Here is a 139771-nt window from a genome sequence, read left to right as displayed (position 1 = left end):
TGGTGGAAGAGCTTAGTGTTGCACTTGGAAAGCAAAACTCACTAGAGATTGTGGATCCCCTGCCTGAGGAAAGCTCAGTGTGAAGCTTTTTTATGCCTGCAGAGCTCTGGAGAGGCAGGTGACAGAGCCCTGACAGCAGCTCTGCTGCAGCCCTGTCCTGGCTGTGGCACGTGGCAGAGCTGACAGGTATTTTAGTAACAGAGGTGCTCAAAGACCAACCTCCTTGAACTGATCCAAACTGATCTGTTCTGGAGCTTGTTTAGGACTCAGAAGGTGGAGGCTAGGCTGTTACTGAGGCTGCCACAGTGACACAGGTCACTGCTCTGGTGTCACACAGCTCCCAGCAGTGTCTGCACAGGCTGTGGCTCTGGGCTGCTCCCAGGAGCTCTGCCCAGATTCCTGACACCAGGAGTCAGGATTCCCAGCACAGGGAGTGCAGCTGGAGCACAGTGAGGTTCACCTGCTGACACTCATGGCATTTCTTCCTTTTCACCAGGCTGTAAGGGCTGAAGATGGTCCCTTTCTCTCCCTCTCTCTCTCTCTGATGGCAATTTTGCTGTCAACTGTAAAGAATCTGCTCCATTCAACACTCCACATCTGTCCAGGTGTCTGGCTTTCTAGGCCTTTTTGGGTTGCAGTCCCTTTTCAGGTCTGAAGATCTATATTTTTGTTTTTCACTTGAGCTGGCTCAAAAGTGGCACTTTGGGTTTTTCCTGCTGTTGATCTTCACACATATTTTAGAGCTCAAAGCACATAACAGCACTAACAGCCAGGGAGATAAAATTCCAGAAAAACAATAGTTAATCTTCCTGTAAGCCAAGTGCTGTGGCAATATGACTTGATCACTGCAGTCTAATTAATTAATTTCCCATACTCTGGTCTTTCTTTGTGTGATACTGCTCTTCCTTTTCTCAGCCAGTGACTCTCCTCTTGGCACCCTTCCTATTATCAGTGTCCTTCACTTCCCTGTCCCTCCTCATGAACTGCATATCAAATTCTGTAAATGTTTTGTATACATAATACCTCATTCTTGGTAATAAAATACAGATAGTCTTTAAAAGATTTTTTTATTGTTATCAATAAATGTGAACTGTTTGGAAAAAAAAATAAATGGGGGCAGTGTCTTTATTTCATTCATCTGCTGCAAAGCTTCCAGGTTATTTTATGTGCTTGATTCAGGTCTGCCAGTGCTGGGGGAGGGAGGGGCTCCTTGGCTGCCCCCAGCACTGACACCTCAGGCAGGAGGCCCAGACAGTCACACTCAGGAAATGATGGTTTTTAATTAGTAGAAGTGGACTAAGCTTCAGCTATTTTTAAAACAGGAGCCAATGAACATCAAACTGTGGGTTCTCTAACTCCTGGAGCAGAGGCTACAACGTGTTTATGGTTGGTCTTTCAAATTTGCTCCAAGCTGTGAAGTTTCTCTCAATGACAATCTTCCACCAGGGTGGTGGAGGTTTGTCAGCAAGACCAGATGGCTGCCTGACCTACTTCAAGCTTTAGCATGTGGTCAGTATTTCTGTGCCAGCACACTCTGGCTGAGTGCAGCAGTCCTTGAGAAGGTGTGCAAGGAGGTGGCTTTGCTGGGCTGTGCCTGGAGACGTGGGGGACCTGCCTTTGTGGCCAGTGCCCCTCTGAAATGGCAAATAAATGAGCCTGGGCCTCAGCCCCTGCTTGAGCTGGGCATGCTGGAGGTGCCAGGGCAGCATCAAACAGCTCCCTGGGGGAGGTGTCAGTCTGAAGGGTGAGCTTTGGGCTTGATTGGGGTTTTTGTTTGTTTTTAATGTGGTTTTTTATGAGACAAAGCAAAATTCCTGGAATTAATTTCAACTGAGGTTTTTTTTCCCCACCAGCATCCCCTGCCTCCCCACAAAGCTGAGGGCTCCCTGTTCTTCAGGTGTCTCCATTTGCAGCCTGGCCATCGAGCCTGTAAATCCCCAGGGAGGGATCCTGAGCTGCCATTCCCCAGTCTGGCCCCTGGAGCAGGAGCAGCCAGGGCTGTTTGCTCTCCATCCCTTCTCAGGGTGAGCTGCTTTGTGCTTAGGGTAGGCAGGCAAGTTAAAAGGACAGGGAGAGACAAACCCTCAGGGGAAGCCTTAGGTTTGGATGGCTTTCCAAACCCAGTAGTGGCTAGCTCTGTTATTCAGGCTCTAAAAAAAAATAAAAATAAATTTGCCATCTCCTGGGTTTTCTTGGAAGAAGAGGAAGGCACTTATTTCATTTTGCTAACTCATGCTGGTGTAAGAGTTTGGAAGCAGAGAAATAAAAGGTCAGGATTTTGCAATTTGTTTTATTCCCTTCCCTGGGACCACTGCTGAACTCCTCCCACTCTGTGCCATCAGCCTGGGTCCCCTGTGGTCCCCTGGCAGCCACAGACCCCAGGGGAGCAGGGATAAATAAATAAATAAATTAATAAATTAATTAATTAATTAATCCCAAGCTTTTCTTGGTGCTGCTGGAGCCTTGCCTTGTGCCGTGGGGTGACTTTAGCAGGGCAATTCTCCCAGGATGGGCAGTCCTGGATCCCAATATCCCTCAGGTGGGGCTGGGGGTTTGCTGTGACCCCAGCACTGCCCCACACCTGGGGACTGTGCTTTGGACTGTTTGCAGGAGAAAGGAGGGCAAGGAGGGGAAAGAGGAGAAAGAAAAGGAAGGAAAGGGGGGAGGAAAAGAGGGGAGAAAAAGGAATAGTAGTTGATGTCACAAACCCTGCACCAAGAAAGGTGCAGGGCAGCCCCAGCCCCTGCTTTACACACTCCCACTCCTCCTAATGGCATTTCGTGCAGGAAGCATCCACTGGGTGCTGGAGAGCCAGTGCAGGGGGACCCGGAGTGACCCCCGGTCTGGCTGTGCTGGGGAAGATGCACAGCCCAGCCAGGATCGGGGCTGGATCCCCTGAGTGGGGTCAGGGCCTCACCCGGGCATCACCCCAGAGCCCCGTGTGCCCCCTGAGACCCCCGAGGGGGTTCCCAGCCTGGGCTGAGCAGGGTGAGACCAGGGGGGTCTCAGAGCCCCGTGTGCCCCCTGAGACCCCCGAGGGGGTTCCCAGCCTGGGCTGAGCAGGGTGAGACCAGGGGGGTCCCAGAGCCCCGTGTGCCCCCTCAGACCCCCGAGGGGGTTCCCAGCTTGGGCTGAGCAGGGTGAGACCAGGGGGGTCCCAGCTCCACAGATCCACGGGGAACCCGCGGGGGACATCGGGCACAAACCCACCCATCCCCCCCAGCCCGGCGTGTAGGGTGGGGGACACCCCCGGGGGGCACTGCGGGGCCGTGCTGGTGCCCCAGGGACAGGCAGGGACACTGGTGGCCGCGGCACAAACTCCACTAGATGGTGCCAGCAGCGCGCACATGGCCCCGGGCCGTCCCCACTGTCCCTCTGCCACCGGGGACACTGCCCCTGCTACAGGGGAGGGACACTGTCCCCAGTGTCCCTGCTCCACCGGGATTGTGATCCCCACCTGCTCCAAGGGATTGTCACTGTCCCCCTGTCCCTGCTAAGGGGAGGGACACTGTCCCCGCTGCACTGTCCCTGTGCCAGTGTGGGGCTGGAGCACTGGTCCATACTGGGAGCCCCAGCCAGGGCAGGGGACCCCCGTGTGACACCCCCAGCAAGGACAGCACACTGTTCATGTTCAGCCCTTACTCCAGGCACACGGGGACACGCCCAGCCCCCCCAGCCCCTCTCCCTGTGCATCCCAGAGGATGCTCACTGACCTCCAGGCACCATCCTGGCTCTGGGTTTGCCCTCCCACTGCTGAGAATCTTCCTGAACAGGCACCATCTCCCAAGAGTCCTGAGAAACTTAATCACCACTGGAGAAAACCCTTGAGGATCTGCTGGGAGAAGCTCTGTAGAAATGAAAAAATACTCTGCTTATTTCTTGGCTCCAGTATGGATTGGCCCACGAGCTACAGTGGGCTGTATCCAAACATTGAATTTTAATTATGAGAAGGATTGCACCAGGGACAGAGAGATCAGAAGAGGAACAGCACAGTGAAAAAGATGGAAACTGAAAATATGAATTCTCCCAAAAAAAGAGCCTTGAATTCTTTCTTGAAGTCTTTGTTTGGCAAAACAAAATTTATCTCCAGCATTTTTGCCTTTGCATAGTTATCTATTATAAAATATTTATTGTTGTAACTGGCTCTTCTTGGAGGTGCTGACACAGCAGCAATGGGGTGGGAGGATGCTCAGAATGTGTGTGGCAGAGCAGGGAGGGCAGGACCTGCTCCTGTCCCCATGGCTGGCACTGGCACTGTCACTGCCGGTGCCAGGGGCTTTTCCAGCCCTGGGGAGCTCAGTCCATCCCTCCTTGGGGACTTTGCTGTTCCTCCAGCCTGGAGAGGCCACACAGCTCCAGCCACATCCCACCAGCCCTGCAGAGCCCTGCTGCCCTGTGCAGGACAGGCTGCTGTGACTGCAGCTCCTGAATGGGCTGAAATCCTGAAATCCCTCTCCAGGCACTGACAGATGTTCCAGAACAGCTCCAGAGACCTTCTCCCACCACAGCTGGTGCCAGCGGAGCTGTGCCAGGCTCAGCTCAGCCCAGCTGTGTCTGCAGCCCCTGCCTGGCCCCACAGATCCCTGTCCCCAGGGCTGAGCCTGCCAGGACAGGGCTCCCAGCCCAGGGGATGTCCCTTGGCCAGGGACACTGCCAGCAGTCCAAGGCCATGTGTCCACCTTGGGATCAGCCCCCCACAGAGCTGGCATTAATGGGGCTCCCTGCAGGACCCCAGCACCCATCAACACCCAGAGCACACCCAAGCAAAGCAGCCTGAAGGCTTTTCCTGCTGGACAAGAGTCACTCTCGGGTGAAGGCTCCCAGGAGAGCTCTGACCCCACAGAGGAGCCAGCAGCAGATGGAGGCTGCCTCCACACCTTTTTCCCTACAAATCCCTATTTCTTATTTCCTCCATCACCCATTCCAGCAGCCTTGCCTGCATCCCTCCCCCAGAGCAGCCAGGACACACTGGCACAATGACACTGCTGGCCTGAGCCAGCCTTGGGCAGCCAGGGCTGTTTACTCATCCTTCACAAGAGCTGAAAAAGAAAGGAGGCAGGGAAGGATGATGTGAGCTCCCCTCGGGGAGGGCTGGCTCTGCCCAGCACTGCCAGGGATGTCACCCAGGGCAAGGTCACTGGACCCCTCCAGTCCACCCAGTAACTCTGTCCTGCTCACCCCAACAGAGCTGCAGCTCCTGGGGCCCCTCAGAACCATCAGCATCCGAGGGGTGCAGCTGCCTGAGCGATTCCCTTTGACCATATTTGATGCTGTGCTGTGCCTCAGAGAGGAGGGGGCTGCTCTCCACTTGTCTCTCCAGCTCTGCTGGGCCCTGGATGCTGCTGAGGGGAGCTGCAAAGAGCTGAGGAGGAATGGCAAATCCCTCCAGTGGGGCCAGGAGACCTCTCCAGATGCCAGCAGCAGCTTTGCCCACCCGGAACGAGGCAGGGTTTTGGTGAGCAGTGGCTGGAGGTGCTGGCAGCACTCAGCCCGGCACCGGGACAGCCATTCTGGGCCATCTGGAGCGTGACACGGCGGCGACAGCCCCGTCCCTGAGCCGGAGCATTGCCACACGCATCCGCCTGTGCGGGTCACCCCGCCCCGCCTGTCACAAACCCGGGACAAGCCTCGCCTGCTCTGGGGCATCGCAGCGTCCTGGGCACCGGGCTGGCAGCTCGGAGCCTGAGCTCAGCCTAGGCTCGGCTTGTCTTCGTGCTGAGCCCTTCCTGGAGATGTCAGCTGCCAGATCGTGTCATTTCTGCTTCACGGCGCTGCCGCACGGATGTGACACGGTGACGAGCAGCAGCATCCTTGAAGGAGCGGCTCCGTCTGGATGGTCCTCGGGCTGCGCTCAGCCTGTCACGGCGGCTCGGCAGCGGCCGGGGCTGCCCTGGGGGTGGCCGTGGTGCTGGGGACGGGCTGTGAGCGCTCCTGACACGGCTGCGGTCACCGGGACGTGCTGCCGAGTCCAGAGCAAGGCTGGGCTGGCACAGCGGCGGGGTCCTGCCCCTCCCGGGGTGCCCCCTGCTCCCCCCACATCCCGGGGTGCCCCCTGCTCCCCTCCACACCCCAGGGTGCTCCCTGCTCCCCTCCACACCCAGGGGTGCTCCCTGCTCCCCTCCACATCCCTGGATGGTCCCTGCTCCCCTCCACACCCCGGGGTGCTCCCTGCTCCCCCCCACACCCCGGGTGCTCCCTGCTCCCCCCACATCCTGGGGTGCTCCCTGCTCCCCCCCACATCCCGGGGTGCTCCCTGCTCCCCTCCACATCCCGGGTGCTCCCTGCCCACCTCCTGCACTCCGGTAACCCACAGCACATCCCTGGGAAACAGCACGGTGCTGGAAGGAGCTGGGCTGTTCCTCTCCGTGGAATGGCAGAGTCAGCTCTGGGAAATGAAATCCTGGGGGTTCCTGCCTGCTGGATCTGTATTTTTTGTGCTCATGGGTTCTTTCTCCCTGTCCATACCATTCACCAGTATGAGCCTTTCCCCAGAGCCCCAGCACAGCCCCTGCTTCTGGAATCACAGACTGTTGGGGTGGGAAGGAATCTCGAGGTTCATCTAGATCCAGCCCTCTGACAAGGGCAGGGACACCTTGCACAGACAGGTTACACAGAGGTTTCTCCTGGAATTTGCCTCTCTGATCCTCCCCAAGCTGGAGCAGATTTCCCAGAGGTGCCAGCATTGAGTGTGGACCAGGGGAGCAGTTCAGAGCTGGTCCAGCTGGTCACCCCCTCTCCCCCCAGCAGGTCAAGGCACTGAGGGATGTTGGGGGGCACTGAGGGGCTCCTGGGGACATCACTGCAGCCCAGAGAACAGCTGGCATTTCACAGCTTTGCACTTTTATTTTTACCTTCAGAGAAGCTGCTCCAGGTTATGGGGACACAGCAGTGCTCCACCCTCCTTGCCTCAGTTTACCTTGTGAAAACAAATCTCAGCTCTCTGCCCGTGCAGGGGTTTGTCCTTGTTCCTGCAGAGGTTTTCAGCAGCTCCCTGCCCAGCCTGCAGCACCCAGCCAGAAGGATGGAGCTGAGGGGCTGGAGCTGTGGATGCAAGGCTGGGACTTTTTCTTTCCCACATCCCTGCTGTGAGAGCAGGAACTTGGCCAGTGCCAGCACAAGGAGCCACATCCATCAGCACTGGGTAAATAGAGCTGATTGTTCCCAGCAGTGTAGGAAGGCACAGAGGGGAGCACAGGAGCACCCACGGCTCACTGCACGAGGAGAATGCCTGGCCCCTCTTGGGGGATGGGAAGAGATATCCAGGTCCTGGTGCTGGAGCAGCATCCCCTCCCCTCGTGGTATCACTGGCCTTGACAGAAATGAGATCTGAATCTGAGCACAAAGCAGCTGCACAGGGTAACTCACCCCAGCCAGATTCTCTGTGTCACACCATTGCTGGAGAAGGCTGAGGGAAGTGCACATCCATCACTGTGCTCTTCACTTGGGAAGAAGTGCTCAGGCTCCTGTGCTCAGGCACCTGGGAGCAGCTCTGATGCCAGGAGCCAGCACAGCTCCTGCCATTCCCTCCAGCCCTGCAGGGAGGGGACACTGTGCCCCATTCTCTGCAATGTCCCCAGGCTGGCAGGGTCCCCTGCCCTCCAATCCCCTCCTGCAAATGTGACTCTGGATTCTTCATCTTTTAGTCCCAGAATATCCTCTCCTGATCTGGTGGCCATGGCAGGAGCTGGGAGCCAGCTTGGAGCTGGGTGTGGAGGGCTCAGCAGGGCTGGCTGCTGCTGCTGCTGCTGCTCCTGACAGGAAATCTGATGATTTCCTGATAATTTGATGACAAACATGAGATGTGCTGGCAGGAGCAGTGTGGCCCCAGCAGGGCTGTCAGGAGCTCTGAGGGTGACAGTGGCTCCAGAGAGGGGCTGGCAGGGGCTGGGCAGAAATTTCCTCCTCTGAACCCAAAAGATGAGAGGTTTTGGGGCAGCCACACCCAAATGTTGAGACTCCCCAGCTGAAGGCTCAGATGGAGCTGCCACCCCCTCCCCTGGCTCACAGTTCACACTGTGGGGCCTGGCAAACTCACGGGCAACATCAAACCCCCCCTGTGAAATGAATGCAAACCTCATTTTGTTTTAACCTTGCTTTTGGCTAGATCCATCCTTTGCTCATGCCCTGAAAAGGAAGGAGCAGTCTGGCCATAAATGTGTCTAAGGCAATAAACAGCTCAGACTCAGGGCAACACTGAGGTCACTTCTGCCCCATCATGTGAAGTTTATTTGGTTATTTAAGGATAAGAAGTCACTGGGGAAAGAGTTGGGAACTGTGGCATGAAAACCCAGGGAGTCAGGGCCATGCAGTGAGTGGGGAGGGCCCTGGGCAGTGACAGGCAGCCCCAGGCAGGCAGAGCACTGGGGGATGTTTACAAAATGACATTTTCATACACTCTGGAAAGATTAAAAAGAAAAAAAAAACCCCAGCAGTTTGTTTTCAGGGTGAAAGCATCGTGTCAGCCTGGTTTGCATGGCATGGGGCAGTGCTCCCAGCAGGACACAGGCAGGGCAGGTTTGGCTGCTGGGAGCTGAGCTGAGCTGTGGTGGTGGGTGCAGTGCCCTGACAGCCTCAGTGACAGCCTGGCAGAGAGGGATCCTGACTCAGTCTGGGCTGCAGGAGCACCTTGCATGGGTGAAGAACTTCTTCAGAGCTCCTGTCTCCCAAATCTGGGGTGTTGGGCATCTCCTGCCAGCACCCGACCCCCTGTACCTTGTGTTAATGCTGTGGGTCTGCTGAGGATCCCATCTTCTTCTGACAGTGCCATGAGAAGCCAAACACCCACTCCTGGCCCCCCAAATCCCTCCAGCCATCCCTCAAGGCTGCCAGGTCTCCTCTGAGCTTTGGAGTAGCTCTTCTCCCTCTCCCTCTCCCTCTCCCTCTCCCTCTCCCTCTCCCTCTCCCTCTCCACATTTTAGTTTCTTGCATCCCATGGTGTATGTCAGAGATGTTCTTACTCAATCTGCCATTTTTTTCTCTTGGAAATCCCTTGCCTTTAGTACTTGTGTCAGTCACCCAGAGATGCACAGCCAGGTGCACCCTGCACTTGGTGAGTGCTATTACATTTTGTACCATTTATTTTCATTCCTCTTTCACATTCAGCCCCCCTCCATCAGCACCCCTGATCCCCTGTCTGCTCCTGGCTCCCCTCCCTCCCCTCTCCCCACTCATACCCTGGAGCCAGGACAGCAAGGTCTGGATTTGGGGTTTTCTTGCCTACAGCAGCATCAGCCCAGAGCCTCCTGTCCCTGCTGCACTCATTTAATCTCAGTGGCCAAGAGTGAAGGGAGAGGTGCAGCACTGCCTTGGGACTGCAGCCCCACGAGGAAGAGGAGGAGGAGGAGGAGGAGGAGGCACAGGGCTCAGTTCCACAAGGAGGAGGCTCAGGGTCCAATCCCATATGGAGGAGGCTCTGTCTGGCTCAGAGCAAGGTGCAGAAAACCAGCTAAACCTGGCTGCCCATGTACCTGGTAACAGCCCATCAGTCCTTACTGCCTTTACTGCCCCTCCAAGCAGACCAGCACTAATATTTAGCCTTATCTTGTGTCTAGAGAGGTTAAGACACCTGCCAGGTCTGGGTTTCTCTCCTTGGTGCCACTGCAGTGAGCAAAGCCAGGCAGAGCCAGGCACTGGGACCAGTGCAGACTGCTCCAGAATGGGATGGGGCTCTGCTCACCCTTGGCACCTCGGGGCTGCAGGAGAGCTCAGCACCTCACATTTCATCTCCTGATGACCCCAGAGCTCTGCTGTGTCACCCCATGTCACCTGTGCAGCAGCTGTGCTGGTGGCCCGAGGAGAGGCCAGGTCTTTGCTCCAGCCCATAATCCAGCCAGAGCAAGATAAGAGATGTTATAGAAACTCCTGTGAGCCTGAGAACAGCTACACTAAATCCCCTTAGTCCCTGGTGAGATATTTGTTTACAGGTGACTGGCTTTTGTTACCTGAGCTGGCTCAGTACAGGCTGTCCAGGGTGGGGGACAGGGGCTGTGACAGGAAACGGGGCTGGGGTCAGGGCAGGGCTCCAAACCCAGCTGATCTCTGCCATGGGAGGGATGTGGGGGAGAGCACCCATGCCAGGGTCAGCTCCCAGTGCCCATGCCTCGAACTGTGTGCCACAGCTGTGACCTGGGGCTGAGGTTCCGTGCTGGTGGCAGCACAGGTGACAGCACAGGTGACAGCACAGGTGACACGGGTTTCCAAGAGCCTGGCTGTGAGCTGCAGCAGCAGGATGTGCCATGAGGATTCAGCTCCCCTTGAGTGATGAGTGATGCCAGCAGGGATCTCCTCCCACACCTCCTTCCGTGACACAGGAGCACCCCAAACCCAGCCCAAACCCAGCCCAAACCCACCCAAACCCAACCAAACCCACCCAAACCCACCCAAACCGAGCCCAAACCCAGCCCAAACCCAGCCCAAACCCACCTCAAACCCAGCCCAAACCCAACCAAACCCACCCAAACCAGCCCAAACCCAGCCCAAATCCAGCCCAAACCCAGCCCAAACCAGCCCAAACCCAACCAAACCCAACCAAACCCACCCAAACCCAGCCCAAACCCAACCAAACCCACCCAAACCCAGCCCAAACCCAGCCCAAACCCAGCCCAAACCAGCCCAAACCAGCCCAAACCCTGCCCAGACCCAGCCCAGTGACACCCCTCCCGGGCTGTGGGCAGCCCCCTCCTCTCCCAGTCTCCTGTCTCAGCCCCCCACCCTGGGGGTCACCAGGCAGGTTGGGAGCCCCTCCAGGGCCAGCAGCTCCCTGGCCAGGCTGTTCCAGACAGCAGCAGGTACTGCTGATCCATCTCTGCATCCCAGGGGTGGGAGACACAGGGTCGGGTTTCTCCTCTCACCTGTCGCTGAATCAAAGGCCATTGGGATTTAATCCCTGAGAGAGGCAGGTTTAACCCTTTGGGGTTTAACCCTGCCTGGCTGGCCTGTCCCTGTCACACAGCCTGGGCTGGCTCCTTGCTCTGCCCCTCCTCCCTGTGCCACCCGGGCTCCTGTTCAGGGCTCATTCCAGGGGCAGAGTGATGACCCAGCCCGGGGGCTGCTGCTGGGGGCACACCTGGCACTGCACACGGGGATCCTCATCACTGCCCACCTCCATCTCAGCTGGAAACAGCCCCCTCACCCCACCGTGGATCTGTGCATGGGTACAAGCACAGGCAGGGGCAGGGGGTGGGCTGGGAGCACCCACCCAGGCTGTGCCCACTGCCTGTGCCCTGCTGAGGGTGCTGGGGCACTGGGGTCCTGGCAGGACTCAGCCTGCAGCAGCTCCAGCTGAAAGCAGCTCCAGAAGAAAGCCCCTGTCCACTGCTGGGAGAAGCCAGCACGACTGGAGATTGGGATTTCTCATTGCCTATCTTATATTGAGGTCAGCAACTTTGGGGTAATCTAGGAGCATGGGAAATATTATGCCAAAAGAGCAGAAATGAGAAAAAAAATCTAGAACTTATAATGATGTATTTAAGATAAACTGAGAGCTGGGGGTGCTCCACAATGCTGCAGAGTGCTCAGCACCACATCCACAGTGACCAGCAGGGCTGAGCTGGGGTACCGTGTCCAGGGCTGGAGCAGTTCCCACCAGTGCTGGGAACATCAGGCTGCTGTCCCTCTGAGCTGTGACAGCTCAGCAGTGGGGCAGCAGCTCACAAAGCTTACCCAGCACAGCACAGGCTGCTCCTGAAGGTGTAAATTGTCTGTCTCCCATCTGGGAGCAGCAGCAGAGCTGGGAGCACTTGGCAGTGGGAAGGGGTGCTGTGCTCTTCTGGCTTTCCCCTCACTCAGTCATTTCAGGCACCAGACATAACCTTAAAAGCAAAACTAAATTGAATGTTTGTAAAAGATGTCACAAACATTGTCAGAACATCAGGGTGTTTTTGGGAGAGTTTCACTCAGGCCCCTCCAGCAGTGGAGCTCTGTGGGCTGGTGCAGGGACAGAAGAGGCACCACACTGTTCCACACACACACAGCCCTTGAGGGGAGCAGATCCAGGGTTTCTCCTGTCCTGAGTGCTGATGGCTGTTCCCAGGAGCAGAGGCTCTGCCCCTTGTCCCTGTGCTCCCCCCAGCAGCACACAGTGGGAAGCAGCAGCTCACAGAGCATTTTCCAATGTTCTGATCCAAACTGCCTCTCCTGACAGCCACAGGCTGCCCAGCCCACGGGGCTGCACTCAGCCAGGGGCCACGCAACACCCAGGCTGGGCTGATGGCTCTGCCTGAGCCCTGGGACCATCCCTCACCTCCCAGGGGTACCCCACTGCTGGCCCTGCAGCTTTGGGGTGAGTATGATCACAAACATCTGCACTCCCCTTGCTCCAGCCCTGCCTGTGAGCGCTGGGGCTGTGACTCCACCTGCCCCAAACCCACCCCACATCTCACTCCTGCTCCATGCCAGCTCCTGCCAACACTGCTGCCATCCCTTCCCCTTCCCCTGCTGCTGCCCTGCTCAGGGCTCCTTTCCCTCCCTCCCTCCCTCATTCCCTGTCCCTGGGGCGTCACGGTCCCCTCTCCCGTGGGGACAGCCCAGGGCACGCTCTGGCTCACACTGGCACAGTTTTGCCCCTGCCACGCTCCAGTTCCCGTGGGTGCAGCTTGTGCCCTAGCTGCAGGATCCAAATTCCACCTGGATTACAAAATCCCTCAGGGGATGGATGCTGGCCACTCCCACGAGCCATCCCAGCCCCATCCCAATGGGCAGGATTCAGGATTCAGGATTCTGTGGGGCTCATCCAGCACTGTCCCCATCTCCAAGTGCCCATAAATGTCCTGTGAGTCTCTCCCTGGGGGAAACAGACTGAAATAATCACTGTGTTTTTTTGGATAATACCTGACCCAAGCTGGCCAACCTTGAAAAATTCAGAGTTTAGGGACATCACCCTGAGCACAAAGGGCTGCAGTGGAAAACAAGTCACTGTGTTCATCCTTCCCTGTCCCCTGCTCAGTCCCCCCTGCTTTGCTTTCCCTGCTGTCAGGGGCCATAAGCTCATAGGGAACGAGCTATCCATGCAAAAGGCCTTTGGAAATATTCATTGCTCATCTCCTAACAAGATTACCCTGCAATCCTCCATTGCTCTGAGGGAGATTTAAACCCTCTCAGGCTCTCGGTAACCATAGCAGCACAGATGTGAGAACTGAGGGGAGACAAGTGATGTGAAAATCACTGGGGATACAGAGCCTGGCTCTGAGTGACTGTGGGTGTGACTGTGCCCACAGTGCCACAAATCTTTGTCTCAGAGCCCAGGCTGGCCCTTCACCTGCAGGACACCTCCACCTCTGCAGAAACAACCCAGACCAGGGACAGGGGCTGTGATGTGACCCAGCACCAGGGTCCCCTCACCCTGGATGGCATTTGCCAGGCTCCTTCCCCGGGTGCCAGCAATGAAGGGGAGGGTTTAGAGCCAGGATGAGGTGGTTGGAGCTTGGGGTTTCCATTCCCTCCTGCCACAGGTTCCTCCTTCACCCTGGGCATCATTTCTGCACCTGTGAGAGAGAACAGATGGGTTCTCTCACTCATCTCTTGCTGGGTTTTGAGAGATTGAACAGATCCATGTTTTCAGGCCCTTTGGAATGAAATGCTGGGGAAATGGGCAGCAGCAAGGACACCACAGCCCCCAGAACATCCTAAAAGCCTGCAGGGTTTTACTGTAGCAGCTGGGAGGGACTGTGGAAAACCCTTTTCATCACTCTTGAAAACCAAACACGAAGAGGTATTAACCAAATTATTTCCTGTTTGAAAAATAGGGCTTTGGCTTTAAACAGCTTCCAAAGGCTGGTTTGGGATTGCTTGTCCTGCCCTGCTGTCTTCAGTTCCTCATTTCCACTGGTGCCAGTGCCACACCAGGCACCAAACCCCCATTGCTGCTTCCTTCATACACCCCCTGCTCATCCACCCCTTCTCCTGGTTTTCAACCTGTCACCAAACCTTCTGCATCCCCAGCTCCTTCCAGCTCCCACAGCCCAGTCCTTGACATTTGGGATCTCCTCTTGGCTCAGGAAGTGTCCCCAGAAGGAGTTTCATGTTGGTGAGGGAAGGTGCATCACCAGGAGATGCTGTGGGGCACTGGACACCAATCCCATTGTCAGCCCTGCTGGGGCCCAACTTTCCCTTCTCTCAGGGCAGGCTGACCCCAGCACAGGACTCTGCTCATCCTGATACAATCTACTGGTAATATGAGATAAGACTGGCTGGGAAAGCTCCCAACACAGATAAAGTGTAAGAATAACTGGATAATGAAAAGACAGGAAAAATTCCAGTGAAAGGTTTTGGAATCAATAGAACAAATTCACCCAGAACTAAATGCTGGAACTGGTATTTAGTTATGGAAAGAAAACCAGCATTAAAACTCCTGAAAGCCACACATCCACAAATTTGGGGCAGAAACTTATTTGAACTTCTGTGCAAGCTCCTTTGTGTTTGCACTGTGCATAAATCAGCTGGTGGGACAGCTCTGGCATGGGATGGAAGGCGAGTGCTGAGCAAACACACCTGGATGGGGCAGGCTGCAGCTCTAGAGCAGCCCCACCGTGGCTCGGGGCTGTTCCTCCCATGGCTGCTGGCATCTGCTCCCGGAGAGCGCCGTGCTTCGTCTTCACGGAGATTTTATTTCCCCCTCTGGTTAAATATTTCACAAAAATCACTGACTGACAGCTGAATGAGGAGGTTATGACAGACAGGAGAGCTTATTTTGCCCCTCCAGCCAAGTATTTCATCGCTTCACTGGAGACTTGGGCACGTTCACAGCAGCCTCGTCTGCAAACGAGTTCCCAACCCTGGGTAGGTGCAGGAAAGGCGGCGGGTGACACTGGCCAGCCCCAGGCCACCAGCCAGGCCACGGCTGGGGATGGCCACTGAGTGTCCCCACAGCGAGCCCAGCAGCTGCTGCTGCCCTGCGGCTCCGGCAGCGCCGCTCCCCGCGGCATGCAGCAATGCAGCGCCGCTCTCCGCGGCCGGCAGCAATGCAGCGCCGCTCCCCACGGCCGGCAGCAATACAGCGCCGCTCCCCGCGGCATGCAGCAATGCAGCGCCGCCCCCCACGGCATGCAGCAATGCAGCGCCGCTCCCCACGGCCGGCAGCAATGCAGCGCAGCCCCCCGCCGCCGGCAGCAATGCAGCGCCGCTCCCCACGGCATGCAGCAATGCAGCGCTGCTCCCCACGGCCGCAGCAATGCAGCGCTGCTCCCCACGGCATGCAGCAATGCAGCGCTGCGCTCCGCGCTCTCCAGCGCTCAACTCGCCGATTGGCCCGCAGCAGCCGCTCTCCTCCCGCCCTGCCTCCCTCCTCCAGCGCCCACAGCCCGCAGAGATTGGACAGCTCGGTGCCACATGGCAGAGAGCAACCGGGATAAAAAAATGAGCTGGACTCGGGGGCTGTAGAGTCCGCGGCAAAGCGGGCGGGAGAAGTTTGCGGAGCGGTGCCACCGACATTCCCAGGGCGGGGAGGACAGACAGACGGACACAGCGGGGCTGCAGCCACCCAGGGACACCTGCGGGGCGAGCAGCAGCAGCGGAGCATCCTGTCCCCTCCGTGCCAGCCATGTCCCTGGAGGTGAAGGAGAAGAACCACGTGCGGCTGGTTTTCCTGGGAGCCGCCGGCGTGGGCAAGACATCGCTGATCCGCCGCTTCCTGCTGGACACCTTCGAGCCCAAGCACCGGCGCACGGTGGAGGAGCTGCACAGCAAGGAGTACGAGCTGTGCGGGGCCACGGTCAGGGTGGAGATCCTGGACACCAGCGGCAGCTACTCCTTCCCGGCCATGAGGAAGCTCTCCATCCAGAACAGCGACGCCTTCGCCCTGGTCTACGCCGTGGACGACGCCGAGTCCTTCGAGAGCGTCAAGAGCCTGCGGGAGGAGATCCTGGAGGTGAAGGAGGACAAGGTGCCCCCCATTGTGGTGGTGGGCAACAAGGCGGAGAGCGGCGGCGAGCGGCAGGTGCCGGCCGAGGAGGCGCTGTCGCTGGTGGAGCTGGACTGGAACAGCCGCTTCGTGGAGACGTCGGCCCGGGACAACGAGAACGTGCTGGAGGTGTTCAGGGAGCTGCTGCAGCAGGCAAACCTGCCCAGCAGGCTCAGCCCCGCGCTCTGCAAGAGGAGGGAGACGCTGCCCAAGGAGCAGGCGCTGCGGCCGCCCATGAACAAGACCAACAGCTGCTCCGTGTGCTGAGCACGGCGAGGCTGGAAACTCAGGTGGGCTGGGTGGGGAGAGGCACTGCCCGGGCCAAAACCTCCCCTGCTGCCTCCCACCCCTTCCCTCCTCTCCCCACCCAGCCAAGGAGCAGAGAGGGCGATAAGGCAGGAGCTGGAAGGGATCCTGGTTGCTGGATGGGTGTGGGGAGAGGAGGAATTCCCATAAAGCAGGAGGCTCACCTGGGGTCAGCCAGGGCGCTGTGGAGAGCTGGCAGGCAGGGCAGGGGGACAATGCCAGGGCTCTGGCAGATGTGGCACCTGCAGCTGCACCAGCCCTGCAGTGCCACTGTCCCAGGGCACTCGGGTCTGGTGTCACCTGTCCCAACCTCCTGGCACGGCTCTGGCACCCCCAGCACACCCAGTGTCTGAGCAGTCCTGAGTCTGTCCCTGCTGTAGAGCATGTGATAGGGGGGTCTGTGCATCAGTTTGGTTTTCTCTATTCTCTTTCTGTTTGGTTCTTTTTTTAAGCATTCCCAATAAATAAATTGTTGCAAAATGGAGCTGAAAAGTGTCTCGGTTTCTTTCTCCTGTATTTCAGGTGCTGCAGTACCCACTATCAGTGTTTTAGGCTCTTATCACTGCATTTTGCCTTCCCTCCCCTGTGCTCCAGCCTCATTTGCAGTGTCCTGGCACTGGAGGAGCCTCCCCTGAGTGTCAGGACATTCAGAGTTATGATATTTCTAATAATTTACCCACACTGAAGTTTTTACCAAGCAGCAGAGACCAACAATAAAACACCTCCTTACCTCTGAGCACGAAAAATAACAAGCAGCCATTAAAAGACAGCTGATCCACTGAAATAAAAGCACAAACATGTTAAAAGGAGGTAATAAACGGCATGGGGGGAGGCACAGAAGAGCCGTGTTTGCTGTGCTGAGAGTGCCCTGAACTGATTTACTCTCCCCTCACACAGCCCAGCCTGGCTGTAATGAGCCTTTAACCTGCTCAGCAGCCACACACACACCAGAAACAGAGATATCAAAGCCTGATGGGTTAAAGAGTCACCCCCCAGATACAGAGCCAAGGGAGATGGGCAGTTTGGGGTCTGCAGCTTTCAGAAACTCAGCTCTGATCAGCTGGGGAGGTACCTGGGGATTCCAGCACCTTCCCAGAGGAGCAGGTGCCAGCAAGGAGAGCCCAACCTCCCCATGGGCATCATTGCTGGGCACCCTGCTGCCACCTCTCCCCTGGGCACTGGAGCCACAGTGACTCCCAGACAGGCAAAATCCTCCTGCCAGAGCCTGGTGTGGGACCAGGCTGGGGACAGGCAGGGGCACCAGGACCTGCTGGGGTGGCTCAGGCTGCCCCCACCTCTGTCTCACAGCCACGTCCCTCGTGCTGCCACCACGACGCTGTGCCCGGGTGTGTGGCTGTCCCTGCAGTGCCTTGGGGACACACAGAGCTGCTCAGGATGGAACCTGCCTGGGGAAAGGGGGCTCCTGCCTGCAGGGGATGAGCAGGAGCAGCTCACTTTGGGCAGCTGACCCCATGTGCCCAATGCCTGCAGTGAGGCCGGGTGTGATGGGTGCAGCCCCGGGGATGTGCCCACAGGAGCCACCTGCCAGGGCTGTCCCTGCCACACCCAGCCCTGCCCAAATCACACAGTGCCTCCCTGGCCAGCCAGCCCTGCAGGAGCCCCACACCTCCCAGGGCAGCTTTGGTTTGGGTGATGCAGGAGCAGGAGCACCAGGCCCTTTGTTCACAGCATTGTGCTAAAAGCAGAAAGAAAATCTCTCTGCAGTGTGAAAAGAGGAAGCTGGGATGGGCAAGGCTGGTTGCCAGCCCCTCCTGTGAGATCCATGGTATGGCCTGGAAACAGCTCCCCTTGGAGGTCCCATGGCCTAGGGGAGCCCCCCGAGCTCCTCCCTGTGCCCATTTCTGCCTTCCCTGGGCAGAGCAGGAGCCCCCGGGGGCTCCGGGACCCCAAATCCCACCAGCCCCAGCCCGAGACCTGCGGGGTGAGATGCTGCGGCTGCAACAGATGCAGAAACCGAGACGCTGGAGGTGCAGGAGCCGCACAGGGAGCTGCGGGAGCTGCGGGACTTTGGCACGCAGGTCCCGCACCCTCTCCACGGGCGCACCTCCTGCCCTGCGGCGCCGGGCTCCAGCAAAGAGCATTGGAGGAGCTCTCCAGCGCCCATTGCCCCTCGCCCAATGCCTGCCAGCCTTGTAGAGCCCCCCCGGGCCGCCCCCAGCCCCGCTGGCCCCGGCCGGGCACGGGCGGTGTAGGGATGGAGGGCAGGGATGCAGTGGAATGGGATGCAGGGGAACGGGGTGCAGGGATGCAGGGGAATGGGGTGCAGGGATGCAGGGGAATGGGATGCAGGGGAATGGGGTGCAGGGATGCAGGGGAATGGGGTGCAGGGAGGCAGGGGAATGGGGTGCAGGGATGCAGAGGATCCCCAGCCCTTCAGCCCCCACCTGCACAGCCCCTCTCTGGCACTGTGGGTTTGGGGGGTCCATCACTCCCCTGATGCTGTGGCACGGGTGGCTCTGCTGGGTTGTGGTCACCCTGCTCTGGCCGTGCAGGGCTGTGAGTGGGGCTGGGCTTGGCCAGGGGCTGTGGCAGGACAATGCCCCGGGATGTCCCCAAGGCTCTGTGTGAGATGCAGGGGCTGTGCAGGGGGTGCAGAGCAGCTGCAGTGTCACAGTGCACCCACAGCAGTGCCTGGCCTGCCCCAGGGGATCTGTGCCAGCCCTGTCCCAGTCTCTGCCTGGGCCCATTGCAGAACTCTCCAGGGATGCTTCTCTTGGTCAGAGCAGGGCAACACGTGTCCCTGCTGAGTGGGGTTAAAACCAGGCAGGGGTGATGGCTCCTGGCCTGAGGGGTCTGTGTGTGACCTGTGCTCAGCCTGGCTTTAGCAGGAAAATGCAGATCAGGGGTGACAGACACAGGGAGGGTGCAGCCCTGTGGGGTGTGGAGCCAGCCGTGCCCCAGCTCTGTCCTGCTGAGGGGCTGAACACCTGCAGCTCCTTTTCTTTCAGCAAATAGACACAGGTGAAATGGATTTTCCTTCCCAGACCCAGCACCCAGCACAGCTGCAGCCCAGGTCAGGGCATGGAGGGTGGTAGCTGTGCCTCAAACATCACACAGGCCCCAGGGAGCAGCAATATTTGCCCTTCTGCTTGTCCTGCCAGGAGGAGAGGGCAGCTGGGGTTTGAGGGAGAGCCTGGGGAGAGCAGGATCTATTCAGACACCCATCCAGGCTCCCCCTGGCTCAGCTCTGCCCTCAAGCACTGGGTTATCCAGGAATTCTCTGTAGCCCTGGGTACTCAGAGCTCCTGTGGGTCAGGGGAGCAGCAGCTGGAGGAGCTGTGCCCCACAGGAGATCCAGCATGAGGAGGGGAAGAGTCCAAGGTTGTGGCCCAGGGCAGCTGGGGCTGCTGCAGTGTCCAGGGCACAGAATCCAGGGAAGGTCTGTCTGCAGTGAGCCCAGTGCAGGGGCACAGCAGCAGTGCTGCTCTCTGGTCTCATTCCCAGGGCTGGAGGGGCTTCACTGCCTGGGCTCTCAGGGATCAGCTGGGCTTTACTGGAGCTGCTTTTCTGCAGAGGAGCTGTTGTTACACCCATGTGTAGAGGGAGCTGGTGCCTGGGACAGGAGATGTTCTGCAGGGGACAGGGCACAGTGGGATGGAGGCACAGCCTCTGCAGGGTGCCCGTGGCTGCTGCTCTCCCTGCTCTGCATCCCAGGGCAGTGAGGGATGTGCAGGACACACCTGTGCACACTGCTGAAGGCCTGGGCAAATTTCAGCCAGGCCTTTTCTCAGGTTCTGAGCCTTTTTCTCAGGCTGTGACACTTTCTCAGCTCTGGCTAGCATTTTCCCCAGTGTGACAACTTTCTTACAAATAGGAATTAATAAACATGGATTAGCACCTGGTGCTGGCTGTGGGACAGTGCATGATGTACATGACATGGGATGTTTTCTCCCATTGTCCAATGAACTGCTGTCCCATTTGAGATTCATGGACATTTCTATAAATATGGCTGAGGTTTTACTAAAGTGCTTTTTTTCCTTCCACCCCCAAAGTGTGCTGCTATTATTTGCTGCTCGTAGCAAACAGCAACACACACCCAGCTCCCCAGTGCCGCCCTGGCCGTGCTGAAGAGCCTGCTGCTGTTTTCTCTACAAAAAAACATCACAGCGAGCTCACAGCACCGAGGGCTGCTCTTCCCATTCAGAAAAGAGCAGAAAGATCTGGAAGATGTTGGGGTTGCAGCTGTGCTTCCCTCCCCCGGCTGCAGGCAGCGATCCTCCCGCTCCGCTGCGCATCGGGAGCGCAGCCCCGCCGGGCCGAGCGCTGCCGCTAATTTGTGTGCACAGCACCGGGGCTGCGGCTCAGCCTGCGCCGTGCTCCGAGCTGATTGATGGCATCGACGCCCACGCCAAGGACACCCGGGCACAGCAAAACATTTCGAGCCCCAAAGCGGCACTTGCTGGTTGAGGGGGTAGTTAAGGGTGTTTGTAATTAAGGGTGTTTGTCTTTAGGAGCTTTGGAAACGCTGAGTGCTCTGGAGAGAGCAAAGCTCATCACATGAGCCCCATTAGGGCTCTCCGGGCAGGCTGGGATTCAGAGAATCCTGGAGCGTTGGGCTGGGGCAGGACCTGGAAGGTCACTGAGCTGCCAGCGGGAGCATCCTCAGGGCTGCACCCGGGCAGGGAGCACCCGCCTGCTCCGGGCTGAGAAGCGCCCAGAGAGCTCGTGGAAGAGCCTACAAAGAGCGGTGGGAACTCCAGGCTCTTTAAAATGCTGTTTATTGTATCCAAATGATGCAGCGATTCACGGGTCGGGGGTGACAGAGTCCAGCCCACAGCCTGTCAGCCTCAGCTGTGGGTTCGTCTGAAAGTTCCTTCTAGTTCTGGTTCCAATGCATTAAATGCTTTTCATTGCAGAGCATCTTAAAACATGACCACCGATCAATACCTCCACTATTACCTAGAGCCTATCCTAACCACTAACATTACCATATTCATGTTACAATTTTCCAATCACAAAAGTTAATATGCTACAGTTTAAGCTGGAAGTTGTTTCTCAGTTTTCTTGCACTGGAAAATTCTGAGGTCTTTTCTCTACTTGCAACATGGCATTTTTTTTTCTGTGAAAATCTTTTTGCTTGGTAAAAACATATTTTATTTGAGGTGGATTTATCCTTTGTTCTAATTCATAAAAGCTACTTCCAACTCACTTGCTCTTTGCCTTCTTAGTTACCCAGTAAATCTGGCTCAGCAATTATTTTCTTCTACATCAAACCCTGCTAATAATTTCTATACCTTCTTCAGATTCTACATTCAAAGATCTTTCTGTTATACATACTTATCTGTGAGACCTTCCTGTCAAATCCTCATCCTTCCCAACAAGCTTGGAGCCGGGAGAATTGATCTCTTCTCCCAGGTCACAAGTGACAGGATGAGAGGGAACAGCCTCAAATCTTCAGGTGATTTCATGACTCATTCCATGCACAGTCCCGGCTTGTCCCGCTCTCCCCAGCTCGCCAAGGAACTGCCCTGCCCTGCAGAGAGCGTCCAGCACAGGGAACTCCTCCCACAGCAGCCCGGACACAAAACCTGCCTGGAACTGTGCCCAAGGACAGGATCCCTAAAGGAACTGAGGGATCCCTAAAGGAACTGAAGGATCCCTAAAGGAACTGAAGGATCCCTAAAGGAACTGAAGGATCTCTAAAAGAACTGAAGGATCCCTAAAGGAACTGAAGGATCTCTAAAGGAACTGAAGGAACTCTAAAGGAGCTAAAGGATCTGTAAAGGACCTGAAGGAACTCTAAAGGAACTGAAGGATCCCTAAAGGAACTGAAGGAACTCTAAAGGAACTAAAGGATCACTGAAGGAGCTCTAAAGGAAATAAAGGAATTCTAAAGGAACTGAAGGATCTCTAAAGGAACCGAAGGATCTCTAAAGGAACCTCCCAAAAACCGGGCCGGGGCTGGGAGCGGCTCCCTGGCACCACCCTGTGGGGGCACCGGGAATTGCAGCGGGGACAGGGATGGGAGGGGGCGGCGGCGCGGGGCTCGGTGACCCTGGGACCACCAACCCCCGGGGACCACCAGCTTCTGCAGCCACCAATCCCTGGGACCATCAACCCCTGGGACCACCGACCCCTCTGATCAACGATTCCTGCCACCATCAATCCCCTATGGCCAACCTATGATCTGTGTGACCACTGACCCCTGTGACCACCAGTCCCAGTGACCACCGACCCCTGTGACCACCAGCCCACCGTGCCTCAGGCATGGAGCCACCACAGATTCTTCCCTGGACAGAACAGATTGCAGGAGCTCAGGGAACAGCCAGTGCAGGGCTCAAAGTGTTTGCAAAGAGGATTTACAGTCCTTTGCCTTTTAATGGACAGCTCAAAGCTCAGCACGCTGAGCTGTGCTTGACACAAAGGATTTCCAAAATCAAGAGGTGCCAGTGAGGAGCCCCAGCTGCTCTGCAAACCTTTGCTCATGCCCTGCATCCCCCAGAGAGCTCTGACCCTGAGCTCATGGCTGTGCTTTCACAGCCAGGGCTGCTGCAGAAAAATGAAAAGTGGGGTTTGTTCTCCTGGCACAAAGTTGTGCCTCGAGCCCTGGAAGGGCAGTGCCCCCCTGAGCCTTGGAGGGCAGAAGAACCAGGCAACACCTTCAAAAAGTCAGGAATCATCACAGTGACTTCCCAGCTTTTCATTGCAGAGCTGATCATCCCCATTCTGCCTCTGGCCTCAATCCCAGGGCAGCAGAATCCAGTGTTTTCTGTGCTGCAGTAACCCACAGGGAGATGCCAAGTGCCAGTAACCATTTCTTGTTTTGCAGACCATGAACTATCAGAGATTTCCATGATAAATATGAAAAAGAAAAATAAAGGAAGTAAAAGACTTGTTAAACCCTCTGATTTGCTATTTCTGCTCTCAGGTCCCAGCTGACACACAGTTTATCCCTCTGTGGTCCCACTGACACTGAAACCAGCAAACCACTCCTAAGATTGCATCAATTCTTGCTATGCCAGGGGAATGCTGCACTTTAGTTGTCTTGTATTGACAAGAACCATTTGAAAAATGTGATATTTGTCCTCCTAACTTGGTTGAAGGTCCAAGTAGAAAAGGAGACTTCAACCAATTCCCTTCAGACTCACTTCAGAAAGTTTTCCTTTGTCATCTGAAGATGGTGCCCACAGTGGGCTCCAGTGTCCTAGAATACCTGAATCCTCTAAAACAGATCAAAAATCAGTGTTTGAGCTGTGAGGGCATAAGGATCACTATCTCTGTGAGATGCCTGTACTAGATGACACAACCTCTCACTATTCTACTGGGTCCTGTTATATTTTAACACTTCACTTTTCCTTCTGTCCAATCCCAGTTAAGGACAGAAGCAAAAATTACCTAAACTCTGTTTTAAATTTCACATTATGAGAGTTTAGTGATCTGTGCTTAACTCCCACTAAATAACAAAATATAGTTTTGTGCTGCAGACAGAGTTCTAAAGCTTTGTTCTCCATTAAACCCACTTTGGGTCTCGGATTTTTCCAAGAAAGTTGCTAGAGCAGCTTAGGGAAATAATTTTGAAACTACTCCCAGCTGTGGTGCCAGCCAGGTTATTGTGGAACTATAATTCACAATCAGGAGGCAGAGAAAGCTGAGGAGTAAGAAATAAAAGATGTGAGTGCAACACAGTGAGCTGGACACAGCTCCAGAATCACCCCACTGCTCATGTGTGCAGAGAAATGCATCACTGAGCCAACAGGGAAAACAACTTTTTTCTTTCTCTTTTTTTTTAAATTTGTGAGTAATTTTTAGCTCTGTCAGAAATGAGACTCCCCTGTAAGTCAGGCAATCTGTGCAATTCCTTCCAGCCCTGCCCCCTCCCCACAGCAGCTGCATCCCACCTTGGATGCTGCAGGCAGCTGGGAAACACAATCCTGGATTTTGGGAAAATCCTCATCAATAAAGGACCACAGGGAGATCAGAGCTATTTGCAATCTTTTCCTTCAGGATTTGTGGTTATCCCAGCAAAGAGGTGAGGGCTGCTCAGCTGTGGGGGCTGATGTCTGTCCCCTCCTCTGTCTTTCAGGTATTTTCTGCTCCTGCTCAATCTCCCACTGGGGTTACAGCTCTAATTAGGCAATTTCCAGACTCCACACAGGCAGAAGCTGCCATTCTTTACCTGTGGGATAATCACCTCCTCTGCCTTTATCAGGAGTTCCCTGTCATCTGTAGGGAGGGAAGAGATGGGAGGGACAGACACAAGTGACAGGAAAAGGCAGAAAAAGTGAGTCCTGCTTGAAATCAGACAAAATAATGAAAAAAAGTGAGTTTTTCCTGCTCTTGTGAGGTACTCCTGTGAGCAAAACATAATTCTAAAGCCTGAATATTGCAATCAAAACTAGGAGGCCTACTGGAAAAATGGAAAGAGAATCTGCTCTTTTCCAACACCACCAGTCACATAAATCAACATATTGCCTGAATATGTTTTCAGTATAAATGAAGAATAAATTCAGATAAATTAAGAAAGTAGGCAAAGAATCCAGGAGGTGGAACAACAGAAAAATTACAGAGGAATCTGCCACAGTTGTGAATATAATCAAGACCATCCCTTGAACAAAATGAACATTTAGAATCATCAAGTGTTGACTCAGGACAGGGGCAGCAGCCCCACAGGCAGGTGGAGGCAAAGCCCCTTTACTGACAACCACATTCATGAAAGCAATCTCCCATTTTACCATGTTTGATACCATTTGAATAACCCTGCATGACTGCACCAGGACCACGTTCTCATCAGAGTAAAATTTACAAGTGACTCGTTTGCAAGGTGGGACAGGAAGAACAAACACGGGGGCACACAGAGGACAGAATGTCACCTCCTCTCCTGGGACAGTGCTGGGGATGGAGCCTGGCAGAGCCACAGCCCAGATCCTCAAATGTTCTCCAATTCCATCCCCAGGCTCGTCCAACTTCAGTATTCTTAACATATACAGATAGCCACATACATTTTTTTGTTGTTTTTAATTAAAAAGCTCCTTCACATACACAATCATATACTGAATTAGCAAGAACAATAATATATTTCTTGGAGAATAGCAAAACATCTGCTCTGCCAGTGCCACCCACAAACTAGACAAAGGACTAAGATATCTGACAGTTTCAGACCACTTAGCAAAGAGAAATTCTCTTGGCCTAAAGACAGGGAGCCATGCAGTGAAGGTGCCATGGAGGGTACAGCAAATGCAATATACAGAAAAACAGTGTTAAAATGTTTTCTTGTAAAGATTCTGCAGGCAGAGGGTTGAATCCTGATCATCAGGAGCTTTCTTTACAATTCAAGAAATACTGGATAGCACTGAAGCAGAAGAATGACACTGAAAAATAATGAAGAGCTACACAAACACTTAAATATTGATTTTGGCCAAAAGAAATTTCTGTATTTATGAAATTTCTTTTAATGTGTCAGGGGGATTCTGAATTTTAAGAGTGCATCTGATTTACAAGAAGCTGTTGCTGCCAACCTCGTGGAAGAATAAAACATCTGATTCCATAAGGGACCTCAATGTCTTGGCAACAAAGCCCAGAGACACCAAAACTTCCTTCTTGCCAAGGAAAAACTGCCCAACAAAACACAAAGAATCAGAGAAGGAAAAGGCAACTCTCATTTCAGTTTCATTACAAACACCTGAAAGGAAAAAAATAAAAATAAAAAAAAAGAAGGTGGGAGGGGAAAGGGGAAGCAGCTTCTAGTAAAAAATAGCTGTGGGATTTTGGGCATTTTGGGGCCAGATCAATCAAACTGGCAGAACAGGCTCCAGACTGGGAATTTTTGCTGTTTCCATAATAGAAGTTACCCCAAAGCTGGAGTTGAGTATTTCAAGCTGTGCCATATCTGCAGCACAGCTCAGAGCCCCACTGGGCCTTTCCTATGGGAACGTGGCTCAATCCCAGCAACTGTGGGGTGGTGGCTCAGGGCTGGGAACACTCTCAACAATCCAGCTGCTCATGCCAGATTTCCCTTCCCAAATGGACTGGGGGAAATGAGCTCCTCTGGACAGTCACAGGCTCAGGAACTGGTTTGGGGGAGGCAGGAGAGCACCCAGGGAGTGGAGCAAGGCTGGGATCTGCCCCAGCCCTGCACCTCCTGTGCCTCAGGGTGGCACCTTTGGGGTAAAAGAACCTTCAAGCAGTCAACATCTTCCTCAACTCAAACCCTGCAAGGCCAAACATGAAAATATTTTGCTGGTTCTCCCCTTTTTAGGGGCTGTTGCTCACCCCAAAAAGATCAGTGGAACTGGCACTTTGCAGACATCCAGGGTCAGAAATTGGGGTGCAGCTGGGGGAACCTGGCTGGAGGGGCAACAACTCACCCACTGTTACTGAAGAACATGGATAAATGAGAAAAGCAGAATCTGAACAGAAAAATGGGTTCTGCTGCTCCTGGATGAGAAGTGCTGATGGAAAAGCCCGTGAGTGTCACCAGCAGAGAGCAGAGGGGTGACCACAACAGGAGGGGTTTGCCTGGCTGTACACAGCATTCTCATTCAAAATTAAACTCCTTCCATGAAATACCTTCACAGATTTAACAATATATATATATATATATATTTAGTATCCCCTGCATAAAAGAAAAATACACATTATTTCAACAGCCAAGAAAAAACTGCAATTTATTAAGTTTCAAAGAATCTTCGTACTCTTGAAAGCAACTTTCGGTGCATGTTCTTTTAACAATCACATTCTATGAGGAGAATAAACATTAAAAGCCACAATTGTTGGTTTTCTTTTTAATCTCAGAGTTACAGACATCTTTAATTCAAAAGGAAAGGCAAAAAAAAAAAAAAAAAAAAGCCCCTAAAAAGAAAACCCACCTGTCCCCACCCCCTCCCCAACCCCTCCAACAGAAATTTTCATTCCCAATTTGAAAATATCAGGAGTTTTTCTACAACTCAATGCTAAACTTCAGCATGGAAAATTGAATGTAAACACGCACATACACACATACATATTTTATATAAGTGTGTGTGTGTATATATATATAAAATATATATGTAGGAGGCGTGTAATGGCAATGAGATGCAATTACTCTGAGGAAAGGTTATTCAGCTAAATACACTACTAAAACTTGAGGAAAAAAAAAAAACAAAACAAGTCTTGAACCCAGTTTGTGCATAGTTCATGATCCTCTATAAAACCAGCTTTTGTTAATTTGCAATCTTGCAGGACCCTTTAAATCTGATAAAACCATTAAAAAGCTAATCTTCCAAAAAAAAAAAAAAATGTAATGCACAAGTTTCCTGATCCAAGCAGGCAGGGAGCACAATGTTCATATAATTTTTAAAACATACTTGAAGTGTATGTTATTCCATTGTCTTTCTTCCTTTCAAAACAATCAAAAACATTGATCTTTTTTTTTAAACATAAAGCGATTTTTTAATATATAAAGCACTCTTCAAACATCTATTTCTTTTGAGTCCATTATTTGGTAAATATGTAACTGCTACACATTAGATTAGGTATTTTCTTCTTTCTTACTGTCTTTTTTTTTTTTTTTTTTTTTAATTTTCTTTTCGTTTTTTAATAATATCTTCAGTGCTAGGAGTTGGGTTTTAAAAATACATGAAATGGTGTGGAGTTGCTCCTCGGGAAACCCGGCTTTCCTGAGACATCTTCCACCATGTGCAAGATAGTGATCACAAAGTTTTCGCCACTTTGACGAAGAGGAGGAAAACAACAACAAAAATAGTACACAGCAATGGCCAAAGAAAAGGATAATACAACAACACTGTTCAATCCCAGAGCTCTGAAGTAGCATATCTTCATTCTGAAAATAGTTTTCTTTACGATGGAAGTCTTTTTTTTTGTTTGTTTGTTTTGTTTTTTTCTCTTTTTTTTTTTTTTTTTTTTTTTAAATTCCTTTTTTTTTTTTATTTTAAAGTTTGAAGGAGAAAAAAAGGTCTGTAAACAGGTGGGAGCCAAAACTCCTGGCTCCTCCAAAAGCAGTCAAAACTTATGTCCAAGTGCTTGTTTCTGTTCCTGCTTGCAAGGGAACTATCAACTCTTTACAATTATCTATGGCCACAGTTCAACAAGAGTATTTTTTTTTTTTTTTTTAAACTTTATATTCCGAATGGAAAAATGGTGCAATACTCCGGTAATAATTCTTGCATTAGTCCACAATAAAAAGCTGCTAAAGGTAGATATACATATTATTCTCCAGAGATACACACTGTAATTTTTAAAATGCAATAAGAGTCCTTGAGTAAACATTTACACGTGAATTGTCGCCGGCCCCTTCTATCAGTTTCTTTCCTTTTTTTTTTTTTTTATCCTTTTTTTTTTGGTTTTTTTTTTTTTTTTTTTTTTTTTTTTTTCTGTGTTTTTACCATTACAGGATTAGCTACAAGAAGGGCTGCGGACACTCAGTGCAAAGTTAGAAGCTAATAACAATTAAACATTTGACCAATGAGCAAATAAAAAGCATATACTGAACCAAAGGAAAAAACTTCACACGTTGAGTTAAACCACACGTGGGCACACACACACACAGGCACACACACACACACACACACTCACATCTGTCCCAACAAAAACATAGTCTGAACTTTAAAAAAAAAATTCTTAGAGCCTGTTTTTTGTGTACTGATGCTGACCTGGAAGTGTAATAATTCAACTTAGAAAGTGTTCACATTTTGTTATTGGCCTGCTGGATTCAAGTATTTGCATGTTGATATGGTTTGTTGCTTTTTTTAAAAGTTTTTTTTTTTTGTTTCTTTGTTGATTTTTTTTTTTTTTTTTAACTTTTTATATTTTTTGGGATTAAAAAAATGACATGAAAAAGTAATGAAACAAGGGTAATGTGCATAGGCAGATCCATGGGAGTAGTGGACACAGAGATACCCCAACCCTGCCCTCCCTCCCCCCCTCTCAACCTGTACAGTCCAGAGTTGCCACTCGGATTCGTCACTTTTCTGTACCAATGGTAAAATATCACACTTCACCCTTTCTGATTATTGGGTCCGCCTCTGTAATGTGCATAATAGTCACAGGCTCATTTAAATAGGCTTTCATTTCCCCTTCCCACCCTCCCCAGTTGATAAAATAACCCTTTCCAGCCCAAATTCTGAAAAGTGCCCTTCATGATAGACCTATTCTAAGCAGCTTTTATACTTGGTTTTGAAAAATCACCATACAAACATAAAAAGACGACATAAAACAACAACAAAAAAAAAAGCCATGAAAAAAGTAAAACCTGTCATTAGCATGTGACACTGACCAAAGGAGCCCATACTGTTTCAGGAACAGTTCACAAGGACTTCTGCAGTTTCAGATTCAATATTGGACAGAGGTACTAAGGAGGGCTGCCAGTCTCATGGGTTAAAGCTGGATTCTTCATCAAGCCCGGGACTGGAAAGGGTTACCATTTTTTTTTTTATTTTTTTAATTTTTTTTAAATTTTTTGTTTTCCTTTAGTGCTGATGATTGTTATTTCCATCCTGCTTGCTCGTCTCCTAGATGGACTCCCCGCTGAGCAGATCCCCCGGCAGGAGGGTGTTGAGGGGCGTGGGGCTCCCGATGACTCTGCCATCGTCGGCGCTGGGGGGTCCCCAGAGGCTGCTGGAGTACTGGGGCACCCCCCCCCAGAGCAGGTCGCTGCTGCCCTTGCCCCCCAGGCACGGGGGGTTCCAGTGGCCGGCGTCGGGGCGGCCCAGCCCGTGGGAGCTGCCCGAGGAGCCCAGGCGGCTGGGCGTGGATCCAGTGTTGGACTGCCAGCTGGAGGTGGGCGGCAGCGCCTGCCCCTGCGCCAGGAACCGGTTCACCTCCTCCTCGCCTGCAAACTCCGCCAGGATCGTCGTGTTGCCCAGGACACACCTGAGGGTGCAAGCAACAGGTGAGCTATGGGTGCTGTCCTAGGTTACAAGGCAAAGATGGGACCAGAGGGATGGATTCTATCAGCATCTGCTGAAACCAGGAGGGGCAGTGACCCTGATCTCCTGGCACATATTATCTGCTAATGAGCCATCTTTAAACCAGCTGGGCAATCATCTTTATCTTTCCCATGACCCAGCCTTCATCCAGGAGGTATCACCTGTTAATGGGCCATTGTTAAAAACTGGGTGTGGCAGCAATTCTTATCTCTGTGGGAACTCCCTCCTGTTATTGGGACATTGTTTTAAACTGGGTGTGGCAGTGACCCTGATCTCCTGGCACATATTATCTGCTAATGGGCCATCTTTAAACCAGCTGGGGCAATCATCTTTATCTTTCCACAGCCCATCCTCTCTCCAGGAGATATCTCCTGTTCATGGCCAGTGAGTCCCAGTGCATGACTGATAAAATTACATCATCCACCCAGGGGGAGGAGCCAAACATTTCCTACCTAGATAAAAACTGGTATTTGGAACACCAAGGCAGCCCTTACCCACTGGTTTCCAGAGGGCAAGAGCTACCAGACCTTTCTACAGGATCACTGCTTCAACAAGATCACTGCTACCACCATCCTAACTATGGGGTGTCAGGCTGTATTCTGACTCTGTCAGTGGTTTTGGTTTTTTTTCTTTTGTACTATTGCATGTATTTTATTTTTTCCCTTTTTTCCTATTAAATTGTACTTCTGATTTGGGAGTCTCTCACTGGTTTTGATTTCAAAACCATTACAGGTGCAAAGCTGTTAGACTCCAGAAACCTCAAAGTTTTTTGAGCTTGCTGTGCTGTCTGGCACTTACCCCTGGAGAACATTGCTTTTGACCTGAGACCTTGGAGAAATGCTAATGATGGAGTTAAAATGATGGGTGTGTAGTTAATAGAAGTGTGTGATTTCAAATCGTGAAGGGTTTTAAATTTGAATTTTTGTACTGTAGCAATGGGTATGGGACAAGATGGAGGATTTTGGGTGGTGTCTCTTTTTGGTGCTCATCTTCACACATGTGGAGATAACCTTCTCTAACTGACATATCCTGGAGCCTCAATTCCTTTCAGGAATAAGGACAGAAACTCTCCAACAAAATGATGCTCCCACTGCCTCAGTACTTTCATGTGCTCATGCTATAACCTGTTGATAAAGGGAATTGCTTTCCAAATCTAAATACCCATGTAATTCTCCTGAAACATCACTCTCTGTATTCTCCATCCTGAGTTTACCACTCCAATTCTCCAGCCTTTATGCCAATTAGTCCCTTGGATTTCAAAACTCCTAAAAAGCAAATTTTGTTTTCATACACTTCTCTCATAACTCCTTTAAAGAAAAGGTGACCACCACGAACACATTCCTTATTTAGCACTGTTTTACCCTCTGTTTCTCTCTAAAGTTACAACCTTGTCCTGTGCTCTCCCTGAGCTTCCTTTGGAATCCTTATCATATCTTACAAATTCTTTGTGGTCTTACAGGTGACAAGTCCTAATTGAGGATGATGTTTATGCTGAATAAAGTTTTGTAATGCACTCTTATTCAGTATTGACACCCAGTAAACTTTTTTCTCTCTCATTAGATAATCTTGAAAATCAACACTGAAGTAACTAGTGACCAGTTACGGCTAAGAAAACATTTTCTGGGCTTTGTAACAAAAGCAAGAGGGTGCAGAAACATACATGTGCAGAGACTTCTGGGCCTTGGCTGCTTCCTCCTTGGAACTGTATCGGACCACAGCATTCCCTTGGGTCAGGTTCAGGTGGAATGTGATGAGGGGGCCGTGCTGCAAACACAGAGTCCGCAGCGTGGAACCATCGATCTGGGGGGGCAAGGGCAGCCAAGGTTACCTCTGGTACTCTGATTTACCTTAAATGCTTCATTAACAAGTGTTTAAAAGTTAAAGAGTGAGTACAAGTGAAAGAAAAAAAGAAGTGCTTAATTACACACTCATTGCTCTCTGCATTGAGGGAGACATCTTGTCTTTTTAAGAATTCCCTTCTGTCCAGTACACAAATTTTCCCAATTTAGGTTATGCAAATTATATTTATCATTAGATGTCCACAGAAATCCAGAAGTAAGTCAAAGGTAAAACACACTACATAAATGTAATTAATTTTTTCCCAAGATTAATTTGGATGTCTGCATCCAAGGCTTTGTGGCTTATGTTCTTCCTTTGCAATGACACCATGAAGGACAAGTGGAGGATGTGAGACATGAGAAGAAACCAAAACCCATAGGAAAATCAGATTTTACATATTCATGTTTTACTACATCATTCACCTCCAAACTTACACACACAGAAATGGTTCCCAGTGAATGACTAATTATAGGCTTGAAAGTTCATACTTGATTTGACAGCACTTTGAAACCTAACAAATTCCTGTAGAAGACAGGTACTTATAATAAATGCAGAATAATTATTCTTCTTTCAAATGACTCAAATGGCCAAGGCCTGTAAATGTTGTTCTCATCATCTCTTAAATGCAAGTGTCTTTTCCTGCCCAGTTTTGCACAATTCCAGTTACCTGGGGGGTGAGGTTCCGAAGAACCAGCCAGCTGCTTGTTCTCCCTGAGCTGTCAGTACTCCATGCAGAACCTGCAACACAAATTCCACAACAAAACATTTGATCATGGTCTCTGGAGAGCACCTTACAGGCAAATTTATCTGGAATCACAACACTTTAACAAGCTCAGTGCTGCTGAAAACAAATCCTACAGCAGTTTCCTCACATCTTGATTTACTGCCTCTCTTGGAAGGAAAGGTTGCTGAATAAAAAGCTGCTCTTGCTACATTTCAAAGATCTGTGGCATTTTTCATACTCCCAGAGTAACTATTAGAGAAATAACAGATGCAGGTATGGCACTGCAACAAACTGGATCCTCAGAATGCACTAGAATTAATCTGGAAGACACATTTTAAAAGCAGATCTGAGCAGTCCAAGCTCAGATTGCTGCTTCCTAATAAAGATTTTATAGCACTGCAGCACTCTGCTCTCTTGCCAATGACAGATTAATGTGTATGACTTATTCAAAACAGGTATTTCTGCACTGACAATGATTGAAGATACAAGGGCATAACCAACAAAACCTGCTCTAACAACCTCAGCCTGGTGCTTTACAGCTTGGTGGTTTACAGTAAGAAGCTGTACAAGCTTGTTTATGAGTGGCATTTGAGAATCACAGTGGACCCTGTGGGTGCTCCAGAGACAATCCTGGGAGCAGCTTTAGCTGCCCTTCCAGGTGGGGGTTTGGTGAACAAACATCTAAAATAAATGGCAGGAAGAGGGAAGAACATTTAATTCTCAACTTAGTGTAAGCAGATTATTAAAACAGCTTTATAAATATAATTAATACCTGCATATATATTTATATTTATAGAGATATCTAAATATTGACATGTCTATATAGCCAGATCCATGGCTTCTTGTATTCATATTAAAACAAACAAAGGCATATAAAAAATGCAGGTATTCCCTGAGGGACCTGCAATGCCATCAGGTCCTAAATGCTTCATATCTATTAATATTAAATTCCATGGGCTCCTCTTGAAGTCTTAGATCATGCCACAGAACAGGACACAGGTTTGAAAGACATTTTTAGAAATTAAGAAGCTGGGGGAAAAAAATTCTAGTTGGGAGTTAAACTGGGCAACTCCTGTATAAAATCATTACTGTGACCAGCTGAAAGATGCTGCATTTATAACTTATTCCAAATGAAATAAAGAGACAGGAGATGCACCCCTAAAACAGAACCACTGCAGCTGTTAGAACTCTGGTTTCTGGGGAAATGCAGAGCAGAAGCAAACAGAGCTGTGAGTACCAGAGGAGTAAGAAGAGCTGGTCCAGCCCAGGGGACTGGCACCCCACGTGGAGGATGGCTTGGTGTTGGTTAAGCCTGGAGGAGGTCTTGTTGGAGCTGTAGTGTTTCTGGGAACCTTCCAGAGTTCATGGGACAGAGAGGCTTGGGTGTGAGAGATTGGGCCAGAGGACCACGTGGACTTGATGTCTGACAGTTTACCTGCAACAGAAAAAGAGTATATTTGTATATTTGGGTACTCTACACTAATGGGTATCATGGGTTACATCCTCCCAGCTTCTCAGCAGGAAAAGAACAACTTTCTGTACCATGCAGTGCTATAAATTTTATATTCTTTGAACATGTTTAAACCACTGTTTACAATTTCCAGTACTTTTGTGTTTAGTGAAATTCACACTACCTGCTACATACAAATTCCATTTTGAAAATCTATTGCTTTGTTTCCTTGTAAAAGGTGATATATGAAAAGAAGTCCAGAAAATGGATGCAGCTATTTGGTGAAATCTGATTTCACCAAAATAATAATGAAACACTTCAGGATTGGCTCTCTCAAAGATTTAGCAGGACTTTTAACACTTTTTCTTGCACCACTCATTTTACCTAATATAAAGAATTCAGTATACCCATATGTTCTTCTGATGCATTATTAAAATTCTAAAGATCAAAGACCAACATAAACATTATTTCTGAATATTTGAAGTAACCTATACTCTTTTTTTCCAAGTATCTTTGAGAAAAATCAAGTCTTCAGAAGATAACACCACACCACAACCTGTCAGTCTTTGCTTGTTCTTTCCCTGATCAGTTTTCAAACTCCTACAGCTGTTCCTGCCATTTCAAAGCTTTATAAAATGACACAAACCCAAGAAGAGCACAGTATAGCATTCAGAGGGGCAGACTGAATTATTTAAATAATGGATAATGAAACAAATCTTTATTCACCTTTAGACTTACACATCCCTGCCTTTCCTCCTGATAGCAACACCTGCTGTGCAATTAGAGCCCAACTTCCCTGCCACAGCACAGTCCTGCTGCTACCAACACTGGCAGCACTTGGAGGGCTGGGATGGACTGAAAGGGGACACAATCCTGCATCTTCTGCCCCAGCAAATGATGCTGTGACTGTGCTGCCCTAATGCTTTAATGCTGATTGCAGAGAACAAGAAAATATTTGGTCTGATAAAGCCCAAGATGCAAAGATCTTGTGAGTTTTTATAAAACTAGAATTGGCAGATTTAAGTTTATACTGGATCAGTGCTTTAAGACATCAGGCAGGCACTGAGTAATTGTATGAGTCCCAAAGCCAAATTTACCACTTGCAAAATCACAGACTCAGTTGCATACACACACATTCCCCAAATTGCCTCAATTTATCTAAATCATTTAACTCAATTATTTCATATTGAATCATAACAATTTAAGCAAAAGGGCAACCACTCTCCCATCTTCTGGCAAATTGTAGCAACAAAAATAATTTACAATGACAATGAGGACATTAATGAGTGTAAAATGGTGAGAGGAGAGGAGCAAGTCTGAATTTGAGAGCTCAGAGCAGCCCAGCCTGTGATGGGACACCCAATACAAGCACAGCACCACAGGCCAGGTGCTGCTATGTCACTACTCCTCAAGAAAACATCAGATGAAACTACAAAACCAAAAACAAACAAAAAGGGCAGCAAATAAAGCAGAAATGCATGGCAGATAAAGAAAAGCAAGCCATTCCTTTCTTTTCCTTTCACTGGAGGAAAACATCCCAAACAAGTCCTTTTTTGTTTAGCATTCTGCAGCCTGACCCAGAGGCTGCACCTTCAGAGAAGTGGGGAGGTTTCAGTGGATCAGCATTTTCTTATCTAATCCATTTTAGAATGGGACAAACTGCATATTTAGGTAGCTAGTTTGCAAGCAAAGTTTCTGTGTTATGCAAATAGAAGTTCCAGAATTTAGAGCTCAATTAAGAAAATGGGATAATTATTTAGCTCACCTACAAGCTCACCCACACAGGGGAGCATCAGGCTTTGGCTTGATTATTGAAAGACACTGAAGAGCCCCAAACTCAACCCTCCAGAGCCATGCAAAAAGTACCCCCTGGAGGTACTACTGAAGCTTCTTCTGGGTTGAAGATGTTTCACTTTTAACAGTGAGTTAACAGAAATTTCACATCAGCTCTTCCTGGAAGGATCTGTTCCTGCTGAGGCCCTGGACAGTGCTCCTCCCCACAAAGATCTCCATGCCAAGAGAGACACCAAGTGGAACAAATCCATTTTTCCTCAGCACAATCCCAGGCACACCATCCACCAACTCCCCACCGCAGAGCTGCCAGGAGAGCTGCCACCCAGCTCAGGGCTGCAAACACCCTTCTGCCTGGGGCAGCACTCCTGTCAGCACTGGGACAGCACTCCCTAGGGCCTTTTCCTGGGAATGCACAAGCTGTGGAAGCAGAAAGGCCATACCTGCAATGCTAGGTGCAGATGCAATGCTGCTGAAAGAGCTACTGTAGCCGGAGGCACTAAGCGGCCAGGCACTCGATGAAGGCAGCGTGGCATTCTGAGATGATGTTGGGGATGACCCTGCAGAACCAGCAGAGAAGCAACTAAGAAAGATGGCCATAATGATGTTTGGTGTGACACAAGCAAATCTGTTATGTGCAAGTACAAACCATGCAAGGCATTCTCCTTAATTAGCCAGGTCTCAGAAGTCTAGGAATGAAATGTTACTGGAAGCGTGATAAAGTGAGGCTGAAGTCTTTAGAAGGGAAGAGAAGAAAGCTGGCACAGGAACAATTGTAGTGCATTTCTGCATTTCCTTTAAGATACATGACCCAAAAAATCAGTGTTAAAGTGATTAGTCTCAGAGGAACAAGCTTCATTTATAAAGGTCCTCTGCCAGCTGACTTAGGCAATGGCAACTGTAGATGAGCAGAGATGTGTATGATAAACTAACCTCTCACCATGGGTGATCTGTCCTAAATTACTCAAGGTAAACACTTCCCCTGCATCCTAATGCCCACAAGTATCTTTAAATTCTTGCAAACTTTCAGTAAAAGCAAAGATACATTTCAGCAATCTCTTCTCAAACTGATAACATAAATGAAATAGCACAAAACCACCTCAGTAAATCATTTACAATCTGAGGAGTTATCTAAGCATACCTACAATTTCCTTACTGGCAGCAAATGAAAGAAACTGAACATAAAATCAAAAATCTTCATTGCAAAGACCAGGAGACCTGGAATTATTCTCCCTAGCCACCAACAGAATCAAGTGTGTATCCTGGGTGACTTATCATTCCTGACACACAGAGATGGGCTGTGATACTGAAACATCTTTAAAAGACTAATAAATATAGGTGAGCTCTGTAGCAAAGAGCACTGGGTTGAGATAGAAGAAAGGAAGCAAAGGACAATCTCATCCCTCACAGCTCAGTAAAAAAACACAGCTTTGTTTTCCAGTTGAAAACAAACAAACAAGCTTTACCTTAAACACAGTCCCTGTGCTCCAAGGGACACCAATACAGACTTCAGTTTCAAGTGACAGAACTCTGTATTGGCCCTGTCTGGAAATAATCTATTCCCCAGGCAGGAACTATGGAGTTATAGCAGATTCAAAGCCTCACAGTGCTGAAAATGATCCTGATTCCTTGTGGCTACAACTCTCAGCTCATAGAAGCTGACACTCCAAAGCTTCATTAGCAACCAGGGCAAAGCAAAAATCGATCCAAAAGTTTTACTTGTTTTTAAGTGCACAGGGCAAGGACAGCACACCCCACAGCCTGACCCTCTAACTGGGGAGCAGCTCTGTCAGCACAAGCTCTGTGTTTCAGGCTGCAGTTATACAAACAAAAAAACAGATCCTGCAACTACTGTTTTTATTAAAATTCTATTATTACCAAGCTAAATAGCTAATGAGGGAAAGAACACACACTGACCCCCACAAGCACTGCTTTTCAGAAGGTCTGACCTCTTGAGGGCCTGTTTAATTCTGCAGAGACCATCTCTGCTGACACTCTCTCAGGAGGGGAGTTATTTCTTCATTCCACAGGCAGATTATGCACCAACAGAGCTAATATTCCTTCTCTAAAGCAGCAAGACCTGTAGTGGATATTATCTGATTTTACAGGTACAGCTCTGTAGGTTTAGGTTTCTGACCTGGGGAGTATTTCTGGGGTACATTGTACCTAAAGTGTCACTGAATTATATCTTACAGCTTTTCTTTTTATAACTTCAAACCTGCTCATCCCCTTTGGAGTCATCAGAAGTTAACCCAACCTTACTCATTACCCAAATACTTCACATTTCAGCTGAAAGAAAAGCTGCTTCCTGCTAAGAGCCAACCAAAATCACTGCAGACAGTCAACACTGGATTCCTGTCCCTCATGGTTCACATCCCTTGCCTGAGGTAACAAGCCCAGAGCTGGATCCCCACTTCATTGATTTACAATCTGTGCTGGTATCACAGATGTAACAGTTCAAACAAACCCCACATTTTTACTCCTGACAGGTCCTTCTGGACAGCCTGATTGTGCTATTCTTGTGACAATTGCAGAGCTCTGATAGAGTGCAGATAAATTGGCTATTTTGGCACTCAGATCACAATTAACCATGCCACCTTTCCTTTGATCAACTTCCAGCACATGTAGCTAACAAGTAGCACAGTCACACACTGCTTTCTTGTTTTAGAGAATTCCCTTTTTTATTCTGAAGTAAGCACTGCCAAGACAAAAGGAATGGAAATAGCACTGGGAAATACTAGTTTACTAGTCAATTCCCAATTTTTTTTCTTTTATGGTTTTGAAGATAAAACAGTTCTAATTTTTTTGCTTATTGATCTTCTAACAAAGCCACAATTAATTAGTATACTAGAAGCCTGCTGCCTCAGCAACAACTGTGGAATTTTATACTGAGTCTTCTGAGAGTTTCACAAAGTGTATGGAGGAAGGTGGGCAGTGTGGAGAGCAAAATCTTGTTAAAAATCATGTGATACAGGTCAAAAAAACCTCCAGTGACCACAGAAGTTTAAATTACATCTCACAGCCTTTTCCAATATAAAAATATTTACATTCCCATGGAAAATAAGAAATGTCTTAATCCCTTCTTTCAAAACAATTATTTCTGGATATTCAGTGACAATTCCGAGCAGAAGCATTATTAGATTAGGATCACATGCAAAAAATAAATTATATCTGTAACAAATGAGGTCAACCCTTTCTTGGAAGGGAAAAGAAAGTATGCACAGATGTGGGAGCCACTTGTGTGTTTACCTCCACTCTTGAGCAGATAGCGATTCACATCCTGGATCGTGGTGTTTATGGTAGGCCCAGTAGGAACACTGCCAGGAGTGACATCAGGGTCATTTTCAGGATCAATATTCTGCAGTCCTTTCCATGGCACTCCTGGGTGAAACTCTGTTTCAAACACAAGCAAAAGGGAAGTGTGTGTGTGAAGTCATAATCCTCCAAAGCTCCTGAGCATCAGCAGGACTCAACAAACCCACCCAACAAGATTTTAGGGACATCAGTCCAACAGCAAGGCTTTGGATTGTGTTACCTGGTGGCCAGTTGATGCTGGAGCCATTGGAAATCTTATCACTATCAGATTTGGCACGTGACCAGCTGTGAGGAACAGCTACAGGTGGGCTGGCAGGAGACTCACTGTTCTGGATCAGATCATAGCGGCCGTAGGAGTCATCGAGGGAGGACTTGCCCGGAGGACCAATGCTCAAACCTCCAGGGATAGCACCTGCAAGCAGTGAAATGGGGGTTGTGGGTATGGAACTTCATCAGGATATTTTTAATTTTTTTTCTTTCTGTATGACATAGATAAAAAGAAAACTAAAATGCAAACATAGTAAGCCAAGCTTAATGGCATCGGGATTAGAGCTGAGAGACACTGCTGGTATAATCTAGACACTCAAGTTAAAGAATGCTGCATTAAATTCCTGCCAAAAAGAGACTAAGTAATTCAAATCATCACACTGATGGTAAATAGGAGCTTGCTGAGACAGCATACCAAGGAAAATTCCTCATCTCATCCTTCCCTAGGCATTCAGTGCTGACAGGATGGATGATTTGAAATGGATGTTCTCATGTTCCTACAAACTATCAAACAACAATTTGGCATCAGCAGTGCAGCTACTTGCAGCATAAAAAACTGCTGTCGAAGAAATAATTCATGCTGCTCATAACAAAATCCAGGATATAATAAAGTTAACAGAGCCCCATGTTCTAAGAGAATAAATTTGGTACAGGAAATAAAGAAATAACTAGCTCAGGATACTGGAGGCGTTAGGGATAAAGTTCAAACAGATAAAGCAATCACTTCTGGAAAATAAGAAGTTTTTGCTCCTAACTCTAGGCTGAGTAACTATGTAATCTATCATACTTTTGTTCTGGGAAAGGTTGATGATACTGGAAAAACTGTGGGAGAAAGCCAGTGTAAAGTTTTTTTGATTGAAGGTATGCAGGTCTGGAATAAGGGCAAGATTGTGGGACTTGTTTTGCCAACACTAAAGGCTTGTTTTACTTGAACTCCATCATCCCAGCAACAAAATTCAACAAATAAAAAAACCCCCTCCATTCCTACACTGCATGAAGGGAGTGACAGCTGCACATCCTTCATTGCAGAAATCATCTATAAAACCTCAATGGGCTCAGAGGTGCTCAGTACCAACCATTTGTGAGCACTTACACCAAAAAGGAACATGAGAGAAATAATTCCAATTGCACTGTGGCTGGAATCAGCAAAAGCCAGGCTGGCAGGGGGTGTCAGGGGATATGAATTACCGTGCTTGCTGGAGTTCTGGTCAAGAGAAGAAGCAGCACTAGACAGATTATCCATTGAGTTGGGGTGTGTCCACTGAGGAAGGCGAGACTGGGACTGAGAAGTGTCCTTCACTGACAAACCACCAGTAATGTCCATGTTATTTACATTCATGTTCGGGTTCAGTCCAGCTGGGGAGGAAAGAGATCCTTAGCTATCCATCATATACTGAGGGGTAGAAAAGCAGGGTTTGAAATCTGGCCACAGGAATTACTCAACACTGATTTTCAGGTATCCGTATGCATGTGTGGCATTTTCAATGCACGTGATCAAGAATTTTTGCTTTTATGGAACACCAATAGAACTCCCATGAATTCAGAAAAAGTTAAAAAAGAGGGGGAAACAAGATGTAGGGATAATATTTTACAGTGTTCTACCTGCACTCTTTTCACTTGTCTCAGGAGAATGCACTGGAATGCTGTGTTTAAACCAGTTTGCACCATTCCATGGCTAAGCCAAAATACTCCCAATGTCTCCCCAGCATCCCCCCACAATGTCTGCCACTTCATTTTGCTAAAAATTCCCCAAAAATGGACCAATTAAAGGTCAGACAAACAGCTGCTGTTCGTCAGATCAGGTTCTGCACTAACTGGGCTTCTATTTTGTATACATAGAACAAAATCACTCCAGACTGTTATTCAGGGAATAATTTTGACATGCTTCTGTGGCATGAATCTGAGTCTTTTTTTGAAATATAATCCTGAATGTTAGCAGATCACAAAAAGCTGAGATATTGTAAGAACCTCTCAGACTTAGGCCTTTAATTCACAAATTTTTTTGCCTTCTGATGCTCCCAGTCACAACAGCAGTCAGAATTACCTTCTTAACTGCTGCTGGCAGATAAAGCTTGGCAATACTATTGTACCCAGCAAAAAGAGAGTCACAAGGAGATAAAATTAATTCCTTTATGTCATAAAGGAAGTCTGCAGCATACATCAAACAATCACACAGCAAACAAATCTGAAAGGTTGCTCTGTTCACTCTGTATCCAGGCCCAGTCAATTATTTTTACTTCAATCATATTTGACAGATCTATGTCTAAATCTACCAAAAATGCTGGTGAAGAAGATTTCAGGAACTTCCAGATAACCTATTCCAGCACTCTGCTTAAACCAAGTGATCCTTAATGTCTAACCAGATCTCCTTTTATGCAACTCAAGTTTATTACCTCTTGCATTAGGAAATGCAAAATGTATTCCTAGCTCTCCTTTATGTTTTTGAAGATTCTTTTAAGTATCTTAAATCTTTTCTTTAGACTACTGAGCAGAGGATTTAAAATTTTCCTTAACAGTTGTGTTTTTGAAACATTTAATCACTTGCACTACAATCTTTCTGCATTCCTTCAAACTGATCCATGTATTTCTTGAAATACACTGACCAAAACTGATGCCTCCCCAGTGCTGAACAGAACAGAAAGATGACTTTGCACAACTTTTTCCCAGGTGATATTCCTGTTTATCAATATGACATTTTTCTATTTTACAACATGATGCTGTTAATTTCTAAAATAGCAACATATATAAATAGTTAATTAGGCAAATCTGATATTTGTAGGCAGAACACAGGTGAGCAGATAGGCATGATTTTGTTTTGTCATTTCAGTGCGATTTGATATTTATATTTATATTTATATTTATATTTATATTTATATTTATATTTATATTTATATTTATATTTATATTTATATTTATTACACTGTGGAGCAAATACTGAGATGTGCATCAAGGAGAGGGAGTGCCTGTGTGGAGCTGCTGTGGCAGGACACTCACCAAGAGGGTAAGGAGCAAAGGTGTTCGGTGAAGACTGTTGCTCTTTGGTCTGCAGGTCAGGAAGGCCGGGAGCCTGGGGATGGGGTGAAAAGCTATCCATGGCTGATTTGCCTGCAGAGGGGTGCAAAGATAGATGTGGAGGGGGAGGCTGCTGCTTCATAAGCAGGGCCTGGGCCAGCTGGCGCTGGTGCTGCTGGATCTGCTGCTGCATGTTATTGATTGTACGTGCAACCTGCAGGGAGAACAACAAACAGCTGTCAGTGCTCACACAAAACACACTGCCTTTCTCTACAGTGAAACAACACTGTGTTATTATCCTTACAAATACAAACTGGCTGCATCAAGGCTGGAGAGCTTTCCCCCAGCCAAGCTGTGGATCAGCTTTAGCACTCAGCACCTTCCCTGTCCAGCACCCAAGCCATGTACTGCATTCCTGATTTAAGGATGCTTTGGCTGCTTTGGTGTAATGCCACTGAGCCTCTCCAAGCTACTGAAACCAAACCTTAAAGCAGAGATGGAGCTGGCAGGGACCTACTTGCTGCTCCTGTTGTCTCATGGGTCCGGAAACGTTACGCTGAGCCTGTAACATCTGCTGCTGGATTTGTAAACGTTGGTACGCCTGTGGGGACACACACAGACACTGCAAGCTCAAATCAAAAATTAAAATGAAGTTTATAGTGTTATACCAATAGTATATATACCAAGAGTTATTTTTGGTTTGGCCGTTTTGGGTTCTGCCAACACGTTGTAGTTAAATCACTTGTGCTGCTTTATTTCCTGAAAAATATCTGAAATTTTCAAGTAGCTGGCTCAACAGCAAATTATTTTACAAGGTAGGTTTCTCTGAAACACATTAGTTCAAAATCCAAAGGAATTCTGTACTGATGTTTTCCAAGTAGCTGGGTACTGTTCAATTATTATGAGAATAATGCTGTGTTCCTCAGAACTAGGGGAAAATAATCAGAAATGAGTAATAGCATCAAACACTGTTACTAATAAAAGAGTTTGACTAGCACACTGAGACCAGCAACTGAACTAGTCTGTCATCTGTAATTTTATGTTTAAACCTGGCCACTACTGAGTTCACAGTATCTCTTTTTAAAATATTCTTAAAATCCAATTAAGTATTTTCATATACATTAAAATATAGATGTAAAAATTTGCAAACACAGCAAAAGTACACAGAAGTAAGTAGTTCTCATCACATAATGTACTAATTGCATCAATTAAAGCAAATTCACCCTGCAGTTTATTTTTCAATGAGGCAAGTGAAGAAGTTCTGTAGGTAACTCAGGTGAGCAGCACTGCCAAGATGTCTCTTGTTATGTTGTGACACCTGTGTCCAGTTTAATCTTTCTACTGACATGTAACACACAGGCCAGAGCTGTTTGAGAACACATGGTGTTATTCATACCAGTAGGAAGACAACTGACTTTTAGTTCCACTTATCAGCTGTAAAGGATAATTATTCCACAAATTACTATTTATAAAGTCCAAGGCAAAAAAAAAAAAAAAAAAAGCGTTTCTTTAAAAAGAAACTTTATCAAATAAATCAGCAGCTGATTGTTTTGAAGATCTGTCATGTCATTTAAAAATTTAGTCATTCTCCTATTTTATCTTCATGCCTTCAATTCTGATTTAGAGTTTATCTGCCACATCTTTGAACTCACCAGCTGCAGCTGATAGAGCTGGTTCAACATCGTCATATGCTGAGGATTATTAATTGGCGAGGTTAACTGTGCAGGGCTGAGACCAATGTTTTTTGCTGCAAACTGCAAAAGCTGTGCTTGAACCTAAAGAAGAGAAGAGTGTTAAACACTGTACATTTACTTTTAACAGTGGCAACTGTGTGAGCCGTTAATAAGAGTCTGGAAAATGTTACTGTCACCAGGAGTAACACCATGAACTATCAAAAAATTAATAAGAGGCTCTAATACAGTCATAATGACCATACTCAAGTGTTCATTTATAAAAAAAGAGATGAGAATAAACTCCTCAGAAACCATTGTGCAAAAAGAGGTAATTATATGATATGCATGAGAGAACAACTCAGCCAAGCCACATCCTCTGCCTAGGAAACAAATAAATAACACGGGCACAGCCAGGCAGCAGTGGCTATGAAGCCTCAGGAGCACGACAGAGCACATGGCAAGAGTTGCAGGGAAAGGGAAAATGTTTGAGTGAGGAGTTGTCTGACCTGAGGGGATAGAAACTGAGGCACTTGAGCACGAAGACTAGGCTGGGATGAATTAAGAGGTTGCACTGGCGGTTGCTGCGGCTGTTGCATGGTCCTGGCTTGTGCTGCTCCGCTATTGCCAAACATACCCAGATTGCCACTCGGTATCTGCAGCAGGACAACAGTGACACGGGCACTTAGTGGCACCACTCAGCACATAATCTGGGTGTTATTTGTCTGTGCAGGCTTTATTCTTAGTGATTATGACAGGCAGGAATCAAGAGACCAGCACACACAGAGTGTGTTGAAAATCAGGTTTAGAATCGGGCAGGGCAAAGGTTGCCAGGTACCCAACATCCCAAACTCCCCAAACTTTGTACAGATGCCTGAAAAAAAGGCAGCTGAAGTTGAAGATGGCTTTTATGAGGATGTTGAACCCTGGAGGATCACAAGATGAACAATCAAAAGTACTTGCCAAAAATGTTCATATTTGTATAGCAAGGGACAGGAGAATGGAGGCATTAAACTCACAGTAACCCCATCCTCCAGCTGGCTAAGCAGTTTTTTTTACTTAGTCATTTTATAAAGCTACTGATAATGGACATGCTATTAGTGGAGACTGCTTTGGAAAGATGTGCTTAATGGACTGTAAGTGCTGGACAAGTACTGCCTTAAGAAAACTGACTTTAAAAGAATATACATAATAAAGAGCCACAGCAGAATGACAAAGTTCTGTGTTGTTATTTAGTATCTTTGCTGGGATTTCAGTTTGATGACACAAATAACCTTGTCATAATCAACAGTACTTAATGGCTTCTTACTCTCATGGTGGTTATCATTTCTCCCCTCTCTTTATCTGCTTTTCTTTCTCACCCTGTTCTACCCATGGGCCAAAACACCCCCTTAACTCTGTGCTCTACCTGACCCAGGTGCTGGAAGCTCAATTTCTTTCTAAGCGCTTGTTAAAACTATGAGATGCCTCGACACTTGGAGCAGCAATAAAAAAGCTCCCATCACTTCTCCCCCATCTCATCACAGAATAATTATACCAGTCAGGAAAGATGACTTAGAGCAATCTCCCTGCCTTAAAGTCTGTGACAATTAGCAATGTCTCAAAAAAAGGGATTTCCCATGAATGAAGACAGAGCCACACCAGGGTTCAGAGGTATAAATCCCACCACCACAGTCTCTTCTGGATGGATATGTGTCATCAGCAGGCTAATTACAACTACACAGCTCTTTCATGTCCTGTAAGGTGAAATGTTCATGCAGCAGGTAGCTCCTCCTCTGATACTTCACACGAACAAAGCTGTTGCATTTCCAGTTTAAACCCATTTTTCTTGGGAAAGAGGCTACTCCAGGCACTAGCAGCTACTCCAAATCTCCCCTAACAGCCTTACCTGTCTAGAAGAATTCAAGTTTTGCATGCCCAGCCCTGAGGCAATCCCGCCCAGGGTCTGATTAGGGAGTGCACTGTTTGAAAGGGGGAGCTTCAGGCTTGGTGAAGGCAAAAATGGTGAAGTAGTGGGCTCTTCCACTAGGCCGCCATCCTGATTGGAGAAAGAAAGGGTGAGCTGTGTGTGTGCCAGCAGCACACAGCACAAAACAGTCCCATGGAGACAGAAGAGGGTGTGGATGGATAAAAAAGATACATAAATAAAAAAAAGAATGAATAACAGAGAATGGAAAGCATGGAGTGAAGGGAGAAGAAAGAGAGAAACAGGATTAAGGTATTGTTTTTTGTAATTTGGTTGCATTTAATCCCCAAATGCACAATGCCCCCCACCCACCTTTCCAGGGAAAGCAGTGATTTTAGCAGCTGACTGCAGAGCTATCATGTGGCCATTGCCTCCTCCCCACTTAGGTTTTCCCCTTTCTTCTCCACCAGACTGAAAGGTGGAAGGGGGAGAGGCCCATCACATTTCAGGGAAGCCCTCTGTCTGTCTGGAAAACTACACAGCAGGGCACAGACAAACCAGCACTTTAACAAACCCAAAACTTGGGAAAGGCCACATCGGCTTATTTGACACCAGTCTGAATTTGGTTCCACATCATAGCTCTGCTCTAAAAAAAATCATTTTTGCATTAATCCCCTTTCCTAACTGAGACATATGAGCCTCTTTTAATATTCACATAGTGCTGAGTTATTAATACCCCACTCTGAAACATTACACTGCAAGGCAGCCCATGAACACAAACCATCAAACCCAGCAATGACAATATGGGCTGGGCAGCCTTCCTGACCATCCCCAGGAGGAGGCAGATTTTAGCAAGGCAGGAGGAGCCCCCTGGGCTGTGAGGAACCACAGAGTGTGGATGTGATGCACAGCAGGCAGCCCCCAGGGGGGCAAACAGCAAGGCAGAATCTCAAATCAATCAGAGGAGCCCCAATCAAACAGGTAGATCTCTGCTCATGTTTCAGTGGGGCACTGAGCCCTCTCTCACACTGTGCTTTGATGTCTGGGAAACCTGCAGTAAGCATGATCAAATGACACTGTGTACAAAGCAGGGCTCCAAAAAAACAGGCAGAGAGAAAAAGATTTAATTTGCAATGTGCTGGGCTGGTGTATTTCAGGCAGTATGCCCATTGCAAGGAAAGGCTTTTTAAAGAGGTGAGGAGCTAGATTATTTCAACTAATAAATTCAATGCCCCAGAAGACTGCCAGATACTGGTGAACCTCCTTTGTTCAAAAAGGAGCCCAGTCTGCTTAGCACATACCCAAACAGATGACCTCATGCAGCAAGCATGCTCAGTGAATTGGATGTTTTAAGTTAATCCTGAAAAATGCATTTTCTACAGCTCTCCTTTGATGCAAAGGAAAAGTTTCTTTACTATCAGGCAAAGTGACACTTGACATCCTATCTGACTATCCTGAGGGGGACACTGACATTTTCTAATGATATCCCCAAGGCCTTTCAGCTCAGATATTTTACATTCTACTGGACATCAGTCACACTCCACAAACAACTGCAGCTTGCATGACAGTAACAGGTTCAAGGATTTCTCTTTAGATCACAGACATATGTTTACAATTCTACCCTTCCCCCTTCAAAGGGAAAATAATTTTAAGCTTGGTGCTCACTCTCCTCTTCAGATGTGATTGTTCCCTGTGTGAACAGACCTACTGACCATGAAAGACCCTCCCTGCCCCCCAAATTTATTCAAGTCTTGCCTTACTGCCATTATTTTTTTCTCAATTTGGAAACAGGCATTGCCAAGGATGGTGGAGGACAAGCCACACTGGAGACCAGGGCTTTAATTTCCAGACTCCTTCACAAGTGTGTTCCTTGGCTGAATTACAGCAAATGGCTTTGTGTAACTTTATAACACTTTGTTCATATGCACCTGGTTCTATTTTATTAATTTGAACTTGTTGCATTGTGCTGCACAAATCTGTGCTCTATAACTGAACTAAAATCAATTCATTTAACATGAAGTATTTTTGTTGGTTAAATTAAAGCACCCTTTAGCCATTTTTAAGCCAGACTAGAGGACAATTTTACTGCTCACAGTGGTTTCTGACCCATTATTTCTCAGAATCCTTTATGTAATAATTGTTTCCTGAAGAACAATCTTTTCTACATAACCTTTCCTCTTCAGTGATTTTCTTACAAATTTATGTTACACTTCTTCCTCAGGCTACTCAATTAAAAATTGAATCATCACATTAATGCTCAATCCAGCACTGCTTTTAACTTTCTTAAAGGGACTTGACACACCTATAAAATCCTACTGGTAGCAGGGTTTCCTACTACAGTTATCTAACACAAAGCAGCACACTGGTGTTTTTTAGGATTTTGGGAAGTCTCTCACAATAGTCTCAAATATCAAATGTGACAGAATGCAAGTGGGATTTCCTCAGAGGTTTTTAGCCTATGAGATATGGCCAATTTAGCAGAGGATGCCTGGACACTTTGGCAGTCACCTGCCAACAACTGCCACTTCATGAATCAAAATGTCTCAACAGACAGATGAGAGGCTGATGAATCTGCCAGAGGTATTTACACAGTCAGTAGCTGGCAGAAAATACACATTGACTTCTTAAAAAAAAGATTTAAAAAAAATCTTTCCTAAAGAGGAAGGTAAAGTAATGAAATCTCATCTAAAAAAAGTTATCTTTAAATCAAACAGGAATTAGGCAAAAGAAATCTGGAGGAAATGCAATAGTCAAAGAAATGCTCATCATACAAGGGGTGAAGAAAATGGTTTCAGTCATTGGATCACAGGTGGCAAAGATGGGGGAAAGAAGAACTTAAAAGACAACTTTAAAATCCTAATAAACACTATCTAATTGTGACATCTAAAAAAAAAAGTTTATCCATATTAATACAATATCCTTCTTGTTGTCCTAAAGACAAAAATCAATCACACTCCCCAGAGATTGCTGGGCTCAGAATGTGAAGGATGAGGCTGAAAAAACCCAACAAACACTATGCTCAAATCAGAAATAAGGAAAAGGTCTAGTCAGAAGATTTTTTTTTCAAGAACAGGATTGCAGCTAAGAGGCATCAAGGCTTGCAGAGCTGGATTTTGCAGTAGCAGAGAAGAGGAGCTGATCACTGACTAGGAGGGTAGGGAAAAGGAGATTTCATTTGCAAGGTGAGAATTTCAAGAGTCCCAAGCCAAACTCTATACTTGAAAAAAGACCCCTTTTCTAGGCTTATTTCTGGTATTTTAAGGATGCTTCCAGGAAAATCTGACATGTGCTTCTTACAAATCTGATGGCTCCAGAAGACAGCAGGTAACATCTTCAGGCAAAGCTGACAGCAGAGCACAGCATGCCTGCCACCAAGTGTGAGATAATGTGGCTGAGATCACTTATCAGGGCTGCATCTTTATTCCCTCAAGGCCACTCAAGGGATTTTCTCCCCTGTCCTTTTATGGTGCTGCAGGTCAAGATAACACCCTGAGAAATAATAAATTAACAAAGCACTGAGTGCTGAAGATTGACTTGGTGTGACATGGAATAAAGAGCACCTGCAGCAAGCAGAGAAAGCAAACATTCAAAGGTGATGTTGAATTGCACAGACCACTCCTGTTCCAGAGAGAACAGGGAGTTCAGTGGGTCCAGAAGCAAATGTCAGAGTTGGAAATTTTCCCTCCTCAAATGTATAAAGTTAAAAATATAGTAAGTGCTGATTTTAACTGTTTAGAGAAAAATGATGGAGTCCCAATGCAGGTGAGCTGAGAGAGTGGTAACAATGAGCACACCAACCCAAGCTACAACTTCATGAAGAGGAATCTTGCAGAACTTATTGAAGATTAAGCAAATCCAGCAATAGGATGATGACTTGATAAAGCAATAAGTAAAACAAGGAATGTTGGTTGAAGTGCTCTGTCCAGCTGTGTGGAGAGCTTGTTCCTCATCAAGGATGAGCAAAGCACAAACAAGACAGCTCCAGACTCATGCTCTAAAACAGTATCTCAAAGGGCAAAAAGGTTTTGGAGGAGTTGCTCTACTAGCATGAGCTGTAAATCTGGAAAGAATTCTTTGGGGAAAAAAAAAAAACCCTGTATTCTTAGAGTAGAAACTATATTTATTTAATTCACTTAGCAAGTTGCTCAACACTGTGATAGCTAACAAATACAGTGTGGGATTATTTCCTTTGTTAGAGCCAAGTCACTGTGACAGATTATGCCTAGACTGATAGATTTTACTTGCTGTATGAATATTAATGATTTTAGTACTCCCTTCTCAATAGTTGTGTTTAACATATGTTTCCAGAATTATGCATCATGCTGCACATAATGCACCTCTCTCTCTGGCAAGAATTTTACTGCTGAAGATATTATTATCCAAGAAAAGGAAAGGTTAACTGGCATGCATGCATCTTTGTGGCCTTCAACTAACACATTCATTAAAGTCTGCCATGGCTAAGAATGAACTTTGTATGAGTGGATATCATTACTGCCTCACACCCTGTACACAGCTCATGTGAGTGAAATGAATTGATTTCAGCACAGTTTGTCAAAAGCACTGATTTCTGTGTTCAGAATCCTCCACCACCCATCTATATGAACCTTTATTAACCTGTGAAAAACATAATGACATCTGAGATTCTTCTTTACTTATCAATAATTTTCAGGAGGATTCTTAGGTGATTTAGTAAGTTTCTGCAGGACTTTCTGTCAAGGCTGAAAATCTCATTTGTACTGAAGATTTGGCTGCACTTTTCCATATATTTTTTTCTTTAGTCACTTTGAATCCTGGACACCACAAACTTCTGGAGCCTTTTCCTCAGTCATTAAATAGTGCTGGAAAATTTGTCATATGCAATCACAGAAAGGGAAGCTAATTGCAGAAGCTATTTATGACTGTCCATGTCTGCTATGAGACTTGACAAAAATGCCTGAACTCCTCCTTCATATTTAGGTACTGAACTTCCACTGAAATTTCTAAGAAGCTCAGAACTAAAAGAAGAGCAATTAAGAGCCTAATTCTTGGAAGATTTTGGCCTTGGTCCTGACTGATTGTGAATTTGGGCAAGGGTCACTGACTGGACTCTCACAGAGTGACAAGATTCCTCTGCTTAATTCTTTGCTCTTTATTCCATTTCTAGTTCCACTGTGCTACTGATTCCTAAGCAACTTGGGATGATCATTCTTTTTTTCCTATGTAAGAATCAAATCATTGATCCTTTCCACAAGAACTCCCCACAAGAATGAAAAAAATCAAGAAAGGGAGTAAAGCCGGTACCTATCACATTTCTTTCTACGGTTTCTAAGCAAACAGTGAAAATCATTTCTACACTTATGCACTGACTTGTGCACCACGTTGCTGCTGCTGAGCTCACCTTGTCAAGGAAGGTGGGGCGGTCCATGGAAGACTCTTTGGAGATTGGTGGTGGGCGGCAGCCAAGGGGTTTGGTGACCATTCCATTATAGTCGGTCACTCCCATTCCACGCTTGTCCATTTCCACCTTCTTTTCCAGCAGAGCACCTGCACACAAAGGGGAAATACATTGGAAAAGGTGAGGCAGGGAAAGTAAACTCTGTTGGCTGAAGTGCCAACAGCAGTTCAGAGAAATACATCTTGCTTACAAAAGCAAGGGATGAAAATAAATATTATCGAATTGGTCTGAATGTAATTAAATGCTCAGAATCATGCAGGGTTCCTGTGTTGCTTTAAAGACAAAAAAGTTACTTACACAGATACTTACTCATGGCCTGATCAAGATTCATACTGTTGCTTTTCAAGGCCTCTTCTGCTGGCTCTCTCTGTAAAAATAGGAATGATGTTAAGAGGAAAAGTGATCATGTTTATATGATTTAAAAGTAACCTGAGAAAACAGACACATCTCTTAAATATTGGGTTTAATGTTTACTCAGCAGCCTAAATAATGTCTGTGTGTGTTTTTCTGCTTTCAGCAATTCTCACAATTCAGGTATTTCAGTTTGTCAAGGAAGTATTGGCTCTACAAGGTGAAACACACTGTTCTGTTTAAATGTCTTCCTGTTTTCCATGAACAACTCAAACATCACAATGACAGGACTTTCTCTAAGAAACAACCCAGCTATGCTCTCATTTCACCTGTTTAATAATAAAGAAGGAATGGGAGGGGATTATTACTGCAGTTCAAAGTAATACTTACTATAAAACCACAACCTTCAAAACATTATAAATGTGCTCATGGAAAGGATATCCCCAACTGATCTCAGAGCAGATTTCTGAAATCACAGTATGTGTTTAAATGCAGGTCAGAGCTACTTCCCAGCCTGAAGATCTTGGTGTAGCTACAGTCTGCAACAGGCACAGTGAGAAGTACAAGCTGAAAGCTAAGGCACAGTGTGCTGCTGAGCACTACTCACAGGGAAGCCCATGTCTGTGAGCTGTTTTATCAGACGGTTCATGATCCAGGCCTCATCCTGCTTGCTAGATGTCTTCATGCCCTTAGTAAATAAATGGGAGATTCCATTAATGGGCTGCTTGCCACGTTCATTGTAGTGAGATGTACATAAAAGAAATGGTAAGTGGTTTTTATTAATAGCACATGCTACTGAAAGATGTATTAGTACATTAATTCAGAAAGTATTGAAGAACCCTCCGAGCAACGCGACTACGATTCTCTTCCCCCAAAAGTGTAAAATTTTATCTCAGCTGAATAGGTGTTCAGTGTACTATTTAGTATTTGATTTGCTGGCCACTGAATTAAAGCCACCTTTGAATTTACATATTTCATTTTAATCCTTGGCAGGAAAATATAACGAAATAAAGCTGAAATAGTACAACACTTCCTGAAAAACATTCCCAAAACCAAGTTTGCAACCTTGAAGTTAAGAATGTTACTCAGTGTATTTTCTTAAAAACAAACAAGAGCGTCTAGATAAACACCTTTAAAAGATCTCTGTGCAGCTTTTCTATCACAAAATCCTTAAGAAGTCTCTTCCTTTCAGTTCTCCAGAAAGTACCAAGGGACAAGCGCGGATTTGTTTTGGGCTGCGGACAGTACAAGAAACAACCATACTTGATCAAATCACCAGCCTAACTGTTGGCTAATGGAATAACAAACAAAGTGGCTAAATGCATTCCCAATTCCTTTAAGTTACAGCCTGGCCTTGTGCTGAAATGAAGACTGTGCAATGGAAAATTTCCTCACACAATTGTCTATGTTCTTAGTTGAGTGCAGCATTAACACAAGTTTGCTTTGTTCTCACACACGTCCTCACAAATAGAAAATAGCTTTTTTTGTTAAACAGCTCCATCACAAACTACTGTTTGCTTTTCCACCACCATGGGAAGTGTTTGAAAGCCCCCTTAACACCTTCTCCTCTTCTGTTAATACATTATCATTTCTTTAGAAAACAAAGAAGCTTATAAAACTTAGAGAAAACAAAGGCAACAAAACCAAAACTCCCGAAGCATGTGACATGCCTAAATTCAAAGATCACCCATTTTCCCCTGGAAACAAGGTAGGCTGTACTTGAACCACTGTAGTGGCAAGCTGTGCTTGTGTTCAGGTGTCAGAGGTTTAATTTCAGGTGTAATGCACCAGCAAATTTATGACAATTTATTCTACAAACGTTACACTAATTCCATTCTTGCTGGAGAGTGTCTTTATTTTTGTATTACCTTTTGAAGTCCTTTCTTTGGGGCATTCCCCCAGGAATTACAGGAGGAGCTGCTCTCTTGTGAAGCAGTATTATTCCACATATCTCCTTCTTCATCTTCCCACTGACTAGTACTGAGATTCACTTCATCCCCACCACTGCCCCAGCCTTCTTGCATAGATTTTGAAGCTGGAGGGAAAGAGGGAGAAGAAAAAATTTTATTCAGTTTCCTGCAAATTGTACAGAAATAGCCTTCTGTGCCACATTCAGTGTGCTAACATGAGTATTTTAAAGAGATGAAGAGGTTCATCACATAACTTAATTGACATTAAAATGATAATAATGTCTTCTGTGAAACTAGCAAAAAAATTGGAAGTACTTAGAGAAGAAAACACCCAGCAACTGCAAGTCCTGCTTTTCCCAGAACCAGTAAGATCTGTGGTCATGGCCACTCCACTCTCCTAGGAACAAGGAACCCAAGTATAAGCACACACTTGTTAAGTGCCATTTTGCTTTCAATGAATCTCATCATTTTACCTACCACATTCTTCCATGAACAAACCCAATTTCAAAGCCATTTATACTCAGAAATTCATTTCCATCTTGAAGAATGGAATCTGAAAGGAGCTCGTGGGCTGCAGGGAGCTTCATATTCAGTGACAAGGTTGTGTCACCTCAGTCCCTTCTATTCTGTTTACTCTGTTTAAAGCTGGGATTACTCATCTTAAGAGCTCTCACTCCCCCCCTTTATGTTTCCTGGGACTTCTAACTACATCTATTTTGAAGGAGTGAAACTCTAGGCAATCTCCACAGCCAAGAGGAGAGTCTAAAGCAATCACTGTGGCCCTCAGGAAATTCAGAGATGGAGGATATTTATCAAGTGCCATGAGTCAGGAATCACGAAGCAGGAAGTAGTTCAGGATGTTCCTGAACCTGGCAATAGTTTTAATGGCTGAAGAAAACACCCACTCACTCAGTTTAACCCAACATGAGGTTGTTATGATTAGTGGTTCTCAAGTGTTGCTTTTCCTACTAAAGTCAATCCTATCTTGACTGTTCTCCACTGCTTCTCATCCCAATACAGGTTTCTTTTAGACACCAAGGCTTTAAGTCCCAGTCACGTTCTTCTGCAGTTTCACAGTTTCCTGCACCTCTGCTATGCTGCTTTCCAAACACTTTCCAAACTACTCCTTTAAATTTACAGATGGAAGCACTATATACATATTATTTAATTAATTGGGTATTTGGATTAATGTGGCCTTGTGACAGCTAACACAGTTTTGAGAATGAAACCACGAAGGCAGCCCTGTGACTGCAATACAGAGAAAAGCAGAAGTGGCAGGAGCAAACCCCCTCCCCTGCCAGCAGTGGCAGGCTGTGTGTACCTGGTTTGCACAGTGCTGGGGCAGCAGCTGGAGCATTTGTTCTTCCATAGGTCCCTGCTGGCTCGGCAGGATTCTCTCCCCACCCGGTCCCACTGCTGGGGGGCTTCCCCCAGGCTGAAGTGCCATTATCAACTGCAGCAGAAGGGGAGGAGGGCTCTCCCCAGGAAGCTTCACTCTTGGTGTGGACAGCAGGCATCTCTCCCCAGCCTGCTGGAGCAAGGCAAGGAGAAAGTGATGAGAGGAAAGGTTTCTTCATCAAATAATTCCAAAATCTTTATATTTTAATCAAGAGTTTCTCTGGAAAGAACGTGAATCAGTAAGCACCAGTAACAGTGACTGTAGTTTAGTGTGTTTAAAAAAAAAATCCCTTCAATTTGATCTCAAGAGTCTTAATTCAATACTAATGCCAAGTCAACACAGAAAGAGGGTTTTTCTCCACAGCCAGAAGAAACCAGGCTGCCAAGTGAGCACCACATTGGTCCCAAGGAGCAGCTGCTCCCACCTGCCCAGGGCCACCACTCTGGAGACCAGAAACCCAGTGTGAGTTGGGCCTTACTTCACTGCAAGATTTTAACTTATTTTAATTACTTTTCACTGTTTACAGACTATAAAATCTCTTTTCTCATGCCCTGGCAATAAGATGCTGTTTGATTGTTCCCACTCTTGAGTGAAGATTATCTGTGCTGAACATATTCCTTAAAGCTCTTATTACAGCTCATGGTTACATACCCATCCCTCATCACTGACCCTTTATATTATAATAAATATTACTTAAAGGTGAACTAATCAAGACTGCAATTAGGATCCATAATCAAAACACAGGGAATGGCAGGTAGAAGCCATTGTTTTTCTACAGAGTTGCATTAAGTCCCTGGAAGACGTAAGCTACTCCAAAGAAACAGCCTTAGTCTGGCTTGGCTTGAATGTAATGCTCTTAAATCCATCTGACACGATTTCAGCCCTGCAGCTGAACGTGGCAGGAACAGCCACAGGGCTCCTGAGCCTGCAGAGCACCACTGAGCAGCACAGCAAAAGGATAAACTGAATTTACAACCATTGCTCCCAGAGATTTTCTGCAGAGAGGACTTGGATCACTAACAGGGTTCAAGGTGCTTTGTAAACATGCACAAAGAGAGGGACAATAAGCAAGAAAATAAAATTCTTACAGATACCTGACACTAACCTACTTTTTTACCGTTGTAGAAAAAATTACAGCCCATTACATGGCAGCTGAGATCTCAACAAATATTGTAGAATTCAGTCTGCTTAGAACTTCCACTGATAATTAGCCTGCTAAATCAGGAACTTGTTTCTCTTTTTATTGGAGATGAATGTTATTGAGATGGGCATTTTGTAAGTGAATGACCAGATGCTGCTTTGCCACAGCACTATTTCCTTTCTTTGCTCCACAATGGTATCTGTAAAAATACTCTGGAAAGGCTTCAAAAAGCAGGAACAACATTTTTTCCACAAATTGACACTCAGAATAGGTAGGCAATAGCAAGAGAGTGTCTAACAGTACCCTGAAATACACTGGAATTACCAAACAATAGTGTTTCACTGAGCAACAAGTCCTTGCAGAACTCACTGAGTTCCACAGAATTCCTGTTACCAGGAACTGCAGCAACATCCATTGGCAATGAACTCAAACACTGGCAGAGAAAACAATCAAATAGATGGGCCCAGAGCTGTGCCTTGCTCCTGTGCTCCTGCATGACATATTTATTTTAGGCTCTGTTCCTCACAGCACTGCAGCTCTCTCAGACACTGATGCAAGTGCAGATGGCACAACCCAGGGCCAAACTCTTCACTGGTGTGTTGCAGCTTCATAAAACTCCTTCTCTAGCAGCAAGAGGCACTGAATTTAAAACAAGCTCCTGAAACAACCCAAAATGTCACTGTTTCATTCAAGTGATTTCCATTTGAAACAAAAATACCATGGTTTAGGCTCCATCAATGGTACCTTACATTTCTGGTTATTTTAAGGTGTGTAAAGAAGATAAACTGGCAGATCCACAGATGTACCTAAATGAACCTGTACTTAACATGACAGCTCCTTAGTGTTGCACCTCAAATGCTTATTTCAAGGTTCCTGCTTGTGTCTTCAAGCCAACTTTATTTAAGGGAGGCTTTATTTGAATTTCTGCCTCACTACTCAGAAGGCAACTGGTAGACAACTGCATGTATTTAATCTTAGTGGCAGCTGAAAAAGATTAAGTGCAGGCAAATGAAACAGAAAACAAAACACCTCCACAGCACCAGGCAGCCTGCAAACAGGTTCAGTGCAGACATTCCCTGACTTCATGCAACCTCTGCTGGAACCTCTACCCAATTCAACTTATGAAATCATCCTTAAAACACAATTCATAGATTCAAATGCCAAAGTCTACTATGTTATAGAATAACAACCTCAAAAAAACCCCTCTGGTTCCTCTGTTGCTCTTATAAATGCAACAAATTCCACTTAAGGCCACAGATGTGTAATGTCCAAATGATTTTAAGTGCTTTTTAAGGCACTGAGCAGGAAATAATATGGGATTACAAATAATGGGGGAACAAAAACTTTTCCAAACTATCTTAACAGATAAAATTAAGTGCAGGAAATTAGTAAATAAAACCTGAAGTCTGTTGCAGTCCTGTGCACTGCAAAAACTACCCTGTCTGTAAATTCTGGAGCATTTCTCAATTGCAAACCTGTTTCCCCTCTGTGTAAATACTGCTGTCCCAATGCTACTGTCTCTGTGCTATTTTTCTCCAAATGACTCCAAATGATTCTGTTTTAGGAAGTTTAAAGATGAATTAATTTACATTTTTGAATTAATGATGCAAAACCCTCCAGGGCTGTTGGGAAGGCAAACCAAGACCTCTGAGTGGTCTCAAAATCTGAACCTGTCAAACATTTTTAAAAGCTCTGCTTGGAGAAAACTTCCTATTTTCTGATGAAAATAATACAGATTTAGGCTAACCCACCCAGATCTGCATGAATATTGTTTCACAACAGAATGTGTTCCATTTAAAGGCTTCTTTGGCAAGAAAGTGAGGTTTTAGTACTGAAGTTTTTAAACACTATTAGAATTGCAAGAAATGAAAAGATCACAGTGAGTAATAAACACGGACACATTGGCAGAGCTTTGTTTTATAGAAATAAAAACATAATTAACATTGGGCCACAGCCAACAGGAAATCCTCAAGGGAAAGTGAAATGTTAACTAAGTTGTGGCAGGATGCAGTTGTTTTCCCTCAAAATAAGCCTATAGCTATTTGGATGGCAGAAATTGTTTTCCTTCAAGTTGTTGGTCCGTGATAAATACCAGAGCACATGAGCACAATATATGCAAACCAAAATATTAGAACTTTATATAGATAAAATAAAGAGGATATTAGGCAGAAAAGAGGTTGTTTACTAATTATACACTAGTTATTCTGGGTTTTATATATACATTTAAGAGCTACCTACATGTCTTAATGTTTCAAATCCTCATTTTCTGAAAGGGATTCCAGTTCATCACTGAGCATTCAGAAAGCTCCAATTTGGGTTTCAGCAGTGACATCACCCTTGTGTTAAAATCGAGGGCAGCTCTCTCAGCATCACTTGGCTGCCCCCCAAAACCTGACTGTTCATGGGCTGAGCACACAGGGTTTTAGGTTTTCATATCAGCACCCTAAAGGAGCCCAAAGCTGAGCTGCTTTCAAATCCATTCTGATGGAAGTGCAAAGTAAGAAAAACACAGTCACGTGAGCTGCCACTTAGTGGCACAGGATTATAAAAAGAACAGAAATGTTTGGAGCTTTCAGAATTTAGACCCAGTTCAGTTTTTAAAAACTTGAGCTGCTTGCTCTCTAGAAACCACAAAGACTTTAATTTGTGACCTACAGTCCCTACAGGGAAGCCTGTGTTATCTTCTGTTGTTTCCTTCCTCAGCTGGAGGATTCTGGAGCCCTGCCAGGCTCTCCTGATGTAATGAGGACAGGAAAGCATCAAGCCCACTCCTCAGCACTTGGAGGGAGGATCTGATGCTGTTTGAGATCTAAAAATCTCTTTTAATCATTTCTGTTTGCAAAACCTTTTCTCACTTCTTATTCCCCTCATATCAAAGCTGCATGAGCTGGAAGTGCTGGGAAGAATTATGCACAAGTAATTTAGATTAAACCCCAGTCTAACTCAAACCCACCAGCTTCCTGCTCATCTTCCTAAGTAATTCACCACTGCCAGAAAGAACTGTATCTATCACATTATCTATGCCTTTCCTCCCTCTTTTTCCCCCTCCTTTTCCAATGGAAAATGAAACTCCTTAGAGCATTCTTTATTTTCATCAAGTGCTTACCAACATCTGCTTCCTATCAATGGCTTTTAAGTTCTGCCTTCAAAGGATCTGCAGAACTTCTGGAGATGGGTGACAACTTGAATAACAAGACTATAACTTGGCCTCTATTTCCAAACTAATAAAGCATAAACTTCAATGCCAAAAGGGACTGTTAATCCTTTGTGAACCCCTCACTAGTGCTGTGCAGCAAAATTAAAATCCACTCCTTTGCTTGCAGGACATTGTGACAACTTTCATCTGCACCACTCCTCTCTGCTTACACAGGAATGGAATCCAGGATTCCTTATTAATTCTATTCCCTGAATGAGACTGGCAGAGCACATCATGACCCATGCAGGTGACAAAATGCCCATGGCAACTACAGAGTTCAAGACTTGCAGGATTTTAGCTGAGCCTTAACTGTGCCCTAAGAACACAATCATGCTTTGCACAGAGAACTGCTGCTGGATGAACTTCAGCTGTGGATTGCAGAAATCTCCTGGTTACAGGGCTCTTGTCTCCTTCACTGCAGAGGCTGGAAGGAAATGCATGGCCAAGTGGAGAGAGAACTGGAGCAGGAGAAAGAGTTAAACAGCACAGCTCCAAAGTGCAGGGCCCTGTCTGCGTGGGAGGGAGGATGCTCACTATTGCTTCCCATGTTTTTTGGCTGTCCCAGCTGGGAGATGATTTGTGGATGTTCCAGGTCTGTGTACATCTCCCCCAGAGCACGAGGATGTTGCTGTGCAGCTGCTGCATGGGGAGCATGGGGCCTCCTGCACTCTGGAGGGGTCAGAGGGATCACTGGGAACTGCTCTGCTGCTCTGTGGGTGAGATAAGCACAGCAGGGCTCCCTCTCTGGCACAGCCACCAGGAACACAGGCAGAGCCCAAGACACAAGGGACTGCTCCTTGCTTCCACTCTGACAAAAATCCTTCCAAGTATTTCCAAGTCCAAAAATACATAACATAAGGCTTAATTTATGCCTGCTACAACTTGATTGAAATTTTAATATGAGAGCTATCTTTTAAATTGTCTTCACTATTACTCATTTCATACTTTCTTGTGTTAACTGGTTTAAGTATATTCTGAGAGCTGGCTTTGCTTATCTTGGAAAATTTAAAAAAAAAAAGAGAGAAGATAGAAGATTTGCTTATCTTAAAAGATCTTAGAATCTTTCTAGCTCACATTTTTCAAGAAGCCCAACAGACATTTTAACCTGGTGAGGAGGCAGCTTGAGCAGGTTGGTTATGTGTTCATAGGCAGCTTGAATATGTCAACATATTGCTTCAAAAAACCCTTTCCTTTGCTACTGTCCGTTCTCCAAAGGAATCACTGCAGATTAACAACACCTTCCAAATTCCATTTTCAAAATCTGAAGGGCTCAGAACAGATAAATTTTCCTCTGCAAGGTGTTAATTATTTGAATAACATTAACAATGCATTGCTGTGTATGAACAGTTTTATAAGCACCAATGTAATCCTCCAAAAATCACCTTATACCCTTACCAAATCCAAACAAAAATCCACTTTCGTGATACTTCCATTACAATTCAGGAATCTGAATGCTTGTTTCATGGGTAGTTTTAAATATGGATTAAATAAGTTAGTCACATATGTTGGGCTGACCAAGGACAAAGTCATTTAAAGATTTCTCCTTCTGGAGCATGTTATTTTATTAAAATAGGTACCCTCTACTATTAAAATATTTGACCAGAGTGGGGAACATAAGACTATTTTTATACAGACATTAAAGCAAATCTGAATAATTCCAAAACATCAAAGAGAAAAAAAAATGGGAATGAGAGAACAAATCCCACTTGGAGAAAAACGTGGTTAGTAAGTCAGTACTTAGCCATGACCACGATGAAACAAAAACTTGGAAACAAAAACTCAGATGAAGAATTTGAAAAAGTATTGCATGATTAGATTTATTTTGGAGAGGTCAGTGCCCATAATATAGATATGGGCTCTTAGTGTAACTTTTATTTAAATAACTCTCTTTTAAGCATTTTTCCCATTTTTTAAATGCATTTTTATCCCTTGCTGCTTGTCTACAACAGCACCCTGCCTTTGATTAGAAGAATTCCTAAATGCCTAAAACCTTGCATTTGAAACCCAGCTGTAGTTAGGATGACCTAACCACTGTGAACATTAACATCTTGAACCAGTCCTGCTTTTTGAGAAGGACACAAAATCCAGGATGCTGCCCGTGCCCGACCCCTGAGAAGAGAACCATTTCTTCATAAAAGACAACAAACTGGACAGAGAAACAGCAGCAGCCTAAATTCATGCAATTGTTAACAAACATCTGTTGCCAAGAGATGTTTTGCAGAAAAGAAACAGATGCAGACTGTCTAAACACACTGAGGCTGCGCAGTGGGGACAGCAGACAAATAACAGAAGAAAGGTTTGCCAAAACCCTCTCAAATGGCTGAATTAAAAGGTGTTAAGTAACTGTGGAAGAGAGAAAATAAATACAGATCCACAATTTAACAACCTACATGCTATTGACCAAATACTGTTTCAAGCCTTTCTTACATTCATTTGAATTATGGAAATTTGTGTCAGATTCCATGGATTCTGTCCTCAAGAAAAGATTGCTTCAGAATAAAAGAATAATAAACGTATTCTGGACATAAATACAGGATTTCTACCCAACACCCCGGGATGACAGACAGCATTCAGCACTTGGTACTGTATAAAATATTTAGTTTAAAGGTTAAAAAGTATCTCATAAAGCTGCTTTATGAAGTATTGCACAAAACTGTTGCCATACCTGGGCCGAGCAGCGGGGACCGGTTTGGCTGGGCACTTGACTGGTGCGATGGCTGAGGTTCAACCATGTTGGTGTTGATAATGGTGCTAGTGGTGGTGGTGTTGGTTGTGGTACTGCTCTGAATTATAGGATTATTTCTATCCCACATGTTTACAGTCTTGTTGTTGTTGTAATTTGGGTCGCCCCAAGCTGAGGTACCATCATCGATTTCCATCTTGCGGCGGATGGAGGGTGGAGATGGCTCTTCCCAGCCAGTTGCCTCACAGTTCTCTTTTTGTTTGGCTGGCACTGGCCCACCAACCCACCCTGACCCCGTCTGTTTTACAGAAGCAGCTCCTCCCCAGTTACTCACATTGTTGTCCTGGGGTTTATTAGCCCAGTTTTGTTGGGGGCCTGGCTTTAAAGATTCCCCCCAACTTGTACCTGTATTAGCCTTGCTGTTTGTGCCATTCCCCCACCCACTGGTCCCAGACTTTGTGGAATCATTCCAGCCAGACCCCGATCTGCTATCAGAATCCCATCCAGATCCATTCTTCTTCCCATCACCCAAGTGTCCAGGAACAGATGATGAATCTGTCCAGTCTCCACCTCCTGAAGTCCAGCTTGGATTTGATTTCTGTCCATCTCCCCAGTTTTGAGATTTGGGTTTCTGAGGTTCACCCCAGGTAGGTGATTTGTCCTCCTGATTTGCGGTCCCACTCCAAGCGTGGCCGCTTTTGGCAGCAGCAGCATTATTAACAGTAGTAGAGCTTGCTGACTCTCCCCACCCCCCTGGGCCATTTGGTGCTTTGTTGTTACTGTCTCCCCAACCTGTATTTGTTGGAACAGCTGCCGGTGGAGAGTTGACCCACCCAGATACTGAAGAGGTATTTGTACTGTTCATGATGGACCCATCGTTCTTCCCCCCTGAGTTTGAAGATTGAGTAGCTGCACAACCCCAGGCCTCAGTTCCATTGTCATTCTTCCTTTCAGACCTTGGGGATTCTTCAAATTCCCAGGCAGTGTTTTGCTTCACAGGGGTCTGTCCCCACCCCGTATTGGACAGGACCCTGGGGTCAAGGTCATTTCTTGGCAACTGAACTTGCCCTTGGTCTATCATCCCTTTGTCTCTCCTCCTGCCCTCTCCAGCCCCCTCCCTCCCAGTACTGCCTTCATTTTGACTCCCACCGCTGTCATTGCTTCCTTCACTAGCCGTGGTGCCAGACGCTGCAGCTTTGGCCCAAGAGTTCATTTGTTCATTGCCCTGCTGCATGGCAGGATTTGGACTGGTAACGCTCGAGCTATCCCACCCTGTTGATCCTTTCCCATTGATGTCGCTGTTGGAATGCTGGTTTGGGGGCTTGCCCCACTCCCCGTTGACACCGTTGCTGGCGCTGCGGCTGGGGTGTCCCCAGGCCCCAGAATGCACACTGCCAACCCCGCCCCCGCCCCGGCCCCACGCCAGGACCCCGGGGCCGGAGGGGGGCCCCGAGTCCCACGCGTTCGCTCCGTTTCCTTCCTTCTGCACAGCGCTGCTGGATCCGTTTTGTTTAGCACTTAATGCTGAGTTCACAGTGTCTCCATTCCCCTGACTGAACCCAGAATTGCTGTTTCCTGTGGCAGGATGACCTGGGGACATCCCCCATACTGAACTGCCCATTCCTTCACCACTGCCCCCGCCGACTTGAGAAACCGCTGCTCCGTTAGCACCAGGAAGGCCTTGCAGGTGGGGCGGGATGATGGCCCCCATGCCCACGGCCATCCCCCAGTTCGGCAGTCCGTTCGTCTGCATTGCATTGATAGGGTTTGGTGAAGAGTTCATGGGGTTAGTGTTATTTGGTCCATCAGTGTTAAGGTTCTGAGGTTGTACGCTGAAAGACACATTCTGAGAAGTGGACGTTTGTGGTTCTGTGCTCTCTTGCGGCAGCAAGTTTCCCCAAGCACCTAAGGTGCCTGTTGGGTTCCCATTCTGGTTGCCCATGTTCTGACCTATGGCACTGACTGGACTGCAAATACTGGAAGGGTTGCCTGCTCCCACAGTTCCTTCATGTCCAAGTACAGGCCAGGCAGCTGGATTGGCATTAGGGTTAAGGTTAAGATTAATGCCAGCATTCGAGTTGGAAGCACCCCAGCAGTTCTGACTTCTACCGTCTCCCATCATGTTGTCCATCTTTCCATCCCCACCACTGGCAGAGCAGTGAGCTAGGCCAGAGCTGGAGCCTGCAGCCACCCCCCACACCCTGGCCGAGCTGCCGTTGCCGTTGGCTCCACCAGCTCCAAGGGCACTCTGGTTAGAAGTGCTTTGGACGAGTGCTCCGTTGGCGCCATTATTGCCATTAGTTTTCTTTGTATGTCCAGTGAAGTTGCCTTGGGCACTCCCTGTAGCCATGCTACTGTTCTCTGAGCCACAGTTGGAGGCAGAGTCAGTGTCTGTAGTACATTCTGAGGCAGACTCAGTCTCAGCTCCGGTAATGGAAGGCCACGCTTCCTTGTCAGTCCTGTCTATTATCACTTTATCCCAGCTGCAGTTGCCTTCACTCCTGAAAGCGGGCTGCTGTCCCCAGTGGGAATTCTCATAATGGTCTCCCAATCCACTGTGGCTGAGATCTGAAAGGATGCAAGGTTAAAAATTAGTCCACTGTTCAACCACTGCAACAGCCCTCTATTAAGCACTGTTTTACATCACTAGTTACAACACTACATTCTGCTAAAATTTAGAGTACATTCTCTAACATAATACAGCAATTTTCCTCACTACAATGGAGCACAGTGCTCATATTAATTTGTTCAGGTTTGGGTTTTTTTTTTTAATCTGGCAAGACTCTCAATTAAAATAACTAAACAATTTCATTTCAGAACAGAGCAAATGTTTTGTAGCCCCCAGTGTACCAGTAAAAATAATAAGCAGGCAATAAATAAGAAGAGCAAAGATACTTATCTACGTGAAAAGTCTAAAAAGCAAATTTGGACAAAACACAGAGGTATATCTAGCAGACTCTTACCATTTATTTTGACTCAATTCTCATTCTTCAGACAGCAACCTTTGCTATTAGGTGTCAATTATAAACACTACTAATGTGTATTTTAGCAGAGAACTTGGGCATCTCTAAATAACTGACAGTTTTCTCATGAAACTTACCTCTCAGAGAATTTACTTGTGGTTTAAACATCATGTTGCATTTGTACACACAATCCCCTGTGTCCTCAAGGCAATGAAAAGTGATGCTGTGCCTTTTCAGCACTGTCACATCCTCAATACAGACACTAACCCAAAAAATTAGCCAAATGCTCTTGAGCACCTGCTTGCTCACCAAAATATGATGATAAACTGGAAGGCACAACACATCTCATGTTAAGAACTCCAGCTTTGGTCAAGGTTTTGCATTTGCTTTCCATCCCAATTACTCTGTACAAGATTATTTCTCTCAGTTTCTTTTGATAGGAATTTGATAACAAGTATTTCAGTCTGATCCAAGAGATCTGTATGGGAGACAATCTGTAGAAGTGCTCCTCCTTTTAACTGCTTGCACATATCAAAGTAACAAATTTTGGATGTCAATTATTTTTACTTGCTTTAAATCTGTTAAAACATGGCTTCAACTCTTGTGATTTGTGAATAAAATGAGTATTTTTGTGGGGAAGATGGATGCAACAAATCTCCCAAACAAGTTGTTAACAACGAATGCCTAATATGAATTAATTTAAATCACAAATATGTTGGTGTGATTAACTCCTCCAATTAGAGGTGTTCTGATACTGCAAAAATTACTCCCAAAGTTACAAAAAGCTCTCTCTCTGACAAAGTCTTGTTCACACATTTCACCTGTAGCTTTTTAAGGTGATTACTTGGTTGCCTTATAAAGATTATGAAAGAGGAAGAAATAACATGCTAAACCAATCCAAGCTGTTTTTTTTTTTTTTAATTTAAATTAACTGAAACTGAAGAAAGAACTTTAGAGGAAGAAAGGGAAAATATTCTTTGGTCATCACCTATCTTCTCATGATACCAGGAAAAGACCTAAATCACAGAAAGATCTAAACAATCAGAGAAAATAGAACTGCTTGGGTTTGAAGAGATCTTAAAAATCATCTCATTCCACCCTGTGCCATGGGCAGAGACATCTCCCACTACCCCAGGGTGCTCCAAGCCCTGTCCAGCCTGGCCTTGGACACTGCCAGGGATGGGGCACCCACAGCTTCTCTGGGCACCTCACCATCCTCCCAGGGAAGAATTTCTGCCATAATGACTGACAAGTGCATGACAAATCTGAAAGAATGTGAACAGAACCACTTGGATTTACCTGGATTCCTTCCTCTACATGCAATGGCTGGAGAGGAAGAAAACATCCTGTTATTCCTGATACAGCCACTGCCAGAGCACAAAGCTGAGGAAGCAGTTGAACATTTACCTGATGATCTAGATCTGCTCCACAGGTGTTAAACAGAAACCAGAATCTCAGATAAGACATGGAAGGGGAAGGCAGGCTGTGAAAAGACTTAAAAAGGGTCAGCAGGGTCAGAGAAATGAGCTGAGGAACATTCTTAGCAGAGTAGGAAAGAACAAAAGGAAAAAAGCAGCAGCAGGCCAGGCCAGGAGATAAGAAGTTGAGGCAACCAAAGAATCAGATAAGAGGAGTTAGAGGAGATGTTTTTCAACCCTGTGGGTGGTGCAACTCAGGGCTCTGTCTGAGCCTTGACAGAAGGATTTGAAAGTGGCTGGGAATCCATTGTTCCAATGCAAGGTCTTGTCAGAGCTGAAAGCTCAGCTCTGTGTGCAGGTGCTGGGAGTGACAGTGCTGCCTGAGCTGGGGAAGGGGATCAGAGAGTGCCCAGGATGCCTCCAACACTCACAGGAGCAGCACCATGGCTGAAAGGGAGATGAAAGGGAGCTGCTTGTTTAATCAGTGCCTTCTCCTCTCCCCCAAAGATGGTGGTTAGAGCAGTGCTCAAATTTGAGAGCACTTAGGAGATAAAATAAAGGGAAGGGGTGGGATTGAAGATGACAAAATAGCTGAGGGAGCAAAACAATTCATTAAGTGAGATACCAGATCTTGAGGAGCAGTAAGGGAAACCAAGAAGAAAAAAGAAAATTATGATGGAGAAGAACTATAAAAGCCAAGAGATATCCATATTAAGAGTAGAAAATGGCCAAGTGCCTGGGCTTGGCCAAGCACAGCTTCTCCAGCAGGATCCCATTGGAAGGTGCAGCTCCAGCCCCTGGGCTTCCCAAGGCTTTGCAAACCCAAGGCTTTGCTCCCTTTCCTGTCCCATCACAGTCACTCTTCCCAAGGCTTTGCAAACCCAAGGCTTTGCTCCCTTTCCTGTCCCATCACAGTCACTCTTCCCAAGGCTTTGCAAACCCAAGGCTTTGCTCCCTCTCCTGTGCCACTCTTCCCAAGGTTCAGATGATTCCCCCACCAATAACCATGGGCTGATCTGAAAGTGGTGGCTTTGGGATTACAGTAATTCTGTGTAGGGGATGTGAAATCAGCCATCCCCCTCTGGAGCAGCAGGATCCCTCTGGTGCCTTCCACAAGTCCCAGACTGAAAAATCAGAGAAAAAACCATGCAACAGCCTCAGAGTGTCCAACACCTGCTGGAACACTGGTTCTAACACCAAAGGCTGCTGCCATAAAGCTCATAAGGAAAAGGACAGATGAAGAGAATGGAATAAAAATTCACAAAATGAATAGAAACCTGGAAAAACTGGGTCTTTGCTGTCAGACAAACCAAGAGTTTGAATACAGATCTTGGAGAAAGTAAGTTTTATATTATTTTCTCTAGAAGCAAATAACAAAAAGGTATTTTTCCATTTTCTTTTACCTAAAAGGGGCTTGCTGCTATGAAATAAATATGAGTAGCACTGTCTTACTTAAACTGTAAAGATATTAAGCATTTAGGAAAAATAATGAATACAAAATATTTTATATGAATAAATCTAGAGAATTTTCCAGTTGGTTTATTTTTTTTGAAATGCAGATTTCCTCCAACTTTCTAAGAAACTAACCCTTCACAGAAATTCCCAATGTTTCCTTTTCAAAGTTGTTAAGATTGAAATGGGAAAACCGTTAAAAATATTCTTAAGAATCAGTTCCTCTTTATTTAAGCAAAGATGTGAAATAAAAGCACTGAGTCCACCAGAAGCACTTCTATCCCTGCTCTGTGAGCTGAGCAAAGATTGTAAACAAGACACAAGGAACAGAAATCACAGGTATTCCATGTCAGCAAATCCCAATGCTGGGACACCACAAAGTGAAAACGACTTTTAAATTAATACTTTGTGTTTCAAATCTTAATTATGAATCTTTTATAAAGTATCATTCCCCCGATCAACAACATTTCTTCAGCCATCAGGAAGGAAATATTAATTTGAGGATAATGGCTCAAATTTGTTTTTAGCAAGCACAGAACTTCTGTTCAACTGCAACCATACACATGACCTGAAAAATGCACAGTTCTGATCAGTATAACCAATAGCATGAGGGGGTTGTTTTGTTTTGGGCTGCTGTTTTTTTTAAATAATATCCTTAATGGGGTGGGAGGAGATTGCTGGTGTTATTACATACTGTAGCTAACATACTTGACCAGCTTCAATTCAGTACTTATTAAAAACAGAAAACATTTCTGACTGTGTTGGGTAATGAATAATTAGTTGCAAAACCATTTTAGTGTTTACATAGATTACAAATGTAAAATATGAGTGGAGGGAAATGGGAGAAGCTGTTGCATGTATTTCTTAGAAAAGCAAAATACTCTGCCTGCACAAGCAACTGACCCCAAACTTCCCACCTCCTCCAAAAATCTCATTTACAATCATATTTAATTTTTTTTTATTCAGCAGAGTTAAAAGTAACTGTATCTTCAGAGCTTCCATTGCAGTAAATAGTCCAAATGCTGTGCAGTAAAACCCTGTCTCCCCAACTACAACAGAAGTACAGACAGGGTACAAAATGGCAAAGCCTGGGATGAACTTTTAACAGAACACTATTAACAAATTGTGCTCACCCCATATTAAATCAGATCTAGCTGTGCCTCCTCTCTTATGACTGGTTTTATTTTTCAGTCCACGTTTGTCACGTAACAACAACCAGAGCCCTGCTCGCCCAAAGGACAGATGACAGACGGTGCTCCCTGCTCTGACATGCACAACACAGAAAAAACCCCAAGGGCCACTGACAGTCCTGCTGGGGATTTTCCCTGGCACACAAAGGTTAGTGATCCTGAGTCAGAATATGTGAAAAAAAGGGCAAATTATTTTCTCTCTCCCCCCCCTCAAAATATAGTTTTCAATTCAACATGAGCAGATCTTTAAAACATTATAAATGAGTTTTTCCAAATCTGAATGAAATGGGAATCGCCAGAAACATTTTAAGTGCTAAATCAAATGTAACCTAATTTCATAAAGAAAACATGACATAAGCATCCATTTTGAAGCACAAAATATAATAAAGCAGAAAATTTGGGCATGGTAGTGCTAACATTTCAGGTTACCTGCTGCATCCAGCTCTAGGCATAGAGACAGATTGGAAAACTGGCATCTATCTGAAGCCCTACAAAGCTCACTTCACAAGTCTCATGGATTGAGGAAGCTGAAATCTTGCACAGCACACACAACGTGGAAAGGCAGAAAAGAGATGGAAGCATTGAATAAAGCAGCTTTATTTATTTTAAAACTAAACCATAGCTAAGCCCTCACGGGGCTGTTATCCCCTTTTCATTTTCTGCACTACGACATTCAAACGTAGTTCCTTCCCTCTGATGCTGAAAGCTTTCAAATGCATTAAGAAAACAAGCAGAAATAAACAAGACTGTTCATTATTACTAGAGATTCCACTACATGCTACCTCTCCGGCACAAAAGCAGCAGTAGAAAACACCAAATCATTGCATTTTTCTGCTCAGTGCAACATATCTTTACAAGCAGCTCGCTGCGAAGACGCCATTTTATCAAACCTGAAACGCAGCCAAAAGCTCAGGACGCTGTGCTGCTGCTCTCTCGCTGAAATGTTATGTAATAAATTGATTTAACAGAAGCAGATGCTATTTTCTCAGGGTTAGGGTTACTTTCTCTCTTTTTTTGGCTCTAAAAAGGGCTGATGGGTAATAAAATACCTGAAGAAAGGAGCCGCCCAACCATCCTAGGAGACGCTACATTGTGTGCAGAGCTGTTTCTACTCCTGCCTCTACGTTCTCCAGGGCTCCCGGCTTCAATATGTCGGCTGTGTACAGTGTAAGCCTCATCCTGTAGAGCTGCCAAGAAAATCTCTGTGTGCGAGCGCGCGCCCAGACAACCTGCGAGCTCGGCCGGGCCCGGCTGCACTGGCTATGGAAATGCCCTTTCCACGCACAGCCCTCCTCCCCCTCCCGGCTCCGCTCCCCGGCTCTAGGTGAAGGTATCAACAGAGCAGGATTTTTAAGCTTTGATTATCTAATTGCAGCTGACACTAAACCGATCTTCCTTCCTCTTTAAATTCTTTCAACTGTCACAAAACATTTTCACTTCAGGACCCAGCTACAATTAGCGCCCGTAGCTGCTTTTCTGTCGTTTTGAAAGTCAGCCAAGAGATGTGGGAGCTGCCGAACGCCTGCCCCATCTCCTTCCTCCTGCCCGGGGTTCTCCTGCTTCCTCCTGCCCCATCTCCTTCCTCCTGCCCAGGGTTCTCCTGCTTCCTCCTGCCCCATCTCCTTCCTCCTGCCTGGGATTCTCCTGCTTCCTCCAGCCCCATCTCCTGCCCCGTGTCCTGCCTTTCCCAGCCCCATCTCCTGCCTGGTATCTTCCCTCTCCCAGTCCCATCTCCTGCCCAGTGTCCTCCTCCCTTTCCCAGCCCCATCTCCTGCCCAGTATCCTCCCATTCCCAGCCCCATCTCCTGCCCAGTATCCTCCCATTCCCAGCCCCATCTCCTGCCCAGTGTCCTCCCATTCCCAGCCCCATCTCTTGCCCAGTATCCTCCCATTCCCAGCCCCATCTCCTGCCCAGTGTCCTCCCTCTCCCAGCCCCATCTCCTGCCCAGTATCCTCCCATTCCCAGCCCCATCTCCTGCCCACTGCCCTCCTCCCTGCTCCAGTGCCAGCTCCTGCCTCATCGTTCTCCTCCCTGCCCTGGCTCTTTCCTGTGCCAAGCGTCCTCTCCCCTGCCCCAGCTCCCACCCTCCTCCCTGCCCCAACAGCAGCTCCCAAGTCCCAGATGTACCCTGGCCTGCTGCCAAGCCCTTAATGACTTCCCTGCCTCTATCTAAAGCAGCTCTAAGTGGCAAACGCCAGCGCATTAATCAGCGGCGCGGTTGTTTACGGAGGCAGGAAGAGCTGCCCGAACAATGCGGCAGCAGCGGGCGCTGGCTGCGCCTGCACAGCGGCACCGACCATCTTGGAACAGCCTGGGCTGGGAGCAACACTCACAGGCAGCACAATGGGGGCAGCTTCACGTTTTTAGGACCTAAAGATCACTATAAATTCTGAGATTGCACACAGAGGGCTGTTATCAGTGCCCAGATGCAGATCTCGAAAGCTAATTCGCACAAACTTCCAGCATGTCCAATTTATGATTATTTCCCCTCCTACCTGCCCCAAATACATATTAATGATGTGGTAAATGGGGCACGTTTCAACTTTGCTGTTTCCTGTCAGGGCTCACTGGAGTGCTGTCACTGCTCTGTGCTGGAGCTCACACCAATGGCTCTTTAAAGCTTTGGCCACACTCTCAGGGTCGCTGCCACTCCAGCACTGAGGCACAATTGCTGCTGCTATTCTTGGCTCCAGCACTGCTCCACTGAAGGACTGAAAATAGTTGGTTTTCTCCTGAAGACATTTATTCTCTGTTTCTCTGCAATAGTCTCTAAATACCAGTCAGGTTCAACCTCATTTCAGAAACAGATAAATGGAAATCAAATCTGTTTGGTTTTGTTTCTATTTAGAAAATTATTTCAAATGCACCCAGGAACTAGGCTTGAGTCAATTCTGCAAGAACAGTTTTAAGTGGAACTATTGTTGTGGTATATTACATTCCTTTAAAACTAACTATAGATGATTGAAATTTCCATTAGTTAAAATGGTATGTCAAAGCAGGGCTCCTTGCATTTTTCCTATAAATATGACAAACTTCCTGTAATCAACTCCAATTTATGAAGGCAAGTAGTTGTATAGGGCAGCTGTTGAAGGGGACTGTTTTTACCAGTTAGGGTACACACAAGGGCAAAGAAGAACCCTAAGAAATGAGTCAGAGCCCACTAAAAAGCTTGGGAGTAAAATGAAGTGCAGCTTCCAACCAACAGTGATGGCAGAGCACATCCACTCCCTTCTTATCTTAATGTGTCTCATAAATTTGAAATTCCTAATTATTAATACCTGAAGACTAAAAATGGGGATGCAGCCCACTCACCTGGTCTAGGTGACACACAAGGTGACATTATCCCAACCCAGCAAGAAAGGCCTCCAGCAATGGAGCCTGACATTCCCAATTGATCCATCTCACTTCTCAAGACAGCTTTCATACCAGAATGATTTTCCTAATATCCACCCTCAATCTTCCTTGTTGAAATTGAAGCCCATAATTTCTTATCTGATCCATCACAGGCATACAGAAGGTACAATTTCCTTCCCTGCAGCAGCCATTTAGGTATCTCAGCATTTATAATTCCCATCTTCCTTTCATTCAGGAGCTCCAATTCCTTCCTTCTTGGCAAAGCTTTTCTCCAAGATCTCTGCCCATTCCTGCTGCATTCCTCTGCTTCTTCCAGGTGGTTCTGAAGCACAGCACCTCCAGCTGGAATGTTCAGAGGCCTTATCCCACATGTCCCAGGGGAAGCAGTGCTGCCTCTATCCCTCAGTGACTGTTCTCTTTTTAGCACACTAATCATGTTTGCCCTGTGACCAGATCCCTTTTTGTACTGTGAGACCCACACACCTGTATTTGGGTACTGAGCCAAATAAAGAAACTTTCCTATTTCTTTATTTCTTATCCAATTACACAGTTGTGTCACCACTACTCCATACTGTAATTTTGCCTTTCTGTTGCCCAGCACTCTTCTCCAGTTGGTCTCAATCAAAAATTTATTGAAAGCTGTTGTTCAGTTATCCCCTTTGGCACAACCTGTTCTCCACAAACCCCAATGACTCTGCACTACTCTCCTGTAAAGTTCAATATGCACAGAAATTGCTCCTTTGGGCTTTTTTCCCCCTAGGATCATTCTACAGTACTCTGACTGATTTACACTTTCTCAGTTCTAACTTTCTCACCTCTTAACATGGGTAGGCTTTTTTCTCTTTTAAGAGTTTTCATACTCTTAAAGTGGTCACATTGCTCCAATCTATCCTCTGCTTAGTCTCCTATCATAATTTCCACACAACAGGACACTCTTATTTCCTGAAGTGCTCTAACTTGCTGTAGCTTTAGTTCTAAATTTACAGATGAAAGGGAAAAGTATTTAAAGTATTCCTGATGCCAGCCAATCAGTGGTTCCCTCTGTCCCACTGACATTGTTTTTTACACTGACGCACTTATGAATGAGTTACTCCTTCCTTCCTTCGTTCCTTCCTTCCCTTCTTCCTTCCTTGCTTCTTCCTTCGCTTCCTCCTTCCTTCCTTCCTTCCCTTTCCTTCCTTCCTTCCTTCCTTCCTTCCTTCCTTCCTTCCTTCCTTCCTTCCTTCCTTCCTTCCTTCCTATTCTTCCTTCCTTCCTTCCTTCTTCCTTCCTTCCTTCCTTCCTTCCTTCCTTCCCTTCCTTCCTTCCTTCCTTCCTTCCTTCTTCCTGTCCTTCCTTCCTTCCTTCCTTCCTTCCTTCCTTCCTTCCTTCCTCTTCCTTCCTTCCTTCCTTCCTTCCTTCCTTCCTTCCTTCCTTCCTTCCTTCCTGCCTTCCTTCCTTCCTTCCTTCCTTCCTTCCTTCCTTCCTTCCTTCCTTCCTTCCTTCCTCCTTCCTTCCTTCCTTCCTTCCTTCCTTCTTCCTTCCTTCCTTCCTTCCTTCCTTCCTCCGCGCCTCCCTCCCTCCCTCCCTCCCTCCCTCCCTCCCTCCCTCCCTCCCTCCCTTATATATGATTCCTGAGCTGTACAAATTCAGCTTTCCTGTAATTTTTACATGACCTTAACTGTGTATCTGTGCCTTTCTCTTCTTCCCAAGGACTAAACTCCTACCCGTTCCCTTGTCACTCTGACCTTAGTTCTTTCTACTTTTTACTTCTCCACCATCAGCACAAGTCCTGCTACTTGGTCTCTTCATGTACTTTGTCAGAAAATTGCCACCTGCACATCTGAGCAGTTCCTGTCCCTGGCTGTCCCTGCAGCTCCAGGGATCCACAGTCAAGCTGGAGAAAAGATGCAGCCCTGCAGCTCCTGAAGCAAAATCAGCCACCTTTGAGCCATCAAGCTCTTACACTCTTTGAAAGTGAGAACAGCAAAACTACAAAACCACATCAGTAATTTATCCTTCCACAGATTTCTATTCTTCTTTTCTCCTGTGCAAAATTCTAATCACTGTCAAAGAGATTTGATGCAGCAGATTTATTTTTCATGCTCTGCTTGCCTGATGTCAGATAACATCCACAATACAGGAAAATTCGTTCCAAAGATTAGTTTACTGATGAGTTTTTACCATAATTTTTCATTCCTAATGCTTGTATTTGGGCTACACAGAGACTGCCACTTTCTTGCATTCAAAGCATTATAAGGAGTTTTTGAAAATTTTGATGGGAAACAAAACTCTAAACTAGCTGAGATTCACTTCCTACAACCTTCCTGTCAGGGCAGTTCAGAAAATTTTCATCAACCAGGAGACAGAACCATGAGTTAGATCCCTTGTCTGTATTATCTGCTACATTTATAGCCTTGTGTGATGTTTTAACTTCCTTTTGTCTGAATATACTCCTGGCAGCAGTGACCTTTGGGAATGCTGCCTGATTTCCAGATCCACAGATCACACACCAAGTGCTACCAAATGCAAAACAAAGCCCTGAGAACAACAGGAGAAGACAGAAACACACTCACACCTCTAATTGAGTGACTCTAGTGGCAAAAGATGTAATCAAACTAAATTCTGGGAATTTTCCCCATGTTTTCATCCCAGTAGTAGGAAAACTTTTCCACAAGTCTCAGAAATGTGTGTACAGTGATGAGCTGTAGAGTGGATTGCTCTGCAGTCTGTGGCCAAAGGGGGTGTGTAAGGATTGAAGCTGTCAGGAGTTTCTTGGCAGGATGGAATTGTGGGTTGGTTATATACATTCACCATCCACTGAAGCAGCATGAAGAGCCAATTCCTGTTTCCTAAAAAACATCACCATGCTGCTTTCCTCATTTCAGATCAATAGCCATGACATCATGGAGAACATCATTCAGGAACTATGGAGAATTTTTTTAAAGTGTATTTTCTATATAAAGTGTGAAATTATATACATAGGAACTGTTCAAACACAATGAATAAATATTACCTAATTTCTACTTTAAAGCTTTTAGTGTTTTAACTGCTACATATTAAAAACTCTGCTCTGGGGGATCCAGAATAAATCCATTTTAAAAGTTTCTGGTTTTAATTGTGTAACTTTCCAACTAAAAGCAAAAACACAGTAATGTTTTGCCAGCAAAGACATGTTGCTAATGGAATTGCAGAATATGGGCCCAAAGAGGTGAAGTTCAGCAAAATAATTTCCATAAAAGCACTTTTCACATGTGCTTTGTTTGTCAAAGCTCAGCCTGTTTGCAATGCCTCCAGGAGATCAAGTTAAATCTTATTTTGGACTTTTGAAATTAAACTTTATTAATATATTTCAGAAGTGCTTGGGCACGTGCATGCCTTACCTACAGCATCACAAATCACAATGAGCTGAACTGCTCAAGCTGAATTCTTCAAGCCTGACTTTAGCAGAAAAGTCTCCATTACTTTGCTGGATCTGATGATACAACTGTATGTCAAATATTATCAGGGTTTCCCAACAATACTGACTGGCTTTAGAAGGTATGATAATCTCTCCCTAAAACCTTTCTCCAAATTAGACTTTCCAACCATATAAAATATCCCAGTCTGAGGGAATTCTGAAGTAACTTCAGTTAAAGGATTGAATGTTCAGAATGAGTATTGTCAGACATGATTTTAACAGAAACCAACATATTTTAATCTTGCTTCCTAAAAAAAATTATCAAAACCAAAGTTAATACAAAGAGATAATAAAAAGAGTTAACCTGTCCCAGAAGAGCACTCATCAACTTCCAGCTGCCCACTTCAATGAGCACACCACCCCATGCCATAAGCATGAATCTCAACTGCAGCTAAAGAAATCTTCAAACACAAACCTTCCAGCTCCAGAGAAAAGAAGAAGAAAGTTCAGCACCAAATCTGGCATCAGCCCACATGCAGCAAACAAATCTCTCTTTGTAACTGCTGTCAAATTCTCACTTCACAACCAACAACAGATAGAACAAATTAAGAGTGTAACTCGAGTTGCCACAATGCTGGTGTGTTTACTCATTCTGATTACTGCAGGAGTTACTTGCTCTCATTTCTTTCTGGATTTTGGAAACAGATAATATGGATCTGTTCTGTAAAATACTCTACTTGCCAATAAAAAGATGGGCACAAGTTCCACCCTGACTCCTGCAGGATGTGGTGGGTTGCTTTTGAGTTGACAGGTGGTGGTTTCACAGTGCTGAATTTCAGGAAAGTCAAAGGTATCTTGGAGGAGAACTGATTACTTCTTTTGATCTCTGTTCTAATAATCAAACACATTGGTTGCCTGGAGACTTCTATATAAAATTCATTATTTGTAAAGAAATAAAGAAATCTTTATTACTTGTTATTTTTAATCTCCCATGGTAGCTTCCAGAAATTATCCTAATTCTCTTAGACCACGTGGCAAAGGATCACTCCAATAATTCAATTAATGGGAAAATGCCTCACACCTTAATGAGGGAAGTTAACTACTCACCTGTTTAGTGGAGTTAGATGACAAAGTGGGGAGGGAAGAGATAAAGAGTCCCATCTTCAAGTAAAAATAACAAACTAGACTAGATAATAGAACACTGCTCATAAAGTAGAGATACAGCTTTCCTTCAGTGTAATCCTGGAAAGGATTACAGAGGAGGCAGGTCAAGAACAAGCTCTGTAGCTCAAAACAAATAATTATTCTACTCTAAAGTTCTTCAGAAAATAGTTCCATAATAGTTAACAATGAATAAAAGACTGCTTTCAAAGGGTAAGAGTTCTAAAATATTCTATGTGATTTGAAATGTTTTAATTTCATTATGGTTTGTCTGGTTCATGTTTTAGAGATTACCTTAAGAGAGAAACAAAAAAATCCCTACTCTCATCCACTTCATTGATATTTCTAGGTGATAAACCTGACAAAGAATATATTAGTGGCCATTAATTCCCACTTGCCTTACATTGTCAGAACATCCTTTTTAATTCATGACATTGCAGTTAAGTTCTGATAAGTGTTTTGGATAGGCCAAGGCAGTAGATAACAGGGGCTGCTGATAAGAGAATAAAGAGATAAAATAGTGTGATTTTCAGTGGAGAGACTGACAATGACTCTCTAACAGCATTCCTTGTACTTGGGTAGTTATAAATAAAGCCTGAAAGGAGCGTGGATGCATAATTACAAATTAACTCTGAAGGGATATGATGCTGTAAGAAGAAATGCTGCAGATGTGAACTCACATCAAGCATCTTCTGGATACAAGATGCTCATGCAGGGCAATCCTGACTCTCTGATTACAGCAGATCAGCCATAAAAAGGTGTTGCTGTGGTTCTTGGTGAGCCTAAAGAAGCCAGGTGGCAGAAGCCAGCCAGGTGTGAGGGGCTCTGGGCAGGACAAGGAGGGAGCCCTGAGCACAGCTGCAGCACTGAATTTACACCTTGAGGATGTCCAAAAATGCCCTGCAGGGATCCCTCTGCCACAGTGCAGGTGCTGCTCAGGCAGACAAAATTCCTTTTTTCATGTGGCTCAGCCTCCTACACCGACTCTTCTGGACAAGTTTGATTTTTTTGCTCCTTCTCATCATTTCCCCAGAGAACTTTTACCTGCAAAGACTCTTTAGTAAATGAAATACCCAAGGAGCCAGAGACAGACATTTAAAGGAAAACAGCTCCTACTGATGCTAAGAGGAGGATGTCAAAAAGCTTCATTTTAATAAATATTTCTTAGTAGAATCCTCCTGTTTAAAATTCTTCATTTTCATATTCACAAGAACATGTTTGAGTAAGATTTCTGGGAAAATTCTTATGTTTACAGGACACAGAATTCCTGATGTTTTCTAAATCTAACAGTCACTCAAATCCCAACAGCTGAGATGAAAAAGCTTTGGCCTTCCCAAGGTACTATTCCTACTTCTTTGCTCTTTATGCTTGACAAGATGAAAACAAAAGCCTGTAAGAGAGACTGGGTAGGACTGTGAAAATGTGCAATTCATGGCTACAAAGGTCTCTCAGGAGAGAGATACTCCTCCCTTGGCCTCCCAGGGCAGCCAGGCACAGAGCTGCTGTCATTACAAGCTGAGCTGGACATTTATTTTTTTCCTCCTGTGCCTGCAGTCAGTAAATGAGCTGATGCTCCACCTGCTGGAAAGAGCTCTAGAATTCAGCAAGGTCTTTCTGTGTGGAAAAGGCCATCACTGAAATCTGAAAACATCACCTCATGTCAGCAGACAAAAAGGGAGCCAAGATTTAGCTTGTTAAAGATCTTGTTCAGTGTGCAGGTCTTGTGGTGCCTTTGAAACTTTTTGTTTTGACTTTAAAGAGTAAAAAGCAACAGGACAATTGTGACTCCATGGAAAAATGCAACTGAGCAATTAAAATTGCAGGTTTAGATTTGAAGTGAGGAAGAAATTATTTACTCAAAGGATGGCAAGGCCAGAAAGCCATGAAAATGCTCCAAGGGAAATGCTCTGGAGCCAGGCTGGGAGAGCTAGGGGTGACCTGGAGAGCTCAGAGCCCTTCCAGAGCCTGAAGGGGCTGCAGGAGAGCTGGGGAGGGACTGGGGACAGGGATGGAGGCACAGGACACAGAATGGCTGTAAGCTGAAGGTTTATCTGAAATATTAGGAAGAAATTCTCCATTCTAAGGGTGGTGAGACATTGGTGCCAGGCTGGAGGGGGCTTGGAGCAACCTAGACTGTGGAAGGTGCCCAGCCCACAGCAGGGGGGTGGAATGAGATGAGATTTAAGGTTACTTCAGCCCAAACCTTCCATGATTATGATGCTAAGGAACACTTTTGCTAAGATTTGATCTTGTTTGGGGCAGTAATATAAAATGAAGCTGAAAAGCTGCTGCACTCCTTCTTTTCCTCTCATTTCTCCTAACTTCTACTGTACTCTGAATTTTTCCAATGGTAACATAAAAGAAGCAAAAAATAAAAACCCCTGAACTAATTCAACAGTGTAAAACATCTGCTGAGGGTCACCAAACTGGCTGTTTTCACCAACATACTACACACAGAGCAAGTTAAAATAGGAATTGGGAAAAAAATAAAGCCTCAAGGTAGAAATACATCTGGCAAGATCAAAGTCAGACAGCTCGTCCTACACTCCTACAAGCAAAGCTCTTTTATGAGTTATGTTATGATTTACAGTGGCCTTTGTTTCATTAAATTCAAACACAGATGCTTCAGATACATCTACAAGGATGCCTGGAAGAAACCTCCTGACCCTCAGGCAGCCTGAGCCACTTCAGCTGTGTGTCCTACATAAATAATGATCAGAGGGGCAGCTCCAGTCTCTGTTCCCCAAGACCTGAGGGAAGGCTGGAGTGCTGCCAGGGGAGGTTTGTCACTGGGTGATGCTTGTGAGTCCCTACCAGCTCAGGATATGCTATGATTTCTATGGTTTCAGAGTACTGAAAATAAAATAATGAACATGTCTCTGACACAGAACACTAGCCTGCCAGCTAACAAACATTTCCCTATCCAGAAGAAGCCAAGAATGTCACAACCATCCCTGGTGAACTGGGATTTGCAAGGAAGATTGCTGTGAGAAAAGTTAGAGAACTGCTGGGAAATGATTACTTTCCATCCCACTAAAGCCAAATACTTGAGAATACAGAAGCAGAACCTCCTTCCTCCCTAAAAAGAACCATTTTAATAAATAATCAATTGTTTCATTTTGTCTGTTCAATTTTGAGTTTCTGGGGAGTAGCTGAGTGGTATTTTCAAATATATTTTCTAACTACAGAAGCTGTAATTTCAAAGAGAGAGATCATTCTCTTATCTAACTAAAACTTCTAAGGACAACACCAAAGAATTTTCTCTGCTATAGTTCTGCTCAACAGCAAAAATAGTGAAAGATTTGCTAATGCCCAAAGGGAAGAACTGCAGACAGTTCAGATCCAAATTTTATGATGTTTGACAGTGCTAATGAGTGATAATGAGCAACACTTGAGATCACACAGAAATGACAAATATTCAAGATATCAAACCCCTCCTTTATAATTTAGTCCAGATCACTTTTTTAAGCCATGGATAACTTTATGACAGAACAGTCCCTGCTTTGCCTGACATCCCCACAAAGCAGAGCTGGAACAGGAGATGTGCATCACTGAGCTCATCTCCAGTGCAAACCTCACACCACCTCTAGCACAGAAAGGGGCAAGTGACAGCTGCTTATTTCCCATTAACAGCTTCAGGAAAATGAAGTTAGCTGAGAGATTTATTCCTCAACATCCTGTTTCCAACAGCCAAAGAAAGGCCTGTGTGTGTCTGAGACCCCACCTCCAGTGCTGTGTCCAGCTCTAGGGCTCCCAGCATCAGAAGGATGGAGAACAGGAGAGAGTCCAGCAGGAGAGAAAGCAGAGGAGGCCATGAAAATGCTCCAGGGTTGGAGCCCCTCTGCTCTGGAGCCAGGCTGGGGGTGCTCACCTGGAGAGGAGAAGCTCCAGGGAGAGCTCAGAGCCCGGCCAGGGCCTTAAAGGGCTCCAGGAGAGCTGGAGAGGGACTGGGGACAGGGATGGAGGCACAGGACAAGGGGAATGGCTTCTCACTGGCTCAGGGAAGCATTAAATGGGATATTAGGATTAAATTTTCCCTGTGTGGATGGTGAGGCCCTGGCACAGAGAAGCTGTGGCCACCCCTGTATCCCTGCCAGTGCCCAAGGCCAGGCTGGACAGGGCTTGGAGCAACTTGGGATAGTGGAAGCTGTCCCTGCCCATGGCAGGGGGCTGGAAATAGGTGTTCCCTAATGTCCCTTCCAACTCAGACCATTCTGTGACCTGCAAAGGAAAGGATGAAGTGCTATAAACATCTAAGACACTCAACTACTTTTCCCAAAGGTGAAAATAATAATTGAGAGCATAAGCAAGCAAAGGTATAAAAATGTCACAGAACATAAGTGAAGTTCCTCTTCCTTATTTACAAGCATGCAAAACACTGTTCAAAGAGCATTACAATTATCAGAATGATAGATATAACTTGTAAATATCCAAATTACCAGTGCTTCTGTAAGAATCATTATTAAATATTTACACTTCCTGAAGATTCAGTAAGAAACACGAGGGGGAAAAAACCAAACTGGAGTGTAGCTGCTGGGGCTAGGGTAGTTCTAGCTTTGGGCTGCTATGGGGTCCAGGTAGCTTCTCCCCCTGAGGCAGAATTCAGCTTCTCAGCTAGCTAGGAATGAGATTTTGGGAGTTGCTGTAGAAGTTCTGAAGGTGGCTTTATTTCTTCCAAGGGTTCCAGCAAAATCCAGATACATAACACAGCAAGGGGTTTTACAGGGTTTAGGGGGATTGAGATTCTAACCAGTAAAATTATAAGTTGAGAACTATCCAATTACTTTAAGCTTCTAGGTGAGAAAAGACCAATCATCTAGTAAAGTTAAAGACCAAGGGTTTCAGTGGGTGGGGGGGCAATTCTCATGAAAAGTTTAATGAGATCCCAGGAGCCCTTTTCAGGAACAGTTGGAGGGAGACCCCACATCTCCCAACAGCACAATCTTTTCCAAGTGGCTGCCAGAACCAGCGCGCTGTGCCAGAGTATGAAGAACAACCCAGGACTGAAACTTTCACACGGAATTTCGGAGGGATCAATCATCCGCACGGGGAATCGGGCGCTGCTCTTACCTGGCTGTGCCTTGCTGGGATGCTGCTGTCCCTGCTGAGGAGGAGGAGGAGGAGGAGGAGGAGGAGGAGGAGGAGGAGGAGGAGGGCTGGCTGCGGGGGCGCTCAGAGCCCCGGCGGGCAGTGGCTGCCCCCTCTTCAGGAGCTGCTTGTGTTCGTGCTGGCGGAAGCGGGGAGGCACCTCCCGGGGCAGGTAGCGGGACGCCGCAGGCTGCTGCCCGTTGGCAGCCGCGCGCTTGCCATTGCTGCTGCTGCTGCTGAGAGCGCTGCTGGGACTGCTGGCACCGGCACCGGCAGCTTGGGGCTGGCTTAAACTGCTCTTAAGAGGTTCTGGCACTAGGGCAAAAGAAAATAATCATCGTTGGTTTGGGGTAGGAAAAGGTAGAAGGTTTGGGGTTTTTTTGCCGTGATTGGTAAAGTGAGGTTTTGCAGCCATTGAACAGTTGTGTTACTTTCTGCGATGGTATTGGAAACTTTGTTTACTGAAACAAATCATCTGTATGGTTTAAAATAGGAAGGAAGACAAAAGAAAGCTTTGGCAATTCAGTATTGAACAGAATGCTTGTTTAAAGTGCCCACTTTGAGCCCCCACTGCCTTTTTAGTTCAGCAGTTTTCAGGGCAACCTTATCAATATTAACATCATATCCCAGAGCCTACAGCCATGACAACAAACATTTTCAGGCTTCTAATAAGATCCCCCCAAAAAAACAAGCAAAAAACGTGATCCACCAGCTTATTCAGCAATCACACAAACTCTGGATTTCTTGTAGTCTTTATCCAAACCTTTGCATCAATCAAATCCTCCAGTCACCAACATCTGCACTCCAGGCATACATGTGATATCCCCAATTAACCCAGGCTGCAATGAGCCAGCCAGGCCACCCTGGATGTGCCTGCACACCTGGCACAAGTGAGCAGCACTGCCAGGTCCTTCTGGGACAGGCAGGAGGGGGTGGGCACGGCACTGGGGGATGGCAGTGCTGGCTCAGCTCACCTGGCAGCAGCTGCCAGAGCTCTTTGGTCACCCAGAGAAACCCTTGGAGCTTCTGGAATGAACAGAACCAAGCACTGCTGCAGCTCATCACAAGCCATGTCCAACAAGTTCAAAATTCCAGCTCATTCACAGTCACAGAATATGCTGAGTGGGAAGGGACACACAAGGTTCATCACCCAAGTGCTGGTCACACCTTGTGCTCAAGAATGCTGTTCAAATGTTGCTTATAAACACTAAAAACCCACAGTCAGCCTCTCTTCAGGCTGTGACACACCTAGAAAACCCAAAAACTTCTACAGCTGCAGCAGTGAACAGCACCAAGGAAATGCTGAGGGTGGGTTCAAAGCAACCAGGGATTTGACCAAGCAAAAATATGCCAAAAGTCTGATAGAACCATCAGCCCTCCACTTCTTCAAGATGTTTGTTTTGGAAGCCTAAATAATTTTACCTGTGATTCTATCTGAACAAAAAAGGAACTCAAAGTATATTAAAAAATCTGAAGTACCACCAATACCTGAAGAGCAGAGAATAATCCTTCCTTAGCTGTTCAAAATACACAATCACCTTTGGAAACAGTTTATCCTTACTTTGAAATTTAAGAAGTAGATAAAAAGTGTCATGAAATGCAGAATAATTATTTTCAAATACCAAATCTACATATCCAACATGTATGTGAAAACTATTCTGTTTCCACAATAGAAGTAGATCTGTCATTCACATGACAGAAAATAAGTCTGACCTCATTGTGATGGGTTTATTTTAGCTCCTATTGTTTCTGCTACTACTGTTACAGCAATATAAGCATTTACCTCTACTACCAGTAGCATCACAGGGATGCAAACATTTACAAACAGTGAGATCTGAAGACTAAAGATTTCTGCAAAGTCATTTAGCACAAGGTTCACCCAGAGCACTGCAGACAGAGGCTGATCAACCAAAAATAACCCCCCATGGCAGCCAGGGAGGCTCTCCAGCTCAGCTCACAGACCAGGCACACACCCCCTGGTGCCAGCAGAGGAGAGGGGATGCCAGGGAAAAGGAGGAGAAGGACAAGAGAATGGAAACCACTCACTGGCATGATGCCAGCAGAGCTGGGATTTGTCTGGCCTCAAGATTTTCATGAGGAATATTAATTAATTGGAAACATATTTTAGAATGCAAGATGGGCAGCTTTTGAAAAGCATTATATTCTCAATATTGTATGTATATAAATCACATCTGATACTTCCAAAGGGGTGTGCATATGGTTATATTTTTTTAAAAAATCACTAATGCAAGTCATAGAATAGATAACACTTTTCACTTTAATGTAAACTAACAAAGGTGTTTCATCACAAAGGTGAGGCCAGAGAAACCCATTTTCCCAGTGTTGAAATAAATATTCCCTCTACATATCTGAATCACAGATGAGAGAAAAGAACAAAGAAAATCAAAATATCCCTGCACTTTATAATTAAAATATTTCTGCATATTCATGCTACTGTTTTTCTCTAATCAACACAGCAAAGTAATTTTTATTTTGTACATCAAAATCTCTTTAAAGAGTACTTAAATGGAAGCTCTTGCAAGAATACTGTCTACAAATCATGGTAGCTGGAAAACAACTGTTTAATTACACCAGTGACAGGGAATAAAGCACGAAGAGTGAACAACATCATAAAAATGGGCTTGAGCCCTAAATTCCAGCTTCATACCAGGCTGGACTTTAGACTTCAAACACAGCAACAATACTTAGAAAATATATATTTCAAAGCTGTGTTCTAAAAGCCATCCTCAGCAATGTTTAACCAGCAATTTTCACTTGATATGCACTGTGAGAAATACCAAATGTTCCAAGTGTCTGCCCCGGACACCCTAATTATGAATTGCTGTGTGATATTGGCAATATCAGCATCTTTCTGAAGGCTTGAGCCGTGCCCTCCCTGCAGGGCTGCACCCTGGCACCAAGGGTGCCCCTTGCAGAACACAAAGTGCTTTCCCCACTGCAGGCACAAAGGCAGAGCAGCAGGAGCCTCTCCAGCCCCTGGCACTGGCAGCTCTGCCTTCCATCAGCCCCAGGGGCAGAGCTGCCAACCCACAGAGACCCTGGAGCAGCCTGTCCACCTTTCACCTGCAGGGAATCCACTGTCACACTCATGGCAGGAGTGTGGCTGCTGCAAAGACAGGAATTAAACCAGAGCTTTTATGGCTACATTTGCCCGAATGCAGAAATACTGTTTAAATCGTGTGGGGGAAAGGATTTAACACCCAGTGATTTTCATAACCAGCACGTGATTAAAGAGCTAAAGCAAAAACATTTAAGTGGAAAGCCTCTTGCAAAAAATACAATAAAGGCATAAAATGAAAGCCTTGAGATTGCTTGCTCTTAAGATGTTTGTGATGGGTATCTGCTTACTCTCCATTCCGAGCTGTACATACACTAAACAATGAGCTTGCTTGTAATAATTATCAGTACTTAATGGTATCTAAACTTCTTAATCCAATTTTACCCAAACAAATCCAATAATTACTCCATATGCTTTTTTGATGATTACAATCTCGGGAATCCCAACTGCATAAAAAAGTGTTACGAGCAATTGTAGGTGGATTTTATTAATATAATGAATAGGATCAGTCTAACAGATTTCAATTACAACAATAGCTTTTAAGTACATTTCTATGACATAAGGAAAGAACATGCATAAATGAAAGAAACTGGTTAAGCCACATAATACTGATTTATGGCAGCTTTTTCCTTTCATTCACCTCATTAACATTTCTCTGTATTTCAGAATCCCCCACTCCAGCTCTATAAAACTTGCATTTTCTAAAGCCTTCCAGGACCAGACATTCCAGAAGAGAAACAGTTAAACCCAGAAATGCATTCTTGGCTGCTACTGTGACAGGATTTATTTACAGCTTCTATTAAACACAGCAGCTCCATTACAAAGTGCTGGATGTGAGGAGAATTTTTGATTATACAATGCCAATGCCTCACTGCGTTAAACATATCATGCCAGTGTATTATTTTTTTTTCCTTCAGCAATTCGTTCAGGTCATTGTTTGATGGGTTTATGAATTCATTACAGGAAACAGATGGATCCCATAATTCAGAGCTATTCTCCCAGCCAATCATATGGGCAATTTTTTTCCTTATCTTGCTCCCCCCTCCAAATCAACCTTAATGAAGCCACTTCCTCCACGGCCAGTTCTCTGCACACACACACACTGCAGCACATCCAGTGCTGCTTAAAGCTCCCTCCAAGCACTAAAGGCTCTCCAGCAAAGCTGAGCAGGAGCACAATCCCACAGCCACCCCTCCGAGGTCACCCAGAGCTCCAGGAACTTACCCAAGTCGAGTGAAGCCAGCCACAAAACCCAGCAGTGGAGTGGGCAAAACCACAAATCCTCATTAGTGAGAAATCCATTTTTATTTGCTCACAGAAGTCTGTAGCAGGAAAAAATTCTTGCTCCCCCCCACCATCTACTTTGAAAGGCTGAATTTTCATTTAGCAAATTACCTCCTTTGTCTCCTAAGTGCTGGGATTTGCTATCCACAGTGACATCTGCTGGCAACAGCAAAGGTGCTCAGAACTATTGCATAAAACCCACTTCTAATGTTTTTACACATAAAATGGTGAATTTTCTGCCTGGATCATACCTTCCTCCAAAACCATGAACTTCTGCAGTCTAATGCCAAGATAATTCCAAAAGTTATAATGGCTTTAATTATGTAACCAGAAGCTGCTATTTGACATCAAAGGCTACATTGAGTAATATAAGTAAAAATACATGTATTATTGTGGCCTTAGAACTTTGTCACCATTTATTTAAAGAAATACCTTGACTTTGGGCCAATTCCTGATGATATAATTTATCTAATACCCAGAACACATAAAGTATTTTCCTGATTTAACATCATTTCCCTCCTCACAGCTGACCATGGTGCAGTTTCTACTGCTTCCTCTTCCAGACATTTCCTCTCCACTTTCTTCTCTTGTCTTTTACAACATTTCCTTCCTTTGTCTTTCACCACTTCAGGTCTAAAATCTCATCTATAACCCACTTCTCCTGACAGACTTCTCACTTCTACCAACTTGGACTTTCTAACACAATACTTGATTTTTTTTTTTTTTTTTTAAATTTTTTTTTTCCCTGCCAGGCAACTGGAAGTTAGAGTAGGAATTAACAGGAAGCTGCAAGGTTCATGGAAAACTTCTAAATCAGTTCTTAGGATTTCTCAACAATAGAAGGTCTTACCTACTTAACTGCTGGCTTTATGCAAAGGTATGAAATAGAGAAGCATTGAGAACTTCATTTAGCAATGTAGTCACAAATCCAGATGACCTCTGGCTCCAACCCAGACACTCCTTTGTTCCTCCCTGCCCTCAGACCCAGTCATTCACCTCAGTTCAAACAAGTTCTGTCTGTTTGCTCACATTTCCCACCCATGTCCCACCAGCTCTATAGATCTTAACTATGTAATGGCTGCTGAAATGACATTCTTACTTGATATTGTCATAAGCAAAGTGGGGAAATGTGAGCAAAATGTAAAACTGGTTGAAATGTTCTCTGGGAGAATCAATGGCTTGCTGTCAAAACAGAATATGTTTCAGAAGAGATTCCACAGGGACTTGATCCAAGCCTACGCTGTTCAATATTTCGTTAACAGCTGGATGATGGACTAGAGAATATCCTTATTAAATCTGCAAATGACACCAAGAAGGGAGAAGGAAGATGGGGGTGGTCAGATCACTGTGTGACAGGATCAGAGCTCAGCAGTGAGGAACTGGAGGAGCAATGTGACAAAACTACTACAATTCAATCAGGAAAGTCACGTCATTAGGCAGGAGGAATGAAATGCAGAACAGCAAACAACTCACCCCACAGCAGTTCTGCAGAAAGAGAAGCAATGTTTTAGCAGATCACAAAGCAAAGATGAGGAAAAGATAGTCAAGAGGATTGTAAAAAGCCTAGTGGTGGAATGGGATAAACACCCAGCATCCCATCTAGTGGCATCACAAAGCCTTCCCTGGCTGTACCCACAGCTGAGCATCCCTCTCCCAGATGGAGCTGGAGCACCTGAGAAGGGCACAGAGGAAATGGAAATCTGGAAAAGGGAACTACCACAGCAGACAGGGGTAATGCAGTAGACAGTCTACAAGACACTGTGTACACAAATTTAAAAAAAAATACAAAGAAAGAGGACGAAATAATTTGCTCCACCCCACAGTGAATGAGACAAGGCTTGCTGGGTTTAAATGGCAGTCAGGAGATTTAAACTTACATTTCCAACAATAAGGATGATTAAGGATTATCTGCAGACATGATACAGGTTTGGTGATCTTGTCTCAAGGCAAGAGGATGGAATAAATGACCTCTCAAGAACCTTTAGAGCACATTTTCTACCACTCTACATGTAAAACAGAGCTCCAAATCCATCTTACTCAGTTCTCTCACTTCCCTCAGCCATGACAAAGAAATCCTTTTTCAGGTTGATAGTCACAGCACTGCCCCCAGCTTCTGCTGGCTTTTAAATAAGTTTCAGATGTGGCCTTTCTTCACCAGCCTGACTTGCAGATCCTCTCCATTTTGTTCTTGATTAATATAAATTTGAAATTGAATCAATCCTGAGTGACATTTTATCCCTTCACCACCATGGTGAATCCTCTGTGTAAGCCCAGCACAGCCCACCCTGAGGCAGAATTTCTGTGCAGCAAAGGCTCAGTGCCCAACTCTATTCACAAACTGAACTTTTTTCCTAAGAGATGGAGAAGCTCCTAACAAAAACATAAGATTTTTGAGTACTTCAGAGCTCACACACAAAATTTTGTTTCCCTTTCTGGAACAGCATCTACATTTTTTTCTTTGAGATCTGTCAGCAGAGAGGGTGACAAATACTCCTCTTGACAGAAAGATACAAAACCTGTTTTGGGTGACTCAAGATGTATTTTTTAAGTTTTTTTAAATCCTATTCTACATTATTCAGGTTAATGTCACATGCAGCAATCTTGTGAAGAATACTTACACTTTTAAGAATTTTGATATTTTCCTCACTGCTTTTCTCCGTTAGCACTGATTATAATTTTAATTTTAAATTCACAATTAATTAACTGTGCCATTAAAAACGGTACAGCTAATTAGGTTGATAGGTTGTCATCAACAATAGATTGATAATCCAAAGCAAATATGATGCTCTCCCACTGCAAGCCAAAGTCTCTCATGTTTATTGAAAGCTCTGAGTGCACACACATGGGGTTTGCCATCAGCTAATTGATGAGCAGAAATTGGACCATACACATCAGGCCTCAAACTCAGCAGCCCAAGCTAGGAACCAGGTTTGTGGGCAATGGAACAGTTAAACTCACAGAGCAGCAATCCTGCAGGACGTGAACTGATAACAGATGGTAACTTTCAAGACTTAACAATTCATCTGTTTCCTTTCAAGCGGGAGCTGGGAGCTGCAGTACCAGCATTAATCATGTACATCCCTCTGCACACAGACCTGCCCAAATGCTACCCCTTGGAAAGCAACAGAGAAATAAAGAAATGAACCTAGCTAGAAGCTGCTCTCTGTCCTGAAGCCTCTGACATCTCAGCACAGGCTTTAGCACATCATCACACATTGAACTTGGAATTCAGACTCCTGCAAAGCCAATTCTCACCTCCAGAGCAGGGCAATACACTGGCCTTACAAAGAGAACTTGGCTATTCTAAAGGAAAATAATGAAGCTATTAGAAATTTTTAATCACTCATATTAATAATGTTAAGAAACAACAGCATTAACAACTGTCTGAAAAGGACAGGAGGGAGATAAGAGTCATTGCTGAGATGAATTAACTGGTGCAGGAAATTACTACTGTAAAATTTAAGTGAGAGGGCAGCTCAGAATTAAGAGAAGGATTCTCAGCAAGCAGTTAGAAATGCTGGCAGAATATTTTCAGGTTTTATAAGACTTTCCTACAGTGTTCAGAACTCTTCACATCTTGTATTCCCCTTCCCAGATTATTTAGGAACATCTGAACTCCACCAACTAATTGTATAAAGACCCACTAGGGAAACACAGTAAGTTCTATCCCAACAGGACATGAGAGCATCACAAACACAATCCCAACAATTCAGGAACACAGCAAAGGATGGCAGGAGCCAGCCATGGGCATGTGCTCCCCCCTTCACCTCCATCTCAGCCTCCAAACCCTCCTCAGGCAAGGTTCCCCCAGCAGGAACTACACAATGAAGGAGTCAGAGAAGACAGGAAACAGCTTAAAGTTAAATTACACAAAACCAACACTATCATCACCACAAGTGCCAGTGGGAAAATTCAAGCATATAATAACAGATTAAATAATTTCATACAGAGCCACAGAAGAAGTCTGGGCAGATCCAGGAAGTGAATCCTTCAATTTTAAACTAACTCTGTGCATTTAATCTCATTAGAAAATGTTTTACACCGTTTTCATAAGCAAAAGAATTTTTAAAAACCAAATTTACAAATGTCACAGCCATCACACCAGATGTGTTCTTCCTCCTTTCCACAGACCACTTCCAGACAGAGACTGAGCAGTATTTCTTCTTTACAACAGAAACCCAATTGTTAAACCATGAACACAAACAGATAAATATGAAAATTCCCAGTAAATAGTACATTCCCAAGAAATTGAAAATGAGGATAGCTCAGTATCCACTGATTTACTGGATACAAGATCCTGAAAGTTCCTTCACCTTGAATGATGGATCTACAGGTACAGCCCATCTTCAGCTGGGGCTGGGAGAGTGAATCCCAGTGTAAATGCTTCCAGTTTATACAGATGTGGCTGGGTACTGCAGACACCCCATATTCCCATCATTTCTCTCTGAGGTTGCCTCTACAGAAATCAGTCAGTGCAGGCACATCACACTTGGAATATGTGCTGTACCCAGGGGCTGTCCATGCAGGGTGGGTGTTCCTGGAGTTTCAGGGTGTCCCAGGGTACACTCAGTGCTGTCATTCCACCCAGGAAAACTGGAAATCACAACCTCTTTTTTTACTTTGACATTTGAGCTGGAAAGAAAGTAAGGATTCTCTGGCTCTTTTCTGGAATGTCTGGATGGATCAATATCCTATCATGGATACAGATTAATATATGCAGGACACCTGTGAGCTGCCAGGTCTGGACAGTGTGGACACACCCTGGGCCCAACAGCCCAGGCACATCACATCATTACACACAGACACATTTTTCCCCTGGGAACTAGAAACAGAGCTGCTCCAGGTATTTCATTTCTGGTTTGGGGGGACAGGCTGCAGTGCTATGAATTCCTTTCAGACATGCCCATGGAAGCACACTGTGACTGCCTGCAGATGACAGGGCTGCTGCTCACAGAGGAAATGTAATGCTGCCTGACACTGCCTGTGCTGCTGGAATCATGGCACTGGGCACACATGTCACACTGACTAAAGCCTGTGCAAACACAAAGCCTCAGCCCTCCTGTCATGGACATTTATGGTACCAAATGAATATTTTATGTGTGACATGAAAATAGCAACGATTTTGTGAGCAACCAGTAACAGGCCTCTGTAATTCTGGAATAACCCTTCCAGTTCACATTCTATCTCAAAAGACTTAATATGTTTATACCACAGCTCTAAAGATAGTGTAGAGTTATCTGAGCTATCATTTTAAATCAGTCAGCAGGAAAAACTGAAGCAGAGCCAACAGAGTGTCCAGCATGGACCAGCTTCCCCCACCCTCGGGCAGTGTGGATTTATTCCAAGTTTCAGGTAGCATCACCCTGAGAAATTGTGCATGGAGCCAACTCAGTGAAAGGTAAACCTGAAATAATTTGGCATTGGATGTTAAAATATTGTGTCCTTATTAGGATAACTGAAGATGTGTCCATTTGTATTTCAAAAAATTATTTTGAAGATCGTTGCTTTGAGCAAGTAGGTCTTTAACATACAGAACCCACAGGGACATCATTATCACTTTAGGGAGTGTACTAATAAAATTTCACAGAATTTCTATCATAAAAACCCGTCTGGGGTTCTACATCCTTCTTTGGATGGAGTCCCTAGCATTTGAAAGATGTGAAAATGTCATTTTTGCCTTCAGAAAGGAGCAGCTGAGAACTCGAAGCCCAAAATGAAGAGTGATCCCTAATTCAGCTAAACCCAATTAAATTAAAGTCATGCTCTAGAGATAAAACAAACAAATGAGTGTTTAAGTATGCATACAGATCTGCAGTGGGAGGAGGAAGAAAATACACTGAACTTAAAAATTTTATTTCAGGTTTTTTTAATACTTCCTTTTAAACTTAAACATTACATTTAATATGCTTTTCTGAGCTTCTCAATGCTGGCCTCTTTGCTGGAAGGCTTTTGTTTGGAACTCTGGGTTCATCTACCTGGAGAGTCTGAAGCAAACTCTTCATTTCTGATTCAACACCAAATCTGAAGCACACTCTTCATTAATTCAGTTGAAGCTGAACAGATTTTTTTATGCCTCCAGTGCCATCGTGCATTAACGCCACATATGAAAAACAGGATTTAAATTATTCAGAAATAAGAAAGCAGTTCCAGCAGTTTACAGATCTTCTCCTATTCAGGTTCTTCAGGAAAATTTCCTAAAGAAAGGCAGACTAAAACCTGATGGGGACTCTAAGGAAAACCCAAAGGGAGTTCATTTGCTGGGCACATTGTGCAGACAGCCCTTCGGTGAGCAGTGCCCAGGAGCTCTTCCTGAGACTCCAGCACCACCCTGAGCAGGAGAACAAGCCCAGAGGATCCATCCCATGTTTGCAGTGGGGTTGTTGTCCCAGTGACAGTCCTGGGTTGTCACCATAGCAACTTTCACCAAGAACTCACAATGCACCCAAACGAACTCCCAGCTAAATTAACTTATTGCATGTCACCAGTGAGAAATGACTGTTCAGAGGTAATTTTCTGTACTAATATGTAATAGAGTTAACTCTCTAAATTGAATTAAATTAATTAAATGCCACTCCCAGTAAATCAGATTCTATTACATGAATGTTAAAAGAAATTAAAGATGTTTTAATAAAGATTACTAATAATAACTTAATATTATTACTTCATTTTAATTCAAAAATTCTGCTCAGTTTATTTTAGACACATGTCTTCCCTTCACTAGGAAGGAATACCTAATTACTGCACATGTATTACACACAGTTATTTCATAGACATGGGCTTAGATTAGCTAAAAGAACTAACACCAGCATTTTAAGAAGAAATACAGTTTGGTTTAATAAGTGATACCCTAAGATTCTTCCTCCCCTCACACTGTGAGTTTCTAGAGAGTGAGTTTCATTTCTGCTTTTTGTAGAAAAAAAAATGAAAACATCTTTCAGCAAAGCCAATTGCAAACAAAGAGGAAAAAGAATAAAAAACATCATGTCTGCCTAGGCAGGGTACAAAAATAACAGCCCTTTAATGGCTTTGCAGATCTATCTAACAATGCATTATTAAGTTTGTTTTTTAAAGTAGATTCTTGCACTTTGGAGGACAGACAGCTGGGAGGCAAATCTACAGTGCTCCCAGTTTCTGATGTAAATAAAAATTTAAATTTGCCAGCTGATGGTGTTTGTGCTGCCCCCATGACCCTGACTTTAACTCACAGCACACCAAGACACTGTGGGCAAAAACAGGGGCTGTTTAAATAATCACTTCTCAGAATTCTGAACCACATTATTCAGTTTTATCCATTATTTAGTTTTCAGGGAGAAGCTGTGCTTGTGCTGAGAAGGCAGCTGGTGACAGCAGAGGGAGCACAAGGAGCTGTCACATCTGCCACTGGCCACAGGGTGACAATGACGTCAGCCCCAGCACCAGCTCAGCTCAACACCCAGAGGAAAGGCAGCACTGCTGCTAAAATATGGCAAATAAGGATTAAAACATTCCCTGAACCCCCAGCAAATGTGAGTTAAGGCTGTGACAACCTGGTGGGGTGGAACAAGATGAGCTTTAGCATCCCACCTGCATCCCATGTATCAGTAAAAGGGGATTATGGACTTAACTGTTCAATGTTCATATGCATCTAAGTTATTATCCACAGATTTAAAGTTATAATTATATATTTTTTAAAAGTCTTAGTAGCCATAATAAGGCACCAAATCACAAAGTCTTCCACAGATCTTTTCTGGGAAGGAATAGCTGAACAACTGAGGAGGCTGAAGACAACCTCTCACCTGATTTTTCACAGTGATCACTGGCAAAGATTATACAATCAAGGAAAAAAAATTAAATTATTACTCTTGGAAACTGGCTGGAAGATATGGAAGCTGTAGTAAGATATGAATTACAATGGAGCCTATGTCCAAGAGAACATATTATTTTCATCCTATTTCACCCTGAGGACTTTCTCCTTATGAGAAAGGAAATGTACAGCAGGAAAGAACTGCCAATGCAGGACAGGACAGCCTGACACCCCCAGCACCTGCAGGAAGGGCTCTCATGGTTTGTCAGTCAAGTCTAAACAACTACAGTGGAAACTTTGGGGAAATTAAAGTAAGGAATATATTTAAATGTATACTTCAGGGGACTACCTGCAGGGGAAAAATGGGTAGTGATTAAACAGGAGAAATGGGGAGTGAAGAAGAAACTGCACGTTATCAAATTGAGGTCTTTGCAGAACAAGGTATCTGAAACTTGGCAGTTTCTCCTGGCAAGCTAAGTTCAGGGAGAGAATAGTGAAAGAGAAGAATTAGCACTGCTCTGAACAGCCTGGATTACAGAGCTACATAATGGGGTGAGCCTGAAAGGCACAGAAAATAAACCAGCCTTAGGTTTTACTTGTACACAGCAGCAGGTTACTGTTCCACTGGTTACTGTTTGAGATTAACTCAAAGGCTACTTTATAACTCTCCAAGCACAGTGTGCTGGTTTTGGCTGGGACAGAGTTAATTTTCTTACAGTAGCTGGTGTGGGGCTGTGGTTTGCAGATAACCAGAGGTGTTTCCATTACTGCTGAGCCAAGGCTTGTCCTGCTCCTCACCCCACACTGCCAGCCAGGAGGCTGGGGGGACACAAGGAGCTGGCAGGGGACACAGCCAGGACAGCTGACCCCAGCTGACACGAGGGAATACTCCACAGCAGATGGTGTCACATCATCACCACATAAAGCTGGGGAAAGGAGGAAGATGGGGATGTTTGTGTTCCCCAGGCACTGCTCCTGTGATGGAGCTCTGCTGTCAGGGATGGCTGAACACCTGCCTGCCTTGGGAAGGGAGAAATCAACTCCCTGCTCTGCTTTGCCTGTGTGACTTTTGCTTTACTTATTAAAATATTTTTATCTCAACCCACGAGTTTTCTCACTTTTACTGCTCCAACTCTCTCCGCATCCTGCCAGGGGGGAGTGAGCAAGGGGCTGAGCTCCTGCCTGGGGTTAAACCACAACATACAGATACTGCATTTAAAAAATAACTCTGCACTAACTGGAAGGATTATTAGAGAAGAAAAACATAAATTACTATGGTTTGAAAAACAGCCTGAAAACAGTAGCACAAGGGAAAACTGGACAGGCTGCTTAGGAAAACACAGGAGACACAAAAAGGCCTCTGAAGTGGAAGGGAAGATCAGCTCTCCTGGGCCAAGCAGCCAACAAAGAATGGGCTTGAGTTATAGGAAAGACAGGCTGAATATGAATATGAAGATGCCTTTCCAATAAAAATCAAAACATCTTTCAAGAACATCTGTTGGGCTTGTCTGAGAGAGGAGAGAGGGTTAAATCTAAATCACTTTTAGCTCATCTAAAGGGATATACCCAGTCCTATGATGACCTCAAGGAGGCATTTGAATTTGTAATGGAGTTGAAGAATCATCCATTCTCCAGGTTAGTAACTCATGTGCTTCCAAACAGAAGTTCATGAGAGTCTGTCTAGCCTCCTAAAGGTGAAGAGTCTGGCTGGCTCCACAAAAACTGATAAAAAGATAGCACCAGCAGCCAAATCAGAAATTAAGCCTGAATTGTTAAGAGCATCCTGGAAACAGGAGGAGAGGTCCTCAGGAGCCTATGATAAAACAGAGAACAATTTCTGTTCACATGAGAAGAGGCCAGCAGGAGCCTGAGTCACACCAAGTTCAGCTGCTCCCATTGGGCAAGCAATAACAACAGTGGGTGCCAGGCAGCAGCGCTGGAGGTGGTGCTGTTAAACACAGGTCCCACAGCACAGCTGAGCATGAGCCACTGCTGCCACCCCACATGGCAGGATGCCTGCAGGGAAAATCACCTCCTCTCCAGATGCTAATGCTCACTGCTCTGCCTCAACCAGTTCAGGAAGAACCTGAAGGATCAGGTGCACCATGCACACCTGAGCAGAAGCTTCAGAGCGTTTACTAGAGTGTGAGCTGGCTAAACTGACATTTTAAGTAGTCCTGTAGGATTTGTAAAGTATGAGCTACCACCTTTAACAGCTCAGGAAAAACATTAAAATAATCTAGCAAAACATAGGGAAGCCAAGGGTTCTCAGACTAGAGGAATGTCAACAACAGATAGTCAACAAGAGAACACAAGGTCCCTCAGGCCAAATGCTTCACACACAGTGTAAAAGAATCAAAAACACATTTTCATTCCCTTCCTTTTCCCAAGATAACCCATCCAGCATTTGTATGGTAACTATTCCAGGAGCATGTACTAGTGTTACAGTTCAAAGTGGATTTCATCCTTCCCAAGGAAGGGATCAGGTAACCTTAGAAACCCAGCATGTATCTCAAAACAATCATTACCAAAGCGAGCTAATACATTTCCTGATGAACCTCTCCTCCAGCTCACAGTTTGCAGATCTTATCTACATTATATTTATATGCCTTACAAGCCTCCTCCAGGTAGCAAGATGATAATCTAATAATGGAAAGTGGTCAGCACACTGCAGATAAATCAAAGCTGATAGGTCATTTTTTTTCATGGGAAACTGTTGGCTGCCTTCTGCATGAAAAGCTGCATGAGCCAGGCTTCAAGACAGAGAAGAAACTGCCTTCATGGACATGTCTGGTTAAAAGAAGAATAGAAGTGAACAACAGAATTAGTTCAGAAAGTAAAGGGAGAAAGAGGCACCTGATGAAGGGGTGAGCTATGCTACAAAGTCACTTTCAAGGAAACAAGTTGCAGACTCTGCTGGGTGGGGAGGAGATGTGGGATGGGTGTTTGCTGCTGTCAGCAGGTACAAAAGGGGCATCTTACAAAAGAAATACTGGGCCATATATGCTCTGATGGAGGGCAAATATCAGACATTTTATTCATAATTGGAAAACAGTTATTTTACAAGCAGACTGACAGAAGAATAGAGCATTTGCCAATGCCTGAGCTGCTGCAGTGCCAAAAGAGCAGGAGCTTGACCATTTCACAGCCCACATGCTCCACACACTGCACTGGGGAACAGCAGCAGGGAGCAAAGCACCCACTGTGGGCAGATAAACACCCATAACCCAGCATGCAGTTTGATCATAACCAGCACCATCATCATTGTGCAGCTGGGTTAAAATTTATCTTCTAAAATATCCAGTTGTCAACAACTGTATTGGCAGTTTTGTTGCTGAGAAAGCAAACTGGGATTTATCTGAGAGAACTTCCCACCTAGGAGCACCCTGACAATTGGGTCTAGAGCAGAAAAGCCAAGCTGGTGTTACCCAATCTGTGCTTACTCTCTCTTCAAAGAATATTCTTGGAGAGAAAATGTCCCAGGCTAGAAATGGCCAATGCAAAGAGAAATCTGATGATGCACATGTTGTCCTGCTGCCTTCATGCAGGACATCAACCCCTACAACCTAGAACATCTGAAAAGTGCTTTTAACCAACTGTGTCTAGTGTTGGAAAGCTCCTATTTTTGTCTAATTCTAGAAGTAACTATTTACAGGTCAGGCTCTTGCCATTCTCAAGCTGATAAACCCATATCATTCTTAACCAAGGAAACAGAAAAAGAATATTCTGTCTGTATTTCTATTATAAGCTATTTCTCTGTTTCTGCTATGAGAATTATGCCCAAATTTGCACAACAGCAAACTGCAACAGACTATCTCTACGAAGAATAAAAACTACCTGAGGAGAACTAGGAATACCTATTTGAGCTCTTACCTACTTTTCCATTCCCAGCTGAGCAATCTGCAAAGCTCACAAGGCAAGCACAGATATCAAAGCACCTCTGAGGGGGCAGCTGTCCTGTAAATCCAACTCAAACTTCAAGTACATTGGGGAGAATATATTTCATGGTTACTCTCTTCTTTTTAAATAACCCCAGGGTTATTTATTTGTTTGCTTTTCTTGAAGAGATAAATGTTTTTCCCAAAAACCTGTACTAATTACTTTGGTGTGCTGTTGTCTGAACAGAGCATTCAAAGCAGGGGAATCTGCAGCTTCCCAGGAGCTACAGAAGGTTTAAACCTTGAGAACTGCCAGTGCTTGCTTGCAGGGCTCAGGGTGTCCAGCTCTGACAAACCCTCTCTCCTGAAAAAAGACACCAATTCTCAATGGGAATCTCTCCTTGGGCATCTTTGACTTGCAAACCAGCAAGACACACACAGAAAGAGCAACAAATCCAAATAAAGTTTACCAAAGATTATTCACACATTTGCTGTTTAACTTTTCTCCTTCACTTCACAATGGCACTGTTGAAGATACTCATAATATTTCTTGCACTTGTGAGAGCAAAAAGCCTATTAAATACCACTGAACTACTGCCTGTCACAGCCACTCCTCTGGAAAGAAAAGAAGATAGGAAACCAAAGTTTCTTTTTCTAATATTTAACTCCAACTCTCCCAGCTCATCCTTCTTGCTTTGTCTCCTTGACTATGCAAATTGCTCCTCCTGTCTGCTCTAATCTTTTTGCATTTTCTGCTCCTATTCACCCAGTACTGGACTCACAAATTACCTCCATCCTCTATTCTGTGCAGGCTGTAAAATGGTAATTACTCCTCTATCAGAGAAGTGATATCTCAGTGGGTTTTATGAACAAATTCATGTTTGTTTAAAGATACTTATAACAGCAAAACACCCCCATGATAACGTTTATCAAAAAGAAAACATTTTTGTGTTACAAAGCCTTAATGTATGGCCACAGGTTATCATTAAGTTATCAAGTGACTGCATATTAAGATCTAATTGAAGAACTTATTGCAGTGCTCCCCCTCCTTCTGCAATGATGATTTATGGCACATTTTGTCACTACAATGTGCAGCAGTTCAGTACAAACACAGCACTTAACTAACAAGATGACAGAGGCAGATATTCAAGCACAAGCTATAAATACTCAAATGAGTCAGAGGTTGTAAATCTGTTGTAAATCATACCTGATTTGTAGGCTGGAACACATTTTCTAATCTTATGGAAAAAGCCTCTGCTGGTTCCTACAATAATGACATGAACCAGAAAAACTCAACACTTTTCTTTTTAAAAAAGACTGATTGTGTTACACACTGTCATAATTCTACTTAAAATCCTGATGGGATTCTTTCAAAAGTTGCATTTTCCCTTCTTTCCTATGGAACTAGCACTAAACAGCAATAACATCTACCACAAGCAGAAGGAGCATATTATCAATATAGACAAACTTCATTTCTGTATGAGCAGAATGGAGGTTGCAGGAAGGTGACACACACACAAGCACAGGCAGAGAACATTCTAACAGCCCACTTGGGCAGGGTAAGTAAAGAATAAATTTAAAATATGCAGTAATCTACATGGCTGATTTGAAAATGAAAATAACCCATGCTGCTACTCCTGTCATCCCAACAGAAATGCCAGAGGAGGGAATGGGATCTCAGATATTTTTATCCATTTTTTTTTACCTTTTAACTCCCCTTTCTAATAGAGTGGACCATGCTCCTGCAGGTAAAATATACAGCACTGCTTGTGGGATAACAGGTAACCTGAAGGAAGTATGCCAACATTTGTGACACCACAATAATTTACCCAGCAACCACACACTGCTAAATGTTCTCTGTTCAGTTCCCCAAAATAAAATGTATGAAAGTGTAAACCTTGGCAGAATAATCTCACAGGCTGCAGACAAGCTCCCTGACTCTGCAAGCTGCATATTAAAATCATCTCACACTGAGGAGCCCCAAGGCACACAGCCCAGCCAGCCTGGGGGAGGGGACAGCTCCACAACACACCACAGATGGAAGGGAATGATGCTCAGCTCAGGAGCCACTGCACCACTGGGACAGAGGATGGGCAGTGCTGGACAGGCTGAATCACCCACAGGATCACTGCAGCCACTCCAGCTTCTGCTATCCTGCTTCACCATCCCCCAGCACTGAGATCCAATTCCCATTTTCCTCTTGGAAAGCCCACCTCTCCCTTCCTGGTCCCGTGCCATGAACATGTCAGACAAGGATCGTGGAGGTCCAGGAGGCACAGATTGACCATCTCTGCTTATAATAAAGGGATAAAAATATTTTCCAGCTAACATCTGTAATAAAAATATTTACCAAAATACTTTCTATGTCAGACTAACTGTGGTGTATAAACTTCACTGTTTTTACTTCTGTGTTTGCAGATTTAACACTTACCTTTATTGCAGATAATGCTGTAGGGTTGGATGGATACTTGGCCTTTCAACACCCAGCATGGATGTTTGAGTAACAAACCACTTAAACTACTTTATATCAGCTTTAGACAAATGTATTCAGCTGAAGTGGGAGTGAAGAAGCAAGGAACTGATCACCTGTGCTGACTAAACCTGCAGGAGGATGGCTAGAAGAGAAGCAGGCAGTAAAACACACCCTGGTAATATTTATGACAAGCACAGCTCCCTTAAAGCCCCTGTGGTTATTAAGTAACAGCCATTCCCATACTAGTGACCCTTTACCATACAGAACAGAGCCCACAGTTACAGCTGAATGTTTTCATTAGAAAAGCCTCTATACACAAAGTTTCTTGATCAAGTGCACATAAACAGGCAAGAGTTTACATATGTAAAATAAACACTAATAGCCTATGCTCAATAGTCCTGCTCTCCAAAAAATTACCATAAAAGAACAACAACTAGAATGTGCAATAAAAACCTGCTCATTTCCCACCTCATCTAATTCTGCAGTGCATCTCTCCAGCTGAACAGGAAGACTACTTTCATTTGTTTTCAAGTAATTGAGAAACATTTCAGGTCTTTATCAGCTCTCCAATCTTTCTTCCTTTCACACATTCTCCAGAATTGTTGCCAACGGGGTATTTATAAAAGATCCAGCCTCACAAAAATACTCAGGCAAACAATGTTGCAGGGAAAAAAACCAGAAACTGAAGGAGCTGTTATGTAGAGAAGATTTAAAGGGTTGGATCACTGTTTAAACAGAAAAAATAATTTGTTTCAGTGGATGCAAGGGCTGGGTGAGGGAGCATTTCCTAGCCCTGCTCTCCAGCAGCAGCCACATACCTTTCCCTAAAGGTGGAAATGTGTGTTTGTTTTGGAAGGGGCTTGTGCTCCACATCACAAATGGAAACATTCAGCTGGGACTGAGGCCTCAGAGCAAGAGTGAACTGACAGCACACCACAAACACACCCCCACAGGAAACCTCCCTCCTCTTGCTTCCTTTCTCTGTCCTGAGGCCTCACCAGTGACTGAACCTGCAGCAGCCCAGATCAGCTCAGAGCTACATGCACAAAACACACCAGCTCATTACTGGCCAGGACAGCAACTCCACACCTCTGAGACAGACAAATCCATGACAAACTGACTATTAATTGAAAATAATCAGACCTTGATCCCAGGTTTCTAACACAGAAGAAACCAACCCAAAGGGCAAACCCTTCCCCCCTCTCAAGCCCCACCACCTGGCCCTTCCTCCCACTTGAGCAAAGTGCTTCTCCTCCACAAACACTGCTGAGAGCAAACAAGGCACTGTACAAACACCCTGCCCCAGCCAGCTGAAAAGCAAACTGAAAAACCCTTCCAGATCCCACCTGCACTCCTATGATTTCTTTTTCCCCACTAGGACCAACCAGTGCAAGCACCTCTCACTGCCATGGCAACCCAGTGGCAGATCTCAGTGACACACACATCACACACATAAAATTCAGCAGTTTTTAAAAAGTTATCACAAACAGCTCCATTAAGTCATATTTATAAAGATCTCACCTACCAAAATCTACATTTTGCAAAATGTCCAGTTCCAGTGTAGCTTTAATCTCTGATTTAATACTTCCTGTCCACTGGCATGCATTACCTGCTGCAGTCCATTCACTCAGGTTTACTCTGCCAGCCTGTCACCACAACTAATTTAATTGCTGTGTCCCAGATAGGAAATAAATTTAACTGTGTTGCCTTTTAGTTCTAGTAGCATGTGTCACTCAACCTTGAAAATGTATCCAAATAAAGCCCTTGGTGCAGCACTGCAATAGAGTTTACAGTCAACTTTGAATATTGTATGAAAAAACTACAGTCAATTTTTCCTTTCATTAATTTTGTATTAATATTTTCTTTATTTTAATAAATTCCTGCTACCTCTCATAAGCTCATGCACATCCCTCTTGAAGGTAAATGTAAGGAACTGCATTAAAAAGTGGAAATGGAACATTTCCACAGAGCAACCTGAAAAGCAACAAGTAGTTGCCAGACAAAGACAATTCAAAGAAGGGTCTCTTACAGGATTGTAAATAACCCCTCCCCTTGTCCTGAGCATGAACAGGAGGTTTGGCTTCTCTGTAGGACAGGTTCCCCCTTCCAAGGATGCTGAACCACAAAAAGTTGCATCACTGCTTCTGACAGAAGAAATAATAAATGCCAAAAAGCTGCTTAATCTCTAACATAACTATCTTTACTCATTGCTGTTTTCTTCCTGATTCATATTTTATAGCAGTAGAAGATGCTTAAACACATGGATAGTGCACCAAAAAAATCCAACAGATGGAGAAATGCATCCCTTAAGTATGAAAGAAACAAACTCACAAGCATACCTGAAAAATTGAAGTTATTAACTAGAAACTTAAACGTGGCAGTTTGAAGCAATTAAAAGCAAAGCTGTCACAACAGAGACAGAAATAGTAACAGCCCACAGGGGGAAGGCAGAAGGCTCTGTGTCTCACTAGTAACAGAAATGAAGAGCCACTGCATTAACACGTGAAAATGAATTTAGTTACCCTGACAGCAAAAACATCTGCTGCTGAACTGTGATATTAAAAAGTCATTATAATCCATTATAGAACAGTGAAACCTCTTTACACAGAAGTGAGCTGATACAGAGAACAAAACAAGCAACACTGTGAAAACAGAAATATTTAGAAATTACTGTTATGTAACTTAATTCCAAAGTTTTTTATGTACAGAAGTTTTGGTGGGACTCACATACCTCTGCTCCCTCCTCCTGAAAGTAAAGGTCAGTGTTATAAACTACATGAGATCTCACAGTGCAGATGCTACAGAATTCAAACTAGAACTTTCTGACCTCTCACTTTCTAGATAGGAAAAACTTCAAAAGAAAAAGGCAGAGTTTCAATAAATTACTTTTACATTATCATCATCATACAGTTATTACTTTATTTTTCTGAATTGATATTATTGAAGTAATATTTAATTTCAGCTGTCTAAATCATAAGAAGTGTTTGAAATGTGAGTTATTTAGTCCACCCCTTATATTAGGCTTGGCTCTTCTCTAATTCTCAGCCTTTGGGTTCTCTAGGAAGCTCCACTTGCTTCTCTGTCACCTAATTACCCACCAATAAATGACAATGCATTTGAGCTGGTTCAGAACTGTTCAAATCAAAGGACAGACCACACAAAAAGGTCTGTAAGCCAGCAGCAGCAGAAGAGAAAGACATTACCTTGCCTCTCTTCCTCACCTTTCTGAAAGGCACAGCTTCATTGCCTTTTCTCCTAGGGAACCTGGCAGCCCAGTGCCCCTGAAGGGGAAGGCATTCCTTACCTCTGCTGCTTCCTGACCCTGCTGCAAACCAGCTCCACTCACTTCCCAGGCAGAAAAAACCCACACAGAAAGAAAAACAGGCAGTGGTGGCAGCAGGGGAAATAGTTTCTCCTAAGCTCCATGAATTGAGTTTACACATTCAATTGAGCTGAATTGTGCAAGGGGAAAGGGGCAATTACTTGTCTTTGAAACAGATAAATAACTACTAACAACTAAATGGAAAACTGCATCTGTCTTGACAAAAGAGATGACACATGCTGTGTTATGGTTCACAGAAAATTAATCCATATATTCTTGTCAAAAGGCTGCTGTAGAATACCCAGCAAGATAAGCCAAAGCTTATGCTGAGAATCCCAATAAAACTTTAGGAACATAACAATCCTAGTAAGATATACTCCCCTCATTAAACAGACACAATGAATAAAAAGTAAAAACACCATTTTTTTAAACAAGCTTATAAAAATAACAAACATTTCACAAAGAATAAACATGGATTTACCTTTGGTTTTTTGTTCAGCAGCCTGAAAGAAGAGAAGAACAAAACAAATCAACTACTTGTCAATACTGCAAGTTATACCTCATAATTATAGGGCAGCAGGCCTAACTTTTTGCAGAAACTGCTTTCATAAATCAGTATTTGTTTCATTTAAGGATTAGAGAATGCTAGTTTAACTCCATGTGATAGGAATGTGGGAATGGCAACCTCTGTGTGACTGAAGGCAGGAGCACATGTCAAAGAAGCAGTGGAAAGAGAGGGCAGCAGCCCAATGCACCTGAGGGTCACCATGGACTCACACCATGTCTGTGAACCCTTGAACCCCAGCAGAATTAATTTCTGTGACTTTGTCCAGCATCCCTGGGAATCCACCCACACTTATCAGCTTTCACAGACCTGCTGTTTATTTTTTAATCTGGGAATCTACCCTTTTTTTTAATACCAAAAAAAGACAGTGATCAATTCTTATTTCAAATTCAAACTGTGCAGTCCAGAACATGAGGGAGAAGAATGCCCACAGTGAAAATGGGATGGCAGAGTGCCTCCAGCACCCTCTGGGACTGGTGCAGGTACTTGTGGCTGAGGAGGGGCCACGGGAGCCAGGGGTGAGCAGCCCCTTCCCAGCAGGGCATGGGCAGTGCCAAGGCCCTGGCACAGCTGCCTGGGCAGGGATTCTGTGACCACAGCCCCTCCCCAAGCCAGTGGCAATGATCACTCGTGCCAGGCTCACTCCTGAAGTGAAGCTGCAGCATCAGTATCCACACTCACATTTAAAAGTGAAGGGAATAATTACAACAGGAACATGAACAAACCTTTTTCTGAGCACCTTCCTTCTTTTTCTTTTCTTCCTGCTTTTTCTTTTTCTTTTCTTCCATCAAATGTTCCTCTTCTTGTGTTTCTTGTTCTTTCTCCCTGATAAAAACAAAGATTAGGAAGAGCTTTTCAGTAAAGATGAAGGTGAATAATCCATATTTGCATTGCTAACTTTCTACATCTCATGTCTAAAAAAGGCTGCTTCTAATGCTGCAATAAAAGCACTAAAAAAGAGCTGTTCCAAAATTGAAACTCATAACAAATAAAATAGCAGGCAGTGAGAATTCAGAATGGAGAGATTTTATTTGGAACCTCTTTCCACAATCACTCATAAGTACTGCTTAATATTAGCATATTCTATGGAAAGAAAGTTTGAAACTGGGGAAAAAATCAACCAACCCAAGTAATTAATGCAAGTTCTGCTGGCTTTCAGCAGCTGTGATTCACAATATACCTTGAAGATCATAAGCAAGTGCATTACTTTGCAACTATTTTTCTCTTTTTGATCAAACACATGCTGCATTAATTTCCCATACACATCAATTTTGTTCTCAAGAGTTGTAAACTAAGGCCCAGATGAATTCCAATAATCATGTTTTGTGTTCATCCTATAAATTCTAGCTGAAGAACTTGCATTAATGCAAAACAAGACTCTTCCAGTACCATTTTGATTAAAAATTAACCTGAATCGTTCCAAATCAAGAAGAAAATCTATTTGAAATCTTTCCTCTGCTTCCTATGTCCATCACTGAAATAAATGGTTATAGCAATGACCCTCCCCAACATCCCTTTCAATAAATACCAATGCAAATAATTCATTTATTTCTCTATAACTACTTTATCTTCCTTGACAGCTCTGCAGGTCCTGATCATTTATCAGCCTTACAGATCTTCTGAGAAAGCTGTTTCTGATGGGCTGAAGCCATTACCATCACTATTATTAGATCCAATGTCCTCCAATTACTCCTCAAAACCACTTTTAGCCTAATTTACTATTGCTTTACATTCCACTAGCCAAAACCTGCAGCCCTCCCCCTTCTTTGTTTAGATCTTTGCTGTTGTTAAAAATGAGTTTTTTAGTTACAAAACTATCTTTTTTGGTCACAATGTGTGAGACTGCTCTTTACCTAAAGGTGAAAACCACTCTTCAGATTTTGCACATTGTGTCTTCAAACATTCCCCATGAAACATTTTGCCTCTTAACAAGTTTGCATTTTCCTACATAATTTCCCTTTATTATAAAAAAAAAAAAAAAATAAACATTGTAGTCTTTTGATATTTTGGTGCTGAAGGGCATTCTGGGATTTGGCTTTTCCACTTGCCTGAAAACACTGATCCTGTCCACTGCAGATGCTTTAATGCTTACACAGATCCTGTATGGAGCTCCAAACTAAATTAAAAGCAGATTCCCTTTCCTTGTGTCACCCCAAACTATAAACACTACAGCAAGCAATTCACAGCTCTAAATTTAGGTGTTAGTGCCTGTTTAAGACACTTTGCAGCACTCAGACTATTTACAGAAGTGAGAGATATGGCAAACCCAGGGCCTGGAACAGCAGCCAGAGGTTGGGCACATCTGGGAGCTCTTGGTGCACCACTGGAGGTCCAGACAGCTGAAATGGCATCAGGCTTCTGTTCTTTAAATGCTGATCCACCTCCTGTCCTGACCAAAAATTCACCACCTGCACAACTGCTCAGTTTATGCCAGTTCCAAAGGGCCACCTTTGAAACCCTGTGCTGTAAACTGAGGTTTGGGAAACACCTGCCCTTAGGAACTGCAGGTGGGGATTTGCACTAGGTGTTAAATTGCACTTAAAGACAAAGGTGCTTGAAACTGTACTTTTAAATGGCTTCTTCCAGGACTTGGCAACTTAGGTTGCCAAAAGAAACTGAGTTGAAACTGCAATAGGTTTGCCTTTATTCCTGTTAGCTCAGTGAGAACAGAAGTCCCCAGGATCTCAGTAACTACAAAGAAACAACATCCAGTCCCTTCATTTGCACTGCTCCCTACCCAAGTCACAGCAGACTCTACAAAGACCCTGTTCCAGTGAACTCCCCCAAGCTGGCAGACTATTGCCAGAGGAAGTTCAGCTTTTTTTGGTTTTTGAAAGCAGGTGAATGAAACAAGTCCATGTAAAATGAGAAACTTTTTGGTTTCCTCTTGTTAGTACTTAAGAAACCCCATGCTATTACAGCAATTCCAGAACACCACAGTTACACTGAAATCCCCTTCAATACTCAGGGCACTATTTAAAAACAAAAACAAAAAAACACGCAGAAAAACAAACCACCACCATCACTTTGCTTAACATGCAGAGTTTTCTTTAAGTTATTAAAGTATATATTACCCAAGCTCCTTGTTAGGCCTCTTTTTATTTTGATACCAAGTCCTTTTCCTAAAATACCAGGCTGAAAGGGATATTAAGCTTTCTTGGTCCAGCCAAGCCTTTAAAGTGTCCAGCCCTGGAGTTCAACTTTCACCACTGCCAAAACCATTCCTTACACTGGACTCCACTATTAATTTTTGTTTCCAGGCAATGCACCATGTCAGTGGATTTTCCAAACCCAAGAAGAGCAAACATTTTGCTCCACCAAGAATACAGTGTATTTTATTACCATATTAGCACACCAATTCCAACATCAGAGGTAGAACTGCCGCTCCTTACAAAAACCTGAGGTTTGGTTGTGGGGTTATTTTTTTCATTTCTGAGATTAAAATAGCCTCAGATTAGTTCAGAAAATGATAGTGTAATTTTTAATGGAGCTCAATTTTCCAAACTGATTTACATAATGACACTTCTGAATACATGTTTTAAATATACTTAAAATAGAAATAAAGCTCCAACAGGCCTCTCAGATGGCAACCCTTGCTGTCACTTTTAGGCAAAAATTAGTCATCTAAGAGCAAAACAAAAGGAAAACAATAAAAACACAGCTATATAAAGTTTGATTACGTTGTCAAAAGCACATGTTGCAGCTTTACTTCCTGAGAGACAATTTAATCTTTATTGCAGGAAATAGGCTAAAACATTTATGAATACAAAGCTCATGTTCTAAAGCAGGAGTGTCTCAGAATATCCCTGGAGGAGTTTGCCTTGTTCTTCCATATGGATGTGAGTTGAGGGATTTTATGAGCAAGGAGTTTTACTACAGAATGGTGTTTTCACAGATTGCAAATGGTTTATGAAATCCAAACCTAACCCAAGGTTATCTTTAAAGGGCATGTGCTTGAGAGCTCTCCCAGAACAGGAAAGCAAGAGGAGCTGCAGGTCATGGCCACAACAATTCCAGCACTGTGCCTCTGGCCTCTCACTGCCTGCTGCTGAAAGGTTTATTAATCCCTTTAAAAAATTAACAAATCTAGGCTGATTTATTTTTTAAGCTAAGTAAGAACTTGAGTTTTCTAGTTGGATTGATTCCACTGCTTAAGGCACAGCTGGTACTGTGGATCAGCACTGAGGGGACATTCTGACAGCATTTTGCAATATTCCTTTGGGAATATCCTTTGGTTGTTCTTCAACAACCTTCAGGTAGAGTCTATTTGTATTATTGCCCATACAGTGTTTCAGAGCTCAGAAGTTCCTGCAGTAATTGAGGGCTGAGCAGAAACCTGTCTCTCTTGTCATCCTATGTCACACTGCTCCAACCACCTCATTAATTTTGTTGTATATGCAAGATACTGATACTTTTTAATAACATAGTTTTATTAAACTGCTTTTCAGCACAGCATTCCTAATCCTTGCTCACAGATGCCTTGTGCTGGTTTAGCCACCATACTTTAATTCCAAGATACCTCTTGTACCTTAAATCCTACTTTATGCTGAAGTAAACTCCCCTGACAGTTGTGGAAGTGGCTCTTACTGACAGAAATCCTACAACTTGCACACAACTGCTCAAGCACTGCTCTGGTTTTAACTTCTCTCACCATACAAGAGGCCATCATGTATTCCTGCACAGGCATTTTTCCTAACAGTGCTGATGGGAGAGAAAATAATGGAAAAAAAGAAAATCTTTAAGATAGAATTGTAAAGAACTGGGAAATAATCATCCAGATGCAGGCTGTGGAGGTTTTATGGAAGGAATTATTAGATCCATGCATTGTTACAGGTGATAACAGAGGGTTTGGATAGCACAGACTCAAGCTCTCAAAGACAAGTTCTCCAAATCTGGTATCAAACAGTTTCAAACAGGAAGAAAATGACTACTTAGGACATTCTTCAAGATCTGGTTACAATAAAGAAGTGGCTGAAATCTTGAAGGCAGAAAACAGCTCAAAGGGAGGTGATGAAATGGGATCAAAAATTAGCATCAAAAAAAGAGCATCAAGCTCTGAAAAGGCAGGCTTTGATTCCTTCAGGACACCTGAAATACTGTCCCACATGAAGAGGCAGGTGCTGTTTCTTGGAAATCACCAGGAATCTAAACAACAATGCAGATATACCCACATGTATGGCAGGAATCCTGCACAAAGCAAGAGGTCATCAGCAATCCTTGTTTTCCCAAGAGCTGGAACAGATAAAGTAAAAATCTGTATTTGCCTATTGCTAATTTTGTTTCCTGCTTTATCTTTATCTTTACATGGCCCAGCTCTGTGACCTTTCCAGAGTAAATATGGGTGAAGGGAAGGAGCTGGTGTGACTGTTAAAGTGCCAGCTTTGTTCCCTTGATATCCAGGCTCAGTCATTAATCAAGAAGAGTCAAGCTGGTCCCTAATTACAAGCTCTCCAATCACCTCAAAAAAAGAAAGCAGCATGCAAAACTAGGTCAAATAAATAAGAAGGAAATATGAAAAAAACCAGCACAAACACGCAGAGACAAATTGAGAAAGGCCAGAAAAATACGAGCACTGTGCGTGCAAAAAGCAACAACAAATCAACCTTTAAGTGCTTCATTAATATGCAAGAGGAAATATTAGTTTTGATTCTGGGTGGGAAAGGGGGAGCAGTGACAGATGACCCTGAGAGGGCTGAAGTGACAGTACTTTCTGCTCCAGCCCTCCCTAAAGAGGTCAGCAGGGAACAGATGGCAAAAAACCGCCAGCACCAAGCCGAGCCCGCGGTGACCACACTGCTCCAGGGACAGCTCCAGGGACAGCTCCAGGGACAGCTCCAGGGACTGCACCCAGGGACTGCTCCAGGGACTGCACCCAGGGACTGCACCCAGGGACTGCACCCAGGGACTGCACCCAGGGATTGCACCCAGGGACTGCACCCAGGGACTGCACCCAGGGACTGCACCCAGGGACTGCACCCAGGGACTGCACCCAGGGACTGCACCCAGGGACTGCTCCAGGGACTGCTCCAGGGACTGCACCCAGGGACTGCACCCAGGGATTGCACCCAGGGACTGCACCCAGGGACTGCTCCAGGGACTGCACCAGGGACTGCTCCAGGGACAGCGCCAGGGACTGCACCCAGGGACTGCTCCAGGGACTGCACCCAGGGACTGCACCCAGGGACTGCTCCAGGGACTGCACCCAGGGACTGCTCCAGGGACAGCTCCAGGGACTGCTCCAGGGACTGCACCCAGGGACTGCACCCAGGGATTGCACCCAGGGACTGCACCCAGGGACTGCTCCAGGGACTGCACCCAGGGATTGCACCCAGGGACTGCACCCAGGGACTGCTCCAGGGACTGCACCAGGGACAGCTCCAGGGACTACACCCAGGGACTGCACCCAGGGACTGCTCCAGGGACTGCACCCAGGGACTGCTCCAGGGACAGCTCCAGGGACTGCTCCAGGGACAGCTCCAGGGACTGCACCCAGGGACTGCACCCAGGGACTGCTCCAGGGACTGCATCCAGGGACAGCTCCAGGGACTGCTCCAGGGACAGCTCCAGGGACTGCTCCAGGGACTGCACCCAGGATTGCTCCAGGGATTTCATGGGGCTCTGGCCAAGCTGGTGCCAGGGGCAGCAAAGCACCCACAGCCAGGCTGCTCCTGCCCAGCATCTCCACCTCCACTGCTGCAATGGTCTGTCCTGGCTTCATTCCCAAAGGGCTGCCAAGTACAGCACCAGGCAGGACACTCAGGATGTGTTTACAAGTCCCATGAGCCAAAATTTTCTATGATCTGGTTTCTCAGAAAAACTCACATGAAATGGCAGGAGGAAAACAAGATGGAGCTAAACATTTTGCTACCACTCCAAAGAGGAAATAAGGCCAGCAAAGGCAAGAACAGCTTAACAATTCCCAAGAGAAATGGGATGTTTCTCCACTGGTTGGGCCTGCTGTCATTGACCACAGCACCAGCCATGCCTGAGTCACTGCAGGTTACCTTAGAGCACGAGCAGATGGATGGATGGCACTCTGGAAGAGCAGCAGATGGCAAAGACTGTGCATATAACTTACAGGGGAAGAGAGAAAAACATCAGCAAGAGTTATTCGTGGTGAGAAAAAAAAACTGGTTTTTTTTTTCCTACAGTCTAGTCCCAGGTATTTCTGAAAAAGATGAAAGAGAAGCAACCAAACTACATAAATGACTTTTCAATCCACATGGAGATTTTTGTTAGTAAGAATAAGATTACTTTATTATTTGATAGTTTTAAGAATTATTATTTAATAATTTTAAGCTACATAACAAAACATAAAAGCCCTTCCCACAAGGCAGGGACCCAATGAGTTTTTGTTGCAGTGTACCACACATCCAGCAGTAAAATTTTTATTAATCACTTTGCTGCTGAAAAAATGTATCCATTTACTTAGTTTCCAAAATATATCAAGTCACGGGGCTGCAAGGAAGGAGAATATTAAGAACACCCATGAAAAAGAGGATCAGTGAGAAAAAGTGCAGGGTATCATTTTTGGCAGGAAAAATCCTATATAAATACAGCACAGGGAACAAGTGCTAGAACACCAGTTTGGGGGAGGGAAAAAAAGCAGGTGCTACAGTGGATTTCACTGCAAAGGCAAAGCAACAATGTCACAGATGGTCAGAAATTCATCAGCTGCTGTGCTGTGTCCAGTTTGGGAATATCTACAGCAAGAGAGACACAGGTCAGCTGGAGAGAAACCAGGAAACAGCACCAAGGAAATAAAAAAAACCAGGCCCTTGGAAAAAACTTCAGACTTGGATTCACTTAATCTAAAGAGATCACAACCCTGTTATTCAAAAAGGTGCTAAAGGAAGAGAAGCATGGAGTAAAATCTTTTTCCTTTAGCTGTGGTAAGTAGCACTGAATTTAAATTGCAACAAAGAAGATTTGGATTAGGTGAAAGGAAAAATCCTCCACACTGAAGCATTTTAAGAACACCCAACATTAAAATGTATACCAAGTCTTTATAAATACACATTTGGAGAAGAGGAAAAATACAAAAAGAAAAGGAGATTTCTTTTTTATGAAGCAACACCGATACAAGGCCACACCAATTCCTAGATATAAAAACAATTAGACAGGGAAGTGGAGGCCTCTACCCAGCCCTACAAAGTGAAATCCTACAATCTCCTTTCCAGGGAATTAGGGGGGAAAAGCCCACCAGCCACACCCCTGTGGACAGGACAAGTCTATGGAACAGTGACATGTACAGTTGTGAGAACACAGCTTGAAACAACACCCTGTAATCTGAAAGTCTGGCTGCAAATTTACTCCTGTAGGGAGCTATAAATGAAGTTTAATGAGAGTTTTTGGTTAACCTCAATTTAGGATTTCTTGATCCCATGTTTTGGGGTTTCTCACAATTATATCCCTGTCCTGCAATTAACCCTCCTTAATAGATTATTTACCTTGACAGGGGATTTCTTCCTCTGAAATATCAAGATATCATCCATTGCTAACAGATGTGGGCTGGGACTTTGATACCTCCAGTTTCTGGTGAACTTGTCCTCGAGTGTGTAACAGAAAACTGATCTCCTGAACAGGGCCAGCAGCTGGATTCCTGCAGTCACTTAGAAATTCCACCAAATTTTGTCTCTGCAGGAGCAGAGTGTAGCTGCCATTCAAAACCAACCAAGAACATCACAGCATTAACTAAGAACATGGTGTAAAAAGCAACATATTCCATTAAAACTGGTGAAGCTAGAGGCAGATTTTAGGCTGTCCAAGAGATTAAATTAAAATTCCTGCTCCTACAACCTGTAAAACAGAAATTCCAGGATCAGAAAGAACTTCTGTGTTCCATGCACTGTCTCAAGGCTGCATTTCCAGAATTAGCACACGATGTTTCTAAGATGCCACTTTGGAATATTGGTTGAAGAGCAATAAAATCCTGGCAGGACTCCAAGGAGAGAAAAGGAGAATTCCAGCTGGTGTGTGCTGCAGGATCTGGGCTCCCACTGGAAGTTTCCAGTTCACCTAGTGTTAACTTATTGTGACTCTCCTTTATGTACATGTAAGGTAAACAACCACTCAAGCAGATTAGATTAGAACAGAAATAAAGCAGAACAGGTAGTTACTACCACTCAATTCAAGATATTTTTCAAAAGTTCACCGACATGGCCTTGATTTAGCTTCTACTGGTTAGTAACAATGGAAGAGGGGGGAAATTCCAGAGCAGAAAAAGTTTTATGAACTAAGGATGCAGATGAACTATGACTGGGAAGCCAGAAGTTTGAAGAGCCCATATCTGAGTACTGCCAAGTCCCAGGAAATGTTTGCAGGGCTTGGAGTTTTTATTTTTCATCTAGAGACTTCCTTTTGGTTTTGTTGAACACTCCAGTTTCTCCTGGTGTGTTAGAAGAGGGATGGGTACTGAGGAGTACAAGCAGAAAGGTTTCAGATGTGTGTTACCCTTCACTGCTAAGTGGTGCACAGCAGAGTGGATCTGCAGAGCAAAGCTGTCACTGCAGAGGATTTCCCACTCACACCTGCTTCAGGTGGAGCCTGGCTCCAGTCTGCTCCCATGCTGCAGGAAAGCATTAACTGCACCCTTGGAACTCATCATCCAGTGAGATGTTATTTAAAAGGAAGCTGATAACTGCACTCCAAGACACACATCACCAATCAAAGCACAGCAAGTGAGGACAATCACCTGATCAATCATGGAAGTTCCAATCCAAATGATTCATGTAGACAATGCCACAGGGATGCCACCACACAGGCACATCCCCTCTCCTGTGAAGGTGTTGCTCTCCCCAGTGCAGGCCCAAGGGGCAGCTTAAGGAGTTAGTAGGCAAATCTGGGCATGGGCTAGATCTGTACACCAAACCTCAGCCATTTATGCATTTCAGCCATGAACCACACCAGAATTTCCTCCCTCAATCTGCTGACAACACCCCAGCAGACTTTAAGTACCCCACCATGGGCACCACTCAGGCTATGCAAGGACAAAAAGCCCCACACCCAAAAAAAAGCTTTCATTAAATTCATCACTCAAAGCAGGCAAGAAATATGCTATGGAAAACAACTCTCCTCCCCCAGCAAACATGGACTGACAGAGAAATTAAGGTACACACTTGAGGAGTGCAGATAACCAGATTTACTTTGCAGCACTGCCTCCCTCCCAGGCTGGTGATAGTTACCCACAGTTGATTTGGCATCTGCTCGTCCCCAATCTTCCTGGGACATAATGCACAAAGGAAAACAGCTCTGGAATCCAGCAGCTCAGCAAGAGCACAGCATGTTTGTCTCCCCAGATACTGCTGGCTATTTTGGTTTCTGTAAATACTTCAGGAAATGAGAGCCCTGTGCCAGCAGAGGCAAAGTCCCCTCACTAAGTGTCACCCTTAGCTGACCCAGGAGCAGAACCCACAGACAAACTGCTGGCTCTATTGAGCTGAACTCCACTTGAGTGCACTTGAGAGGAGCTCAGCTGCTTCCTGGGGCAGCTGCTCAGGGTACTGCAATGGAGGAGGCCAGGAAACTGGAGCAGGAGCAGCAGCTCCACAGGATGTTTGGCTACACAGGCTCAGAGCTGACCACTCCCAGAGATGGAGGCTGGTGGAGCCAGTCAGTCACCTGTCATTCTGGAGGGACAAGTCACAGCTGGGAGCACTGTGCAGCAAACCTTCAGAGCCTCCAGCAAGCACAGCTAAGCCTTTCTGCTCCTCTGCTGAAAATAACTGAAAAGTTTGTTTGTGTTAACTACAATGATACACCTTTTAGCCTGTAGGCATTTCCAACACACCTAATCCTCCTTTCCCCCTTCCATCACAGTTAGGTGCCAGTACTGAATTATTTCTGAGCCCCATCACTTTGTCAGCAGCAGGTGAAAGCACAGTGAACCTATTTATTGCCAGAGCTGAAGATGAGGTTGGTGCTCTCACACAGGTGGGGCTGGACAACACAACCAACAGCATCAAAAAATAGGAAACAGAATTTCCTCTTTAAACAGGTATGTTTATGGTTCTGTTCTTGTGCTGATTCTGGGAATAAGGTGGTGCTGACACCTTCAGCAGAAGACCCCCAGCTTTCAGCAGCTGCAGGCACACAGGCCCATTGGGTGTCCCTGCCCATGAGTGGTTCCAGTGTGATTAAACAGGCCCAGGAAGGTGAGCAACACCTCTCCTCAGGCAGACTTCCTGCCACAGTGGAAAAATGCACACACTGCCCTCATTCCTACCCACAGCAGGGAAACTGTAGCAGGCATCTCCAGGAATAACACCAACACACAGAGCAGGGCAGAGAGAGCAGCAGTGACCAGACACACACACCACTCAACCTGAACACTCATCTGCCCACTGGAGATGACCTAAGGTCCCCTCCAGCCCAGGCTTTGCTGTGATAATAAACTCATTTCCTGCATGTGTGGCAGAAGCTGTAGAAGCCAATCTCTAGGAAGATGGGGTGGGTCTCTGCTACCACAGCACTGAGATGTCCAGGAGGCACCTGGAGGGAGATGCAGGACACTGCTGCAGCCCCAGCCTCAGGAAGCTCAGGAGAGACAAAGGACAGCAGCCCCACAGGGAGGGGGTGTCTAGAGATCTACAATCAGCAGAAAATAAGGACACTGTTCCTCATGCTGTAGAGGCCAGGGTGGGAAGGATGAGCTGCTCTCACACACACTCTGCCTGGGGAAGCTGAAGTCCCTCTGTGCTGTGTCACCTCATCATAGCTGCTCCCACATGGACAAGGTGAATGCACAGCTCCTGACACAACAAGGCAAAACAAGATGAAAAAGGGAAAAGAGATGTCTTAGAAACCAAAAGGGAAAAACACTTAAAGCAAGTATGATGATAGAGATACAAGTTTTTGTAAGATGTTTATTCTTTTAGAAGATTTCAGAATACACAAACCCATAATTTCCTTCCTCTGCATTTTTAAATTTGCTGAGTGAGCTCATTGAACATTCAAGCTGTTGTCTTCAAGTTTTCCAAATACCATTCTATTTAAAGGCACTGTGAATAGGGAATTCAATTTATCAAATGAATGAAAGAAGAATTCTTAGCAGGAACCCTGGTGAGCTAATCAAGAGTCACAATAAAATGTCAGGGGTCCTGGAATTCTCGGCAGGAGGTTAACACCAAATTTGATCTGAGTCAAGGAAGACAAAACACACTATAGACTAATAAACTGTACCCAAAGTTGTGCACTGAAAATTTGGGAAAGTTTAAACACAAATGAAGAAAATCTACTTGGTTAGTGCACTTTATACACTCCTACTATTTCACTACAAAATGTTCACCATAATCATGTAATTTAACTTAAAGAAAATACTTTTTGAAGCTTTAAATACATTTTGAAGCTTCCAAGTCTTTGTTCCGCTGTTTCCTCAGCTGTGAGGATGTTTTGAAAATTAAGATGGCAACATAATTTCAGTAAGATAAGAAACAATTACTCTGTACCTATCTTTAGGCTGGAAACTGGATTCAGTTAAAGATATATCCTATCATCTAAAATTAAGGAAACAGCATAATCCATGCTAGCAACTTTCCTTCCACAAACCTACCACAGTTTAAAAGATTAGCCCTACAGTGCTGAAAGGGTAATCCTTAAAATTTGATGAACTTAATGGAAATAAACTCCTCTGTCCCTCTACTCCACTTTCCATAGTAAAAGCATAAATTAGAATATCACACCCAGCATCAGAATGGCCACCATCCATTTTTCAACTTAGCAAATGAATAGCAGCTCCATGGGGGAGGAGAGACAGGGTGGGGGAAGAGATGGAGAAAGGAAACAGCCATAAATGATCTTCCAGGACAGGAAAACTAGTTGCAGTAAATACCACTTTGGAAATCAATTTATGGTCAATTATGATCTTAGTAATAACTATTTTATGTCTTTATTTAGTGCATGAAACGCCCAGGGGAGCAAATATTCTCAGAAATATATCCAATATGTCTCCAAGTATGTTATCTATCAGTTGATGCAGACAGAATTCCAGAAAAAACAGCTCTTGCTTCTTTGGATGCTGACAGGGATTGGAGATGGGGCAGGATAGAAGCCAAATTTCAGTGCAGTTGGACTATCAGTGTTGTAATATCATCCAGATAAAAATGATTATATCTATCAGTTTGGGTTGTTGGCTTCAAAAGCAAGGAGTTTTGTCATCACTGCAGGATTTCACCCAAAAATTTGTGAAGTACATTTCATGCTCACAAATGTAAGAAAAAATTAAAGTTGAGGGGCTTTTTTTTTTTAGGCAAATCACTATGCAAACATCCATCCACTAAGCCAATCATTGCTTTATTCAATTATTATATGTAAATGTGGTAGCAGAGTACAAAGTCTGACATCTCTAATGCACTGTTGGTGTAATGAAACTTACTTGGACCATTCTTTTCTCAAGTGAAGGAGTTGAGTTCTATGAGATTGATTGGAAGAATAGAAATAGTAAAAATTACACATTCACCAAGGTCCACTAAGTCCCAGATAATAAATCTTTCACCTGAAACAGTGCTATTTATACACAGACTCTGCTCCTTAACAGCAGCAGTTCTATTCCTGTGAGAGACCAAATTTAGCTCCACACCTGGATCAGACATGTATTTTATTATGATCATACTAGAAAACATTAAATAGCATTTAGTTTGCTACCATTAGGCTCTCCTCCTTCCTTATCAGAGGATGCTGCATCTTCCATACTAATTTATTTTGGAAAGACTTAAGATAAACATACACTTCATTATAGTTTACATGAGCAAAGAGAAATCAAATAATTTCATAGGCAGAAGATGTGAACAGCACACATACGCCAACAGGTTATTTTTAACTAAATGCAATTTTTTCAGCATCACAAAACAGGAATGAAATACAGTACTGGGCACTTCCAGCATTCTAGTCAGGACAGCATAAGGAGATAAGGATGATTAGATTTGCAGAGATGGACATCTTTTGTGCAAGAAAGAATTTCAAGCTGCAGCACCCATTTCAAAGCTGACAACGTGGTAAAAATTCAGACAACAAACACTGGAAGCAATTCTCTTCTGTTAAGTAAGTTTGTACACTTGGTAAGTGTGACTAAAAACACTGAGGGAAGAGGAAAGTTGAGAGCTGCAGATGGACAGAATGCTGTTAGCAGAGGGATAATGAGGAATCCTGCTCCTGCCTTTGGAAACATACTTGTATAAAGAGATTTGATTTACACACACCCCCTGCATTAGGCTGTGCTACTGAAGTTTTTAGCTTCATATTTAATGTGCAGGGTCATCCTCCAGCAAAAACATCACAGACACTAACCAAGACCACCTTCTGTAGTCTATTAATGACCTCGTATGAACACAGGAAAATGAGAGTCGGCACATTATGCATGTGTACAGCTGATTTTTTTTTTCCCTTGGCATTCTCCCTGAACTGCTCCTTTTTTCTAGAATGGTTTGTGTTAAAGCACTGGGCTGATGCTCTTTTGTTTACCAGTAACCAGCTACTGTTTAAAAACAAGGCTCTCCATTGTCAGCACCAATGAATGACACGAGCATCGGCCATGAAAACACTTTGGAATTCTGAAGAACTAAAAGACCTGAGAGTCAGAGGCTTGAGCAGGACTGAAATCAGACTGACATAACACAGATATCTGGCTGAGCTTAAAATAGACTTGGCAGAAGTCAGCCTGGACTAACAATCGATCTGTGGATGTACTGACCACCCAGAATGTATCCAAGCCACAGCAAGCACTCCCTATCCCTCCACCAAAACAAACAGCTCTCCCACTTCCCATCAGGAAGCCTTGGAAATGCAGGATGAGAGAGAAAATTGTAAACTCTGTGGTTACAGAACACAGGAAGGAAAGAAAGGAATAGGAAGGAAAACAGTACATCTGAGAAATGTCAGGTAATGCCATTCTAAGAGACTCCTCTTGGGCAAGACTGTAACAAAGACAGCACCACCATCCCTTCAGAAAAATCAGCATGGGGAAACATGCACAGACCCCATGAACAACAAACTGGGAGGAGAGAAGAGAAGAATGGATCCCCCTCCAAAAACACCCATGGGCAACCACTAAACAGGCCAGGGTGGTTGTTTTCCTTGTGGTGGAAGGGGGGTGGCTGTTATCTTTTCTTAAATGAGCCTATAGCTGGTAGCTGCATGATAACTATTTGGAGATATATAAACATATTTTTCTCTGGGGCTTAATTACCACAAAGGATGCCAACCGATTTGACAAGTCAATTTTTCTCTCAAATAACAAAAAAAAAACCCCAAAAAACAACCTGAAAAGCCTCCTTGTTAGCAATGCAGAGCTCAAAAACCAGCCCAAACATCCAAAGGATAAATATTAGGTATTTTCAATACAAAGCAATAAGCAATTGTTACCATTTCTTATAACCAAGCTCCTAAAACACAGGAGTTTGGGAGTGAAATCTAAGAAAATGCACATCTAGTTTGCAATTTTTTAAACGGCTGTAGATTTCAAACCCCAGAAAAAGCAGGCTGCAGATAGCTGTTTATTACAAATGACTTCCACCTCCTCCACAGCCCTCAAAGGCAAACTATAAAGCTGTGTGCAAAGCCAGACAATCTGGGCACCCAGCCATAAACCATCACTGCTGCAGCACAGATAACTGTTCTTGCTCTCAGCCATCCTTGGCTGCAAACCCACGGGGAAGAGCTCCAGAAACCAGACCTCAGGACTGTCAGGCCTTCTAATATTTTATGAACTTGAATTACAACTTACGTTCAAGACCTCAGTGCTGAAAAATTACCGTGCTGATTCACACCCAGGGTTGAGACCAAAACTCGCTGGGATTTGTATGGTACCCTGAAACCTCCAGATGCAAAACCAACCAGTTCTTTTACAGCTGCCTTCAGTGACAGAAGCCTTTTATTGGGAGGAAAAGAGAGACATACTACTCTACTCTTCAAAAAAAAAAAAAAAAAAAAGACAAAAGAATCAGATGCATGTTTCAGAGTAGTGCTGCATTTTCCACCATCTTTGACATGACCTCAAAGAGCACAGTGACTGCTCTCTGCAAGAACAAGCAGTTTTGTTCATGATCAAATCCAGACATTTTCATCTTGGGCGGGAGATTTTAAAACACAGTAGTGACAAGGTAGGAAGGTGCACAAATGAAGTTTCAGAAAACACAGTTGTAACTGTATTTGGGAACCCACAGTGAAGCTAACCATGATTAAGTAATGATAAAATAAGCCTAAGTGCATCTACTTTTGGCATAAGATGTACAATTCAGCCATGCTTTCAGCTGACAATTTTCCTAACTAGCACAGATTCCTAAAGAGAGATTAAATAACACTTTGATTCCTCTGCTTTCATACATTAAGAATAACCATCTTTCATTTTACCAACAGCATTTGCCAGCAAAGAGACGGCGCAGAGCACATAGATCATTTAGTAATGCAATTTACTGTCACTTCTAGATCATCTCCCCATTCAATAAAGTATACTTCTCTTCTAAACACTATTTGCCCTGGCTGATATCTTCATAATACAGCTGAAAACCCCAAGCCATTATCACTAGAAGGCATCAGCTGATCCTAAATTGGCTAGACTGCAGCGTCACAGGCATTTAAGAGGTTTCCTTATCATTCATCTTTAATACTGAGGGATCGACACACTCCTACCTGCAGCTTCTAGGCCAAGGGGAAACCTTCTAATGGTATTACCATTATCTTGTAATCTGAATTTTAAACAATTAAAACAATAGCACTTTTGTGTTGCAGGTCTCTACTGTAACCAAAGATGATACATTTTTCATCAGTTGTCATGTTTAAAGTCTTACATAAAGCACTGATTTTTTTAAAAAAATCAGAAATATGCACTCTTCCTTGAAGCTGCTGAACCTTCAAAGAGAAGCAGCACTGTAACAAGGCACTTAAATTTAAATCATCGAGCAAGACCATTTGGTTTACCCAGGAAAGGTTTGGTCATTTTATTTTAAATCTGCAGTTCTTTCAGTCAATACGATCTGGCAATTCTTTCCAAATGAAAGCCTCTTTTTACTGAAGCAGGGGATGGCTCCACCCCTGACCTCCTCCTTCAGCTTGTTTTGGAAAGGGGCCAGATGACAGCATTTGGAAAAGCGCATGTTTATCTCGGCGAGGCCAGCTGCTAAGTTAACATATTACCCGTTCCCACATCCCCCGCTCTTGGTTAAGTCTTCACAGCTAAAACTGAAAGTAAACGCTGCCATTGGGGCTTTTAATAAATGTAACACGAAAAGAGAAAAGGAGTCTCCATGGCAGGGAGCATCTGAACGGGCTGCAGAAGTGTAGGTCATTTTGAGTGAACAGCAGGCACTAACTCTGTCAATAAAATTCCTGGCCTTTCTGAGTGAAGTGAAAGAAAAACTGAAAAATAAGCGGTTTTATTTCTAGACTAATTTAAAGCCTGCCACTCAGCAACAGTTTGCTCCACTACACAAGAAGATTATATGTCCCTGCTTGACAAAACCTTTCACTTCATCTTGTTTTATTGTTGGTCCATACTTGGCAAGGTATGGAACATGGGAGCTTTGAGAACTTCAAAGAATCTTTAGATTAAAAGTAGTCTTATGCCCAGTTATGTTTTTCTCATTTTAAGGAAATTCCATCTCATTATTTTCCAAGTCTTAAAAACCTCTTTCAAGCAAAAGCAGGTGACCAGACTCAGATTTTGGAGGAAGCCAACAAGCCATGGCTGAGGGTGAACCTCAAGTCCCCAGATGGTTTTTAGCCCAAGGGAAGTGTCCCAGAGCAAACTCCACTCTGCTGTGGCCAGTGGGAAAAGGCACAGCCCAAGGCTGCCCACAAGGACATTCCCAGGCACTGGGACTGATGCCGTGCACAGTGACAGCTCCAAAATAATCCATGTGCTGGAAAGATGATGTACAGCACACACAAACCATGCGTGTAACACAACAGCTCCGAGTCTGATGGATACCCAGACTTAAATCTGCTAATATGGGAACCCACAGAGAGAACAAGAACATTAATACATCCAGAAAAGTTCTCAATAAAAAGGTCTGTCTTGTTTCTTTCACTGCTACAAACAAAATCTTCAGACAAAAGTACAAAATATTGCCCAAAATACAGCCCCTACTAATAGCCATTCCTCTCGCCCTGGAGCAAGCCCTGGCTGCAGCACTTTTCCCTATGGCACCTGTTCTCCGGGGCTGGTCTGTAATGAACCTTCCTCATCTCAGGAAGCCAGGCAGATCATTTCAGTCAGAAATGATCCGTTCCCCTTTGAAGATAAGGATAAAGCCACACAAGGCATTATTACACTACTGCTGGTGCCCTTAAGCACTCATTTTCCTAAAAAAAAAAAAAAAAAAAAAAAAAAAAAAAAAAAAAAAAAAAAAAAAAGTTCAAATTAATCTGATTTACTACTGCTTTTTTTCACAGATGGAGTCCCGGGCTCAGAAGCAGCTGGGTTAGGTTATCCACCAGCCGGGGCTCCTGCAATCTCACCCAAAAAGCACCACAGTGCTCCCCGGGCAGCTCGAGCCTGCACAGGCTGCAGCAGTTTCCTCACTGGGCTATCCAGGGCTGACACCGATGGTTTCACGACGGGGAAAGAATTCCACAGCCAGAGCAGGGACGCCAGCGCATCCGGGGGCTGTTCCTAGCACACCATTTTGAGCTCACAAATAACACACAGGAGCAGCGAGCCAGACATCCCAGGGATTCCTGAACCCGAGGAACCGCGGCTGTGGGAAACTGTGATGTGCTAAGCACAGGCTGCAAGTCACCTCCTATTTCCTTGGAAAACACCAGGGGAAGCAGCGAGAATTTGTGTGTACCTTCCCATCACCTTCTCCAAATTATTATTTTTAAAGATGAATTATCCGAGAGGAAACTCCACTTAAATTCTCAGTCGTCGGGAAATCAAAAAAAAAAACCAAGAAACCCGACAAAAAACCCCACCCACCGCAGGGAAGGAGGGCAGGATTTGGAAGCTCCCAGCGCATCCAGCAGCAGTGCAGATGTTCTCCTGCTCCTCCGCTCTGGCATTGTCCTCAGGTCCACGGCACCACCGACACCCACCTGATTTAAAGCTCTGCACCACCGGCCAGCCCACTAACAGCGGGATTTATTGGAATTTTAATTACCTTAACCGGCCTAATGTCCACAGCAAATTTCTGTACATAAATTAGCATAATTCGCCAGATACATACATATGCAAACGAGAGGGAAAAATATGCAACAGACACGGGGATGACGTCCCAAAGATTATTTCTAAATTTAAACTGGCTGTTAGAATAATTGAATAAATCTCTTCTCGCAGATACACTCGAGTTGGAGCAGAAAATAAACTAGCCACAAAGACCTGCAGTATTATTTTTAATGGGAAAAGAGGGGGGAAAACCCAATTGAGTTCAATAAATCCCATAATTGAACCTTCAACTAATTACATATTAAGAAGATTAACCTTTGACACAAACTTGTGATACAAACAAAGAAGCCTCGAACAATTAATAAACTTCCAGTGTTTCAAGATTTCTCAGGTTAACAACTGAGCCCTCCCCATTTTCCTCCCCTTCTGGGTCGCAGCTAAAGGAATAAACTCGGTTTAATATTCTCTCTCCCCCTGGACATTCCAGGTTTAGACGAAGATCTCTCCGTGAATACTCAGGAGAAAATTACTGCGGATCCTCACAATCCCATTACGTGGGGAAAAAAAGAGGGAAAAATAACACAAATCTGGACATTTTAACTTTTAAAAGAAAGCAGCCACGAAGGACAAAGCTGGAGCTCATGTGCTCGCCCACTGGGCAGCACCGCTGGCCATGCCCACATTTTTTCCAGCCCTGGGATCATTTCCAAGGCGCTCTGCGATAATTTTCACACGTGTAAGTTCTAAAGCAAGAACTGCCTTCATGTCATGTCCGAGTGGCACAACACCCTCACAAATGGCACTTTCTGCTCGCTGCTCCCGGCCAAGCAGCGATTCCGGACAGAGAAAAAATACAGAATCAATTCTAGCATTAAAAAAAAAATATATATACCGGAGGTTGCTCCCATTTTTAAAAAATCGTATAAAGTAAAATGGATTTGGAAATGTTTTGGGGTGCTTCTTGCTTCGCTGACTTATAAGCAGTTAAAAAATAATAATTATCTAGTTTAGACTTGTGAAAAAGGAGGAATGCAGGTCTCTTCCCCTGCTAACTTCTACCATGCCCGGATTAAGAGAGGCTCTTACCCCTTCTTACCTTTTAGTCTTTTCTTTATGGGGCTCTTTGGCAGCTTTCGATTCAGTCTTGCTGTAAGGAAACAAGTGAGTATTTTGTCTACCGTGTAGGGGTCTTTCTGACGTGTTCCTTTCTTATTTTTAATGCTTTTTCAAAATTTTTTTTGTAAATGTACCCGTAATTTCACGAATATGAATACGAAAAAAATCTCACACGGCCAAAAAAATTAAGTTTTTCGTTGTTGTTGTTGTCGTCGTTTGTTTACCCCCCTCAGGGAAAAAAAAAAAAAAAAAAGTCTGCCACACAGGAGATGAAAAAAAAACCCAACAGATCAACAGGAAAACACTATCCAAGTCGAAAAGCAAAGAGCTTCAGTGTTATCCAGCCCAGAGGAGAAGTGCAGCAAAAGCAGGTCCAATTCCAAAACAAGCTTCTGATTTCCAGTGAAGCAAAAAAAGAAAAGAAAAACAACAAAAAAAATAACCAAGATCAAGAAACCAAAATACACGTTCAAGTCCCCAGCTAAATTTTTGCACGAGTGTGTCTTAAATACAAGTTTGCTTCTATGTGTTGCAGCAAAACCCACGAAAAGCCAGGATTTGGAGTTGATCGGGATGAGTTCTCGTGTGTGTGTCTTGATGGGTTCTCAGTCCACATGGAGGAGCATCTGAGGGTTTTTCAAAAAGTGCAAATCAAAAAAGAGAATCTGGGATCCAGAAAAGAGTTTTAAGATGGATCCCCCCTTCAAAATAAAAGGAGGAGGGGGAGAAGTAAAAAAAAAAAAAAATAATAAGAAACCACCAGCGCGGAGGCACGGGGGGATGCGGAGTCTCACATGGGGCTGCGGGCAGGAGGAGGATCCGCCGGGCGCTCCGGGGGGGCGGAGGATCCAGCGGCGTCTCTGCCGGGGGAGGAGGGTCCGCGCTCCGCAGGGACCCCGCGGGCGATCCGCGGCGGGAGGAGGATCCGGCACCGCTCCCGCAGGAAGGAGCGAGCGCGGGGAGGGGAGCCGGGGAGGAGGATCCAGCAAAGTCTTTCAGGGAGGGAGGAGGGAGCGGGGAAACCCGACAGTCTGTGTGCCTGGCTCGCAGCGGGATCCGCGGGCAGGCGCGGGGGGATCCCGCGGCTCTCTCCGTGCCCTCCGCAGGGATCCGGCAGGGACGCGGCGGGGAGCGGGGCAGCCGAGGCGGCGGCGTGTCCCCGGGGAACCGCAGCAGCGCCTCGGGCAGGGTCGGTCGGTCCGCCGGGGTGCTGAGGGGGAGGGGGGGGACGCAGCGCCGCTCGCCGTCTCTCTCCCGCTCGCTCTCGCCTCGTCCGCTCGCAGGGCAGGCGGTGCCGGGCTCAGTGCTGCCGGGCCGGTCCCCCGCTCCTCCGCGCCGCCGCCGCCGCTGCCGCCGGTGCCGCCCTGGGGAGCAGAGGAGCCGCTGCCGCCGCTGCCGCCGCCGCGGCCATTTTGTCGCTGACTGACAGAGCCCCGCCAGGCAGCGCGAGACCGCGGGGCGGCTCCGCGCGCGCCCCCTCCCGCGCTGGCCGCCAACAGGAAGTGCCGCGCGCCCCCCTCCCCCACCCCGGCCCGGACCACGTGATGCGGGAGGGAAAGGGGGGGAGCCCCCGCCGATATGCAAATGAGCGCGGCGGCCGCAGCCAATCAGCGGCGAGGCCGCGCGCGCGCGCCGCGAGCCACGCCCCCTACTTCTCTTCCCCCCCCCCCCCCCGCCGCAAAGGCGCGCGCCCTCCCGCCACCGCCGCGTGGGGGGAGGGGCGGGGCTGGGCCCCCCCAGCGCAAAGGGGAACGGGGGGGAACCCCCAGCCGGTACAGGGGTGTCGGTGCTTTCACACACACACACAGACACACACGCACAGCCCCCCCAGTGCCAACGGCAGCGCCGAGCGGCTGCTCAGCCCTCCCTCGCACCCCCCCCGTGGATGGGGGGTGAAGAGGTATGTCCCCCCAAAAGGATATGATGGAGCTGTGCTCTCCCCAAAGGGGTGCAAAAGGGCTTTACACACACACACCGGTCCATATGGGCGTCGGAGTATTCGCCCCTCCATCGCACACCCCCGCGGGGAGGTGGGGGGGACCGGAGAGCTGTGCCCCCCGAAGCGGGCTCCCCCCATCCCGTGCAAACGGGGGTCGGTGCATGCACACACACCCCCATACCGGGCAAACGGCGTTAGGTGCGTTCACCCCTTCCCCAGACCCCCTGCGCACGGGGGTGGCGGGAGAGCTGTACCCCCCAAAAGGGTATAAAGAGGTGCAGAGGGGCTCCCCCCATGCCGTGCAAACGGGGGTCGGTGCTTTCACCCCTCCTCACTCACACCGTGTGTTGGTGCAGGGTGGAAAGGGGGGGTTAAACATTCCTGCTGCACCCCGAATTACAAAGAGCCCCCCTCTTTCTGCCAGCATCCCTCGCCTCAAACATCCCTCCCTCCGGACACAGCCGTGCCCGGCCCGTGTGCTGTGCACGGCTGTGCGTGTCCCAGGTGTGGGTGTGCACAGAGCTGTGACACCTGCAGGACACCCCTCCTTACACTCTCGGGGTACGCATGGACACGGCCCAGCCCTTCCCGCACAGCCCTGCTGGGCTCTCGGCCGTCGGAGGGAATCCCCGCCCCAGCCAGGTGCCTCCAAAAATGATCCCGGAGCTTCGAACGCGCCCGGGGCTGAGCGAGCCCGGGGAGCCGCCGGGAGCTGTGCGAGTCGGGGGGGAGATGGAAATGTCACACTTCAGAGTGGCAGCGCTTGACTTGTCCCCCACAATAACCACATTAACTGTTTCTGCCGGGAGAAAGTCGGGATCTGGTCTCAAAATACCACGGGAGGAGTGGAATGCAAAAAAAAAATGAGTCATTTTTTGCTAAAAATTGTTGTGTCTGGGTCTTTCAGCAGATCTTCTCCGGTTCTCTCTCCTCTCCTGTTTCCTCTCCCCCTTCTGCAGCGAACGTTTTGGGAACTGCAGGGAAATCCAAAGGCTGAATCTTTATTTGCTCAGGCCGTTCTGCTGGAATCTGAATGGAGCACGGGTTAAGAGCAGGGATGTTCCTGCTGCCGCTGGGATGGCACCCACAGCGCCGGATTTGGGGTGGAAAAAGCACAGTCCCGCTGTGATTCCCGCTGGCATTTGTGATGCCAGCCCCAAAGCCACCCTGGGCAAACGATACCAGCAGCCCGGAGCCCCTTGACCACTGGAGGGAGCCCATATTGTGCCAGAATGCAACAGAAACACTACGGGGAAGACAAAAAAAAATACTAAAATATGAAATATCATATCATTGTAGTGAGAACAAAGTGTCTTCTGCAGGTCAGACCGTGATCTATAGCAATGCAAAATGTTATAAAAATCAGATTTAAATGTCCCATTGTACTTCATCAGCACAAAGAAGGGAAAGAATTATTAAGGACAAGGCTCTTTTTTTCTTCCCCCCTATATTTTGAATGTCAGCCTGGCACCTTTCACTGGGAGTGAATTCATACACCAGCATGGTGGCAGACGTGGCTTGGAGGGGAAATGCCCTTGTGTCATCCCAAGGGCCAGCTCAGTTTCCCCTCTCTGTCCTTACTTAAATGTAGGTCAGCACCTAGAGACTCCTTCACCCTGGAGATGCAGTAGCTCACCACTGCACCTTTCCAAGGAGATTTTGCTCTCCTGATAAGCCAGCCACTCCAGAGAGGCAGAACAGAAGCCACATGCCATGCTTATGGCACAACATCCTCCTCATGCCCCTACAGGAGGCTGCCCTGCACCAAAAAATGCTTGGCAATTGTGCCAAGGAATGGTCCTGGTTCCCTAAATTTCGTGTTGTGAATGTTGAAATATTTGTAATTCAAAACACACTTTTAACACACAAATATTTCTGGTTTCGCAGAGTGATGCCAAGTTGCTGGAGACCCTGAAATGTCAAAATGGAATAAAACTGAAAGTGATTTGTGTACTAATCTGTTTTCTTGGCCCTGGAGAAATTACCATCAGAAGCATGATATAACCACAGCCCACAGACACAGTCAGCCCGTTGTGTTTGACACCCCTGTTCTAAAATGCTGTCCTTAATGGATAAAAACACATTTTCCTGTCTTACCTGAGCTCTTTTACCATTGAATACAGGGTGTTATCCAATGTAATTTTGATTTTTTTCCCTCCTTCTTTGGTCTCCCACTGGGGTTTTGCCCTCCCACTGCCCTGGTTGTTCTCCCTTGGGGGCTCACACAGATCTGGGTGGGTTTGCCCCCCCAGCTCCATGGGCTGAGGCTCTGTAGCAGCTGGTGGCTGCTGTCACCACGCATGGTACATCTGTCCCCTAACTGCCCCTCGGCCTGAGCTGACAGGAGCTGGCAGGGCACAGGCTTCTCCTTGAGCTGTGTTCTGCCAGAGCTGCTCCAGCACAGCCTCTGCTGCCTTTGAAGCCTCTCCTTCCCCCCAGCACTCAGGTAGTGGCTTTTTGTCACACGTGAGTGAGAACAGATGTGAGCTGGTGCGAAGGGGAGGAAAAGGGACAGATGATGCCAGTGGTTCAGTGCTCACAGAGCAGGAGGGATTCTGCTGCCTTGTAAAGCTCCACTTGCCCAGTCTGCCTGGGCAAAGTGTTCCCAGGGTGCTGGGTGGGTGGTTTTGAGCACAAAGAGCCAGGCACTCACACAGATACAGCATTTTCTCTGCTGACACTGACAAAGCCGAGCTAAGCAAAGGTCTTCACACATTCAGGGCTGTGTTGGGGTAGCTCAACCACACTCAGGCAAAATATTCCTCCTCCATAGACTTTACACCTCTTGCTTGGTTTTGGATCATCCAACCCAGCACAAAATTGTCACCAAGCACTTCTGGCACTTCCTAACCAGTAATAATGAGCACACAAAATTAATGTCAGAGCCCATCTCGAGCACTGGCCATGCTCCAATGGCACAAACAACCTCATTCCTTAAGGAGAATCCAGTCTCTGATGCTGGATTTCCCAGAGCCCACACAAAGTGAAGCTACAGCTCCAAGGCTCTCTCTTGTCTGAGGTGATGCTCAGAGGTCAGATGGGCAGGATCACTCTGGGGAGCCAAAATCCAGGATATCACAGCCTCTTCCCAAGTTTTCCAAGGAAAATATGAACATGCAAGCCATTAGTATGGAGTCCCTCTGAAGAATGCAAGCACATCCCTCCTGGCCACACTACCACAAACTGAGTCTTTAGGGTGAGCACTTAAATAGAATCATAGAATTGTTAAATTGGAAAAGACCTCAAAGGTGTTTGATTCATCCATTAATGAACTGTACTGAATTTCTACATCATTTTCTGTTGGAAAAACTCACTTTCATAACTTAGGTTTATTTCCCCACATTTTCCTCCCACTTGCTGGCACCAGCCCTGCTGTGACACCTCCACATCAGGGTGGTTGTACCCAGCTATGAAATGTCCTCTCCATGGCACTGACCCAGAATGGAAAGGGCTCCTGGAAAAACCTGGTGCCCCATATTCCTCCTGATGTCTGGCACAGACAATTTTCACATCAGCAAACCCACTGTGGTGAGCATCACCACAGGAGTTCTGACAGTTCACCTCTAACCCTGCACTGGAAGGGCTGGTTCCCCTTTTTTGGTGTAACAACCAAACACTTGAAACATTTGCCCAGAAAACACAACATCTGGATTCAATTCCCTCCCCAAGCCGAGAGTCTCTAACCTGTATTTCCCACGAGAGAGATGTAGCACGATGCTAAACAGCAATCTGGCAGGGGGGAAAACATGGTATTTTTTATTCTTGCTCTCCAAGCAGAGCTATTGTACAAACAGGAACACAAGTGTCCTGAGGCCAAAAAGCAAGCAAGAAGCACATGACTCCCTACCCTGCCTGCCACAGCAGCAGTGATAACATGTTCTGCTTATTATCAATAGATGTTTTACAATAAATACATAATCTGCCCTGAACAGAGGGCTCAGAGCACAGGATTTGCTCACCCCATAGTTTATTTAGGGGGGGAGGAAGCAATGGTTTAGAGTTTGGAACCTGTGAATATGGCACCTCTAGTTAAGTCTGTAGGCTGGAGGAATGTGCAGAGATGCAAATTTCCCGTTGTGCTCCTGAGAATAAAACTATTGCCGTTCATCAGCCTCTCCTCCTCTGTTTTTTAGGTCATCACTTATTGATACTAAGGGGCTGGAACAAGCAGAGGGAAGACACAGGGTGTTCCAGTGGCACAGACAGTGCTCATCACCCAGGCATGGCTGCAAATGTTATAGAATCCCTGGTTTTGTACAGAAACCCCTTGCTGAGCATGCAAACCCCCAGTGAAATACTGGAGTTGTCACCTCTGGCACTGACAGGGGCACCAAGCCAAGTGTTTGTAATAAAAATCCTCCAGCAGAAAGGGAAAAACCCCTGATTGCCCAACATCTCAATGAACTGGGAGGAAGCTGCCAGTGGTTCTTTGCTGTAAAAAAGCCTTTCCAAAAAGGCTTTTCCAAACCTCCTTCAGCTTGTAGATTTTTATCTTCACCCCACACAGAGACTCCTGCACGTTTGGGAAGCACTGGAGCTGTTTTCATGATGTCCTCAAACAAGATTTAGGTTTTCCTACCTGTTTGCAAGTTTCTCACCCCAATTGAAAAAAAAAAGCAGAGTTGGGGGCAGGCTGTAAAAAAGGTTAATTCACTGTGTATACCAGTCTAACCTTTTTTTGGCAGCTCAAACAGCTGCAGCCAAAAAACATCTAAGGGATTAAAATTGTTCTGAGACCAGGGCTAGGGAGAATACCTTCTAGCACCCCACCAGCTATCAAAGCAGCAGTGAAAGAACTTGCAAATACTTAAGTTAAAAAATAAACCCCAGTCCTTGGGTCAGGCATTGCTGCCACACTGGTTTGTGCAGTGCCTGTGGCAGCCCAACACCATTTCCTTAGCACAAACCAGCCTTTGGAGGGGTTTTATAGCAGGAGTTTTTAATATATATCAGTCATCCAATGCTGGCAGTGGAACAGCAGAGCAGATTTCAGCCTCCAACATTCCTGTTAGAGGATTCCTTTATACCACATGCTGAGTGTGGACACCTCCCTCACTCCATCACCTCCTAATCCTGGGAGCTCTTCAGGGTGAAGGATGGCAGAATGGCAAATGCTTACAGCTGCAGCTCCTTTCTGAGCAGTTGCTGGGCCAGCAGCTTCAGTATTCAAGGTAAAAGTGGGCTATGATAGCCCATATGGATGAGAAAAAAATCAGATTCTTGGGCAGTTTTATGAGACCAGGTGAATGGGCCCAGTGGTAAAAGATTTTTTCCCAATGTCTTGGCTAATGCACGTGGGAGTAATTTGACCTCTGTAAAACCTTCTGAGAGCCACAACATCAATTTCTTTCTTTCTTTGATGAAGCTGGGCATCCTGGCTGCTGCCTTCCTTCTCTGTTGGTGGCAGAGGACATTTTGAAGGAGATTGATGCCAATATAATGTACATTTATTGCCTGCCTTGGGAACTCTGGGTGAGAATGCTGTGATGTGATGACTTTTGCTCTGTACAGACTCACCAGGTATCAACACTTGGGGCTGGATTGTACCTAGGGCAGCTTCTGTATTCCTGACAGAGCTGATATGACTTATCCCTGGGGTGAGGAGGTGGGAGAGAAAGAATTGTTTGTGACAGATACTAGTCATGTTGCTTAATGAAGTTTTGCAAGGTGTTCAGAAACAGCAGGACGGGGTCAAATCAGGGAAGGTCACGCTGCTGGAAGCTGCAATCCTGAGTCAAGACCTGGCTTCTCCCCAGAGCCTGTCACTCTGCTCCCTACCCAGCTGGAGGAACTGCTCCGATTGCAAAGAATTTATTGACACCCACCCACCATCCCTAAAGTTTTATGGCAATATAGATCCATTAGAAATCCATTTTACAGAGGTATTAAAATAATGAAGGTGAGAATTAAGAGAGCAGCACACTCCTTGGAAAACCCACTGATCATAATATACTGCTTTAAAGAAAGTTATCGTGCAATCCCCTTAAAGAAAGTTATCAATTAGTCACTGTAGCAGACATGGGAGAATTGTTCCCTGAAGAGAATTTTAGGAGGGAAGCCAGTGACTAAGTGATGAATTTATCACTGGGGGTTGCTTGGCTCCATGGATTAAGATGACATGGCACAGAGGGCTCGGAGAGCAGATGGAGATCCTGGTGGCCCCAGGGGGTTGATGGGGTGAGATTGCCACAGCTCCCAGGCAGGGAGGAGGCACACTGGGGTGGATCAGAGCTCCCACACGTGCTCAGGGCACTGGGCAGATGTTCCCACAGCTGTCTGTACCTGCTGCAGTGCTGGTGTGGGTGTCCCATGCTCTCCTTCCCCACAGCCTTCCAGACACCACAATGTGCTGTGCAAAATCAAAACATGATGGATCTTCTGGTACAGAAAATCTACTCCACTGAAACCAGGGGCATCAGGGCTGATGTCAAACTGGCCCTGGTCAGGGGCTGGGTAGGGGAGATTTGTCTGTCCCTGCAGCTGAGCTGTGAAATGTCCTGGGGTGAGCCAGGACAGCAAAAGCTGAAGCCAAAGTAAAATTACAAAACCTACTTTTCTCCTGCAGCTCAGATAACTGAACATGAACAGTGGAAGGAGCCACTGGGGCATGGCTTTTCTCTGTGGGCAAACATCACCTGCTAACATCTGGACAAGATGAGCACACATGAGCCTGTTCCATCCCAGCAGTCTGAGGGAGACAGCACAAAAGAGAGAGGGTTGTCAAATGAAAGGTTGTGATTGTTGACTAAAACTGGGAGAGATCACAGTATTTCCATGGAATTGGAATAAACTTGCAACATACTTTGTTTTGATCCAAACCATCCCTGGAGGTATTTAAAAGATGTGTAGCTGTGGTGCTGAGGGACATGGTCTAATGGTGGTTTTGGCAGTGCTGGGTTAATGCTTGGACTTGATCTTAAAGGTTCTTTCCAACCTAAACAATTCTGTGATTCCATAAACCTGCATTTCTCAATGCAAAGGCATTTTGTGAGCCCAAAGCTGCCCTCCTCTATTGCTGCATGGCTGGAAGGGCTCTGGGGTGACCACAGCAGCCACTGCTGCCCACACCTCACTGGGCTCAGCTGAGAAGCTCAGCAAAGCCCTGACAAATTGCCAAGCTCTCCTGAGATAAATAATCACAAACAAAAATATTTGTGTTTACTGTGGGGATTTGTCTGTGCATAATTATGCATTAGTCATTACGAGGACTACAGGAGAGTTTTACACATGTAAATATGTTCAGTTAATTAGACAGGACTGCTTTTGGTTTGTTTCTTCTCTGCAGTCTGATCCTGAAGTCATCAAACACTCCTGGATCACGAGGCTGGTTGAATGATGTGCGTGAGGAGAACAGCTCTCTCCCTGCTCGTAATGCAGCCCTGGGTGTCCATATATATCCCTTTAAAATACTTCTTGTAGCTTTTCTGTTACAGCCTCAAGGTACTGCACAACCTTCACACTGTTCTCTCATGTTCATGTTTCAAGGGGAGATCAGATAGATTTCTCAAGTAATACAATATAAGACATTATTTTCTTCTGAAACATTTTTAAGTGCAGCAGCTTTTAGTAATCTTTTAGCATCTTCTCCTATGTATGACAGAGTCTATTAATGTCATTTGCATGAGAAGTTCACAATAAATCATTCATGCACAGTTTAGCACAGGTTAAGTGTAACAGTCTAACTGTGATTTTCTATAAGAAAATCAGAGCAGCTCATCAAGTGGTGTAAATCAGCAGTGCTCCATCAAAGCCACTGAGTCACACCAACTAATTGCTTGGCCCAGGGGAAAGATTTAGGCAAAAAAGCAGCAGGGTAGAGCACGATTCCTGCCTTGTTGGAAGGACCTTCTCCTGAGAGCTTCTCTCCTAAAAACCTTTCCAAAGAAAATCCATAGTGGATTTTCTGTTAATCCTGTGGGGCTGGCACAGCCTGGCTGCCAAGGTCATTGCTGTCCCTCTGACAGCCCTGGGCTCTGCTGTGCCACACTCCTGGAGGGTGAGGAGTGCTCAGGGGAGCCAGCCTGGAGCCTGGTCAGAAACCCTGGGCTTGTCCAGGCTCTGAGAGTGGGAGGAGGATCGAATTCCCCAGGAACCTGCAGCTGTCATTTAGGCAAAAGCCTGGAACAACAGCAAAGGCAGTTCCAACCCCCTCATGGTGGGGGGTTGAACTAAATGACCTTTAAAGTCCCTTCCAACCCAAACCATTCTGTGACTCCATGGTTTAAGACAGTGTGGTGTCCACAGATCCATCTCCATCCCACTGCTTGGTTATCCTCCAGGTTTGGACCTCTGACCCCGTTTGCTCATGTGAGGAGGAGGAGGCAGAGGAGGCAGCACAGAAACCCCCCTCGGGAGATGCAGCAGGGAAGGGGCCGCCCTGCTGCACCCAGCCTGGTCTAGTGTCTCTGGAAGTGAAAGGAAATTCCTTTGCAATGATGTGGGATTTGTCACCCGCTCTGGAAAGGGGCCATGTGGGCACGAGAGCAGCAAAGGCTCCCTGGAGGGGTGGCTTTTGGAGCCCCCCGTGTCCCGCAGCAGCGCTCAGAAGTGATGCTGGGCTGCAGCACCGAGCGGCTCAGCTTTGCCCGGGCGGGAGACGAACACAGCACAGCTTCGCTCACAATGGAAGACCTTCTTCCTCCCCTCCTCCTGTTTTTCGGCCCGGTTCTTGTTCTCACTGTGTGGGACAGAGGCTCATTGTTCCGCTGCTCGGGGAGCGCGCCGCAGCACTGATCTGATTAGAGCTGGGGCCGAGCCCGGCCAGCGCGGCAGGAGCCGCGGCCGCCAGCGCCAGCTGGGGCTGGCATCCTGGGGTACATCACATCCTGGGGTACATCACATCCTGGGGTACATCACATCTTGGGGTACATCACATCCTGGGGGTACATCACATCCTGGGGTACATCACATCTTAGGGTACATCCTGGGGTACATCACATCTTGGGGTACATCACATCTTGGGGTACATCACATCCTGGGGGTACATCACATCCTGGGGTACATCACATCTTGGGGTACATCACATCCTGGGGGTACATCACATCCTGGGGTACATCACATCTTAGGGTACATCCTGGGGTACATCACATCTTGGGGTACATCACATCTTGGGGTACATCACATCCTGGGGGTACATCACATCCTGGGGTACATCACATCTTGGGGTACATCACATCCTGGGGGTACATCACATCCTGGGGTACATCACATCTTGGGGTACATCACATCCTGGGGGTACATCACATCCTGGGGTACATCACATCTTAGGGTACATCCTGGGGTACATCACATCCTGGGGTACATCACATCTTGGGGTACATCACATCCTGGGGGTACATCACATCCTGGGGTACATCACATCCTGGGGTACATCACACCTTGGGGTACATCACATCTTAGGGTACATCCTGGGGTACATCACATCCTGGGGTACATCACATCTTGGGGTACATCACATCCTGGGGGTACATCACATCCTGGGGTACATCACATCCTGGGGTACATCCTGGGGTACATCACATCTTGGGGGTACATCACATCCTGGGGTACATCCTGGGGGTACATCACATCCTGGGATACATCACATCCTGGGGTACACCACATCTTAGGGTACATCCTGGGGTACATCACATCCTGGGGTACATCCTGGGGTACATCACATCTTGGGGGTACATCACATCCTGGGATACATCACATCCTGGGGTACACCACATCCTGGGGTACATCCTGGGGGTACGTAACTTTCTGGAGACACATCCCTGGGGGGACATCAAATGCTGGGGTACATCCTGCAGGTGACATCCTGGGGTACATCCTGGGGGCACATCCTTAGGGGCACATCTACAGAGAAGCCAGGAAAAGGTTTAGATCCTACAAATATGGGGGAGAAGAACTAGAGGAGGGTCTGCACAAAGTGCACAGCTACTCACTGGCTGTGCTCCTGGTTTGGCTGAGAGCCAGCCAGGCTGACCAACATGCATCTTCTAAATGCTCAAATATCAGAAGGAAGTTGCACAATCTCAGGCTGTTTGTTACTTATAAAGAACATCATTTTGAATGCACTGGCTAAGTAAGAATTAATTGTGTTAAAAATTCAGGTTAACAAACGCTGTAAGGAGTTGTCATAGGGGAAATAAAGGGGAAGGAACAAAAAAAAATCTCAGGCACTAATGATTAGAGCAAAACCCTGATGTTAAGAGGACTTTGTCTCAGTGGAAGCAAGTTACTCATCTTTTCCAGAAGATACATGCATGTATTGCAAAATGTTTATTTTGTACTCTCTGAAGTGGTTAATCTACATGCAAAGCAATGAAAAGGTGCCTTATTAGGCTAATTGCTAATAATAAAAAAAAAAAAAAAAAGAGAAAAAAAGCTTGGAACTACTGCAAGCAAATATTTAAAAACAGATGCAGAAGGCTGTGAAAACAAACACAATCTCATTTTTCCATGAAGTTTTCCCACCAGAAATCAGAGAGTTCAAAGAGACGTCCGGTTAATGCGGTACCTCCAGGCTCCCGGCGCTGGAGCTGTTCATTAGCCGCTGCCTAATTCTGTGATGCAGAACTGGATTAATGGAAAGGTGACTGGGAAGCCACCAAGGGACCTGCTAATGATACTGCTTTGTCCTTAGAGAAGTCCTCTCTAGCCTTGCCCACGTGCAGCAAAACACACACACCATCAGGATACAATGCCACATTATCACAAGAAAACACTTTGGAGAGGGGAAGAAGATGTCATCACCGAGTGGGGCTGGGAACTGGTGAAACCCAAGATGGAAAAATAATTGCATGCATGTTTTTTAATACAACAGGATTCCCCCAAGCTCATTAAAGCAGATGGAAGTTTTAAAACCTGTATTACTTTAAAAATTAATTTACAGCTGTGGGGCTTGGTGGCCCAGAGAACATTAAAATGATAAATCCGGAAAGATGATGTGAGCAGAAAGGAGGATTGCTTTGGTCATGACATGGCCTTGTGCAGTTGGGAAAGGGATATGGCACAGTTTTGTTGCTGTTTGACATTTACCTCTGCTGTGCCATTTCTGGGCTTAACCCAGATTTTAAACTACGCTAACAAACCATTAAAATTTCCTCCCAAGTGATGTGTCAGCCAAAAATTATCTTGGTGCCTCTCTGCTTCATTAGATACTGGCTAACATGGTGAGGGAGCTGACATGGACATCTGCACTTTGGACCAGAGGAGAGCCCTGTCAAAGCTGGATGTTTACACTTGGTTGTGGCACAGGGTCACAGCCTGGACATTCACACCAGTGCATGGCACAGGGTCACAGCCTGGACACCCTCACCAGTGCATGGCACAGGGTCACAGCTTGGACATTCACACCACAGCATGGCACAGGGTCACAGCCTGGACATTCACACCAGTGCATGGCACAGGGTCACAGCCTGGACACCCTCACCAGTGCATGGCACAGGGTCACAGCCTGGACATCCCCAGTCTGGCCCTGGCTCTTGGCAGCAGATTTCCATCTCCTAGGGCTGAGCAGTGCCTCTGCTGTGCTCCCCCCCTGCAGCCCCAGCAGTGCCCTAATTCCCCTGCTCAGCTGCCCAGACAAGCTGTGGCTGTCTGAAAGCACAGCAGCGTGGCGGCGTGCCCAGGGCCAGCCTGGGGAAGGGGGGCAGCAGCTTGGGGGCAGGTGCTTGCATGGCTGCTGGCACACCAAGCCAGTGCCAGAAGGAGAGTCCTTCACCCTGCACAGCCACCACCCTCAGCTGGGACATCCCAGCTCTGGGAAAGACCATGGATGAGGTGGTGGGACAAAGCCAGGCACAGTGGGGGATGGACTGTCTCTTTTCCTGTACATTTGTCCAATGCCGAGCACCAAGTGCTGGGATGGGTGAGGTAGCACTGAACAAAGGCTGGAGGCAGGTTGTATTCAGCTCACACCAGCTACCTCTGCTTGCTGGGAAGAAAGGAGCCCTTTGTTTGGGAGCAGCAGCTACTCCCACCAAACCACGCACAGGGCTCCGTGCTGCAGGTACTCCTGTAGGTACAGGAGTGGTTTGGCACCAAATGGTCCCTGCTGCCCCTCCCCGTGCTCCCCTCACCCTCACAGGGCTGTGCAGGGAGCAATCCAGGCTCTGCAGAGCTTGGGCTGTGTGGCCAGGCATGGGGATGAGATCACAGCCTGGGAATGTGCCCTAGTGCAGCCCCACAGAGCCCACCCCGTGGGCAACCCACAGCTGCTGTGGCCAAAGTGCTGCCTGGGCCTGCCTGTGCTGGGCCCCAAAACATGTGCTGGGCCCCCAAAACATGTGCTGGGTCCTCAAAACACACACTGGGTCCCCAAAACATGCACTGGGCCCCCAGACCATGTGCTGGGCCCCCAAAACACACACTGGGCCCCCAAAACACGTACTGCAACCCCTGAAACACACACTAGGCCCCTAAAACTTGCACTGGACCCCCAAAACATGCACTGGGCCCCCAAAATATGTACTGCAGCCCCCAAAACACATTCTGGGCTTGCTGCCAGCCTGGGCTGACATGGATCTGGGCTCTGGTGCCAGGCTTGGGGCTGTCCCCAGGAGGCACAGCTTTGGAAGTGGCTGGGCTCACACTCATCCCTTCACTGGCATTAGGCTGGGCTCATCCCTTCACTGGCAGCAGGCTGGGCTCATCCCTTCACTGGCATTAGGCTGGGCTCATCCCTTCACTGGCAGCAGGCTGGGCTCATCCCTTCACTGGCATTAGGCTGGGCTCATGGTCATCCCTTCACTGGCATTAGGCTGGGCTCACGTTCATCCCTTCACTGACATTAGGCTGGGCTCAGGCTCATCCCTTCACTGGCATTAGGCTGGGCTCATCCCTTCACTGGCATTAGGCTGGGCTCATGCTCATCCCTTCACTGGCATTAGGCTGGGCTCATCCCTTCACTGACATTAGGCTGGGCTCATGCTCATCCCTTCACTGGCATTAGGCTGGGCTCATCCCTTCACTGGCATTAGGCTGGGCTCATGCTCATCCCTTCACTGGCATTAGGCTGGGCTCATCCCTTCACTGGCATTAGGCTGGGCTCATGCTCATCCCTTCACTGG

At 45.5% G+C, this 139771-nt stretch overlaps 1 protein-coding gene and 1 pseudogene across 13 annotated transcripts; one reads left to right on the top strand and one right to left on the bottom strand.

The window, feature by feature from the left end:
* Positions 1-15352: 15352 nt before the first annotated feature.
* LOC306810815 (GTP-binding protein Rhes pseudogene) lies at positions 15353-16263 on the top strand (annotated as a pseudogene). The gene has a single exon. The product of its transcript is annotated as a GTP-binding protein Rhes pseudogene (transcript).
* A 10533-nt stretch (positions 16264-26796) lies between these two features.
* TNRC6C (trinucleotide repeat containing adaptor 6C) lies at positions 26797-126287 on the bottom strand. Of its 12 annotated transcripts, XM_079323374.1 has the most exons (25): positions 125569-126287; positions 124755-125400; positions 105288-105387; positions 104479-104500; positions 82161-82493; positions 62155-64740; positions 55075-55284; positions 53712-53878; positions 52974-53078; positions 52451-52531; positions 51802-51859; positions 51436-51581; positions 46041-46214; positions 44662-44808; positions 44135-44257; positions 43000-43083; positions 42465-42696; positions 40659-40826; positions 39424-39615; positions 39138-39281; positions 36332-36448; positions 33885-34082; positions 32591-32661; positions 31745-31884; positions 26797-30028 (listed from the first exon to the last, which is right to left on the bottom strand). In XM_079323374.1, the coding sequence occupies exons 3-25, from the start codon at positions 105348-105350 to the stop codon at positions 29668-29670; spliced, it is 5922 nt and encodes a 1973-aa protein (XP_079179500.1). In that variant the 5' UTR covers positions 105351-105387; positions 124755-125400; positions 125569-126287; the 3' UTR covers positions 26797-29667. The 12 variants fall into 12 exon arrangements, with proteins under 12 accessions (XP_079179500.1, XP_079179496.1, XP_079179502.1 ...); XM_079323370.1 differs by having other exon boundaries at positions 124755-126287; XM_079323376.1 differs by having other exon boundaries at positions 46041-46190; positions 124755-126287.
* Between the last annotated feature and the right edge of the window lie 13484 nt (positions 126288-139771).

Source organism: Erithacus rubecula, assembly GCF_903797595.1.
Source record: "Erithacus rubecula genome assembly, chromosome: 20".
NCBI classification, from domain to species: Eukaryota; Metazoa; Chordata; class Aves; order Passeriformes; family Muscicapidae; genus Erithacus; species Erithacus rubecula.
This window is presented reverse-complemented; position numbering and strand designations above follow the sequence as displayed.

Coding starts and splice junctions, on each gene's coding strand:
- TNRC6C (XM_079323370.1), bottom strand. CDS start 105,350: ATGGAAGAAAAGAAAAAGAAAAAGCAGGAAGAAAAGAAAAAGAAGGAA. Junction 64,741..82,160: donor TCCCAGCAAGGCACAGCCAG/GTAAGAGCAGCG, acceptor GCATCCTTTCAG/ATCTCAGCCACAGTGGATTG. Junction 39,282..39,423: donor CAGCATCAACTGGCCACCAG/GTAACACAATCC, acceptor TGTTTGAAACAG/AGTTTCACCCAGGAGTGCCA.